Below are 115,428 nucleotides of genomic sequence, written 5' to 3'. Positions count from 1 at the left end.
GTGTCGTCATCGTTTTCACAAGAATTTCGTATTGCCGGTTTACACGGTGGTGGGGAGAGCGGCGTTATCAAAAAATTCCACTCTGGAACCTGGTTTCCAAAGTTTGCATTTTCAAGCACCTAAAACGCAGTTGTCGTGTAAATGAAAGGCCAAACCGCAACAAAAGTTTACCATTCTTTGTAAAAATCGTTGTCATGTAAACGGGGCCTAAACTGGACAGGTGTCCAGTTTAGGTCCCCGCCACAAGTAAGTCTCAAACCTTGGCGTTCAAGTTCAAGTTAAGTCATAAGTTAAGACTGACAGGCCCAAGTCAAGTGCTAAAGTCTGAGGTTTGAGTCTTAACAAGTCATAACGCACTCTTTACCAATCTGAACAATTTGCTTTACCTCTGTCTGGTCTGTTATGCAAATTAATGAACAGCTATGCTGAATACCTGATTGTGATTGGTCAATTAAAAAATTCTGTGGTCCATTATTTCTAAGGCCGTTGTCAGCCTCTGAACTTATCACCGTAACTGTTTGTTCCAAATTAATGTGCTTCACCTTGCCGCTGTGTGTTGTAGGCTAACATTAGAAAGCTAGCTCCATGTGCAGCAAGACGCCCACCTTGTTGCTGACTGGTGACACCTAGTGTCAAAAAGACGTTACAACCGTTAATCTCTAGTTAGTTTCTTTGAAGTGAAGTCACAAACCGCTGGTGGTCAAGTCAAAGTTCAGTTGCAAGTCAGCTGAGGTTAAAGTCAAATCGAAAAGAGAGGCTGTAATCACACCCTTATTTTTTATTTATTTATTTATTTATTTTGCTAATATAGCAGATACAGCATGAAATGCAGCATGAAGTTAATATTTTGTTGGATTGCTTTGTTTTCTACTTGAGGGTTGCAGGCAACAATGCACCTGTAACTCGGTGCTGTTATTCTAATGTAGCCTGTATGTTTAACTAGTTGAAACACTTGAAGTTTATTGTCTACCCGTTAATGCAAGGTTCTTAAATGAAGGAGTGTGTGCTGAGTGGGATTTCTGTTTCCTGCTGTGGTATCAAATCAGGTATCGAGAATTGTGGCATTTCAGTGGTGTTCAGTGGTGGTGGGGCAGACATGCACAAATACAAACAGTGGACAACACCGTGCTGAAAATTCAGCAAATACAGCACTACCACACAAATGTGCGAGGTGCCCGGTGATTAGTACAACACTTGGTATTCTTGCCACTCCAATTTTCCAAGGGCCATGGAGCCATTTTCAGGTCATCAAGAGGAATTATCAGGTCAGTCAGTCAGCGGGGTGAGACATCATTTTGTCGCAGTGTACAGTACTTAGCAAAAATCATTTTCCACAAATCATGTCTGCACTTTATTGAGCATTATCTAACTAATAAATTGAAGTGAAAGTTTTGTAAAAGTATTATTGGGAAAATTTAAGTTCTTTAACTATGAATCATTGCACCCTGGCTGCTGATTTTCGCACAACTCCCACAATCCTCTTCTTGTCTTCAAAAGGGAACTATATGTCATTGCCTGGAATGGGCTGTGGGACTGTACAGAATCTGTGCTTGTTGTATCAGAGTGTCAGAACGCTGACCCGTGGCCAGATTGTGTAATGTTGTCTTCAGGTCTGTTCCCTTCTGCAAAACAGTGGAGGAAGTTGGTGAAGACCTGGGAGGCTGAGGGGAAGCACATCCTCATACCAGGTTAAAACGGAGAGTGAAAGTGTCACAGGGTTGTAGCAGTGGACCCCCCTCCTCCCCACACACTCAAACACACACCACCACCACCACCACACACACACACAGCAGCTGCAATTTCAGTTCGAGGAGGAGGAGGAGGAAGCATGAGCCAGATTCATAGCTTCAAACGCAGATACTACCACATTTGCTCAGAAGTGTTGAAATTGTGACCTAGATTGATTTCACCCAAGGCAAGTCCTACATATCAGTTTACAACTTTGTGTTTTTAGTGTGTCACTTAATTTTAAGTCCCAGTGAATTTGGGCTTCCGTGTATCTTGACCATTAGAGGGATCAGAAACTCCAGAACATTTAACTTGAGCTGTTTGAGAGTACGTGGAATTACCTCTCTATATGTGTGCAACAATGCTATATGCACTAAATCAGCATTTTGTTAATTTTGGTAAAAATGGTGGTGGTAGGTGAACATCACAGGGCAGTGCCTTTCTTCAGTTCAACTCTATGTAATCAGATTTATTTGATATCCGATTTTCAAGCTAGCAGGTTGATGGTGCAGAACTGAAGCTGGTTGTACTACCATTACACTTTAATGCTAGATCTTAATAGAGACAGGATAATGCAAGTCTCCACTATTCCTTTTCAAAACACTGAGAACTGTAACTCAACGACAGGGGATGTCGCTGTCTATAGCGTACAACAGGAAGTGACATTACCCTGCACCAAAGATCACCTAATAGCAGATGGCAAGTCCTTTGCTTTTAATCATTAGGTATCCGATTTAGATTTGGTGTTAAGATAGTCTTTCGGGACAATTTTAAGTGATTTTTGACTAAACTTACTAATACATGCCATGGTTGAGTCTGTATGGTTCTCATACTTGGCTGCGCTGCCAACAGATAACATGCTCATTTCTTAGTTTTTGACAGATGAGTCTAAGTGCTTCTTTTTTGTGATTTTTGTCACATTTTCCCAGTAGACTCAACTGAAACCCCTGGTGAAAAGGCAGTATGTCATAATGCAAAATGCAGTAATAATACGCTGGCATTTTCATAGCTCAAATGGCTCCAGCGCAGCACCGTCCTCCATGGGTGGAGATTTTTGATCGAAAATAGAATAAAAAGTACAGAGCAAAGTGAGTTTTGAAAGCCAGAAATCTCTCTGCACCTGATGAGATTGAGTCATTGGTACTTATTGACAAACATATCATCCCCCGCAGGTATAATATGGTCATTTTGTGCTGTGGATCAGAGAAAACCTTACCTCTTGGTTTTGAATTTAGATGATTATATATTGTGCCATCTGCTTATACCGAGTCCCTAGCATGGCTAAAACTCGTGTAAGGCTAATGAGGTTGTCTTTCTTGTTTCCCTGCCCGAAGTTGAAGCCATAACCAATCTGCTTGTTCAGCGAGAAGCTTCATCCTCCTGGGCCTCTGTGACCCTGCTGCTGACACTTGACATCCCCCTTGACTCAGCACTGACAGCAGCCTATACTGCGCCTCTCATGTTATGACTCACAGCTTTTCAAAGTACAGCACTGCATTCTTATTGCCATCCAGCAATACATTCACACCTAAAATACCTTCATTCTACCTTCAAATCACATCTGAGTGTTGCTGGTGTATTTTTCAATCATCCTGCTGAAGGCGCTAGTGTGTGATACTGGTGCGGTTGAGGTCACAGTAATAGCATGTGTGCTGTGTTGGTGCCTCCTCACTTAGAAAGTAACTGCTTTGGTTCGCCATGCTTGCAGGAGTACATTATCTGCCCCGGGCGGCCCGGGGATATTGCAAGCTTTATTTTTAGCGCTGTTTTGGAGCTCAGCGATGTGTATAAATCAACATTAGGCCTGTCGGGTTCCAGTAATGACAACGTTGACTAAGGCTGACCAGTCATCCGATTGGTGCATGGCGCTTTCCTTTGTAAACTGCTAAGGATGGCAGAAAAAGGAAAAGAGCCCATAGAGAGGAAAGGGGAGAGGGGAACAGAGAGAGAGAGGCAGCAGGGAAAACACATAGAGCCGACCAGAGAAAGGGAGTGAAAGACAGGGTGAGATAGAGGCAGACGAGTGGAGAAAAGAGGCATCTCAGCAATTCTGCTTCTGCCAAATTGTTATATTCATGCAACGTAGAGCCGCGCCCGCGCACGCCGTGTACATGCGAATGGACAGACAGAAGAATGAGTCTGCTCATTGAAATTCTGTCCACTGCGCTTCACAGGCCCTTAATAGGCAGCCTCGGGGGTGGAGAGGTAGGCCTACAGTAGAGTAGCGCAGATTGGGCTGTGGATGACTCACGCTGCTATCCTCCAGTGAATACCTCAGCATCATGACTTTGGTCTGCACAGTTGCAAAGTTTAGATTCATGGGCTTATGTGTTCTTCTTTTTTTTTTTTTTTTTTTCGAGACACTGTTGCATTTGTCCTGTGTGCTGCTTCATTTGACACAAATGCTGGCCATGTGATCATAATGTCTTCATATGTATTGCGCTTAGATACATCAGAATCTGTTACATTTACTTTTACATGAAGGCCTTTTGTCGATATGCCCATTCAGAAGTGAAGAACACTACATAAAATGCGCAGAATAACTCAGCAGTGATGAAGCACTTTAATTGCCAGTACTCTCATAATGATAAAATATATGGGAGGTGCTAAAAACTAGAAAATGATAGAGCTTTGTTTGCTGCAAGCTGTAATAATTTTACAGTTTCACTTTGTAGCAAAATTGCATAATCTTACAATGCAGCCTGTGAAGAATCTCTCATACAACTGGTAAAAATTTACCCAGCTGTGCCATATAACTTGCCACATAGCTTCAGGACAGGGTACACCAATCTTATAACTTTATATCTTATACACCTGAAAGTTTTAACTCCTTTTTTTCAGCTGTAATTAATGTTTATGACAGTTTTATGATGAGTCAAATCCACCGTGGTCATAATTTTGACTATATATCACACAATGTTTTTTCCCTCTGGATTTTCTGTGCGAATCACAGTTTACTGCTGCCAACTAGTGGCTAAACACCTTTGAATGAATAGTTTTTTTTTTTTTTTTTTGCTTTTGCACCTTGTCATACCTACGTCTTTTTCCTCTCATCCTTCTGCTTTTTGCCTGCTTCTCATGCAGCTTGCATTATTTTAAATCGTGCAGCAGGGGGAGGAAATCTCAAAGTGAGGGTATCATGACCCTTTAATGCAACCGTATTACAGTGGCCTCTATTCATACCATTGACTTTTTTTTTTTTCCATTTACGCAAATTATTCTTTTTAAAGGATATTACACATGTGCATCTGAACATCTCCAGAGAACTTGGTCAAACAGTGTGTGTGTGTGTGTGTGTGTGTGTGTGTGTCTCTGTGTGTGAGGGAGACTTTGTATGTCTAGGTAAGGCTTGCCAAGTGGTTCAAGCCAAGTGGTTCAAGAGACTGTCCCACAATGGAAAAGGCCCATTTTTAATTCCATATTATTAGGTGTATGTCCCATTGAAGTGTCCTTGAGGAAGACACACACCCTTCTCTACTCGCTCAGTTGCTCAGACAGCTAAAAAAAATTAAAATTAGGAGCATGTGTGGGCCCATGAGTGAAAGCATTGAAACCTTTTTACTCAAATTAGTCTCCATGCTCCACAGTGAAGCATTCCTTGAATCGTCCATATTAATAAGCTGTACTTGTTTAGTAGCTCATCTATATTTCAGCGTCTCGATCCATAATTCAAGCAGGAACCTGAAAGATCAACTCAGCTGTTATTTCTCCACAGTTAGACCGAGTGCCTGTTGTGCTTTTCCGCTCTGGCTGGGGACGGAGCAGCACTGTAGCCTTCAAGTGCCTGGCATCAAGAGAGGGTGAGAATTTGAGAAATGCTTACGCGGTAAAAGAATCGGTTGTGACAGGGCGTAGCGTTGCGGTGCATTTAGAGGCGCCCGTGACTCTATCTGGCTCGCTTTCAAGAGGAGAGAGTGATGAGGCGCGGTCCGTGTGCAGTCTCAATCAATCTCCCACAGGGTCTATTTCCTTCTTCAAACACTTGTGTCAATTTAGAAACATTAAGCAAAGGGTTGAAGGTTACCATCAGGGAGGAGAGTGTCAACTGAATGCTCTGGCTTGAATCTGCTAATATAGTAGGTCTGTAATGGGTCAAATACAGTTTTCGCTCTCTTTCTGTATGTTTTTGTGTGTGTGTGCGTGTGTGTGTGCATGCGTGTGCGCTCACCCTCTACTACAGCCTGCAGATATGCTCTATGTGTCTTCCTTGGTGCCTGAGTGATGAACAGTGGTGTAAAAAGTAATCAAAATTTATACTTGAGTAAAAGTAATGATATCTAATTTGAAAACTACCCAAGTAAAAGTGAAAGTCACCTATTAAAGTACTACTTATGTAAATGTCCTAAAGTAGCTGGCATTAAGTGTAAGTAAAGTATATTGTGCTTAATAAAAAAAAAAAAAAAAAAAAGCCTTTTCTCCTCATATTTCTTGAAAACTATCTTCTGTAAATGAATAAAATGAAGATTTAAAAATCATAAATTTGATAAAAACTACGGAATTTGGTTGCTTATACTGATGGTAAATATTTCAGTTTCATAATTAATATTTTCGGCAAAATAAATTCAATGACCAAGTGACCATTACTTTGTTGAATTTATCATGATCATAAGCAACATTTGCAAGACAGAAATTTACGAGATGGATTTTTTAAGGGCTGCCTGGATGCAGCATAGCTTCTTCTTCTTTTTATTTATTTTTTTTTTTGGATGGACATATTTGGCAATAGGGTATTTATAATAAGACTGCTGGACTGTGTTGAAAGCCAGTAAGAGGTGAGTGTCTCCTCACTAAATCTAGCCATGAGGTTATGGTCATAAATGATGAGCATCGACGAGAGATTAACAGAAAGGCAGAGTAAAAAACAGCTGCCCCCCGGCCGTGGCTGACCACTTCTTGCTGTTCTTACATGGAGCCCAGTGCCCGCACAGAGCATTACAGTAATTATTATCAGCTGTGCCCTTCCAGTCACACACACAGGGTCTGTACTAGTTGGTCAAACACATTATCAATAATGGATCTGGCAGCTCACCCTTGATATTTTTTAACGAATAATGGAGGCACAGTAAGGGAACTAAAAAAAGTAAAAAGGGAAGTAAAAAGTGAAAGTAAACAGACATAAGTACTCGAGTATGAAATTCCTGACGTACAGTAACATAGTATTTATGCTTTGTTACTTTACACCGGATGTGAACAAATGTGGGAATTTTCCTTTGGCTCGCTCACAATGGAAAAGACCTTGCAGTCGTGAGCTTAAAAATCATATTTTACTTTGAACAGGTGAAGAAAGCAAGCAAACTCAGTGAGATAGTGTCGCTTTGTTTCAGTGCAAATCAACTTGTTTCACAAATCTTCCTGAACCAAGATACAGAAGCCGTATGCAAGTTGAGTGGTCAGCCTTTCAGGGGGGATATTTTCTGATGTGTCTTTAATTTCAAGTGAAAATCAAAACAAGTAAAATGAAACTCGCCCCACCGGTGGGTAGATTTTTTTTCTTTTCTCCACTTGTTTTAATATCCGATACCACTTTCAAAGACTTATTGATGTCATTACTCCTTGCTGTGCATCATGGCTATGACTATTTCTAAGAGCGGTGGTGTCTTTGAATCCCGACGTCATGCGGGATAAAGGGAGAGAATTGCCTCAAGACGTTTGCTTTTGTATCTGTGGCTGAGAGCTGAAAAAAAAGCTGGCATTGCCCCTTACTTCATGGATAAAGAAATAAAATGGTGAAGCTGAAAGAGAGATAATTTGAGGAGTCTTTGGAGCGGGGAGAAAAGAGCAAGGTCAATATGTACACCCGTGTTCTCCGCTCTTAAGAACATGGGTGACGGGGCTTTCTGCCGCCGTGCAACGCCCTACCACACGCTCTGAGAAATCCCCCTACCCTTGAAAATTTCAGATCACTCCTTAAGACACACCTGCTTAAACTGGTTTTCAAAGATCTCTGCCAGCATGATGTGATCTCTCTGATGTCTTTGTCAGCTTTGACTTTATACATGATTTCAGTGTCCTCATCTGCCCTGTCTGCCTGTGCTAAGGATTGTCTACTACCCCCAAGTGTTTTTGTTTGTTTGTTGCTGCTGTTGTGGTTTTAAGCTCTGTAGCACATTGGATTTGAGAAATGCATGTGTCAAATAAAATGTATCAATTTTATTATTATTATTAATAATAATATTAGACCAACAGTTGAATCAAGAGAGGCCCTTTAGACACAGAATAAGAGAGAGCAGCAGTGAGTGCATGGATAACACTTGACAGTTGCATTGTGGTGTAATAACCTGTGTATTAACTTGCCGTATGGGAAAGTGTATGTACACAATACTCTGGAAAGTCTTGATGAAACACAAGAAAAGGTTACATCTTAGAAAGAAAAGACAAGAAAGGTATACATCTTAAAACACAGCAATAAAACCAGATTGCGAAAGCGAAAGCCACACTTTGAAAGTAGTGAGAAGAGAGTATGAAGATGGGGGAAGACAGAGTGCCTCATTTATGAGAAGTCTGTAGCCGCTCATTTTTCACTGAAGATCAAGTCAGAGTTGCTACTCATGAAAAATCAATTTTAATGTCTCTAATAATCTGTGATCAATTTCTTTAATTATCCAAGGCACAAATCCCATAGATATCATTTTCATATTCTTTTGAAATTATCCTTGGAGTCAAGGGTACCATAAAACATTTCCTCTGTTGTCTGTCAGCAGGATGTGTCAAAAACTAATGACCAGATTTCCGGAAAAAAAAAAAAAAAAAAGACTTGGACCGAGGAACAATTGATTTGATTGTCATGGTGATCTGGCTCTTGGATTTCTGCTGTGGGGCCATTAAGTTTTTTAGCCCTAACTATGAAACTAATGGAGATGGATGCTTGATTTCAGATTCTAAGGGTAGGTTTGCAGAGTCAATAAATCATTTCAAAGTGATAGCTCAGATTCTTACCCATATGGTGGTATTTGCTGGTCCATTCAAGTGAATCACATCCAAAAACTCTGGTCCATTAACTCCTTCCCTGTTGCAAGAACAAGAGCTTCACCGGGAGTGTGCTGCTCCAAAATGAATTAAGTACAAACAGACAGAAAACAACAAAATGCAACACAATTTAGAGCTGAAAAATGTTTACAAGAGTGCACAACAAATCATAGTTCATTCACTCCTGGTGAAGCTCTCGTTCTTGTTGCACGGAAGGATTTGATGGAACAAACTTAGTGGACATATTCCACTCGCATGGATCACTTTAGCCTAAAATGTAAGTGATTGGAATGATGTCTTTGGGTGTAACAGAAAACTGGGGGATGGTTCAGCATTGACGGATTTTCATGCTCTCTGAATGCCCTCTATAAATGAACCTCAAACAAAGGCTTGCTGGCTCTTTTTTAATGACTGAACATTTTGTGTGATGGGATCTGTACCCTCTTTGGTTTCCATTTTGTAGTGTATCACAAAGCATTCACCCTTTGTGGCTCCTTGTGCCACTTTACATTTACCTCAGGACCATGGGGCTGTGTAAAGAACTGGCTGGGGTTTTTTTTTTTGTCCCACCTGTGTGAATGGGACCAGGTCAGGAGGCAGGCAGGGGGAAAACAAGAACATTTTCTCTTGACCAGTGAATTATGGGAGATAATGGAGAGTGACCTCAAGTATGAGGTGTTCAGGTCTTATAGGTACGGGTCCAGAGAAAAAGTAAAATGGCTTTGAGTAGCACCAGAGCATTGCTGTAGATCTAACCCTTGTTCATGACTCATATCCAGACCTTTTTACTCAAATTGTTTCAGTTGATGTTTTGGCTCTGTAATGGGTTACATTTACCTCTGATGAGCACAATAATTTTGTGAGCTGCTCCTAATCAACTGTTAACACATTTTACTTTGTGTGAGTATGTAGCTCCTTTCATCTGTGTTGTTCTTTATATTTGTGGGAAAAATAAGTCTTACGAACATAAGTTTGGTTGGTAATTTTATCCGTTGTCTTTACTCCAAGTGTGTGTTGTGTTCCCAGCATGCTCTACTCATTGACCTCATTGAGTACCATTATATCTTATGCCTGATGACCTCTTTCAAGCAGACCCGTCAAATGCACTTGGAATGACACCAGACATTGATGTTATTAAGACAGGCATGTGTCACAACATCATAGCCCTCCTGCCAGTGATCCTAACTGACCTTCTCCCTCCTCTTCTCTCCAATTCCCTGTTCCCTGGTCCCTCCTCTTTCTCCTCTGTCCAGATGCGAGGTGTGCTGTCCCCCCCTCCTATCATCATCACCATCATCGTTCCCACGCCCACTCCTTCCACGCTCCCTCCTATGACCGTCCCTCCCACGAACGTCCTTCCTACGATCGTCCTTCCTTCGAACGTCCTTCCTACGAACGTCCGTCCTTCGAACGTCCCTCCTACGAACGTCCTTCCTACGAACGACCTTCCTACGAGCGTCCTTCCTACGAACGCCCTTCCTACGACCGTCCTTCCTTCGACCGTCCTTCCTTCGACCGTCCTTCCTTCGACCGTCCTGCCTATGAACGTCCCTCGCATGATCATCCCATCTACGACCGTCCCACGCACGACCGCCCATCCCACGACCGTCCATCCCAAGACCGTTGGAACCCCCGTCTCCGCGTGATCTCCGGGAATCAGCTCTACATGTTGGACCAGGAGGAGGTATTGTACTCTGTAATTACCATTACCCAGGAATCCACCGAAACTGACACTTATATTGAATATATGTATGAAATATAGGGCATGTTTCAGGTGAAAGTGTGACATTAGCGTTACAAAATTAGCTCCTGAGCAAAACTCCAATCCTAAGAGACATATGGTATGAGAGAAATCAAAGCAAAAATGACCAAAATTGTGTGCTGTTTTCCCACAACTTCTCTGTAGTGTAGGATCATGAATTATATCTCACTTATTTTGACATAAAACTGATGGTCTGAGTCAAATTTCTTTTAAGTCATCTATTACATAGCATTATCAAATTTGGTATCAGTCAGTAACTGAAGTTTCGGATTTGAAAGTGAAGTTGAGTGATGGCCCCAAGGTTTCAGGTTTGAATCCCTGGACCACAACTGCTGTGAAGGTGTGAATGTAAAGCAAACAGTCAGGTTTTCTTGGGTAAATGAAGATTTAAAACAGACAGAACAAGTTAAAGTTATATCCATGGCTCTCATGATGTACATATAGATAGAAATAGCATACCTAGAGATGATACACTTAATATACTGACTAATGTCACATTGACACTCGCACATTGCCAGACAATGAAGCTGCATTTTGAAAAATGACATTGACATGACATGGTACACACATTAGGCATGCATATCCACGCCCACAATGTCAGTTAGACCTCTGCGCGCTGTTAAAAGCAATGTATTGGGCCTTCAACTGTGTAGACATATTAAGTCAGAAAGACTCTCTGTCTCCTTGAATAATATTCTGTGATGTCTCTGTGCACTGGTGTGTGAACATGACACAGATGCTGTAAAATCTCACAAATTACTTCTTCATGTCTCTAATGGGAAAATGAAGGGAGTTGATGGTGTTGTAAGCCTGACCTGTTGCAAGATAGTTTCACGCTGTCTTTGTACTACTTAAATGACCCAACTTCTCAGCTAATATCTACCAGAAACAGGTCTGAGAGAAAATGTATCCAGTTTAGTTCTGAAACTCAAACTTTCCTGGATTGCTGTTGCCTTAGGCTTGCTTTCAGAGGTTCGAGGGTTTCAAGGGCAGTTGTTAATTTTGTGGTAAGCCATGTATGGTTGGAAACTTTTGCTTATGCTCCTCACTGTGTTGAGTAGACCCTTACTCTGTGATCAGACCTTCCATCACAACTTTTTTTTAATCTTTGCTTTAAAAAAGTTGTGTTTAACCCCAGCTTGAAAGATAATGGCTTTTTTGTCGCCTGAGTCTGACTGGAGCACGAAACAGGCATTAATTACTTTGTCCACTAGATGATCGTTTCACACTTGACAATGTTTTCTCCCCTCATAATCCTATAGGCTCTGATACAGTTTGACGGATGTGTGGAAAGGTGTGTCATTCCTGCAGGGACAGGAATTATCAGGAATCAAGAGGATTCACTCTTATAAAATAGGCTACTGTCTATAACAAATAAATTTAGAGCCCCAATGGCCTAATATATCTTATCAAACGGGCCAACAGCTGCTGAGAGGCTATACAAACTGGAGCAGACAGTGATGCTATCTGGATCTGCTTGCAAATAGTAAAAATAAAAATCGAATCCTACCTGACCCGAGTGACGAAGTTCGAAATTCAGCCTGAACCAAACAAAACTCATTACGTTGAGGCATAAATGTCAAACTCTCACTCTTATACTTTTAGAGATCTGTGATGTTCAATGCCAAGTGTTGTAATTTACTTTTTTGTATACCTACTTTCCCGCAACCTCCCTCGTCTATTTCTACTTCGGTCGATTTCCTAGATTTCCCAGAATGACTTTCAGAAATCTTGAAAAAAAGGGGGCCTGAGCTTATCACATTCATTGTAGAAGCAGTTATAAAAGTAGGCAGAGAGAGCACTCAAAACAACAATAGCATAAGCAAGAGCGAGAGTTCTTTCCGTTGAGAAGTAGTCACGCCCAGCATCGAAAATGGAATGGAATGGAATGGAAGTCTTGTGGCCGTGTTGCATCATGATCTACTGAGGCTTTTTTTGGTGGAGAAATTGGCACTTCTGCCTCTCTTCTTCTGTGATGGATGTCTCCCTGTATGATTGTGTAACATCAGTGCAAAATGGTGAGTCTGAAAACAGACACTTGCTCTTTGATTCTGAGGGACTGATACCAAAACCTGGTGTTTACTGTTAGCAAATGAACCCAAAATGCTAGGTACATCGCCAAAAGCTGTTTTTTAAACCATGTTAAAGTGTTTCACAGTGGATTTTTTCTTGAACCGTTTCAGCTAAACCTAACATATTACATAGCATTATGCTAATGTTAATTTGAGCAGAACCTTTCTTCTGCCTGCACACATGCCAGTTTCAAGCTCCATATGTCTGTGGCTGGGAAAGCTTTAATAAAATATTTATTTTCAACCTCTATTTATCCAGGGAAAGCGTTGTGCAGCCGTAGTCTTTTTCTCCACTTTCAGCACATTCACACGTGGGAGCTGTTCGGCACAGCCACAGCGCTCTGCTGTTAAACCAGCTAAGAGCCTTGCACAAGAGCACTTTGACCATAGTAATTGCCGAGAGGATGAGAACATTTCCTTATTTAATTTCACCGTGTACGTTTTCCCAGCTGCTTTTTGGATTGACACTGGCGTTGCGGTTTCTCAGTGTCAGCTCAGGTTATTTTGTTCCCAGATTGTTTATTGATGTATGAACCACAGAAGTGTTAATTATTCAGGAGATACATCTCTTACCTGCAGCTGGTTTTTGAATAAAGTCCTATCTTGCTTTTCAGGCCAGGAGAGGGTACTGTTCCTCAGCTTTTCTACCTCTGCTTTGCAACTAAAAATATTTACACAGGAAGTTACACGCCTTAAGCCAGGGCTGCAGATTTATAACAGCACCATAAATGGACCTGAGCCCTGTAAAATCCAACAAGGTTACATCTCCACACTTAGAGGCTCGTTATTTCACAATATGCATGTTGATATTGCAGTGTTTAATTTGTTTTATGTGGTCAGTTAAAGTGATGTAGCATCCGGGTGGTGACTTTACCATAGTGTGAGTGCATGGCTGCCAATAGTATTTCTAATTGTCATCACTCAGAGGAATAGAGCGCACTGTGATCCTGATGAGAGCCCTGTACTGCTCTGGAGGGACTGACTGGAGAGCCCAGGTCAATTAATCAAAGGCTCGTCCCTGTCTAATTGTGCCAATAAGGCGGCAGCTGTGAACGGACTGGAGGCAGGACTGACGTGCTGGTAGCCGTCGCCGAGGTGACGGCGAGAGGCGTTAAATATTCATGCCTGTCACTCACCTCATGCAGAGCGGACGAGCCTCTGTCTCTTCCTCCATCGCTCTCTCTCTCTGTTTCTCTCTCTCTGTTACAAACACAACCACACACACACACACATGCACACCCTTCATTTTATTTGCATTTGTTTAAGATGGCTTTTAGTGACTAGGCGAAATAAATAAATAAATACAAGAGCAATCATATGTTGTCGAGGCGCAGATAAGGTGGATCAGAGGAGGACCTCTCTCGCCTCCTCACTCCTGCTGCTGTTTCCCGCGCATTTCTCTATCAGCCCATCTTAAATACACCTCCTTCACCTCTCTGATTTTCTATTTGCTTAGCGGCGAGGATTAGCATCCGCTTTCCGATCCTCTCCTCTGGCCGCTGTGCCTCCCTCTCCCGGGCTCATCCCTGTTTTAAAGCCCTCCATATCGATCAGTCACTCTCGCCTTTTCATCAGCTGTTCTCTCTCTGTTCCAATCCCATCTCTCACCTCTCTCCACCTGCTCTATATCTTCTTTCTCATCTCTTCCTCTTGCCAATCACTCCTCTCTCCCTACTTTTCCATCTCTCCCACCAGTCTGTTACTATCCTTCTCTCTCCATTTTCATCACCTATTACAATTTGTCTTTCTTGCTGTCTTCTCCTTCTTTCCGTCTCAGTTTCTCGATCCTGCATGCTCTCACCCTTTCACCTCTCTCTGTCACCCACTCTCTGCGTCTTCCTCCCTCCCTCCCACCTCATCTCTCCATCTCCACCCTCTCCTTGCAGTCTCCCAGTACATCTCCATCTCTCCCTTTTCCTCCCTCTCAATCTCCGTCTTTCTCACTCCTCTTCCTTTCTTTCTGTCCTGCCCTCCCTCCTTCTCTCTCTCCCTCTCTCTCTCTCTCTCTCTCTCGCTCTCTGGGGTGACTGGCAGGAGTGTTTGGCTCTCCCACAGGCCAGCTGTCTCTGTGCTCCTCATAGCTCCATTCAGTTGCCGTTTGCTTTTTGTTTTGTGAATGACGGTCATCAGAAAGACGCGGGAGTGACCTCCTCCTGGGGAGCCGAGGTGCCGCTTCAGGGAGCACGACTGCTCTGTTGGGTCTATTATCTGTCACTGGGGAAATTTGTGTTTTTAATCGTGAGCCCGTTTAACCCGTGAGCCCTGCTGGGTTGGACTCATTATGCCCTTTCCTAGCGGTGGAGTGGAGGCACTGCGCACAGTTAATATGGGATTACACTCCCCTCTGTCAACGCCCTCGAGCCACTTCTGTTGCCATGGACAATAGATATGCTGACAGGATATATTGTCTCGATGGCACGTCTTGACACCGTGTATCAGGGTCAGAAATTAACGGCGACTCAGGGCAAAAACAGCCTTGAGAGTTCAGAAATTGCCTGTGAAATTAAAAATGAGGGGACAAAACATGCCCGCTAATAATTAGGAGTGCACTTATTTGCAATTCATCCTGTTCTCATTTTTCCGTTGACTACACTGCAGACAATATCAGTGATTCATGAGAGCCTTTGACCGCCAGAGCCTTTCTAGTTTGTCGGGGGCAAGAAAATGGGATAGTTTTGGGGTCAGAAAGCAACCAAGAAAGCAGCCTGACACAGGAGAAAATGTCTCAGACACTCGTATGATGGTATGAGGATCTTAAAAAAGAACTAATTTTAGTGGTACAAGTAGTCTTTTTGCCAGAATGTATCGTATTATTTCATAATTCAGTAACATTGGCCTTAAATAGGACCAGAATGCACCCAAAAGTCAGGTTAAGGGGGGCAAAAAGCCCTCTGATGCAAAAATAAAATTATATGCTGCTCTATATACTGAAGGGATTTCACAATATATACTGTCACAAACAAAGGAACAGCAGAGGATATACGATGCATGTACAGACGGCTTTACAATCTGCCATGCCACTATGCATATGTGCATTTATTATTAAATATTATGTTGTTATGTGAGCATGAGTATTATGGCATACGTCATGTTTGCAGTTGGAAGAGGTAAGTGTGGATTAAAGTGTTTTGTGTGTGACCCGTAGTGCATTAATCCAATTTATGCGGAATATATTAAGATGCAGGAAATAAAGGATGAATGACGGTTCAGGATCTGCACTCCCTGCACTCCCAGTTTGCTCAGTGCTCCATCTCCCTGCAGGCTGCTCTGCCTCCTCGTGGCCTGTAGGGGGAGCGAGAGGCCCTGCAGTGATGGCTGCCTGCCACCCTCTCCTCCTCCTCTCATCTCACACTGATCTGAGGTGACAGAGATTCATATACCGCTGCCACGCACCAGTGCCCTGCCCCCCCCGAGTCATGTGTCCAGGCTGCGCTCCCCCAGTTGTGCCAGTATTACGCAAGACAACCAAAAGGGCACGAGACAATTTAGCATCCGCTGAGAGACACACTCCAAAACGAGCCACATTAGCATGCTAATTCCAAAATATACATGGGTGTTGAGTGCATCTCTCTCTCTCTCTGGTGGTGGTGGTGGTGGTGGTGCCGTCCCCGGGCCATATGCTGGTGGTGGCAGTTGCAGCATTGGTACTGAAATTGAAAGCATTAGAGTGTGAGCCGGTCAGCAAATAAGCCAAAGCACGGTGGTGCCTTCAGCCTGTAGCTGCTGTAGTCACAGTGCATGAAGAGCGGCTCTGAAGTGGATGGCATGCTCACACACACACACATATATATATATATATATATATATGACCCTGGGGAACCAGCTTAGAAAAAAGAAAGGTGTGTGTAGGAGATTAATTATGTAATGACTTTACGCGGGTGGGGACAAACTTTATGTGGGTGGGGAGAGAGGCTCGAGTTAGACGGCTAATCAAAACCCCTGAGGCCGTGTGAAAAGCACTCAGGTGCCATACATGTTGTGCCAGAGCACCTATTACATGCCATTTAACTTGAAACCCTCTCTCATTCAAAAAAAAAAATTAAACATTTTTCAAAAGGTCATCCTTTACATACAAAGGGATTAAACGGCTTTTATCTTAGCGATTTGATTAATTTGCCCATCCCTGTGGATAGTGTACAAACTTCTCTCTTGAATACCTTAGAGGCGCACAGAGAAAGGGGAAAACTGGGCCTAATTTGTCTCCTGCCAGCTTACCAGGAGCAATTGCCAGATCTAGATGACCTTAAAAGCAATCCCCTGCCATTTATCATTTTTATTAAGAGGAATTGTGGTTTGTCAAGTCTGCTCGTGTGGGACAGGGACTCTTACGGGCGGCTTGAACTTTTCCCGTGCCCCGTGTGTCGACAAACACATAGAATAAACCACCTCGGCTATACTCACGTCGTAAATGTCTGGCGCTGCAATTAGTGCGACAGTAGAATCGGCTAACCTCTGTTATTGCAGGCACCGTGCAAGGGTAATTTGTTTGTGTGTCGTCTCTCTCAGCGCTCATTATTCAACGCTCACAAGGAAATACCGACTGAATATTTGTCCCCGAACTTTAATCATGAGCATCTTTATCCTGCTTATGTTGCAGCGTCAACCACAGATAGTCAAATTTCATGACATAAACTCTTGACAATAAGAAGATTATAGGCAAATTCTTCGTGTGGCACGCTTGTTTTCAAATACCTGCGTCTGATAAATAAAGGCAGTCGTGATCGACGCGGCTGTGTGGAGATGCTCTGCGAATAGCAAAACACCATCCCCTGGTTCTGTGTCTGAAAGGCCAAAAATGGTCAAAATGTCATCCGTGTTGGTTTGTGGGCTCTGTCGTGTGTGCATGTGTGTGTGTGTGTGTGTGTGTGTATGCAGGATCATTGTGTGTCTTAATGACCGTTTACTCTGGCCAGTGCCTGAGGTCAGGTGGAGGAGGAGCATCTGTCCGTGAAAGGACGTTATTGAGGGTTTGAAGGACAATTGGTGCTTTTGGCCACCACAGCTGCCTGTCATGATGCTGGTATCTGTGTGTGTGTGTGTGTGTGTGTGTGTGTGTTTCTTTCTGTCTGTGTTGAAGTGGGAATCTATTTGTGTATTTGTGCATGAGCCTGATCAAATTTTTGTTATTGCCTGCATGTGTGCATGAGTACATTTGTGTGTGTGTGTGTGTGTGTGTTTGTGTGTGTGTGTGTGTGTGTGTGTGTGTGTGTGTGTGTGTGTTTGAGACCTAGTGAGTCCCAGCAGTGTTTGATCAGTGCCCTGTTAGGAAGTAATAGATTACGCACAAAGGATTACACACACACATGCACACACACACACACACACACACACACACACACACACACACACACACACACACACACATACACAAACAGACTCTCTCTTTCTCATTAAGAAACTCTCTGTCTCTCTCATTCTGTCATTCCCACACACTCTCTCTTTTACTGTGTTTAAGTTTCTGACACTCACACACACACACACACTCTCTCTCTCTTGCTCACACACACACACACACACACACACACACACAATGTCCCACCATATTTCCCCTCTCCTCACAGCTGGGCCTGTGGAAGCAGTACTGACATATGGTATGGGCCAGCCAGCCTGCAGCATTGCTCAACTCACCATGCCAGGCAGAGCAAGACCAGCCCCCTCCACCCTTCAGATCTATGCCCCCCTCCAAACACACACACACACACACACACACTCACTCACACCACCCCTCCCCATACCTCCGTCCCTCCCTCTATCCATCTCCTGTCCACACTAGAGTTGGCATCTGCCTTGCATCATCTGACGCAACATACTGACTGAATTTACAAAAAAAAAAAAAATCATGTCCATTTTTTAATTGCCTTATTGTTAAAATTCGAATCAAAAAACGTATTGACACAGACGTTTAAGCCCATCTGGTCATGCCATTTATAATTCTAACTGAAAGAAAGTGATTGCTCCACCAGGCAGGGTCAACAACACCCCAACGTGGCCCCGGATCTTAAATGAAACATCCGCCCTCGGACGCTTTTCACACCGTGAGACATCATCAATCCGTGATGCTTAGTTCATTCCAGCAGTCGTTTTTTTTTTTTTTTTTTTTTTGATGAAATGTTGAAGTTTTTGCTTTGGTGTACCCACTTTCCTTCAACCTGCCTCGCTTTCTTCTCCTCCAGTCGGTGATTTCCCACGTCTCCGAGCCTGACTTTCAGCTGTGTCCAGAGGAGGGGTGTGAACTTGTTGCTTTCAATCAAAGGTGGCGGGCGTCAGGGTGTAGAAATAGCTTGAAAGTGCGAGCGTTGTGCTGTGGGTTATGCGTGTAGGTGGAGGGAGCAATAGTACAGCAACAGCAAGAGAGCAAGAGATTTTCCAGTCGAGAAAAAGCGTCTGTGATCACGGCCTTGGCCCTCACACAAAACACAGCGTGCCTTGTGGCTGCATTGCATTCTGGTATATTGAGGTTCCTGTCAGCAGAGAATTTGGTATCTCAGCCTCTCCTACAATAGATTTCTCTCGGTGTGATTGCTGGACGGCGGTGCCAAATGGGTAGTCTGGAAGGAAGCGTCCTGCTCTTTTGATTCGCAGGCGCTGACACCAAAACCTGTTGTTTACCAGCGATGTTTTAGATTACTGTGATATTCTGCCGTCAAAGTCCATTGGAGCTGCTGGAAATGCTTTCACATCAAGTTGTCCACATCAGCCACTTGGCGATAGGAACAAGAAAAGTACACCGCTAATCAATAGAATTGGCCTGGAGGTGCGAGGTTCCTCACCAACAGCTGTTTTGTTAACAGCATTGAAGTGCTTTTAGGTGGATTTTTTTTTTTTCTTGTAAATGGTTTAAAGTAAGTGATTATATTTTCAGTCGCACGCCAGCTGACGCACATCAAGCTGCAGGCGTGGAGCTCCACCACAGTCTTAGACAGAGCTGAGAAAATGCTCCTGAAGCAGGCAAATCAATTAAAATAGACCAAACTCTAACTTTAACCAGAGGAATCCCATGCACGCCCAACTTAAAGGTGCACTCTGCCAAATCATAGCTTTATTAGTGAATTATGACGATGAGAACCACGTAGACTTAAGCATCAGATTACATCCTCATTCCGTGTTTTTCGTGGCTTCAGCTGCTCCTGTCTGTGGGTCTGTCATCACTATTCAGCCAAGCTTCTTTCAAACCCGCAGAAAGTTATTTTAAATTCAAGTGTATATCCCAAGGTTTCCAAAGATACCAAATATGTCCTGCTGAAATACAGAGAAATGTATATAAAATGATGCACAGGACATGTAGATATTGTATATTTGATGGGTAATGATGCAACAATGGCATCTTGGCTTTGAATATTTCCCACATTATAAGTATGATGTAATTTCAATAAGCCGTTGTATCCAGCAGATATCAAATATGAATGTGACATTGGTGCTTCATATGGGGGAAAAAATCCTATTTTTTTTAGGGGATTTGGAGTTCCAGCATTGACAGTTTTTGCATGGTGCACCTTTAACCATCTCTAACCAGTTCACAAAGTGTTTGTCCAAAACTGATGGTCTAAAACTGGATGTGGCGGTCTCCGTGCCTGCAGCTCGATGATATTGGAGCCAGCCGCTTTTATGTTTGTAACCCATATCTGAAATTAGCACATGCCCCTTGCTCTCCAAGGTTTCAGTGCTGCCCTAATGCTCCCTCTCAGTGGATGCTGAGTGCAGCCCTGCCAGCTCTCTGTGCCCACTCATGGCAGCCTCGGTGCCAGCGTTATGTCACGTCTCCAGCTGCAGTCCCTGCTGTCCTCACCGCGCCCCTCTGACCAATCAGACTCTGCCACACACAGACTAAAAATAGCTCTCCAGGTGTCCCCCCTCCTCCCACGAAGCATGGGTGGGATGCTTATTGGTGGGCTGATGTGTCAAGGTGGGGTACAAAGGTATTCTGGGTCTTTTCCATGAGTCAAGTTGTCAGTGATGAATTGCACTGGATTAGAGAGCAGTAGGGGAAGCAGTGAGTGGGCTTGTTCTTGTTTGAGTGGATGTGATTGAGGGAAATTACCATGTTTAGCTCCATGTAATTGGGTAGTATTGACAGTTGATTGCATGCCTGTAGTACTTCTTGGTTAGTCAAGAATTTAACTTGTTTGGAGCCGTGCATTTACAATAATTTAAATCATCTCTGCACATCCTGCAAAACATTTGGTCCCTCGAGCTTGGCCTCTTCAACCCGGTTCCATCGGCGGCTTTGTCATTACAAATGCATGCTGCATGGCTGAGCTTTGTTCAGCCCCTCAGACCTTTAAATTCTAGTGGAGATCCCAAGGTTTGCAAACATACCAAATATGCCCTGCTGAACTGTAAGGAAATGCGCATAAAATGATGCACAAAGAACTAGATATTTTCTATTTGAGGTAATGGTGCAGCCATAAAACAATGGCATCTTGGCTTTGAATGATTTCACTCAGCATAAGTGCGATGTAGATTCAGTGAAGCACCGTGACCAACAAATACAGAATATGGATGTAATATTGTGGTATAATAAAAATGTTTTTCAAACCTGGAGGTCAATTTTTAAGGGAAATTTAAGGGAAAATCAGAAATGAGGAGATTAAATTCTGGTCAGTAAAAAGCATCCAGTGTTGTTGATTTATTGAAAAAAAAAAAAAAAAAAAGACCCAAACCTATGCCTCTGCTCACTGCTTATTTTGGAACCTTCTCACAACTCAGATAAAAGTGAACGCAGCCCATTTGTCTCTTCTGGACTCCATGGCAACAGCTGAAGATCTGGACAGAAAGAAGCATCACTTAAACCGTGTTGAAAATCTTCACTACTTCCCCTTCAGTATCAGTGAAAAACATTCAGTGAGATTATGTGCAGTCTGAGTCTGTTACACTCCCATAGTTTTAGGCCCCTCTCCCTCGATTCCTCTGCCATGGAAATCGGAGCTGGCACGGTGCTTGAAATCCTGCATTATGCAAGCACTTCGCTAATTGCATGTATTGATAACCCTATAAAGCAACACGGTCACAATAAAGCGGCTCTACGTAAGGTTTTTACGGTCTTGATCAATGAAGAGATGGTAGAATGTGATGTTAATCCAGGTTTATTGTTACCCATTGGCAGTAAAACATATTCAATTAGCCGAACAGAGAGCCCGGCCATTCTCGAACGCCGTTCCCTGGTTTCATCTGGCAGAGACAATTGAAAGAAGTTTAGAGGAAAGCTGAGTGCACTGAGAGGAGCAGGGTTTAAAATGAAGCCTGGTCTCCTTTTTTTCTGGCTGAATACCAGTGTGTCATTCTGTTACAAGGGAGAGCGATTTTTTAACCAAATTATTGGTAGCATTTATTTATTTATTTATTTATTTTTACAAATGACAGAGGTTTTTATGGATAGTAAGTGGCTAGGGTACAGAACTTTTACATTTAGTTACATTTTCATTAAATTCAAGCGGATGCCAAACAGATCACACAATGATTAAGCCTATCATCCACCGCTAAAACTCCCTGCATTTTGCTTTATCACGGGCATCGCAAAGCCGGGGTCCATGCAGATGTGCCGACAGTCCCACGCTGGTGCACACTTGACCTTTATCGGGACGTGTTTTACATAAAGCACACTTATTTCCCACCGGAATCATATAACAGAAATTATAGCATGACTAATTGCCTCATTGCCTGATTTTCCTTTCACACCAAGATTAAGAGGAAATCATTTGAGCACCCTGAAAGTGTTTCTCAAGCAGCATTTAATATAAGGCCACAAGAAGAAGAACATGCATTATATAGAACTACTGCGGCATTGGATGGCCAAATAACACTTTTACACGATGGATTTTATATAATTTATGAAGATAGTGAATGATATGTTGTCACACAAAGCATGACATTGTGGAGAGGGAGCAGCGTAGTAACGTCTCTGCCGTTTCAGGGGGCAGCATGGAAATGTCATGAAAACCAAAAACAAATTGAAATCTGTTGAGATACATATTTATTTATTTGTAATTGTTAGGTAGCTGTTTTCCAAATTTGAAGTTGAAAAATACACCTACACATAGGTCCCATGGTGCTGTTGTAACTGTTCCTTTACTTCTGGTTAGTAAAAAACACAGTGAATTTAATGTATACTATGAAACATATTATACTAAAAGTAGCTTGCATAACTAGCAGTACCACATCGAAGTCATAATCACGAGAGGGAAATTCGTAATTCTTGGTGAAACCAGAGTTTCTGCATTGTGATGTTTCAAGATGACAAAAATGTTGGAGGAAACCCAAATGATGTTGCTTGTTGACAGGAAAAAGCAGAACGATATGTAGTTTGGGTGAATGAAAAATGTTTGAAAATAGATTGATCGATTCTGATTCCCTGCATATCATTCTGCCGCTGGGGTAGAAAGCAACTTTTTGATATTTGCTCCTTGCAGTTGTTTAAAACCCACTGAAAATGCATGCAGTCATGGATGCTCGGTTGCTATGGTTACCTGATATTTCCAAACAGCTTTCTTTAATGCTAATCACCTGGGACGCTCACACTGTCCATATCAGATGTACAAGCTCTCACCTCGCACATGAAGGCGCCCATAAATCCCATTAATTGTCTAATAGCCGCCCATGATGGCACCAGATGTGTTTGCTCGGCAATTTTTATGACAACAACAACAATAACAACAAAGCTTCTGGCATCCAGGCTGTTAATCCAGTTCTTGTTGTTGTAAAATTGCAAACAAGCAAAGAGACTGAAGGGTACAGCGTAGTTCACTGCAGATAAAGCGATCGGGATCTGTGATAGCGCCTGTGCGAATCAGGAGCCCGTCGACAGCTGCGGCAGCTGGAAGGAGCGTAACACCGGTGTCAAGCCTGTAGCTGTCTCTGCCAATCAGGAGTGATGCATTAAACCGGGAGTCGGCCCTGACAAGGCAATGCAAAAATGTCTACTCTCACATTATTTAACTGAACAATGAAAATCAAGTCCCAAATAGAAGCAAATACACATATTACGGCGAATTCATGAAATTGCAGCTGACATCAGGAACTCACCACTTTGTTCTCGCGGAGGATCTGCGTTCGTGTGTGTGGCTACAGCTTTAATATTCCCCCTGCTCCGTCGAGACTTCGCTTCAAAGACCAGCCCCCTCACTCACCCCCTAGTTAGGGATATGCCACACTCACATCATCAGATTTGACTAAAATTACAATCTGCCAACTGGGAGAAACCATTCACGTTATACCTCCTAGCCGTAATTACAAGCAGCACAACTGGGATTTTTTTTTTTTTTTTTTTTTTTTTGTGGACTGATATCTCCTACCTTCCGTCACAAATTGCCTCTGAAAGTTTTAGCAACAAGATGTCATCCCATTCTTTTGCTTCCTCATTATAGCGTGAACACATCATTAGGAAAATACTTAATATTATTTTACTTGTAGCCAACGGGCGCAGAATATGGTGCATTTGCTCAGGAAAAACACAGTTTAATATTCGACTGGTGAAAAAAAAAAAAAGTCTCCACAAGCATTCAAGAGAGATTTTACAGCCAGGGTGTGAAGCCGTCTTTGGTTTAGTGGGGTAGAAACATGCGTCTTCTTTCACGGAATAAAACCTCAACATATTTTGCTCCTCAAGATAGTTGTTAGATCGCTGTTATGCGCCTGTCGTCGAGCTGAATCGCATGAAACGAAAAGGCTAAAGAATTCCTACAAGCACATGTTGAAAATGTGCCCTGACATTGCGCGCGTCATGCTCATAGCATTTCGTTAAAAATAGATAAACCGCAAAATGGAATCTCTCAGTGCATAATTGCTCAAACAAAGGGATAAGACAACTCAGTAAAACACTCATGCTCTTTGCATGCTCGAGCAGGACTCATAAAGAATGGATGCTGCGAGATACATTTTTCATCAGCGCGGTTGTACTGTAATTTCGTCGCAACAAGCAATATGCTGGTCCCGGGCAAGCAAATGCATTACAGCGTGTTGTATTGTGCGGTTTGGATGCACCAAGTGGAAAAGCAAAGTGGAGTAATCAGATAGGAGGTTGATTCATGATGCTTGTCTGAGATTAAGCGGGATAAAGAGATGTTCATGTAAACACAATCCTGGCACTGTAACGGGAAGCATCTTCTGGTTGGCTGGACCGACTGGAGATTATTCAAGGAAAGAGGTGCATTTATCTGTGTGTCTCTATGTGTGTGTGTGTGTGTGTGTCTACATTTGTCCACTGTGGTACAGATGTAGCGTGGGAGCAGGAGATAGCAGTGGCTTGAAGTGCACCGGTGTACGGATGAAATTTTTATGTGCCCTCTCTCTCAGATGCGCAAACGTGTGTGTGCACATACCACGCAGGCCTCACAGATGCAGACGTGCAAAAACCACGCACACACCGCCATTCAGCTCGTCTTAGCAGGGTTCCTCCCGAGTGAATGGCACTCGGCTGTCTTGTGGGACATATGGCTCAGAGTGACCTGCCGGTGTCCTTCTCGGTTATTGGCCTGGCCCCAAAGTCCCCCAGGCTGCACTATCCTGCGCTGCACTCTGCAGTCAGTACCACCCTCTGACTTTGGCTCTCTGTGTTCACACCAGCTCTTTTATGCTCCAATGTTGCATTTCTGTAAGAAGCTCGTCTCAATAGGACACACTGGAAGGCGCAGCAGCGTCGTGCCAGAACACAAACAAGGCTGGAATCGTTTTCACCAACTCCTCGAGTTCGCCCTTTGTATGTTGGCAAGGACACAGAGGAGACAGAGACATGAATTCATCTGCAAAAAAAGACTGTATATCCATGTTGGACAAGCAAAATCAATCACTCAGTCTTTCTCGTTTGTTTTAATTTTGAGCTATCTGCTATTTTCTTAGAAGATGTGTGACTTTATTCAAATGGTTGATATCTTCTTTTGGACCCAATATTTCTGCCGTGGCCTTTTATTTCTTTCTGAACTGGGGTTTAGTGCTGAAAATACTAAGATTTATCGGTTTGTATGCACCATATTTTCTGTGAATGTAACATAAACCTCTGTGATGTTTTAAAAGGACTAGTGCTCCTGATTAGTGTGGCACATTCTCCTATTTATTTTCCCTCAAGGCTCACTTTTATGAATTCAGGGATTGTGGGGCCAAATGTGTCTGTGCTGTGAAGTGTGTGTGTGTGTGTGTGTTTTAATTATATATTTCTCTTGCCTGCAGATGTGATGTATCATACTACGAGCTGCTGCAGCGGATGAGATCTTGGAAAAATGGCATCTTGAATCCCATGTTGTTTTGAGTACTAGCTTTGTCTCTTCCCGGCAAAGCAAAGTCAGAATGGCTCTTATGTATCGTGAATGCTAAAAGTGTGCCAGCAGATTTTAAGAATGGCGGCCTGCTGTGCTGCGTCAGACCTCATATAAACCCCAAACACGCTGTCAAGATAAACTGATTAGTGTCTTTGTCTCAGCACTTCATCAGTTCATCCACAATTTTGGGAGTCTTACAAGTTTTTCCAGTAATATAAATCTATTTGGCATAATGAAAATGATAAACATCTAATCTGAGCCAAGTTAAATCTCTCTTAGTTGAATGCTGAGATTAGTGGAGCTCTTGGAATCTGTCCTATATACTTATCTGGCTAATTCAGTCATTCCTCTCATGAACTGTTTTTCTGAGCTTAAACGTTCTCAAAGAACACTAAAAGAAAATTGAGAAGTAAGATAAATGCAGCCTCAGTTGTCTTCCTCTGCAGCTAAATGTATTGGCTATTCCTTGTGTGTGCAGTAAATAGACGGAAAGAGAGAGTGGGCAGAGAATATAAGTGTCTGTGCGCGTTTGTGTCTGTGTGCGCGTGCACGTGTGCGGCATTACAGAGTGTGTAAAGTGCTCTTTACAGTGCTTCAGGGTGTGTGGTGTGTGTGTGTGAGTGTATTGACCTTGTGCTCTCTGTGTGCAGGTACATCCTTTGCTGATGCGCGAGAGGCGCTCAGAGTCTCACAGGAACAAGCTACTGCGGCGGACAGTCAGCGTTCCTGTTGAGGGAAGGCACCATCCCGAGATGGGTGAGCAGAGCAGCCTTTAACTTCAGGAGTTTCATTCCAAAATGTTACATCCAAGCTCTTAATGTAGTTGATAGCTTTGATATTAAAACATAGCGGGCTTCACTTCCCTGCCAGCGGTCGTCATGCATCAGCGTCACATCCAGTCCAGCTTGGTAACGCTGTGATCACGTTACACCTCTGAACATGCAAACAGCTTTTTTTCAGTTGTTTCCAGTGATCATGACTGAGAAATATGGACAATGGTGAGTTTTTTGAATGCCTCACGACTCCATCTCAACTTTAACCGTGCCACCTGTTACGTAAAATCAGACAGAAAAAATTATCTGGAGGAAAGTGCTGTACTGAATTGCACTCTTCATCCTCTTCTTCAAGTGCAAATTTATGTTTTCCATTTTTATTTTCAGTAATATTGTCCCCTTTATTCGTTCAGGTTAGCTAGCTATAAAGGTAATTAGATCGTTGCCTAGCAACGTGAATGATGTAACGCTCCTTGCACTCTTTGAGTTCTTGCTCTCACTGTCACTCGTGACGCTCACAGCTGAGCTCTGTATTTGAGCAGGAGATAAAGGCGTCCTATCTGATCATAGCCTGAGGCAGCTGTTTTCTTTCCACCAGTATTCTATCAGGGATCCTTTTGTTAGGTTAGATGATTCATCAGCTATCTTGTTTTGGAATGAAACTCATATTTGATATCTCAGTAAATGTACATATCTTGTGCGTTTTCTGTCTCTTTCAGTCTTTGCCTATGTCTGATAACTGTTTACTCCTGCCTCCGCTCTGTCTACAGCTCTTATTTTTTCTCAGACATCTCCACCTTCTGCCACTTTAGCTCCTCTCTTCCCCATTTCCTCTTAAGCTTTTAAACTTTCCCGCTCTTCATCTGCATTGTCCTCTCCAACTCTCTTCGGACTCTGTGATTTTGACCCCCTGAGTGCTGCTTCCTCTGTTTGTTTGCCTGACTCAGTCTCTCTGGGCCCTCTACAAATGTCCTGCTCAGTTTCTCCTTCTACTTTCGCCTCCACCTCTCCGTCTCACTCAGCTATTTTAAGGGCCTCCCTTGTGGCATCCTCCGTCTATGATTCTGCCGTTGCTGATGCCTCTCTGCTCCGGAACAGTTATGCTGATTCAACAAAATAAATATTTCCCTCAATTTTCACTTGCACATGGGCAGCGGCCCGATCTCAAAGCGGTCAAGAACTGACACATCGATTGACATGGTCCCGCTGCATTTTGACATATGCTGATACAGCAATGCCAGTTCATATTGCGTGCATGTAAGTGCATTGTAAACCTGCTCACATATGCTAGCACGCTATGCTGCAGGCCATAGTGTACTGACACTATTATGGACCATCTGTGGTGCCGTGCATATCGTGACCCCCCAAGGGATTGACTAAGCCAAAAAAGACTGATCGGCCCCAGGCGGTCGGTAATTAGCAGATCGGCAAAAAAGCAAATGGGAGCCATCATAGGGACACAGATATGGATTGAGTCTCAGGGGAGCTGCCTCTGACATGATGACCCATTTTGTCAAATCTCTGACCTCTGACGTTGAACTGAGACATAGATAGACGTGGTGATAATGCTAATTCTGTCTAAGATTTGATGGTGCTGAGAAAGACTTTGAGGAGCCAGTGTGCGTAGATATGATGCTGCATAATCTGGAAATGTTCCTTTTTGAGCCAGACGGGTGTAAAAAGCATCGGATGCATGGGAGCGTTACACAAATGAGATAAGCTATTTTAATATCACGGTGTTGCCTCGGACTTTGACATTGGCAATGACATTTTAAGCCCTGCTAGCAATAGCATGAAACTGTATAGATGGCAGGTTGGTTTGTTTACTATTTTGGTGGTCAGAGTTTCACTTTTTAGTCAGGAGGCTGGTAGGTTTCAGTTTTAGCAGGCAGAAGTGGCAGTTTAGTGTCGCCCTGCTGTGGAAGCCAATCAAGGTTAGATCAATTTTTCAATTTCAGCAAATTAAACACACCCTGTCTCTGCTGAGACGCACCTGCATGATCGAGGTGTCAAGTAGCCCCATTCGTGACGAGCATGTGCAGCTGGTCACAAGGTTTGACACTGAGAAGCTCTTGGACTAACTACCCAGGGACCACTGTGGCACGATGACTGCACAAGGTTTCTGGGGTGAAGTTTGCCAAAGAGAAAACATTTCTTTCATCTTTGATAGCGTGTTCGGTCCTGCCCTCTCAGGCCGCCAGTGAACAGATCCAGTTTCCAGTGCAGTCACTGGAGGAACAAGGGGGGCAGCAACAGGCTCCCAACAGCCCCAAGAGCAGAGATTTTCAACATAAAGACTTGTGATTAGCACCAACTTGTGACTGGCACCAACCCCTGCATGTGTGCTAGTCACACCACATGCAGTCACACCTCGCATTTCACACTGCTACAAACTTAGCCTTTAGTCTCCAACAAAAGTCTCCAAACATGTTTCAGCCTATAAAACCACTCTGCCGTGCATAGATGGGGAATAACAGAATCCATGTAACAGTGTTACATATTTAAAATACAAAATATGAGTAACTATAATGCATTAAAATTTAAAATGAGTGTAATCAGATTATAGTTATGTGTTGTTACTTTTAAAAAAAATCTGATCACTGTGGTTATTTTAAATTTTAATGTGTATTTTAGATTTTCATCAGTGTTAAATCGGTCAGAACAGTCTCAGCTGGAATCGTCCCATCACATCTGCATTCATGGTCGCTCGCAGCGCTGTAGTTCACAGACACACATGGAGCTGCATGTGTTTACAGCCCGGAAAGACTTTGAACAATTCATTTCCAAGCAAGAAAATGTTCAAAACATAACAACGCAGTGCCAGAAATGAAACTTTTTCAGCGTCAAAGACTCCACCTCCAAAAACACGTGGAAGAGACTCGTCTTTTTATCGGGATAGTACTCACCCTCCTCGGATTGATTAAAGAACTAGCTGAATTACAGTCACAGTGTGGCACATTTGAGTTAAGGTCTTATTTGATGTCATGAAGTTTTATTGACAGTAAATAACAATTGCAGCTCATTTGGAAATAAATTCAAGAACCATCACATTTTGGGGCATGTATTTAGTCATCTCTAATTGTATGTACCCTGCTGGTCTTTTCTACACACCTCTAGCGGGACTGGTTTGTTTGTTTAACATACTAACAGTAGAGTCTATACATTTTCATCATGGGTGGCCCCCAGTGAGAAACAACCCCCTACTCATGTCGGCATCCGCTGAGCAACACAGGACCGAAAAAGCAATTCAGCCTCATTTGGCTCATTCGAGAGAGTCTCAAACCAAATATAAGGTCGATTACTTCCATGTTGTGAGATGATGAGGTCAAACTCCAGGCACTGCAGCTGCCAAAGACCCTGATACACCAGCCTTGACTCGTTATTAATAAAAAAAAAAAAAAAATGGCTTCGACGCACGGGGACATTTGACAACAGTCTCAGCTGGACGTCTGATGTAACGACACTCACATGGACGACATTTGGCCGTAGATCTGCGCTCGGCCAAACACACAATGTCTCTGCAGGTTTCCTGGCTCCACTTCAGTGTCACAACAGAGCAAGCTGTGCAGATGCAGTCGTTTATTTCCTTTTCTTTCCACTTCCTTGTACCTTAAACGTAATTATATAATTATCATATGATGAAGACATTAACTTTTTGTGGATAATTACAGTGCGGCGTAAGCATTTTATGCAAATACGTGGCTTAATTAGCGCTTCATGATTGTGACAGGGGAAAATGATATTTCCTAACTAAACAAAAAAAAAAAAGTTAACCGGTTGCTCCCTCCTACGTGTTTCATGTTTTGTTACCACCATTAATAATATCCAGGTTCTACTTGAAGAGGCTGAATTAGTCCTTATTAATTTGTTATGATGGATCTGCATTCTGCATAAAACGTTATTTGTGAATGAAACTCTTTAGTTAATAATTACAATTAGAGCAAGGCGTAAACATTTTTAAGTGTGTTAACCGTTGAACAATCATTCCAGAAACATGCTTTTTGTCAGTGATGCAGCGCAGTGGTAAAAAAAAAAAAAAAGTGGGGCTGAGTTATGAACCCCAGTCAGCCACAATCATAAACAAAGTCAGTTATTTCTGTAATGCATAATTTATTTCCCCCCACTTTAGAGATCCAATCCTCATCTCTGACATCAGGTTGATACTATTCCTGTATGATGTATATTCTGGATTTCATCTCATGAAGATTTATTTCAGGGTAAAAAAAAAAAAAAAAAAAAAAAAAAAAAAGTGATGAGGCTGTATTCTGCAAATAGACAGATGAGTAAATTGAGTTTAGGTGTGTTTACCCACCACTATATCCCTGCCTGTCATCCACTTCACTCTTTATTACAGTGAAATGGTGATACAGATACATTCGGTGCACTTTAAAGTACTCTCTGTATTGATTTAAGCAAAGATTCGCAACTTTTGCTGGTAGAAGCACAATTCAAATCCAGAGGTAAAGGTGCTGAGAGTTAGGGATTGTCAGAGAAAAGGTGGTGTTATTGTCCTGCATGGATTTATGCATCTTGCTCTTACCATATTTTCACCGCTGAACAGCTAAATTGACTGACGAGCCTCCCAGTACCTCGGTGGGTTGCTTTAAGGAGCAGGGCATGGGAATGTAAGCACTGGTTCGGTCTAATTTGCAGTCCAATCACACAACAAAATCTCCCCTCTCCACCCAATCAGATGTTTATAAACTCAAGAAATTGGAGTGCCAGGTCAGTCAGTGGGCAGAGTTATATAACACAATGAGATGAACAATCCTCTTTACTTCATTTTTTTTTTGTTATTTTTAAGTAATGTTGCTGTAGATAGATGCATTGTTGGCAAACAAAAAGCAAACTTTAATTTTCTTCCCCTCTCTCCCTCATTAGCCTCTCCAAGATGGGATGTGATAATCCACATTAATGAATTTGGCCTTTAATGTTTAGTGTTCAGATTGGAAATTGACTTCATCTAATGCTGCTCTGTTATTGAAAGAAACCTTATTATCTGAATGACTTAGCCGCAGGGAAAATTTTCCGGCACTACAAAGCTGATTGGCATTATAACTTTGGCTGAAAAGTTTTTCAGCAACAGTAGTTCAAACATACCATGATTTTTTTCCCCCCAATTTGTCCTTGTAGATCCCAGGCATTTCTTTAGTTATCTCAAATTAACAGACACATGTGACACGCTGGGCCCAGTTTGAATGCATATTACAACGTGTGAACTTCACATAATATTATGACACAATGTAAATTAGCCCTGATGCTGTATAATAGCTGTACAGTTTGCCCTTTATCTTTATAGGTGCCGCTGCAGGCTGATGGCTCGATAAGGTAACACACAAGGCTAAAACGCACTGGAGTGTGGAGTGTTTTGTAATCACACTTTAATACTCTGTAAGTGTTTCACAAAAATGTCTTTAACAAACAATAAAGCTGCAAGGCTATAACAACACAATACCAGTGCAAAGTGTACTAATATAATGAAAATACACTCATTAATACACTTGAATATCACCCTTGTAAAGTCAAGGGCAAACTGCCTGTGTGTTTCTTATGCAGGACAGGAAATTACTGCATTGAGGACACTGATGTTTTCTAATCTAACTTAACCTTAACTAATGTAATGTAACCTAACCCAATCTATTCTAACCTAACTTTACCTAACATAACCTAATCTAATTTAATTTAACCTTAACTAATCTAACCCAGCCTAACCCAATCTAATATAACCCAACCTTACTTAACATAACCTAATCTAATCTAATTTAATCTTAACTAATCTAATCTAACCTTACCTAACATAACCTAATCTAATCTAATCTAATTGAACCTTAACTAATCTAACCTAACCTAACCTTAACTAATCTCACCTAACCTAACCTAACCCAATCTAATCTAATCTAACCTAACCTAACCTAATCTAACTTAACTTTAACTAATCTAACCTAACCCAATCTAATCTAACCTAACCTAACCTAAACAAATCTAGTCTAACCCAATGTAACCTAACCTAATCTAACATAATCTAACCCATTCTAATTTAACCTAACCTAAACAACCTCCAATCTAACCCAATTTAAACTACTACCAATCTAACCTAACCTAATCTAACCCAACCTAACCTAATATAACTGAATTTAACCCAACCTAACCTAATTTAACCCAACCCAACCTAATCTAATCTAATCTAACCCAACCTAACCTAACCTAATTTATCCCAGCCCAACCTAATTTAACCTAATCTAAATTAATGCAATATAATCTAGTGTGCTCTGTGACAAACTTTCCCTCTGCCAGATGGGATAATCTCAACATTAGTGCATCAGCATAGACATGTTTGTCAAAGGTTCATGATAAGAAAGTTTCCACATTCCCTCTTGCAGCTTTAAGCCTGAAATCAGTGTCCTCACTAGTTTCTGCCTCCAAAAGGTGGAGTGCATTAGCATCAAACAGCTGTGTGAACTGTGGTTGGACCGGTTCCCCATTTATTTTTAGGGTTATTTAATCAAGGTTCAGTTCTGCCAACAGAGATCAATGAAAACTTAGTCCAGGCATGAAACTGGAAATGCTGTATTCTCGCTCCACATTTGCAGTTATATAATATTACTGCTGCTATATGATTATATCAGTGAGGTACAGTAGACTCATCTTTGATTTAGGCCACTTTCCTACATTTGACCTCTAATTCTGCTGCAACAATGTGCAGCAAAATTGCTCCAGCCTCCACTATTCATATCTTATTCCTTTAACACTTGAATAGCCACTGGATTTGCGGGTTAAAGCAAAGGCCAACAAGCTTTCAATTGAAGTGGCAATTATAATTATGACTGTTATTTTCTTGCCGCGATTTTAAAAATCTAAAAGCCGCTTTGTTCAGAAAGCCGTGGATGGACATTTTCGAAAGCGGAGATATTTCACAGTTAAAGTGCACAATAAAACCTATTGCAGTGTGATCCAGGCCCGTGTAACATCAGTCTGAGCTTACAGACTCGGATTCAGTTTTGAATGGTATGACAATAAAAGAGCTTTGCGTCATTACAGTGTATTCAAGGTTACAGGACCGGAGGATGACAGTTCATAAAGCTTATGATACTGTCACAGGGAAAAGTGAAAATCCCTCCCAAGAAGCCAGGGCTTGTGTTTGGGGAGATTTGCTGAGTCATCTGGCTGTCTTGCCGTTGGAGCTGGGAATGAATACAAATGGTTTGCCACGCTGCTGTGTTCGGCGTTTGATGGACATGGAGACAGAGATCTCCCGAAAAAAAAAAACAAAAAAAAAACAAAGACTGCAGCTGCGTGTCGGCTGGCTCAGATCAATAGATGCTCTGAGTGATGCTGCACTCTCCTGAGCTGTCTTACAACAGAGATGTGTTGCATTTTATTTTAGCTCATGCAAATGATGACCACACTTAGAAATCGCAGCAAGGCGGTGCTTAAATTGTGGCTAAAGCTGGACTTGGGTGGAAGAGGCAATGGCCATGGTTTGAAATTATCATCCAGCAAGCGCCGAAGTCAGCTGTAATTTGTCTTCGGCAGATAAACCAAAAAAGGGTCACCTGCCACACTGTAATTCTGTAATTCTCTAAAGCCTGTAATTCTTAAAGATGATAACATTTGGATGGCTTTCAAGCTTCGTCCCCCCTCGGTCACCGTACACTCTCTGTGACGATAAACCGATCAGCGCAAATAAAAAAAAAACGCCACGTTGCAAGACAGGCCATTCACTGGCTGCCTGTTACACCTGCTAAACAAGTGTACATTAATTTAAAGGGATACTTCACCCATAATGCACAATGTTTGTATCAAGTACTCACCATGTGCTGTAAAAAAGTTTTATTTGCAAGCCTTCATGGTAAAGTCAAGTTAACCATGAAGACGTGAGTGTAAAATGTTCCTCTTCAGGGATTGAAGGCAGCACATGATGAGCACTTGATACAGAAATTATACATTATGGGTGAAATCGATTAAATCATTTACCATCAAATTAAAATCAATTTAATAAATTAGAATTGACTTAATTAAAACAATTACAACTTGATTCATTACGCCTTATAGCTGTTTTAAAATCAGTTTTAAATCAGCATGCATTGTCTTTTTTTACACACAGGTAGCACTGAAAGTAGTTATGGTGACATATTTCTATGAAAACTGTATTTTAAATCTTTCTGCCAATACAAAGTACTCCTCTAATGCCCTTGTTAGTTGAGTTTAAAGTTAATTTGGACCTGGTCGTAAGTCTGTGAAAGTATACAATAAGTTTGCAGTGGACTTAAACACCATACCACCTGGGATTTTCTTTCTGATACCATTTATAATTTCACGTGCTGCTTTAGTTATGGCTTCAAAATTTCTAGTCAGAGCAGCTGTGCACTAACATGCAATCCTGTTTGCCACCTAACAAGCTAAACAGCTCAAAACAGCTCAGTGGTGTGTGTGTGTGCACTCCATCTTGCCTTCATATTCAGTAAACATGCATTGTCGCCTTGCCGTCAGCATTGCGTCACTGTGTCGTTTCATAGCCGCTCCACAGACTGCCAGTGTTTTGTGAGCAGAGCAGACGGAAACACTGGCTGGACTGCATTCATTAATATGTATAAGAATAGCTTTTTTGTGTGTTTTTTTGTGTTTTTGCTGTGTGCACAAATGTAAACAAAAGCTCAGCTGAAACTCTCCGCCACCACACTGCCACAAACTGCAGACAGTTCAAATTATCTGCTTTTTTTGTTGAGTATGTTTGTCACTTTGAAAAATGTATAAGCCTTTTTAATTGGACATCATAGCCCACACGGATCGCCGTTCATTTTTAATAATTTTCCATGAGTCATGAAACAAAAAAAAAAAAAAAAAGAATATCCAGTATCATCTATTTTTCCTCTTTATTTCAGTGTATGAGGATGAATGAGTACATCGACCATAGAAAGATGGACCTTGGCAGTTTTTGAGCTTGGTCGTGATGCAACGCAGGCAGCGGAGCATCATTCATTGATTTCAAAGGAAGCAGTCCCTCTGTGGCTGATGGTTAATGGTTGCAATGGGGTTTGGAGGATTCTGCCCCTTTTCTGGACTTTCACAACCAAAGCTAAGCGTAGAAATTGCTATGAAGGCAAATCTGACGTGGGGTTTATTTTCCACATTTATTTTTCTAGGTTAGTATGAATAAAAAAGTTAGTTGAGATGCAGGGTCTCTTTTCCAAAATAGAGACTTGTGTACTGCGCTGACAGGAAAACAAACCTCCCAATAAATGTAATAGATGAGCAGGGGCAAGATAAAACTCCTCATCTGGTGTTTGTGTGGGGGGTTTAAGACAGTCAGATGGAGTGATATCAGCTTAGTCTGACATTATTCAAAAAACACAGAGATGAAGGCTAATATTTCAAATGAACTTCTTGACTCACTTCCCTGCTTTACATCAAGATCTCCTTCAGTCTTCTTTTGAGCAAATAATTCAATATCTCGCTCACACAATGAGGCAGAGCAGACACAACAATGCCATGCGTTAAATGCAAAAGATTTTTTTTTACATATAATTTTTTATGTTAAACCCTATGTAAATGAAATGATTATATAACATGAAGTGTCTCTCTGAGTGATGTACCCTGTGGGCTTGTGTGATATAACAAGCTGCTATATTACCGTGCCTTAATAACATGCACAAAGTAAAAAAAAATAAATAAATAAAAAAATAAAAAAATAAAGCAAGAAAAAGCAAGCTCGACCCCAGTTTGAGTGACAGCTGGCCACCGGCGCAGCGTACATAAGGGCCTTCAACTCTCCAACGCTGCAGCTCTTAGTCAGCGTCAGGTGTGGTAGTCAGCTTACACACACACACACACACACAGACGCCTACACACACACAGCATTCTGTTGGCTCTCTAGTCCAAGGGGACTTCTTCTATCTGCCATGAGACGATGAGAGGATTTAAGCTTCTGTGAAAGGCTCGCTCACCAAGCGCCGCTTCTCACCAAAGAGGAGATTTCAACCCGACACCAGTCATCTTGTCTCCATTGAACGCTTGTTAAGCTTGCTATTATAGTTATAGTTACACTGGCACAATCAAAATCCCTTTAATCGCCAAGTACCATTAATGTGGAGGAATTTGTCTTGGTGGGATTGTTGCGCAGAGATATGCTGACAATCTCATAACCAGCGCTTCACAGCACATAGAACAGGAACTTGCGTATGCTGCAGAAGGACATACAGGAGGCAATAAATATCACTCTACATAGCATAGGGTACATTCAATATTCTGTGTCATTAAGCATTACGGTGAGACACAGATCATGTCCACAGTGGCTGGAAAAGTCTTCAGATGTCTTCAGTTATATTAACTAAATTCAAGGTCTGAGAAAGTCTTGACTACCTTACAACGAAGCCCTTAACATCTCTAATTCAGTTTTATCTTAGGTCTGAAAAATGCCTTCAATCAGGTACAGTTGGGGATACCTAACGTAGTGTTATAACATTTCTTGGAGCTGTTTTCATTTTATTCTTTATTTAAATGGTGCAACTGGTCTGGTACTACATTCCAGCTGGCATTAAAAATCGGAAGTCTGACAGGATGACGCATACGCCCTGATGTAGCTATACATCAAGGAAATCACGCACAGAGACACAGACGCAGACAGGCAGACGGTAATGCATGCACGCTCGCCACCCTCACTACATCAAACAACGCCAGCTCTTGTGCCAGTTTACCATGGGGGTGACATTATGGAGATGTGGCACAGCAGCCTATTACGATGGGGAATAAACCTCATCTTGCAGCTGGTAATACACTCCAGCTCCCCCAGGACTCAGAGTAGCTCAAACGCTCACCAGTATCACTTCCGCACAACATGGCAGTCATTTTCTTACCCTTTTTAAAATAAATTTCATTTATTCTGCTGAGATTTAGCGGAGTGCTCTGGCCCTTTTTCAGTAACACCCTGCTTCACATTCAAACAGTCACACACACACACACATTCACACACATTCACACCTGCACAGCACAACCACTCTTGTACTGTTGACCACTGAGCAGCTCCACCGAAGCAGCTTGGAGGTTCGGTGCTGTGCTCAGGGTCACCTCAGCAGAAGATGCAGATGGAGGAGGGACTGTTTCTCATTCACTGTCCTAGATTATCCCAAAATTTTGCAGCTGTTCCACCATTTCAAACCTACACAGCCCAGCTGCAGTCATCCTGTCGGGAAAAGCGGTTTTCTAAAAAGGGTCTAAAACATGCAGACACACTAAGATAACATAGACGAAGTGCGACTGCACCGTCTTATTTCTCAAACTTATATTGGAGAGCTTGGTGACCAATACTCTATAACCTATCACTAGTCTCCATGCTGGCAATGTTAAAGCCCATTGACTGTCAGCATGTTTATTGTCTCTTATTCATAATAGTGCCTTGCATGATATGCATGGTGAGTAGATAAGGCCTTAACACCCCTTCATCCTTTTTAATTTTTAACTGAAGTACAACTTAATCAATAAACCAATCAACCATACCTTACAAAAGTCCCATTCAGCTATTTAATTAAACTAACTAAATCATTTCAGTCTAGAAAGTTCAGTTAATTATGACAAGTAAATGAAATAAATTTGAAACTTGTCGATGGAGCAAAGAAAAAAAAAAACACTAAAAAATGTCTGTACATTTTATTAAGATGTGAGCAACAATTTTCTTGAACAAATTCTGAAACTGTGTGCACACAATAGAAATGATGGTATGGATCACCCAAAACAACTGAATAATATCTCTTGTGCCCTCAAATTAATCAAAATGAATGAGCAAAAATGATCTTGTGTGCACACAGTATCATCTCATGCTTTTAACATAGTAAATTGTAAATTGTAGCGTCAAAATATATATTTCACTCTTTTGCTGCCACTCGCAATGCTGCGTACAAACTAGCAGTCCTCCAGCTACAAGCCTGCGTCTCTAACCTCCAGGCTTCAGCCCCCTCCTAAACGCTTTGACCACCCACATAATCACATCTTTGTAACTCTTGTCTGTCACCATCCATGTGCCGAAAACTCATTTTTGGATCATCAATAGCTCGGTAACAGCTGCTCTTTTAGCACAGGCATGGTGCAGTGAAGTAAGTAGACGGTGGGACGTGCAAGGAAGTCAAGGCACAGCAGCCTTGATCCTTAGAGTGCTACTGGTGAGATGGCTGCTTTGACAGAGGAGTAAAAAGAGGCACTGGAAGAAAGCCGTGGAGAAATGGCAAGGACAAGGTGGTCGGCATGACGACAGCAGCGTCGCCAGCTTCGGAAGGTGCTTTTGTATGGACACATCCGTGCAAGCTCCAGGATTCAATGCTGTTATTTTAAAGATGGCAAACATCAACTTCAAGTTTCCGCTTTTGCAGACAAGAATCTCAGACGTTTCGGTGTTTGGTTTAAAAGTCAAAAGTGGAGCGAGCTGCTACAAAGTTAAATATAAGACATATTGTATGGTAGTCTCTTGTACAGTAGTTTTCTCTTAGTGTCGGTTGATTTCATATTTGACCTGCTCCTCATCCTCCGTTCCCATGGTTACAACAGTAGATTTGTTGGAAGTCCACTCTGCCATCTAATGATATCAAAAGCCCTATAGGCCTTATGCAGGCATATTTGAAGAGATGACACTTAGATAGTCAGATAGTTTAGGGAAAAAACTGCAATGCCATCATTCAGTATCTCTAAAATAGAGAAACATATCAAACACACTGTGTACCGTCTGTAACATTTCCTAAAACTGAATCGAGAGTTACTATTCATTTTGTTTGTTTGATACTGACAACTAGTAAGTCTTTAATAATCTGTTACTGAAGAACACTTGCTAATTGAAATCAACTGATGCAGATGAGAACGTAGCATTTTCTCAGCAAGGGATTCTGTTAGGGAAATGTAGCAAGTTATTGTGCAAAAAAAAGAAAATAGGACTTTATAGGAATTCAAAGTAAAATAAGGCACACAATCCCTCAAGCTGTCAGGCACAGATAAAGTGGCATTTTACTGTAATTCAGAACAGGACATTTTTTCTAGCAACAAAGAACGTTTCAATTAAATACCTCCACAACCTCTAAATGATGGTTCAGTGAAGGTAGATAAATCCACCACCCATGGCCAAAGCTCGCCCACATTTGGCAGGTGACTGGCGAGCGCGTTCCTCCCTGATTTTGTTTCTAATACCTTTCTTAGTGGTTTGATAGTTTGCAAATCTCACACTCATTTTATCGTGAGCCGTAGCATGAAGTGTTAAGAGTGAAACACTAATCAGTTGCATCATTCACAAATCACGCCCTTTGGTGATCGCAAATGAGGAAGTGATAATTTATGAACGAAAAGAGCAAATGAGGACAAAAGAAGAAAACTGAGGTGAAATAATCAAGTGATAACACCGGGGTTTTTGTGTTCGCTTCAAAGTCAAATCACCGGCTCACACAGATGAAACTTTAATCAGAACAGATGTTTGTGATGGACAGTTGGAGACGCTGACTTGGGTTTTACTTTTTTCATGAAAGATCTTTTCCCCAAAGACGTGCAAAAACACATTTTGCACAATTCTTGGCGGCAGTGTGGTTTTGAGCCCATCTTATGATGCATCGTACAGTCTAACGTCTCTCTGTCCGGCCTTTTCTGCCCCTTCATTGCATGCTGTCTAGTAACGCAGAACTGGGGTATAAAAGAAACCATGCAACAGTGCAAGAAATCCAGCTGAATTGTGCATCTTGTGTGTGACGGGAAGCAACAGGGTTTGTGGGAAATGTGCTCTTACTGAATCTATAGCTGCCTATGGTGGAGGTAGGCGGCATTTCCTGACTGCTGCGTCATCAAAGGCTGTTCCATTTGGAAGAATCCTTCAAAAACAGCCAAGAAAATGTAAGTTAAAATGCATACAATTATAAAACATAAAGTGTATTCCTCATATATAAAATTAAAGACATGTGACGTACACATTTGGTCCAGTTGGTAGCCTTTCTACCAAGGCTTCCTCAGCTGCAACTTAGACTGTTAGAAGCAGCTAACAACTTTTATTGACCAATAAATTGCAGTAACATAGACCAATCTCTTGTGCAGCTTATGGTGGCCTGTGATCAGCACAATCCTAAAGTAAAATAGAGAGAAGTAAGCATGCTAATTAGAGCAGAGCTGGTAATGCCGGTCTGTGGTTCAGCGGTTAAAAATGCGATCACCATCCATGAGTCATTGATATTGATCTAGAAACCCCACAAAACGCTGTGAGTTATGGTCACTGTGGATCTGTAAAATTTTACTTATTGCACCTTCAAGTCTGAGAAATACAAAATGCCATGTGTAGCTCCTTTAAGCTGACACCCAGGGCTGCTGTTAACTAAACTGGCACTGTGCAGGATCCTGCCAAAGTCCCTGAGTTCAGAGGGAAAAGCGGCTGGCGGCACGTAACTGCCGGCTCCTGCTGCCCCTGACAGGCGCCTAACTCTGCCTAATGAAAAGACCGTCTTTAGGTCAATACCAGGGCATTCTGCAGGAGAAATAAGTGAATGATCAACTCCAAGGAGGAGAAAAGATAGCCTGATAAAGTAGGAGGTAAGGTGGGTTGTAGACTTTGCTCAATAAATGGGTCTTTATTCTCAACTTGAATCTATAGACCGTGTTTAAAATTGGAGGAGGCTTGTTTCAGAGAGAGGGGAAGGCTCAGCACTGAGTTACTTATTTTAGGGCAACTTTGGGAAGAAGTAACAAATCCTACATCTTGTAACAGGATAGTGTTGGTGAGCATACAGGGAATGACGTATTAAAATGCAACAGGAAGTGGGGTTCACTAATCTCAAGCGCACATAGTCTGAGATTTACAAAGAAAACAAGCCTGTCCTTGATTTCATTGTCTGATCATTTCAAAGCATACCATAAACACAAATTTCGACAGAATCAATGGCATTCATACTTTCAGCGCTAAAAATTAATTTTGCTTCATCACAGAAAATTGAGGAAAATAAATCTAAGCTCTTATAAGTGGCGTCCTTTGTGTTCACCATAGAACAAATAGGAACAAGAAAGCTGCTGAATACGCTTTTTGTTCTGAGATCAGATCTGCACGCATGCACGATTATTGCGTAAATCCAATTGTCTCTCGATGACAAGCATCTGAAGATCGCATCCCTCTCCCATCTCTTTGCACCTACTGGTGTGTGATATTAGTCTGTATCTCCCTTTCGCTTTCTCCCCTGGTGGTGGAAGTGTGTGTGTGTGTATGTGTGTATGTGTGTGAGAGAGCGAATGTGTGATACTAGTTTTCCAGCGGTATTCAACAGCCTTTTAATTGAATATCTGCACAGAGCAGTGTGCTGCAGCCTGGAAGGAGAGACAGGAGAGGAGAGAGCGAGAGAGAGGAAGGGAGAAGGAGAACGAGAGAAATAGAGAAATTTAGAAAGGCAGAAAAATAGAGGAAGAGAGGGAGTGATAGAGAGAGAAATGGAGAGAGGAGAGGAGGCTGGTGTTGTCAGGCCAACGCCTGCTCTGTGTCTTGCTGTCACCTTAAGGCTCTGCGCTGTTCTATGCTGATGCACACGGTCTTCTTCACCCTGGAGTAAGATGTGTGTCTTTGTGTATGTGTGTGACGATACACACACACACACACACATAGAATCACACTGTGTGCTCAGTCTGTGTTCTCAGTGTGACTCCTCAACACCGAACCCACAATTTAGTGTTCATTTCTGCAAGTATTTCAGCTAACAGGAACCGTATGTGCAGGCTTTGTATGCCGTATCTCCACTTGCGTCACCTGTTGTCTCTCCGTTTGTTGCTGCGCCGTTTTTTACTCGACTGTCTCGACTGTCTTGTGTAATAGATCCAGGGTCTCAGTGGGATTCTCATGGTAAAACCGAGGAGACAGTACACGCAGCACGGTGTTCTCACTGCTGGTTGGCTTCCAATACATATACTGGTGTAGGTGGACGTGACAAAGTGGGCAATATGTTCATGTTGTCATGCGAGTTCAGCATACAGTATGTGAGTGCTCAGTGGTTGTATGTTAGTGTGCAGGTGAATATTAAACCTAAGCGTGTGTAGTTGTCTTGGAGGGGACCAAATTCCCAAGAATTCGAGCACAGCAGAACATGAGCATCCTCACACGATCAATTAAATCGCACAGCTGTTCATTTTCCCATCCTACTCAACTGATTCTGTGCCATCGTATTAAGCACTGGATACGTATAGACCTCACTGGCATAATGAATCTTGGGGCTTCATTTCCGTCGGAGAAGTGGACGACTGATGTGTCCTTCAACTTTTGGGATCTTTGTCTGTCCTTGTTTTCGGCCATTTGGCATTATGTCAAAAACTTAATATAACACAAGAGCGGAGACAAAGTATAAGCAGGCAAATGCACTTATGTAAAAAGTAAAACTGGCCATTATGAACCCCAGAGGTTGCCAGTTGTTATCCGAGGTTCAAGCGGGGAAAGTGAAACAGCAACACCCTCCTTTCCCTCAACAACTTTTTCTAAGGTGCCAATGAGCAATGCATCTAACCCCCTGGCTCCTTAATGGCCACCACTGGTAGACTTTGGCTGCATCGGCTCCCACAGCTTCCTCCTGTCTATTTTTACCCTCTTTGGTAGAAGCAAATGCACTGCTGACTCACCGACGGCATTGTGAGGATCAAGGTTGTTGCAGCTTGGGTCTTTATCAAAGTGCTTTCTTGTACCTTCCTGTGTCCTTCGTGACACATTTGACATCACATCTAACAACAGAGGCACAATTACAAATTAAAATAAAGCGAGAGTGGAGGACAGATAAAGGTGCCGGAAGCTTCCTTATCTGCCAAGGATGCATCAGAGGGTGACTCAATCAATGTGAATTAATGGGCACCCCCAAGACGCATTGTGAGAACACATCACGTCCGTTTGTCTTGATTGATCTTGCGCACCACGTCACGTACACAGTCCATCTGTAATTGTTAGGACTCTGCTGCGCCAGCTTTTCTTGAGAAGTTTGTTCTCTCTAACACACCGAGGGAAGATTGTCTTCCGCAAGGACGTCAGTGTCAACCCCTCATTCTTGGATTTGATATTCACCCTTTCTCTTCCTTTCATGTGCCCACCCTGATGGCAACGGTACATGTACAGATCACCATCGCAAAGAAAGTGAAGTTCTGACGCTCATTCCTTTCCCATGGCAACAGGAAAAAGCGACAATCAAGATTGGTTAGGTGTGCTCTAAACTCTCAATCGAGCGATTTAACATCTAAAGAGTGAGCCAGCGCAAGCAGAAAAACCTGTGCTGCACATTTCTCTAGGGACTGAAACTTTCATGTTCACGTGGCACTTCTGGACACACCCAATCAGCGATGTCACGCTCGGTATTTTGCCTTTCAGAGCTGCTGGGAAAACCCGCCGTAACATCGCTGATTGGGTGCAACATGCCTTAAAGTTTCAACACTTGGAAATCAGTGCGGCAGAAGTTTTCTGTCGCATGTGATTTATAGTTACCTTAATCTTTAGACTGGGCAAGGTAGAACTAAAATGAAGCAAGAACCCGGCAACTGCATGCTGTATTTCTCCCCTCAAATATTTTCAGAAAGCAATTTTGTCGGACTGTTGGTAAAAAAAAAAAAAAAAAAAAAAGACATGGTTTGAGGCAGGTCCATGATGTTTGCTTGTGTTTATTCATTTAAAACCCAGTAACAGATCAGTGAGTGGGGTGTTTAACCAATCAGAGTGTTGAATGTGATGTTTTTTGTCATATGACACAATGTGGACAGTGAGCACCGCTAGGCAGCAAGAAATGGAGGACAAAATAATGATGTACACATTCGTGCATGTCTGCATTCCTACAAAGACATCATTACAGACAAAAAGCAAGCAGGACATAATTGCTGCACTTCGTTGACTTGTTTGCGACACGCCCATAGCGACCAACTGCTGGCAAACAAAGCGATACTTCTTGCTCTCACTGCGGTGACATGAAAACGTACTGTAACACAGCGGCAACTGACAAATGATTTTGCATTGAAGAAAAGAAAAGAAAAATTGTGTGGGTGGCTGATGCACCGTTGGGAGGTGGCAGTAGTCTTAACATTTAAGAGGTGGGCTTATCATCAAAAGATTGCCGGTTTGGATCTGCAGAATGGCTGAATAAATGTGGGAAAATCTAGGAGGGAGTGAGACACAGTTCCCCCCCTCCCGCACCAGTCAATGTTGAGGTGAGCCTGAGTCTAGCGCCAAACCCCAAAACTGTTTCAGTGGAGCTGCTCGGTGGCCAAAAGCAGAAAACAGTTGTTGTACTGGGCAGCTCCCAGGTGTGAATGTGTGTGAATGTGAAACAGGTTGGCGCTGGAAATAAAGCTAGTGTGTGTGGTGGACTTTCCCTGGATAAATAAAGGTTAAAAGAAAAAAAAAAAACTCCTCACATGCCTATGCCAGCCGATCCCACACAGGCATCCTCTGCACCTCATCTTCTTTCTCCCTTGGCATGCGGCCCAGCCAGGTGGCACTGAGCACATTTCCAGTCCTGTCCTCCTTGTTCAGCCATCCATCATCCCGTCGCAAAATACAAGTCTTTTTCGGTGGCACTTGTTATAATGCTACATCCTCTCCCGTCTTCCCATTTTCTCCTCTGTCTCGTCGGGGGTCTGGCTGTCACAGCATGTTTCCTGTTACGACTCCTCTGGTTCCTCTTCCTGCCTCCCTCCTCTCCTGTCTGTCCAAACCTCCGTCATCTGTCCATCTGAGGCATGCAGGCTGACACAAGCTGGTGTGTGCTCTGCAGCGCTTGCACTGATATTGTGCTGAGGGCTGTTGGCCGGCTGCAGACTGACTGGGTGGGAAAGGTCCAGCAGACATGGCAGTGTTAGATAATTATCATTACAGATCATAAAAAGCACTGGTTCCCCGGAGGGTTTGGTTGTCCTAATGTGAAGTGACTCTGGTGTGTTAAAAGATAATTTATGAAATCTGAAAGAGTACATTTCTAAAACAAAAGGAAATCACGGTCCTATTCTGTGTGCCTTTTTTCCTTATGAAATACAGATTATTTGCATCTTTAGGATGAGAACACTAGACTGAAAACTGAAAGCAAAAATCAGCATTTGGAGTTAGAGTTTATTGTGCTGTCCATTAACACTGCAACCAAGTATCACAAGTAAGCATGATTTCATTGGGAGACCATAAAGAGGCATGAGGACTTTAAGGGAATTTAAGGGAAAAGAAATCTCTCTCTCTCAGGACAAAATGAATCATCTGTCATAATCTCATCACTTTCCGATATTTCAGGTAAATTAGGTAAAGCAACGCATCCTTAAATCCTGCTTGTACTGACTTCTGCTGGTCTAAACAGCGTGAAATTTCCATTTGAAAGACGCAGGCGCCCCCTGCAGCTCTGAATCCATTTAGGGGGAGTGGACGAGAATCTCTAACGAAGAATCGGCTTTAGAAGATACCACACCATGGAGTCGAGTCATAAAATAATGTAACACTTCACCGAATCCCAGGTCAATGTGCAGGGTTAGCTACTCCATTAGCACCCTTGTAGTGGGGATTTGGCGTCTTGCTTGAGGACACTTCAGCAGGGCGGGTGCCTCTCCGATGCCTTACAAATGCCTTAAACCAACTTGGGTCATCTGGTTTCCCTACTAACTACTAATTAGGGAAAGAGAAATAGGAGGAAACACAGCAGCATATGAGCCAGACTCAAACCCACAACATCACAACTGTGCAGCAAGGCTTCTGAGCCCCCAGGAAGCCCCATGTAATGCTTTATTATGTGCACTGAGAACCAAATTAGTATAAGATGATATGATTAATGCAACGACAGATTGACTGCCTGACTTGGCTACGTATGGATTACATGGGTAAGAATTTCTGGCTCGTGGTGGAGCTGTAAGCCTCCACATTAAGTGTTGGTTTTAAGCAGATTGCACATGGAGCAAATGATAAGTGTTAGAAAGGAGTACGCTGGGAAAGGCTGCAGAGATTCACGCAGCATAAGAAGAGGGAGAAGAAGCGGCGACGGATGAGAGGAGAGGACGGAGCGAACAGGCGGAGGAGAGGAAAAGATTACTACCATAGTACATCAGGCTTACATTCATGTCCCTAACGGTAACCATGGAAATAATTATAGAGCAGACAGACAGACTGTGTGAGAGAGAGTGAAAGCTAGAGAGAGGCAGGGAGAGAATGAGACAATGAGAGAGCGAGGAGGAGGAGGAGAAACAGAGAGAGAGAAGGAGAGGGAGAAAGACAGAATGAGGAGGGGTGAGGAGTGAGGAAGTAAAACCGAGGGGGGTAAAGTCGCTGAAATGTTTGCTGGAATCCCTAAAGCCCGGTTCTGCTCCCTGCGATCCCTGGGAACCGTTTGAAGCTGGCACGATGTAGGGATGTATGGTGGAAGGGAAAATCCATGTAAGCTCACTTTACCCACCTTTTCATTTGCAGAATACAGTTTGGCCACCTTCTTAGCCTGACATAAATCTTCTTGATATGAAATTTATACCTCACATCACAGTAAGTCGTATTAAGTTATGAGAAGATAGGTCCCTTTGAGTACCAAAAAATAAAGATGTATTTTTCCCCACCTTGAGGTCATATTTACCCACATTTTTATTTCCGTGTGTACAAGAGAGTCTGGCTTCGGCTTGACAAGTACAGCAAGAGTATCCCGACGTACAGTGACGATTAAAAAAGTTGCTCCAAGCCCACAGTTGTCATGGAAACAGATCTAAGATACCCTTTACCCCTCTGGAAGTGCTGATTGCTTATCATGACTGAAAGCCCAATCAGTGGCGACGTCTTTAACTCTCAGTTAAAATTAAGAAGGACTTGATGTTGCGTATATCGCTTGCACTCTGTCAGACATAGGCTTACATGTAGTATTAGGGGTACGCTATTTGGTCGATTTGCATAATTGTATGTACTGGCTGGCTGGGCTTTGATATGATGTGAATTTATGAGCAGTGTTTATATCTTGGTTTCCATGCAATGAGATAAGAACACTTGGGAAATTATGCAGGGATAATACAAGACTTGGGTATAGAAAATTAGCATTGTATTTTTTTTTTTTTTTTTCTTAAATTTGATTGCTCATGATTTAGTTTTGCCTGTGGTGTGTGTGCATGTGTGACTGTGTATGGATGCATGTGTGTGTGTGTGTGTGTGTGTGTGTGTGTGTGTGTGTGTCTGTAACTATATGCATCAGCAGTTTGCATTTGTGTCGTGGATATACTGTTATATTGCTCCGCTCATGCTTCCCACACATTTGCCCCTAGCTCTGAACCTCACACTCTGCTATTTGTGTGAGTGTGTGTGCAAGTGTGTGCGTGCGTGTGTGTGTGTGTGCCAGTGGGAGGAAAAAAAGGAAATGGAGAATGGGAGAGGGGCAAAGAGGAAAGGAAAATAGTGTGATTAAGGGAGAAAAGAGGAGAATGGAAGGGGGGAAAGTGCTGTGTGTTTCTCATAGGGCTTAAAATTACTCCAGATCCCAGCAGGGAGCCAACCAGCCCAGAGAGAGGGAGAGAGAGAGAGAGGGGGGCAGAGAGATAGAGAGAGAGAGAGAGGAAGAGAGAGGGACAGAGACGGAAAGAGAGAGAGGAAGGGATGGTGAGAGAGTGAGAGAGGAAGGGAGAGGGAGATGGAAACGCAGGGCATCAGTGCGCTGCTGCTCCCTCCCTAAGCTGCACTACAGTCCACCTGTGCAGGATAATCTCCGTCCATCCAGACAGGAGACACCGCAACGTCCATCGCTTGCCAGGCGGATTACTTGAGGATGAACTGCCTTGTGGAGGAAGTGAGGACGGGGGACTAAGTTGCCACCACCGACTCTTTTTTTTTCCCTGTGCTGTCAGCCATTGGCAAACGTTCACTATCGGCATTGCAGTTTGCAGACTTTATCCTGTGACGTTTCTTTTTTTCCTTTTTTCCTCTCTTTTTTCTTTAATTTATTTATTTGCTTTTATAACGGCCTGTGATTTTGTGTCTGTTCACAATCTCTGGCTGCATTGGAAATCAGCTCTTTCTTTCTTTCTTTCTTTTTTTTTTTAATTGATCGTTTTCCCTGCTTGGTCGGGCTGGCTGCCCCGCTGGAGGCGTCCTATCCAAAAAGGCGCAGCGGAGCAGAGCAGAGCGCGTCTCCTCCGCCTATAAATTGGCACACCTACAGATAGGCGGACCTATTGCGCATCGCACCGCTCCTTCACGCACACATGGTCACGAACCCGCATACACACGCATGGACACACGCAGGCACACAGTTTTTTCCATCTTTGTGCATATAGCTGTTGGCTGCAAATAAATGCCTCAGTTCTTTTGCGTCAGTCCAAATCACAAACCTCGGAGACGCTTTTGCCTTTCACCGGTCCATCCTTGACAACTTCATTTTTGAGATGCAGAAGGCGGACATCCTTTAAGGAAACCGTCGCAGCAACACATTCCCATCTAAAAGATGAGAGAAATTGGCCTCAGCGGATCTTCCGTCGGTTACCGGAATAGCGAGTTGAGGGTCGGGGCGGAGGGCACCGGGGAGAGGGAACAGGGAGAGGCCGGGGAGGAGGAGCTCTCAGGCGGACTGCCTGCCGCGGAACAGCCGCTGCTGCCGGTGCAAGAGAAGCAGGCTGCCGGGGGGAGGCGGGGGGAGGATGAACAGTCCCTCAGTGTGAAATTATAACACTCAGCTGGTTTTGGGAGTGTTTGTTTTTCTATCTTTTTTTCCTCTCACTAATTAGTCTGAAGATGCGAGATAACGAACGGTGGCCTACATAATAACTGTCATCCTGTTCTCTTATCAGTGTGGCACTTTTGGGTCACCTTAAAGGTAAATTCAGCACTTTGCGGAAGTAAAGGCCTGCAGCTGCAAATTTCCCTACACAGCAAATAATGAGAGGACATTCTCCCACAGGCCACCTACACTGGTTTAATATTATGTAATTAATATTTTTTCTATATAGCCTCATGTATTTGTATTTTAAGAACCAGAGTTACCTGAAAGAAACGTCACTATATTATTGTTATAATATTCCTATAGGGACTTGTAGACTGTCTGTGGAGCTTTAAAGTGAATTTATAGTGACCATATCACAGTTGATGGTATTTTTATTTCCTATGGTAATCCTAGGCTATATAATATTCCTATAGTAAATTATATATAGTTATAGTTTTGCTGTAATATTTGTATAGTATTATTCTAAAAATTATGAAAAGGTCAGTGTAGTTCTTTTTCAAAGGGTATACTTAATATTTCATTACACTTAGATGTATCCAGATAGCTTGAAATAAGGAGTCCTGTTTCCAGGTGCCTTGGTAGAAGAGGCTGGCGGTGTATCATTTATTCATATACCTATTTGTGTATTAAATATTTACAGGTCATGGATTGATTTCAGATCTACACTCACACATTTGCAAGGTGGAAGTGTATTGCTGTATTGGGCTTTTGTTGTGGAAGATATTTCACTGGCTTTGCTTAAAGTTGTCATTTCCATTGCAGCCATCTTGATACCTTTTTTTTTGTTTTGTTTTGTTTTGTTTTTTCTAAGCTGACTTCGAGCACTGACTATATGAGCAATATTTCTTTATCTGGAACTTTAACAAGGCCTTAAAACACCAGAGGATGTTCACCTGCTTAACAGACAGTCAGACAAACGCACACGTGTCATGGCACTTGTTGACAACCGCTGCCCCTTTTCGCAGATACACAGACTGACACCAACTCACTCAATTATTTATAGACGTTGATGTCACAGTGTGGTTGTGGTCATTCGGTTCAATACAAGTTTCGGGGCTCAAAGGAATGTAACACAAACCACGGAGCTGCCGCAGTATCAAAGAGACACTAAGGCTAAGTGGAATACAGACTGAAGTCACTGAACAAATCTTCAGTCTTGGCTGGTGCCTTGCCTTGGGTTATCGTGGGTGCAAGTACACTTTGGATATCCAGAAACACAGTCTCTACAAGTCTGGACACAAAGCACAACAAATCCCACCCGATCTAGGTAGGACCTGCTGGTATTTTTAATTTTGTTTGACTTTTTTTTTCCCCCTTGTGAAATTGATATATGTGTGATTCCAACCCATTACATCATCTGATGTAGGTATGGATGTGAGGTTTCATTCCAAAACACTTAAAAAAAGCAAACCTGATTGTTATTACTCATTACAGAGACACAGATGATTATGTCATCTGAAAGGTTGCAGTTTTATAATCTTCACAGGGCTGAGGAGAGATTTTATCTTCAATAACATTTAACGAGGAGTGTTACTTTCATGCCAGCAGTATTTTTTTTTAATATATGAGTAGGTGTGCCATTTTGCCAATGGTGCCTCTCATCTTTGAATGGCATTCTTTAAACGTCTAAAAGACACATATAGAGATGACTCCAGATTATGCTGAACCGTGGCGCTTCTGTTTAACGCTTCACCCTGTTTGCACCCACTGCTTCTTGTGTGATGATGTCACCTTTCTCTGTCTGTTACAGTCAGTCTGATCGTGAACACAAGCAATCCACCGCTTCCCCTGTGGAAGTAATGGATTTCCATGCATGAAATGTGGCGTTAAAGGAAAAAAAAAAGACTTTCATATGTTGTTTATTTAATGTTGGACACTTCAGTCGGTATTTCTGAGTGTTAAACAACTCTTTACCAAAGCTAGAAACCGTAAGCACCAAACCTCCATTCGCACTGAGCCATTCACAGTGAACAGGAGAGGGACCTTGTGGTTTGAGAGAATGTGAGAACTTATGTGTGAACCAGAAAATATATCCACATCCCCAGAAAATCACCTTGGGTGCTATGGCAACGTCAAAGTAAGTCTCCTGTTTATTGTCAAGAGCAGATCCAGTTTGTGTTTTTTTTTTTCTTTCTCCTTCCTCTCCTCCGTTGTCGCTCGCTTCCCTTCACAAACCAAGACTTCAGAAACCCAGACCCAAATTTTCAAGACCTCAGGAATATGAGGTGGATTTTGTATTTGGGACATCCTGCTGACTTCCCAATGCAAACCATAGCAAAATGTCAAAAATGGTCCCTTTCATGGCAGATGTGAGATAGGTGTAGGTTGATTAGTAGAGTGCAGGCTAATCCTCGTCTAAAGTACACGAAAGCACCTGCAGAAAACCTGCCAAAATGATCTGTCCCTTTAATATACCTTCTATTGAGTAGAAGTCCAGATGCTGTCCAGTCCCACAGCGTCTTGTTAGGTGGTCGGCATCAGCTGTTGCCGTCAAGGAATTTACTCGTCCTGGAATAATCAGGATGTACACATCATTTATCCGATATATTATTAAGAGGAAATAAATCCATGCTGCTATATTGCTACGCTCCACGGAGTTAGCTGTCTTTCGGTGTCACATCATAGTATCCTGTTTGCCAAAATGTTTCATGAGCATTGGCCAAACTTAGATTAATAAAATACAGACAGAAAATGGACATCTCCACCTACACTCCAGTTTTTTATTTTTTATTTTATTTTATTTTATTTATTTATTTTAGTTGTGGCTGCCAATGGTGGGGGGCTGGGTTAGTTTCGGGGGCAGCCACACCACCCTTTGAACTCGTGCCTATCATGAAAGGGGGCTGGGAAGGCGTGACAGGACTTTTGAGTTAGTGGAGGAAAGTGGAATATCTTTTTTTAATCTGAAAAAAAAAAAAAAAAAACAAGATTTGCACCTAAAATCCAGGATATTATGTGATGCACTGTCAAGAATACAGAAAGGATGAATGTGTTTCATTATGAAATTAAAACAAGGAACCAAACATTTTAGAGATTTTCTTTGTCTGCATAAATTAGCCTCTCCAGCTGTAAAGCCTCATGCACAACAGCGAGACTAGGGAACTGTTTGGTGTTTGATGACTGACTGACCTGAATTTAGCTTCTGATGCCCACATCTTGTGCTTCAGAAAGAATCACACTTACTGTATATAATGTGCAATGAAATAAAGTGTAGTGGCCATTAGCTCTCCATTCCTAAGATTTCCAAACATGAAATGCAAAAAGAAGCTAGATCCAAAATTATACCTTTCATGTCTTTGGGTTGAAGCTGTGGCAGGGAAGTTTGAAGAAAAAAAACAGGAATACGAACCTTACCCCCCCTCTCCCGCTCGCTCTCCTACCTGCCAAACCAGTAGCAATCAGCTCTAACGTCTCCCCTAATTGGTCTGAAGCACAAGACAATATTTTGAAAGCAAATAGCAGAATAATGGTGCTATCAGTATTGCCAAGCTTCTGACATATTATCTCATTTATGTTCACTCAACGTGAGGATTACTTTTTGCTGAATTCAAAATGTCAATTTATAAAACCCACCTACGGCTGCTTTAAATTACAGGAGCAACAGATTTCTGGTCATCTGCCAAACTGGTACATAGACTAGACACGCTGATGAGCCACAGTCAACGTTTAGCATTATTTGGCTGCTGCCTGGTGCTCTTCCTCCACCCTGTGCAAGTCTGCCGCAGCTTCCAGTTAACTGGCGTTTGCAGATCCCATCACCTATAGAAAAGACTTGAGCATTCCGGGCACTCAAAGAAAGTAAGAGGCTTTTGCACTTTCTGGAGTTACATAACGCTCTAACTACAAATGATTTGCCTTGTTTATGTAACAACAAGTATATTTCCGTTTAAAAAAAACAGCCTCATATGGCTCTTCCTCTCAAGTTTTTATTTTATTTTTATTTTTTTTTCCCCCATGCCGTCTTGTGTTGTTGTGCATGCATCGTCATGAAAAGGCCCTTCACGCCACGTTAAGTGCCACTTCAGTAAATGGATACCTCCGCAGCTAACTTGTAAACTGCATTATCACATGTAACATTTATGTTAACACAGTGGTTAGTGCAGCGTCCATTAGTGGTGTTTTCAACGGGCAGAGTAAACTTTGCTGTGGAGATCGAGGTTTGAGGAGAAGTGCTGTTATGCTGTCGCTATTGGGTGGAGGCTTGTATCAATGTTGCAGCACAGTGAGAATATTCATTTAAATCATGGGAGGCATTGGTGGGAATGAAACCCCTCACCCTGGCAGTGTTAATATAAACTCCGTGCCTGTGTTTATTTAAGCCCACACCAAAAAGACATAGCATTTTTAGTTTGGACCAGCCCCCTGGGAGTTAACAAACACCACTCCGACCCACACATGTCAGCTCAAATCACGTCACCCAAAAAAAAAAAAAAAAAAAATCAGCGCTTACTGACAAAAAATTTTCAGCCACCCAGGAAATGGAACCGCTACCCCCTGGCCGTATTAGTGCCTTGCTCTGCCCACCGGGCTCCAGACGGGGCGCATTTACACCTTAAATTATGTAATGAGAGCCCCAGATGTAGCCGCTGCATCATATTTTAAACACGGGAGAGGCCGCCTTGCATTTGCAGTCACAGTTCATGGATCAAAAGCAAACAGGGAGCCAACCAGCGTTCTATCATAACAAAGGCAAACATACAAAAAGCCCTGAGCGTTTCAGCGCTATTAAGACACCCACTCCCTCTCCAGCCTCCATCTCTGGCTCTTGTGCTCCCTCCCTCTCCCTCTCTCCCTCTCTCCCTCTCTCTCTCTGTCTCTGTTTCTCTCCAACTCCCCTTTCCCTCTTTACGCTGCCCCCCCTTTATGCATTGCCTCTCTTTCATTCTCTTCCACTTTCACTCGTTTTCCTTTTCTCTCTCTCTCTTTTTCCCTGTCTGTCTATCTAGCTTCCTCTCTGCCCTGCCATTCTTCCTTTACTCTACAGTCTTGCTTTTGGGCCTCCCTCCTTCCCTGCTACTCCTACACAAACACTTACCACCTCCCCCCTACACCCCCCTACCCCCCACGCACATGCACACACAAACACACACACACACACACACACACACACAGATAGAGAGAGAGAGAGACGCACACACACACTTCGCACTTCGCTGTTCCTTTCTGGTTTATTTTACCAACCTCTTACTCATGTGTGTCTACATCCCTCCCTCCCACTCTTTTAACTCTCTCTCTCTCTCTCTCTCTCTCTCTCTGTGTCTCTGTCTCGCTCTCACTTTTTCTCTCTCTCCCTCTTTTTTTCTCTCTCTCTCTCTCTCTCTCGCCCGCTCTCTCGGTTCTCTCAGAGGGTCTAAGCTGGAAGCGATTGCCACCCACACATTCCCTCTTCAGCTTGACATCAGATTTACATTCACAATGAACAAGCGCAGCATTTCACACGCTGCCCAGCACATGGCTGCACACACATACATGTGAACACATGCACCTGCTGGCTGCTCACACACGTGAACTCATGTGCACACCTCCTGCACTGCCCTGTGTGCGAGCTGTAGGAGGTTTTCTCTGCAGACAGAGGTGTGCACCGTTGCACAGAGATGCATGTACACTCACACTTCAACACTGACACTGTGTTTTTTTTTTTCTGGACTGATTTTTGTGGACTGACGCCAATATTTTTCCAAGGTATGCATCTCTCTATCCTTCTCAAAACCAGAATAATATTCGAACATGTTGACTGTCAGAAGCAGCAGCCTGGACAGTCTTACTCCAGCACATGGAAGTCCAAGATTAATTAAGCAGCTAAATAAAAGAGACATAGACAAAACAGGGGCGAGGCACGTCTGCCTGCAGCCGCGACCCCAGCCAGACTCAATCAAAAACTCCTGTGACGTGACGTATCAGCCACATGACATTTCAACACTGCTTTTCCGCAGGCATTACACTCTCGCTAGTCAATAGTTACATAATTATAATTCAAAATAGGTGTAGCAGGCGAATCAAAACAGGTCCATTTTAGTGCCTTTCAGTCAAACCCATTAGCACATTGTCATCACCAGTAATCCCAAGACTATTGCAGCTTTTAAATGATTTACTGTGATCTGCCATGTGTCTCTCTGGCTGTTGATCACGTTCCATTGCTCAGTGTGAGCGCGCGTCTGTTCGTGTGGGTCTGAGTGTGTGTGTGTGTGTGTGTGTGTGTGTGTCTGTACGTGTTTGTTCATGAGGAAGCCTGCAGCAGCCACAGATGTGTGCTCATGTAGGATGAATTAGCCCATACAACATCCTACAGTGTGCGCGAATGCCCGAGCGCCTTCTCTGTTCTAGGCTTTGTTATACAGTATGTCTGTAACTCAAATGTAAGGTACTTGGGGAAAAAATGTTGCCATGGCAACTAAATAAAGAGCCTGGGTTTGGATCAAAAAGGGAGTGAGTGAGAAATAGAATTAAATGGATCTATCCAGACTTTTTTTTTTCTTTCCAGACTGATGCCTTTGTCAGAATATAATTAAAAGGAATGCTTAATGGCTCCAATTAATTTAGAAGACCATTACGATGTGCATGCAGGTGTTTAGTAAAAAAAAAGCATGATGGCCGTGCCACCTCTCTCCTTTTTAATTTGTGTCCACTTAATATAACACACTCCATCCCCTGCTCCATGAAGACAGAGGATCAGATGATTGATCGCCCACAGACGTCCACTCTACATGTTAAGTGTAAAAAAGGGGCAGGGCGTGTGTGTGTGTGTGTGTTTGTGTGTGTGTGTGTGTGCCATGTTCTCAGAGTGAATTTTGGTCTATATTTAAGTGAAGAGTTCCATTTTCCAAAATCAGAAAGAGGTGGCACCTATTCCTGCAAAATGATAGATAACACAGCATGTGGAGCAAATGCAGGCACTTAGGAGGTAGAATAGGGATAGGAGGCTAACGTGCGCACCGTGTAACTGCAGCATCCCGCGCTCAAATTCAGCCCAAGACCTTTGCAGTGTGTCATTTTCCCCCCTAGTATCTCTCTGTTGCCCCAAATTTCCAATTTCTCCCCGCTTTCAGCTGTCTGAGAATGGCAAAAAAAAAAAGCCTAAACATAATCTTTGAAATGAGGTAACTTATTTTCCCGGCGTTAACCCGACACTTTGACCTGAGGAGCTGAGGCCTCTGTCTGACGTTTCCTCCAGCGATAGTGTCAGTGTTGACGAGACGAGAGGTGTTGTGACTGGATCGTTCGCTTGCTGAATTGTTGTGTCGTCGTCGAGAGAGAGAGAGAAAGAGAGAGTAAATGTCAGCAGGTGCGAACACGTCAGCTGGTTCGGTCTGTTAAAGTTTATGTAGACTGTGCAGCCGTAAACCTGAAAATAAATGGCACTTTGCGACATGCAAGAAAATCTTTTTGATAAGAGGAAAATGGATGATGTGCTGACAAAACAAGGCCCGGCTCACTTGCAGCTGCATCGCCCGCCTGCTGTTAATGACGGGCATCAGTATTTACGTATGACATGTTGTGCGTCAGGTAGATTCCAGGTGCATAGTAATTTAACGAAGCCTTTTGTCTTCATTTGAGTGAAATATCTGGCAACCAATGAAACTTAACGCTCAAAGGTTGAATGCATCCCAGCAGGAGCACATTTTTCAGTTTCATCTTAGGTTTTTACAGCAACACCTTCCACCTGCAGCTGGATCAGAGGTCTGGCTTGCCTGGCTAGTAAACGCTAATACTTTTTTTTACTGCCTTACTTTATAGAGAGCTACATTTTTTTGTTGAGGATTTTTTTTTTTGGTCAGAATGGATATTATTGGAAAAAACACTCCTCAATTAACCAGCCTAGTAAGCCATAAAACTGTCCCAGATTACCACAGCTTGTCATTGCAATACTATAGTACAATGACTGATAAATTAATTTTTGCAGCATGCTTGTAAGGCAGACATGCATGTTTTTCAGTGTGTTTGCAGTGCATTCAAGAACTAATGCCCTGCAGTATTTGTGCAAGATGAAGGAATAATTTTACAGCAGCGCATGACACAGGAGAGCAGCCTCTCAAAAAGTTCTGTTCAACTTTTGTGTGTTTAAAAATCGGTGTAATGCCCTGTGTGCTCAGCTTGGTCTGGCCTCTCTGGCCAGTCCTTTGCATTATGAGAGAGAGGATTAGTTTGCACCATTTTGCCTGAGATCCCTTTTATGCATGTTCGGGAAACTGCAGAGGAATCAGAACAATGGCAGGCTATGTGTTAGCACTTGGAAAGTCTAGAAATACAAAGTTTTGGAGGTCAGACCGCATTGAAATCCCAATACTACTTTAGAGTCTCTTTGTAGATTAAGAAATTAAATGCTTACATGGCGCAGGGGATCCTTGCTCAGCAATCCCTGCATGAACCGCATGAATACAAACAAAAAATGTTCCAGATATTGAGTAAGCATGCATAACCATAATATTTAAATAAGACAGAAAATCACTGCTGAATGGTGTCATCATGGCGTTTTGTTTTCCTGGGTGTCAGCCACTTGAAGACCACATAGGGTAATGCTCCATTTCCCACAATCACCAGATTCACTCATCCATCTATTAGAAAATCAAATTTTGCTCAATGTCTTTTTTTTTTCAATCATCAGCACCATTGCTGGTTGCATGATTTTCTATTCTCATATAGCGTCCTGTCACAAGAACACAAACCCCTCGAATTAGAAACTCTTCAGAAAAGCACTTAGAGATCCAGCGGTTAGCGGCCAAAAACACCCTTAAAAGGTGCTATAGATGTTTTGATCCGTTGCTAAGTATTTCACCCGAAACCTATTCATAGCATATACACTTCTTTCTCTTTTGAGGTCAGAAAAACAAAGAAAAAAACAAGGACAAATGTTCAGCTGCAGCTACATAAAGCAGACAAAGACTTGGTTGATCTCCAAGAGAAATCAAGGCTTCCACCCAATGAAACCCTCCACTGGAGGATGTAATAAAGTGCATGCTTGGTCTAAATCTTATGAATCTAAATTGGCAACAAGAGGACCAAGTGGGTTTTTTTATTTTTATTTTTTGTTGATTTTTTTTTTTTTCTTTACCTAAGGGCTGGGTCAGTCCGCCAACTCACAGACTGTGTGTGTTCTTCCTGTCCGTGTCTATGGCTACACCCACAGGAACGTCCCACCTTCGGATGGTTACCACAGGACTCATGCCAGTCGACTCCTAAATCACCATTCTCTCCTTGCCACAATCTGCTACTCCAGGGGAAACTAATTAGTTTGGGCAACAATAAATTCTGAGGAGGATCTTGATGTTACTGTTCTGAGGCATTTTAATTGAGGTGGCTTAAGTTGCGATGCATACATAATGATGGCGTAACCCGAAGCGGCTCGGGGCATCACCCATGTTAATTGCCGTTAATTAACACTTCCAGCGGAGTAGCAAACACCTAAGAAACTGCAAACGCCGCTGTGAGCCAGCGATGTGCGCAGCATCAGGCGAATGGTGAATATTTTGAGGGTGAATGGTTTCAGCTGGTATATATTCATTTAAAAAAAAAAAAAAAAAAAAAACATCAATGAAAGCTCATCATTCAATATGTCTTAAATACAGAGGATCCTTTCTGTTAAAGTGTCACCGTATAATCAGTCAAGGAATTAACTTCTCTTATCCTTCAAAATGTACCATAATTCGTCACTTTGTAGAAGTAGCTGTCACATTTTACAAATGATATCCATAGAGGAATCTCATGAATGAACATATTTTCGCCTATACTAGGGAAATATTGTTATAGTCAAATATGAACCAAACATATTTCCCTCCTCTGAATATGGTGATTACCCGTGTAGTCAATATGTGTGGCATTTTTATATTGTGCATATGGCATATTGTCATTATATGGTCATATTTGTGCACCCAGACATGCTCAGTATATGTATTTATCAGCCTCAGCAGTGTTGGAAGTTACATGTTTCTGTAATTCCACTACATTTGGCGGTAACTACACATGTAACTAATTACATTTCAAATTAAATAATGCCATTGCACTCTCTGAAATTTAAATTACTTTCGTCTTGATGGCAGACAAACGCAGCCTATTCCCGGGATTTTCCGGTTTATACTCTAACGTCACAGCAGGGCGGTGAATGAGTGAATCAGTCAACGTCTGACAGTTCAGGCAATGTGAGCTCTCTGTCCGGGAAATACGGACATTCGTTTTCCCTTCTGGAGATCAAGGACAAAAATACAGCGGTGAGTTGTTGTCAATATGCAGGTGTGAGGACTTCAGCATTGTAATAGAACACAAGACTAGTTATTCTGATGTGAAGCACCTAAAACAACACACTACAAAGCCGATCACACAGGACCCCCGCGCTAATAGGCCTCTCAAAACATATCTGTTGTGTTTTAATGTTCCACCGCTTACTTTTCATCAGGGTGATAATGACTGCAGTGATAGATTAAATTTGACAGTTGTCTCGTCACACAGCATCACTAAAATAATACAGCTGTGTGTGTATTCATAAGAGAGCGGAAGCAGAGATTTCAAAGTAGTGCAAAAGTTACTTTCCCTAGTAGGTAATTACTTTTGTATGCAGTAACTGGTTACGTAACTGAGGGAAGTAACTTATTACTGTAAATAATATTCATTAACTTGACAACACGCTCAGCAGATAACACCATATTTACTGTATTTATGTGATAACAAGTACATGAAAATCCCCTCCAACTCGTAATTACTCGTAATAAACCCAGTCTCACAGAGTTGTGATGATTCATAACAACAAAAAAATAGTCTCTTAAAAAAGTGAAAAAAAACAATAAGAATATATATGTGGTGCTCAGTCTGTGCTCCTCATTCTGCTGCCCTATTTAAAAAGCAAGTCTTGGATATTTGCTTTTTGTAATAATGTAACAAAATCAGGTTTCTAACAGCCTCCTTCTTTTTTTTTTTTCCATCAGGTTGCTATGGTTACTCAGTATTTCCGACCAAACCACTTAACGCCAGTCAAGTTTTATGCAGGGGTTGTGATATCGGAAAATAAAAGCTTCCAACTTGGACTTGAAGGCAGGACGGTGACGGCTGGCAATGAAAAAAATAAATAAATATGGAGGATGTATGTATTTGTAATCTATGTTAAAATGTGCCAAAGTCAAGAACATTTTATGTATGGGCATTTAATCAGGACATACACCTATATGCCACATATGCAAATCCCTTAAATGCACATATATCGCATTTCCATATGGGTGGCTTTGTCATTATGCAACTTCTAATTACTTAGTTGTGATGTATTCTTGCTTTATTTCCATACAGCTGCAGCCAGCTGTCATGAAGCCTTTCTGCACCACGCAGTGCCGCTTGATGTTGAGTTTTCCCCTTTGCCAGCGGCGTGTCAGTAACTGTATCATTTCATGTAATACCCCCCTTCCTGCTTTCCCGATTTCATTTGAACGCCAGTCATTCAGCCGCCGTATTTTGATCTAGTAGTAGTTTGAAGCTGTGGATTTGGGCAAAGAGAAGCCAGCACACTTTGATGTCTCGGTTTGGTGACAAACAGCATTGTGGTCATCTCTCGCTCAGACATGCCCCCCTTGTGCGTGGGTTGGAGAAAATGTTAGGATTGCAGACAGACGGACAGACAGAGCCCCAGTGAAAAGATTGCCATTTGGAGAGGCAAATGAAAGAGAGCGAATGGAGAGGGCAGATGAGGGAAAAAGAGGAATACAGATAAAGGTAAGTATGGAGAAAATGGAGGGTGCTGGATGCCATACATATGTAAAAGGAGGGAATGGAGAGGGTGATGTGAAAACATGAAGAGAGAGCAAGGAAGAGAAAGAAAGCGAGAGAAAGAGAAAGAGAGAGAGAGAGAGAGAGATCAGGGGCTGTAGAGGTAGAGGGATAAATGCACTATTTGAATTATGTAAAATAGCTGCGTGGGAGAGAGGAGGTGTGTGTGCGTGCGTGTATGTGTGTGTGTGCTTCAGTATTAGTGTGACTGTGTGACAGAAGAGGCTGGGAGAGAGAGAGAGAGAGAGAGAGAGCAAGGAACGAGCAGAGACAACATGAGCAAGATAGAGAGCCAGAGTGAGACAGGCTGAGATAGAAAGGCAGTGGAAAATAAGACACAAGGAATAAGAAAGCAAACATAACAGAGAGATATTTATAACTTCAAATGTAACAATGTTACCATAGATTTTTCTCGAGAGGGCCGAGCTACAAAAGAAAGGGGAAGGACGGCGGAAGGAGGAAAATGAGATGAAATGAAGGAAAGAAAGAGAGGTGCAGAGACGCGAACTAGCCTTTGATATTGTTGTTCAGTAGTTTGGAGAGGATCGAAAAAATATTATGTAAGTTAGGCTTCTACACAGGTGATCACCTCAGCTTCATAGAGAAATGGGAAGTTACATCACATCCTTTCTATTGATAAATCTGCAACATGGTCTCCTTACTCTGAAAATCTGCCTAAGATGAAGTCTGGCCTTTTATAGTCTTTACTTTCTCATGTCGGACTGCATATGTAAACACTCCCTCCAGTGAGAACCACGTTATTTGTCAAGTTAATTAGGGTTGGACCAATACGGGTTTATGTATTGAAGCTGCTGATCCTTGAGGCAAAAAAAAATCCAAAATATTAGCCAAAAATATGTTTATTTTTGAATATTTTCAAGCCAAAAAAATCAGATATTTACTGTTTCCTATTCTTGTCAGTGTGGAAAAGCCCCTTAAATGGCATTAGATCATCACGGGACACTAAAACTCTTAAAACTTACTCTTTACAATTGTTTTTCTAGAGTTAGCGGCCCTATATAGGAACTTTTAGCCACATTTTCGTGTGGCTTGTGCCATTTTGTTGTTTTAGGCTGTAATTCTGGTTTTCCACAGCTGCAGCTACAATGGAGCTTCGCGGGAGAGAAAAAGTGATCTCTCCCTCTTTTATGCCAGATTTCTCCATGCGTGGTTGTTTATCATCACTGCAAATTGCTGAGCGCACAAAGACGCCGTCGCTCATTTGCTTTTTCGCAGCACTGACAATGAAACGCGATGGCTAATGCCTCTGTTTCATACAGCTCCGTCTATTAAACGCTTTTGGCTTGTTAGCCCGCGAAAATAACAAAAATGCAACATTAAACCAGTTCAAGGTTTTAAATGGTGTTTAAAACTTAAATAAGTGTTTTAGGCTTTTCTTCAAGGCAGTTTTTCCTCATTGTAGGGGAACTCTGCAATATATTACCAGCTTGAAATGAATAATTAACATACAGAAAATATTACTGAAAAATTAGACAAATAAAATATGGAAAGACATTTTTACTGCAGGCTTTATGAACTTTTTTATATAGCTTCGGTCAGGAGGGAACCTTATATCATACTGCAGGTGGAAGATTTGACTGCTCGGTGCCTGATATTTGATTTAAGGCCCCTGTTGGCCCCAACATAGAGATCTAACCGTGCAATAAATGGATCAGGTCATATGCGATGCTTTGCTGAGATTCACAGTGCATGCAGACATACTGAACAAGGCAACACACACACAGTTCGAATGTGCCACTCTGCATCTAAACATGAATTTAAAAACATGCAGCGTGGTTAGTGACCCCTGCTTGACCTCTGCTGCAGCTTCCTCCAGGCCTTTCGCAGTCTTTCAAAACTTGCGTATGTTAAGGATTGATTGGCAACTTGGGTTATTTAAGGGACAGATGCTCTCTCGTGATTAGTCCCTGATGAATACCAAGTGTGGCTGAGACATATTGGCTTTTTCGTTGGTCATCAATAAAGACCGCTATCCGTTTGTACTTGTCTGGAGAGCCTGGAATTTTTTTTTTTTTTTTTTTTGTTATCGCAGTCCTTTCTTATCATTCTTTTCTATACTTGTTTTTTTTTTTTTCTACTTTGTTCAACCATGAGCACCCAGTATTTTTTTTCCCCCCTTTTTTCTTTTGTGGATCAGGCTGGCTCAACGCTTGCACTTTCTGCCTCGTCAGCGTCAAATTAATTTAATTACCGGGCAAATGCGTAGGGATTTGTCTTGGTGACAATGCAGAGACTGGTGTGATATATTGCAGGCAGACATGATCACAGGACAAAAGTGGAAGACGTATGACAGAGCATAGGCAGTGTGTATACAATAGGCACACAATGACACTCCCTGTGATCGCTGACTGTTGTGTGTTGCCTCGCGTGCTCTTCCTCTTCAACTTTCACACTGTACGTTTACACTCTTCCCCTCATCCATCAAGGATAAGACAGAGTTTATTCCCTCACTGGCCAATTCAGTGCATTAGGCACCGACTCACAGACGGAAGTCAATAAGTGCTTTGTTTGTTTAATGCTCGCTCCTCTCCGCTCCTTCCATCCGTGCACCTCTCCGCACACACACACGCCCCAGCCCTGCCCGCCGTCCCCCAGCATGCGCGCTCTGCAGATTGTTAACATTCGCCTCATCTGACGTCCAGACAGAAAATCTATGCTTTCAATATTCTCTCGCCTGCTTCAACCCCTCCTCCTGTACAGATCCATATCCTTTGTTTCCCAGGATGGAGGAAGAATACATGTGTATATGTGTGTGTGTGTGTGTTGTGTAGTAATGGTGGTGGATGGATGTGACCCTGCATGACTTTATTTCTGCTCTTCTCACCTCTGACCTCTATCCAGCACTCATTTTCTCTCATTCCTTCTTTCATTCCTGCAGGCAGACTGTCAATAACAGGCCTGCCGTAGCTGTTTATTTCTGCAGTGGCCTGTCTCTTTCCCCGCGGCCTCTCACTTACCTGCGGTCTCGGCGCCGCATTTTCTGTCTTGTCCTCGCCTCACCTTTGACATGTCCCTTTGAAGGCGGGGATTTCTGTCTTACCTGTCAGTCTTTCTCTCTCTCTCTCTCCCTTCTTCTTTCAGATCATCGCGCCCGGCGGAAGAGCATAGCCACCGGGAAGCAGCCAAGCATGGAGGTCCCTCCCACTGCCCCCCCTCAACCCTTCCGACAATCCGTGAGTAACCCCAACTGTTCCCGGCCTCGCTCGCTGCCCCCGTCCTTCTCGCTCTCCCTGTCCCTCCCCCCACCTGGGCCGCCGCATACCTGCGGCCGGCGGGTCAGCGGCACCCCGCCTCACCCCTTCCCTCTCCCCCTGGCTGTCTCCCCGTCCCCCACCGTTCCCCAGCAACATCAGAAGGGTTCCAAGAAGGGGCCGACCACGCCCCCCTTGCCCCGTTCGCTGCCTATCTCCCCCTCCCTGTCCTTCACCCTGCCCCACTCACCCGCTGCCTCCTCCTCCTCCCCCCCTTTCTCATACTGGGGCGGAGACTGGAAGGCTGCCGGTTCGAGTCCAGTGGCGGGAGGAACGTATGTTGCACCGCTGCCCCCCATCGAGGTACGTGACACAAATCAGGGTAAAGCAGAGAAGTCACTACTTTTACATGCACAGGAAATAGTCAAGCAGCCCGGTGTTGTGTCGAGGCATGTACGCACGTTATGCTGTAACAGGGTTAAATCCCGCATGTCCCCCATTCCTTATTGTTATGTATTTCCTCTTATGACAGGATTTTGGGGTGGGACGTAACCTGACGAGAGATCATTCAAAACTGCAAGCCAGTAGGATACCAGTTAGAGGGAGACTTGCAGTTTTATCTGATGGGATGGACGAGGTGGGATTTGGGAAAACTTATGAAGATTTTACTGATTGACTTTTTTATTTATGCCTACTTGTGCAACATGAGGTCACCTGATGAGATATTCTGTTATATAAGAAGTAAAAGTAATGGGAGTTTGCTTCATAGGGACTTCATATGCTTTATAAAGACGTATGCAGTGTTATGGATGTGTCTTTAAATCAACAGAAAACATGGTGGCAAGCAACAGAAGATTTACAATTACCATTACCATTGAGATCATTATTTCTTTCCCGTGTTTAAGAAGTAACCTCACGCAGATCATTCAGTCTGCGGACAGGAATATTCTGTTTGTTGGTTTATTCATGGAGACAGGGATAACTCATCCTCAGTGTGTCAAAAGTGCATATAAAAAGCTTAAAGGACAGATTGGTGTTCTATTAAGTTTGTGCCAATTTTCTACAACAGATTGCCTCAATCCCTTCCATTACTCCTGGTGGTGTGTGCACACTGTAGGCATAGTTGGAGATATCAGGGCTCATTTCCCTCCCTTCACAAAAAGCTATTTGCTGCTATTCATTCACGTATAGTATGAGAGACAACTTCAACAAAGCAATAATCCATTACAGTAAACATAAAGCCTTCATTTGGTTTGGTTAAGAGTCTCTGTTTTATTGCTGGTACACTGTGCACAAGCTGAGTGGTGTCATATCTCACCGGACCAGAGAGGATTAAAGGGCCGTGGGATTGAATGAGTGAGGGCAAAAGGCAAGTCACGCTGTAGGATGTGGACCAAACTTTTCACCAATCGCTAACATCCTCACAGTTATTATCATGTATGTAACGATGTCATGCTCTGCTCACTGTCAACCATCTAACACCCACAGGAAGAAATGGAAGTCTCCGCCAGGAAATAATCCTTAAAAAAAAAACATGTCGCCTTACAAACTTTATTGTCACATCCAGCGGTGTCGTTTGGCCCGGGCGTCCAGGGCTCGAGCCCCAGATGTTTTAACTCCAGCCCTGAATGTTTCTTTTGTTCGGGAAAAAGTTGTTTTTACCATAGAATAGCTTCAAGACGTGTAAGAGGAAAGATGCAGAAACAAGCAAGTCTTCTCAGCTTTTTTTAAAGAATAAAAGCAAAGGTATACAAGTGTTTTCTTCTATTCAGACAAAACACTTGTATATTGCAATAGAAGACAAAATGAACTTAATCAGTTGGATACATGGAAGTTTTGGACAAGACGGGGTCAAAACTCTCCGCCGATTGGAGAAACTGGAAAAGACGCAAGCTCGCTAAAGAAACCACCTAATTTGTCTGAATAGAAGAAAACACTTGTATATCGCAATAGAAGACAAAATGAACTTAATCAGTTGAAAGGCAAAGGTAGCCAGGCATTTTCAACAGCCAACATTGTGATAGTGATAAAAGTGCTAAAATTAGCATTAAAAGTGATAGAGAGTATAAAATAATATTCTGTTCTTCACAGCAGGCAACTAGTGATGTGTGATGTATAGTGCATACACTAAAAGCGAGGAAGCACAAACTAAAACTAACTTCCTGACAAGAGCAAGTAGTTTGTCTACCCAGTCTAAATAAAGGTTAAAACAATTCACATGAAAACAACTTGTGCAAAAGTTTAACTAGATGAAAGGCAAATTACACTAAAAAAAATTTTGTAGTGATGTATGTTATCTTCATATTTATAAAAGTGATAACCCTCTGTTTATTATAAAAATGAGGTGGAATCAGCTGAGCCGGCGGATCAGGGACCCTGTGTGGGCGAAGGGTTTGCTTGTGTGTGTGTGTGTGTGTGTGTGTGTGTGTCCATCCAAAGCCTTTTAGTAAATAATAGGCTAAATATTCTGCCTCTGATGGAGCCATATGCCTCATTGCTGATGTTCCTGTTTGCTGTGATATGCCTCATATAGTAGAACAGTCAAGAAACAGCAGGAGACAAATGTAGACAAATGTCTGTATATTACAGATAAAATTAGCAATAACTCGCTTGATCTCTTACCAATTTTCACAAATCTTGTTTAATATTAAAGGTTTAAATTTTCTGCATGATACAGAATATTGTAAATAAAATAGAATGATATAATTTTAAAGAAGGAAATTCATATATTGGCCTGGTAGTTTTTTTGTTTTTGTTTTGTTTTTTTTAGCAGAATGAACAGTGTATGATACCTACAATAAATAAATGCGATAAATACAATCAATGATACTTAATTTACTAATATCCTGTTGTCATATACATAATAAGGCAATGTCTGGCAGACTGCAGTGGGCAGCCTAGGGATTTTTTTTTTTTTTTTAGCTCAATCCATCCCTAAAATTAAAATTATTTTGTTTTTGAGTCAGGGCGTCTTTATTAACCAGGACTGCAATTAATTGCAAGCTATGTTTGACAGTTGGTATTATTAAAATGAGGAAAAAAAGAGTAAACATTAAAAAAAAATCCACTGTATTCAAGCTACAAGGTTCAAACAGAGGTAAAAGAGCGATAACTCTAAATGACGCCGCTGTTATGGCCAGTAGCCGGGTTATTCTGTGCGTGTAAACAGGAGCAGTGAGGACATTCCCCCTTCTGCCGTGTTGCCTCACTTTGTTGTGCTTCATTGTGATTCAGGCTTTTCTTTGCATACTTTTTGAGACTTAAAGTGTCAGACGGACCGGCTAATCAAGTCAGATTTAGTCATGCAGGCTATTAGCATGGCACCAGCAGATGGAGCCAAGTCTTTAGTCATATCCTCAAGCCAGGCTTCAAAGCCCTTTTGACTCATTCCAGATGACTGGGTGTCATTTCCCTGCACTCATTCTCCCTCTGAGTTAGCCGGTAAGGTATATGTATAACATAGTGATGTTTGGGACGGGCTTTAAAACACAGCTGGCACCGCGGCAGAACTTTTTGAGTCGCAGTGGCAGGTGAAAGTGGAACAACAGAGTGATGTAATTCGTGCATAACGTCAACCATCTGAGCTCCAAAGTGGCATTCACAGAAAACACTTCAAGGTCTTTGAACCCGGAATAGAGTATGAAAGCCGCTGCTGCATGACGGCGGTGCCAAAATATAAGTCTTAACAAGCGATACAACATTGCACCGACTTCAAAGTCTTAGTTTCTTAAATATATTAATCTAATTAAATAAATCTATAATCGGGGTGCCATTGAAACCAGTGACACCGTATTTCGAAACACAGAATAAACTCTCCACTTATATACAGATGATGTCAGACAGAAATATTCTTGCAATTTGCAAGTGAAAAAAAAATGATATTATCTCACCGCTGTGACATTTTCTCATTCGCTTTCAGAAAAATAGGCAATTTTGTCCAGTTTATACAAATGTCCCGTCCAGCTCCCCATGGTCCTCCATATCGGTCAGCTCGCTCCTGTTCATTTGGCCTACAGATAACTGATTGTGTGATTTGATCATGTATGGGAGCTCACATAGGACAAACTGCACTCCTGTGTCAGACGTGGACCGTCAGTGGGTATATGTATGGCACGCCACTGCCCACCACAGGCTGTGTTATGACACTGCAGTCCTCTGAGGCTGATGGATATGTGTGGGTGTATGATTTCTTGTTGATAATAAATTTACCTTATTGGTTTCCCCCATCACACATCATGTGTCTCATTTGTGTGTGCTTCCATCTGACTCTGATTTCCTGTGGGGTACATTTCATTTCATTGCATTATTTAAATACATCTCACACACAATACACTGTCTTCATGGGAATTGTCTACCTGCATCTCACCATCATTGTATACGGTGTCATATATCTTTCTTGGCAAACCGTCTCCTCCGTCCCCCACTTAAAAAAAAAAAAAAAAAAAAAAAAAAAACATCTCTCACATCGCACTCCAACCACTTCTCCTTTTCTGTAACTCCGTCGCATGCACGTCCTCCCTCTCTTCCTCCATCTGTTTTCCCTTGTTGTTGCTCTCCTCCACGCGGTCCAGAGTTTCCTCAGTAGAAGGTTGAAGGGCTCTATCAAGAGGGCTAAGAGTCAGCCCAAACTGGACCGAACCAGCAGCTTCCGACACATGATCCTCCCCCGCTTCCGCAGTGCCGACCAAGACAGGTCAGTGTCTGTGTGGGTATTTTCAAGCGTTCAAGTCTGGATTGATGTTCTGTGTCTGCCTGTGTTGGCTGTGGCATCAGTCAGTGTGCGCTCAGCAAGTAGTTTCATCTCTGTCTTAAACGGTGGTGTCTGTTTGTGTGTATGTTTCTGCATCAAGGACAGTTTTCTTAGCAGTTTACTCAATGACACTTGCATCTTGCATCAGCTGTTTCAAAGTATTTAAAATACTACATTGAAAATAATGATAATAACAATAATAATGATAAACTAATAAAGGTGATTTATATAGCACCTTTCATACAGAGAGTATGCTTTAGAATAAAATGAAGAATAAAGAATAAATAGAAAACAGGCAAATGAAAACAAATGCAAATGCTGGGCGATAAAATAAAACAATCAATAATGGAACAATTAAAGAGGTAGCATATTGCAAGACCAGGTATGCTAAGAACAATTCAATATGTAAAAGACAGGAATACAAAGAGAGCTACAGCAATTTTAATTAAATTAAGCTCAAAAAATATATCAGTGGAGTTGGAACTGCTTGAACCCCAAAAAATGGGGTTCAAGCAGCAGCAATCATTAAAAAAAATAAATAAATAAAAAATCTAAGGCTCCCTGATGCTGACAAAAGCCTATGTGCGGCCAAAACATGTTGGTTTTACACTGTTCATATATGAACCAGTCATATATTAAAGGCTTTTTATCCTTGTGATAAATTGCTTTATATTTTCCTAACATTTGAAAGGGGATTTTGGGGTGAGTTGTAGTGAGAGGGAGTGATTATTAAAAAAAAAAAAAAAAAAAAGGCTGACAGCAATGTATCGATATTATATCAGCATGAGACTAGATATTGTTAGGGAAGTGATGTTGTAATGTGATATTATTGTGATAAGTGTGACTGGTTTTCCTGGTTGGTCATCATACACACATTAATATTGATTGTGTATCAAAAATCTCTTGTGTGCACATAAACTATGAAAGCATCAATAGTCATCCCTATAATATCAGCACAATATCCATATCAAGGCATTCAGTCAAATATATCATGATGTTTGATTTTGTCCATATCACCCAGCCCTAGCTGACTAAATAAACCACGTGTCAAACTCAAGGTCCGCAAGATGACTTCTGATTTTGTATAAATACCAACCCAGTCCCACATTGCCCATGGTGTAGATACTACAAACCCCAACATGCACTGCAACAACCTGCACTGTCAACACCACAATACACCACAAACACCTTCGTGGCCCCGCCCCCTCCTCCTCCTCCTGATGAGCTCGTCAGCAGCCCGACCAATCACATACATCGAGACAGTTATTAGCCAATTAGCCAATCAGAGTCCAAACAAAAAGTGGAAAACAGGTGGGAGGTCCAGTGCCTGTTTGCTGGCAGTAAGGATAAAGCTGTCTGTCCCATATGTGGAGCCGATTTGGCTGAAATGAAAGAATTTAACCTTAGGAGGCATTATGAGACCGCTATTGTCATCTTGTATTTGTTTTGACGTTTGTTTTTTGTACTCACAAGTCAGCTGGCCTATATTTTGATATTTGACTGAAATACTTTGGCATATTTTGACCAAATGACTCATGCGGTCAAACATGAAAACATTAATTCTGTTTCTAGTTGGATTTGCATGCAAATGAGGTGCATGTATAAGGAAAAAACATGTATGACTATAGATTTCTCTTCAGCAAATATCAGGTTATCCGGTTAATTTAGAGTCTGTTAATGAAACTATATTGTTTGAAAGGAGTTAGAAAAAACACAAAACACCAGAAAAAAATGAATGTGGACTCTTTTCATGTCATTTTCCACTCTAATCAGTTTAGATATCCTCATTTTGTTTTATAGAAAGACATTTTTGCAGAGGACTGCTTCATGTAAAGTTCATATTTGTGCATGAATCATTATTTATACTCAGGACATATTTTGATCAAGAGACCGACTAGGTTAAAAGCATTCAATAAATTCGGCTGTTTTTTTTTTTTTTTTAAAAAGTACTGCCCCTTTAGTGATTGAGTTTGACACCCCTGATAGAAACCAATGGGACGGCAGGATTTATCTTATCCCTTTTTAAATTGCTGTTTATTTTGCACTCGCATGTTCCAGTGCAGTGCCACTTACAATTAAAATACTCAGTGCCATCGCTGTCGTTCTGCCCAGGCGGTGAGAAAAGTCCTGGTCTCTCCATGGCAACCAACAGACAGCCATATGGCCGCTGTACAGACCATAATGAGCCAGTGTGGGGGATTTGCCTAATTATACCTCCTCTGTATCATTTAGTTGTAGCAACACTGGCATTCTTTACCACAGCAGCACACACCTCAGTTGTCTCAAAGCTTAAAAATCTCTCTCTATCGCCTCTTTTTCTCTTTATTTACATCTCCTTTCAGACTGGTGCAGATTTGATAGGGGACGTCAAATTACAGATTGCAGATTTTTACCTCGATTCGCGTCATCAGTGTAGTTCATGAACAGAGCAAGCACCTGTAATATCTTCTTCTTGCTGGGTATTTGCAATCGGAAAATAAACACATACGAGAAGCTGGTTTAAAGTTGATTTAGCATTGTGGCAAAGATGCAGTTTCTGGGAATATTGTTGTATTGTTGCATTTGTCAGCACAGCGCAGAGCAACACTATAGAAAAGACACTGTCCACTCCCACTGGAAAAGTTCAGGCAAGTGAAATTCAGACTTCAGATGTGAGCAAGGTCATCCTGATAATCTAAACACAGGGCAAAAGTGCATTCAGGAGAGCGCTAAAGCCCTGTTTCATGCCAGGTGTCAGCCAAGGTGCGCTTCCACATGATTTATTCATTTGGGAAGGTTGTGGATGTCTATTATCCCCGGTTGGTCTGTGGAGACACAGAATGAACAAGGTCAAGAGCCTTGTGAAGTCTAGCATGTTTGCCAAGGTCCTCGCAGCTGATATCCGTTTTCGCAGACAGTGGTTTGACTTTGGCTGTTTTCTTTCAGCGACGTGCCGGCATACATCTGCAGATTTGTTAAGTTTTTATTCAGTCTTTCATATGTATTTATCCAGAGAGGGACTGCAGCGAATATATTCAGCGATGCTTCACATCCTTGCAATTATAAGCATTCAGGGCTCGGGCTGCGCCACAACAACAGCCTGGAGAGGCAGTATTAGCATGCAACATAGCCCCGACTCCACCTCAAACGTCAGAGCTCTAGAGAAATATAAACAAAACAGACCAGCCAAGTGTTTCATGGTTTCTGATTCCATCACCTTGCACAAAGAATGGGAAAATGCACTGGGGTGTAAATTACTGCCTCCACCAAGGTCCTACGTTAACGCTTTGCCTAATGTCTTTGGATTTTGTGTAGATGTCTTTATTTCATAATGTGCTCTCGAACAGGTTTGGACCTACAATGAAGAGAAAAAAATCTCTTGCATGAGCTACCTTCTCTGCTCTTTCTTGACATGTTTGTGGAAGTCATAACGGTTACCCAACCCAAATAATTTGCATCACACTTAGCTAACAATAAACAAGCACATTATTTCAAACGCAGATTCCCCACATGGCCTGCAAGTAGTGCTGGAGGGAAGGTTTCCAAAAGTGCCAGGGTTATATGCTGCGTGCGATGTTTCTGATGACAGACCGATTGAGCGACCAACAGACCTACTCACATGGAGACATATCAATATTAAAACGCATTTACATGAAAATGTATTTGGTTGGGGAAAACGACTTGCTATCCAAATACAAATCTCAGCAATCACCTCACTCTGCGCATACTCTCCTGGCCTCCTGATGTGGATCTGTACCAAGCTTGTTAGCAAACATCTTTAAGTTGATTAAGCAGATAATGCGTGTCATGAATCCCCCCTGTGGTCTTTCTTCAGTGGAGCATATTTAAAGGACAAACAGGAACCAGGAACCCCTATTCTTTTTTGCTGTAGACAAAAAACCACTGATGTGCACAGGAATCCCTGATCCCTGCAGTGGTCCACAGTTGGCTGTGTGTGGGCTGTTGCCTAAATTCAAACCAGTCAAATTTTGGCGAGGGTGGAGCATGTCGCTGCCGCTCACTTGCTTCCTGATCTGGGAGCAAGTGGCTATAATTTGGCCATGCCTGTTCAAGCTTCTAAATCAGGGGTGTCAAACTCTGGTGGAGTTGTTGGTTGGAATGAAAACCTGCAGCCTCTTGGCCCTCCATGGCACGAGTTTGACACCCCTGTTCTAAATGAAGTATTTTACCTCAGCTAATCCCTGGTGCACTGACAACTGATATGAAATCAATACAAAAACACAAATTTACTATATATTATTATAACTAAGACAGGGGTGTCCAAACATGCAGTGGAGGGCCAAGAGGCTGCAGGTTTTGATTGCAACTAAAAACACCACCAGGTGAGTTCACTGATCACCTCGCCTGCAAGCAGAGAGGAGGAACCAATCAGTGAAATCACCTGCAGCCTCTCGGCCTGCACGGCACAAGTTTGGACAAGCCTGGCTTTGCTAATGATGGAGACACATTTGACCCGGAGAGAAATGTGAACCAGAGGTGCTTGTGTGAGAATCAAACCAATCAAAGCCAATCGAATGCCGCCTTTGGCTCAATAACGTCTCGTGATGTAGCTCCACAAGACTGGGATCAGACTGATGTATCAGCTTGTTGATATCATTTCGTTTTTGAATATCCGATATCACCCAGTCATGCTGTCCTGACATGACTGAGGTTCCTCTCACAGCTGTAAACAGTCTGTGAAACCTGCAGAGATGTTTTATAAATTTTTTGCACATAGTTTATCACTTAATCATTCAGAAGGGTTTGTTTTTGTAGATAAATTTGTCACATAAATGCCTAATGTGCCTCAGAGTTTCTCTACCATTCAGCAGGCGCAGCAGGTTGCCGTACTATATTTAGAAATTATTTATTTATTAATAGTTTATTTGATAGGGACTGATACAATGTCTTGCACCACCTGTCCTTAGAAAGCCTTTTGTAAAAATTGAGAGGTTAAAATAATTGGGGGGAAAAAAAGAATAGAAGGTAAAGTGATCACAGCAAGATACAATAAAATCCACATTTTGCAGGAATGTAGCTACTGAAAATTAGAAAAGGACATAGATGTATACAGAGGGGGGAAAAGATATTTTAAAAAAATTAATTAGTTTTGGTCTCAGAGGAGAGTTTTGGTGTCCCATGATGATCTAAACGCTGTTTCAGAGGCTTTTCCACCTTGGCAAGAATAATTTCTCTAAAATCATCGCTCTCAGCTCTCAAACATCCACACCAGTGAAACCACACTGAGGGTCCAGCTCAGATTATTATCCTCTTAGTTGTTCTGTTCAATCAGGCTGCTTTGTCTGAAGTGGTCTGCTTTACTTCAGCGCAGCAGAACACCAAGTCCGTGTTCTCAATAGCAGCAAATAAATGTGGAGGTGTGCATCTCTTGATTGAAGCCGTGTTTTCTATAATCTGTCTCGTTGGTCCAGGGGTTGTTTTTGTTAGACGCCTGGTTCGCCAGACATGATGCGTTAAATGAATGTGTTGGGGTTCGTGTGTATGTGTGTGTGTGTGTGTGTGTGTGTGTGTGTGTGTGTGTGTGTGTCAGACGGGTGTCTTCTAGCAGCAGAGTGGTGGGAGGATGCTGTGCAAGGTGAACACTTGCTCTGCTGCTGTCTTCTTCACGTCCGACTCGCTCTGTACTTCAGCGAAAGCCCCAGAAGTCGTCTCACATCTCACGTATATGTTACATCGATCTTCTTACACCTCTCTCTCTCTCTCTCTCTCTCTCTCTCTCCATCTATCCACCCCGACCTTCGCTCATCCTTCGCTCGCTCGTCTCGCTCTTCCCTAATCCGCGCTGTCACTCACTTCTCCTGATGATCCACAGTTTACATAACAACCTGATTTCCTGTGGGAGGTCTTCTTCTCCCTCGCCGTAACCCCCCCCCCCCCCCCCCCCCCACTCCCCTCCATCTCTTTACCCTTTTCTCACATGACCTCCCCCACTCTCTCTCTTTTCCTTTATTTCCCTCAATCTGACTCATTCCTTTGAGTCTATTTTTGTCTCTCTCTCTCTCTCTCTCTCTCTCTCTCTCTCTCTCTCTCTCTCTCTCTCTCTCTCTCTCTCTCTCTCTCTCTCTCCCCCAGTCCCCTACATGTAATCAGTGCTCTGTTGATGAACGTTATGATTGCACGTACACAAAAACAGTGCGAGCGCAGGGAGTTCAGCGAGGCGAGTCGGACGCAACAGGGACTTCTTAGTAGGGGAATATATCTTTTTTCTATCTTTTCTCTCTTCTCTACCTTTTCCATTTTCCCTCTGTGGTCTTCCTCGAACCCCTTTTTTCTGTCCTTCTCATCTCGCTCTCTGTTTAGATACACTGTGTCTCCATGCAGTATGGCTGTCTGGATGTACCTGTTTGCTGAGATTGTCTGTGTGTGTGTGTGTGTGTGTGTGTGTGTGTGTGTGTGTGTGTGTGTGTGTGTGTGTGTGTGTGTGTGTGTGCGCGCGCGCGCGTGCATACACGTGTGCGTGCGCGCGCGCGCGTGTGTTGGTGTGTTCCTGGAAGTGAGCATGTGTGGGAGTACAGTGTGTGTAGGTGAGCATGACGGACGGGCTTTAGCGGCAGTCCTATTCACGTGTTGCTCTGCGCCCTACGCATTTGGTTGTCAGAAATAACCTTATTATTTAAAAAGCAACGGTATTAAAGAGTTTCAAATGTTGCACATGGAGTTAAAAATAATGTGCATGGGGGGAAATAATTTGGACTGACTGAATATCTTTGTAAACACAGCTGCATATGAAATAGTGTTAACCAAACGACAAAAGAAAAAAAAATGACGATATAACAGTAATATGGGATAAATATTTAATGCATGTTGGGAGATACAGTATGTACTGTATGCTGTGTATTACCCCTTGAACACAAGTCTTTTGAACTGTTTGGTTTACCGAGCAGGCAGGAAGAGCAAAAACTGTAGTGCAACATGAATAAATATTCCAGTTATTGTGTGTAATTGTTGGAGCATCCTTCTTCCTTTTTTTTTTTTTTTTTTTTTTTTACATGCAATCAGCTGCATTTATGCTCCACACAAGGTTGCGCCGAGCTTTTCAGAATGAGTGTGCAGTGCAAGCCCGCGGGGTTGGGGTCACTTTCATTTCAGCGCATTCAGCCCATTGGATTTTTATTCAAAATTCAAATATGGAATAACCTTGTGGCATGAAAAGGCTGATCTGTCCACCAATGAATAGTTCAGAAACTGTCATCGTTTTTAAGTGGTAGACAATTGATTCTCCTGGACGGCCACCATTTTGGATGAACGGGATGCAGTTGTGTTTGATAATAATAATAATAACAAGAAGAAGAACATCTTTATGGCACTTCACAAAACAAGAAGTTACAAAATCAACATAAAGCAAAATAAAACCTTAATACATATTTGTGGGGGAAAATATTGTAACAATAAAATAGTGAAACAGAATAAATTACTTCCACAATTAAAATGAATTATATGCAAGTCTATAGAGGAGAGTTTTTAATTTAGATTTAAAAGATGAAACCAATTTTTGCTGTTCAAACAGAATCTGGGCAGCTGGTTCAGCGTTGTATTGTGTGTTCATATTGACCAGTTTTAGCACAAACAATAAAATGATTCATTTATAAAATGTCACATACAGTATCTAGGTTTGTAAAACGCTACATATCCAGTTTTAGGAAAAATATAACATACCTTTTTGTTATTATTTACAACCCAGTTAACATAAAAACATGACAAAATACAAAACAGATGTTAAGTTCTAAAAATATATGGTTTGGTGAGAAAGGTATGGCCCTTGCTTTTTTTTTTTTTTTTTTTTTTTTTTTAATTGCTCAGCCCAGCTGTATTGTTTACTGTATGAACGTTATATAACTACACCATGTTCTACCACTTAGTGCATTATGCTGATAATCAACTGAGTAACCTCTGAAAGACACATTCTGTTTTTTTTTCAGTGGGATTTCTTCTCCTCAGCAGTGTTATTCATATCATTGATGTTGTAGATATTTTAATAGCCCCTTTGTTACTTTAACTGAGCATCATGTGGAGCATTAATGCTGTTTGCCAGTACGCAAAGGTAAAAAATGAAGAAAAGAAACTACTGTGCTTGCCAAATAAACTTCCGTAACAAGCTCCCCAGCAGTTTCAGAGTGACCACATTCAGACAGACAGTTCCTGTAGTTTCTTACAGAATACAGAATGTAAGCATTATGCTGCCTTCAGTAAGCATCTCTCTCTCTCTGTCTCCCTCTCTGCACATCTGACGGCGACTGTCCCTCCTCCCAGGACCCGTTTGATGCAGAGCTTCAAAGAGTCTCATTCTCATGAGTCCTTGCTGTCTCCCAGCAGCGCTGCCGAGGCGCTGGACCTCACTCTGGACGAGGATGCCATCATCAAACCTGTCCACTCGAGCATCCTGGGACAGGAGTACTGCTTTGAGGTGAGACCTTAGCCGCACGCTGTGCAGCAACAACAACTCACATACGAGGAAAGTGTTCAGGGTAAATGGTACCGAAGATGTAGCTCCATACTGACAAGTGACAGGGATTCTTACTGTGAACAGAAAATATAATTTATTCAGAAAAAAAAGAAAGAAAACAAAAAGGACGTTCGAGATGAGCCCAAGTCCCCTACATGATTTGCCACAGAAATCTGTCAGCTTTCCCATAACTGGAACATGACAAAAATTGAGATTGAATAAAAAGCATTGTTATAGCACCTTGGTTACAGTTTCCATAGTTACTAATGGCTGTGGTTGTTGATGTTACCATTGGCTAACCTCAGGTGACTACAGCATCGGGAACCAAGTGCTTTGCGTGTCGCTCGGCTGCAGAGAGAGACAAATGGATCGAGAACCTGCAGAGAGCTGTCAAGCCCAACAAGGTGAGGGGAGAGAAAGGGATGCGGTAGAGTCTGTGTGTCTCTCTCTCTCCTCCCCGTCTCCCGTTGTTGTCTGTTTTCAATAGGAGCGCACTGCTTCATTTTCTGTGTGAACTCCATTACGTGTCTGTGTGTGTCTGTGCTGGGCAATACAGGAGCTATAATAGGCACATATTGAAGTTGCAGAAGGCATCTTTGCATGATGCCGGCTACAAATGACAGCAAGAGAAATCTTCTAACATGATGTGGGTTGACTGCACAATGCACGCATAGGTTTACCAACCTGTCTGTAATGCTGTAAAGGGATAACAAAGAGATGAGTAGGGTAAAAGAGTATTGCTGAATGCAACTTTCTCTGGACAAAGAGCTTGACTGCTGCTGTTTAGGAGGCACTCTGCGTTTGGCCCTGAAGGTTTTATTTGTCACTTTCAGTGGATGGAGAAGTGACCAAACCCGAAACAGAATTAGATTTGGACAAACAGGGAAAATCTGCAGTTTCTCAGTTAGTGGAGATTGGATGCTCTTTTCTGCAGCAGCACCACTTTGTGATTTAGGCTAATAAGATGGGTGTAGTTTTACATAAAAATCTTGCCTAGTGCAGCTTGAAGGCAGAGTGATTTTATTCTCATCCTCGCAACTTAAAAAACCAACAAGAAAACTCGGCCCCCCGGACCTGCTCCAAGTAAAACAAATATTCTAATTTTGGTCCAGATGGATCTCAGAGGTCTGTGAAATTGTCCCACACCCCTCCTTTCTGTCTCACTGAAAAAGTGAACAGGCTTGAAAGATATGTAACTGTGCCTTTGATGGCAACCGGGGACCAGGAGTTATTAAGCCAAACCAGATGAAACATCACCCGAGCTGAATGACTCATCCAGATGCTCGGGCCGCGGGGGTCCTGGCTGAGTCATGGAGCTGCAAGGACTCAACACAGGGGCTCTCTCCAAAACCTCCCCACTCCTCTTCCACCTCCCCCCCTCCACCCTTAAACAATTGTGAATCTCAGACCAGATGCATCTGCAAAGATAAGACTCGCTGCAGAGACAGGGATTATCACTACGCTTCTTCACTTTCTGGAAGCTTTTAATTGCTTTTTGGGTGTTGAGTTTTCTTTTTTTTTGTTTTTTTTTTTTCCAGTGTTTCATTACTTTTTTGATAGTAAAAAAGAGACAGGATAAAAACAGGGGAACATGTAGCAGGATAGTGTGAGGACTCAAACCCATGCTGCTGAAGCTCGCGGTATGTGCGCTAGCAAACTGAGCCACCAGATGCCCAGAACATTCAAACTCAGAGGTTTGGAAATTAACTAAGTTGAGTTTGGCACTGATTTTCCGGCAGCATAGAAATGGAGAACTTAGGAAGTTTGGATCTTGCTGATGCTGACGTATTGAGCAATCTAAATTGGGAAATAAATAGTTGGAGCTGAACAGGGGGCGAACAACGATGGCATTTCGGCCCAATTGAAATGACTCAGCCCCCACTGACTACATTGCTCTGTGCAATCAACGCAGCACTCTCTCCTCCCATGGGGGATGTCAAATATAGCTTGGGCTTTGTGATCATGATTAGGAACTGCAGCTCTCTACACAGCAACATTACCACCAGTGTTTGTCCTTCGTCTTTGCAGCACATGTGCATTGTGCCATTTGTCTTTCTCCACATACAAATGGCTTTGTTTTTCACTCAGTCGGACCATTCTCTTACTCTTACCCTTGTCCTTCTGTTGTTTACCTCTGTCACCTTGTCTTCATCTGTCTCAGTATTTAAGTCCAGACTCCAGACCTATTTATTTAGTACCACGCTCAGCTCCCACCTTCCCAGCCATTCTTTTCCTGTCATTTACTTTGTTCTCCTGCAGGCTGACCTGCTGTTACCTGATGTTCCTACTCTCTCTCTCTCTCTCTCTCTCTCTCTCACACACACACATACACACAAACACACACACACACACAAGATCTGGCTGCACACACTGGAATTTGACACTCTTTTTGTGGTCGTGCTTTCACCTACATTTGTATTCTTCACTCTATTTAAATCTTTCTGTTGAACCTAGGTATTACATGCACTTGATAACATAAACTTGGCTTCATTTGACCTGAGTCCATCTGCATGCAGGACAACAGCCGGAGGGTCGACAATGTGCTCAAACTGTGGATCATCGAAGCCCGCGAACTTCCAGCCAAGAAGCGCTACTACTGCGAACTTTGTCTGGACGACATGCTGTATGCACGCACCACCAGCAAGCCCCGCACCGACACCGTGTTCTGGGGCGAGCACTTCGAATTCAACAACCTGCCAGCTGTCCGCAACCTACGCCTTCATTTATACAAGGAGACGGATAAGAAGAGACGCAAGGTGAGGGAGAGTTCTGTAGGCTATCGAGGGTATCATAAAATTTCCAAACAGAAAAAACGTAAAAAAAAAACAAAAAACAGTAAAACCTGATATCTAACGGTGAAAAGTAGCTGCTGTTCTGATCTTTGGTGTTAGCTGGTGTCACTCACTGTTGTACTCTGTAGAAAATGACAACAATCAGCCGACAGCAGAAGGCCAATTCAGCAGCCTGATTTTCACAGTGAGATGTCGAGCTTCACTCAGATTTGGGTTTGGGGCTTGGCTACTCTTTGCAAGTCCTAACAGAAGCAGTACACTGTATATTTATCTATTTTAATTTAGCATCATAGTCATTGTCATGTCATTGGTATTGCTCAGCCGTGGTCATTCGATACTATTAAATTAAATTTTGCCATGTTTAAAAAAAGAACAAAATTGATGCCAGCGTTACCAACGATAAGTCGTAAATATGCTTATTTTTGTTGTAAATGTACAAGGAGAGGAGCACCACCAGGGCAAAACAACTTAGCTCCAGCTTCAAACAGTATTCCAGGGATCCAGCGTGTTAGACTTGGTGCTCATTATTTATTCAGGACAAAAGCAGTATCATGAACTTTTTTGACACTTCCGAGTGTTCAGATTTCCTTTGTGCACTATAATACAGCGCAGCTTTAACAGAGACGCCTTATTTTCAGTGAGACGTGTTTACTGCTCACAACTAATCCTAGATTTTCTCTGCAAGGAAAAGAGTACGTACCTAGGATTGGTAAGCATCCCCATCTCAAGCATCACCGGGCGGCAGTTCGTCGAGCAGTGGTACCCCGTCATTCAACCCAGCGTCCTCACCAAGGGAGCTGGAGTCGGAGGGGGGAAGATCATCAACGCATCCCTACGCCTCAAATCCCGCTACCAAACCATGAGCATCCTGCCCATGGAGCTGTACAAGGAGTTTGCAGAGTACGTCACCAATAACTATCGCACCCTGTGTGCCGTGCTGGAGCCTGTACTAAGTGTCAAGAGCAAAGAGGAGGTGGCCTGTGCGCTGGTGCATATATTGCAGAGCACAGGGAAAGCTAAGGTATGGGACACTGACTCCTCTCCATTGATTCAGAAGGCAAATTTGCGTTTTAGTGCCACATTTTATGCCTGGCATCATGTGAAAATATGTGGAACTGATTGCAAATGAAGCCTTTTCTTCCAACTGCATGTTTCAATTCTGTCTTTTTCAAGGATTTCCTGTCAGACATGGCGATGTGTGAGGTAGACAGATTCATCGACCGAGAACACCTTATCTTCAGAGAGAACACTCTGGCCACCAAAGCCATAGAAGAGTACCTCAAACTGATTGGACACAAGTACCTCAAGGATGCTATAGGTGAAGCAGAGATTCTCATTTAGATCCTCTTCATTTGCATTCGCCACAGAAGAGTATGCACGCCGAGGTCAAATTCAAATTAATTTCACACTCGGGAGATGAGCTTTGAAGTTTTGCATCGACGAAACTTTAAAAATAAGTGAAAGTCCGCCACCAAGTACTCTCACTCTGTTAGATATCATTAGCTTTTGAGGTTCAGCACATTCCAGAAGTTATTTTGTGATGGTGAAATGGATTTGGATGTATTCACTGTTCCTCAACCTGCATCATCTACTTTCATTTTACATAGTTACTCCCTGCACTTCCCAGAATGCCAACAAACCAAATTGTTGCATTCAAACAAAGTTGAGCAAATGGACAAACATAGTGAGTCAGTAATTGTGGTTGCATATGTAACCATAATGTCTTGTGGCTGCGTTGCATTAATTGGTTAATTGAGGCTACTATTAAAAGAGAAGCAGGTATCTCTGACTCCTCTATGATGGATTTTTCCCTGTATGTTTGTTTAACATAATATAAAAGAAGACCTTGTTCTTTGCTGCTAGGGGACCAACACCAAAGCCTGACACTGACTGTAGATATTTAAGATAGCTAAATTTTCTGCTATCAGGCTCCATTGTTGCAGCACTGAGATGTCATTTCATCTATGTTTGTCCAGTTATCCATAACCAACCAGTTATCCAAGAAAAGAAATGCACCATCAAACAACAAAATGGGCCCAGAACTTTAATTGTGCAAGTGTTTTAGATAACAAACAGGCACCATTACTTCCCTCCACTAGAAAACTGAAATATATGCTGTTTTTAAAGTTTACTTCTTAAATTAAGAGCACCGAAACTGAATTGGCCTTTGTGATTTATCCCACAGTTTTGCTGCCGCTAATGAAATGTCATCCATTTACAGGGGAGTTCATAAGGGCCTTGTATGAGTCAGAGGAAAACTGCGAGGTGGATCCCATGAGGACACCACCTTCTGTGCTCCCAGACCACCAAGCCAATCTCCGCATGTGCTGTGAATTGGCACTCTGCAAGATCGTCAACTCCCATTGGTCAGTGGTTAGGAAATACAAAAAAATATCCCTTAGCACTCAACGCATTTAGTCAGGTCTGCCTCATCAGTGTTACATAAGAACGAATAAACTGTTCATTTTGCAGACCTTCCACTGGGCCACTTCCCTCCAAAGGTATTTTATTTCTGATTCTTGCTCGTACGTATCCCCTTCGCAGTGTGTTCCCCCGAGAGCTTAAGGAAGTCTTCGCCTCCTGGAGAGTGCGCTGTGCCGAGAGAGGGCGGGAAGACATCGCCGACCGCCTCATCAGTGGTTCCCTCTTCTTGCGCTTCCTTTGTCCTGCCGTCATGTCCCCGTCACTCTTCAACCTCACCCAGGAGTATCCCGACGAGCAGACATCACGCACCCTCACCCTCATCGCTAAAGTAGTGCAGAACCTGGCTAACTTCTCCAAGTCAGTATTATGCATATTTTTATTATTATTAGTAGTAGTAGTATTATTATTATTTCTATGGTAGTGCCTAAATTAAAATTACCTCTAGTTCATTTTAGCAAAACTAGTGGGTGTTTTCATTAGCTGTTGGAGTAACTCCTAAAGAGTAAATAGAGATTGACTCTGCCAAGGCAACACAAAAACGTACTCTGCACGTCTAACAACTGTAAGTACAGCATTTTGATTCCCACAGGGCTGTTGCTGTTTATTCACAGCTACACTATTATGTTGTCATTTGTTATTCTGTTGGTATATTGCCTGAGGATAACAGGGCATTACCGAAGAAGAGCATAAGTGCTCAGCAACTTCACAGGGTAAAAAAAGGTTAATTGAAATAAAATAAAATAAAAAAAAATCCATTACATTTGATTGCCTACTTGTTTCTTTCTTTCTTTCTTTCTTTCTTTTGTCATTTTCTGTCTTTTTCATTCCTCTCCCCACATTCGCTTGTTTCCCTCCCCCCTGCCCTGCCTTGTTTTCCCATTTGCAGGTTTGGCAGTAAAGAGGAGTACATGTGCTTCATGAATGAGTTTTTGGAGATGGAGTGGGGCTCCATGCAGCAGTTCCTGTATGAGATCTCCAACCTGGACAGTGTCAGCAATGCAGGCGGCTTTGAGGGATACATCGACCTCGGCAGGGAGCTGTCTATCCTGCACAGTCTCCTCTGGGAGGTCATGGCTCAGCTCAGCAAGGTAAAGCCAACCACTGCATACTGTCTATCCCGTCATAAACCAGACTCCATCTAATTAATTGGCACTGTTATACTCTAACTTTCAAAAACATGTTTCACGGTGCAACCAAAGGCAACGGTGCTTTTACTATTTTAGCCCCATCCTTATTGTTCTGCCTCCCCCTTATTGTATGATCAGTGCCTCATTTCCAGAAGCTTTCATAAAACCTACCTGCACAAATGAGCATTTTTATAGCTGTTTTCTCTTTCTCTTTTCTCTTAGTCATATTATTGTACTTTTAGTTCCTTTTTGTTGCATATTTTTTTATTTATTTTAACTTACATGTCCAAAGCCATGTAAATCAGGTGAATTGGAGATGCTAAATTGCCCTTAAGTGTGAATGTGTGTATAAATGTCTGTGTGTCTGCCTGTCCAGGGTGTTTCCCCGCCTGCTGTCCACTGAGCGCTGGGATAGACTCCAGCACCCGTGACCCTAATTAGGATAAGCGGCTTAGAAAATGAAAGGATAAATGGAAACGATTATTTTAATTGCATAACTTGCGTATTGCTTTATTCTTTCTACTAGTGATATTTGTGTTTGTAAACAACTTTGTAGCTGCGCTATATAAATAAAGTTTACTACTAGTTATCAAAAAATTTTCACTCCAAAATTAGAACAATGTGACAACCACTTTTGCGATATAATTAGTTATAAGCAAGTAAAAACTCCAAGGGGATATACAGATATTGGCTATGTTATGACCTTTAATTAAAAAAAAAAAAAAAAAAAAAAAAAACTGTCACTAAAACTGTGTCACTTTTTATGATTTTTTTTTTCTTTTGTTGTCTTCAGGTGAGGTGTATTTAGACAGCAAACTCTGTTTTTTTTTTTTTGTTTTTTTTATCACAGCTGTACAATTTTGTCATCTTTGCTTTTTTACTGCTGAATATTTTAACCACTTTAGTATGCTTTACCACTGTGCCACTACACTGAACTAAAGCTAAACACTACCATGGGGTGTATCATTTAAAGACTGAAGCTTTAACTGACTTTTGACCAGCATTGCAAGCTTTAGCTATCATAATCAAAGCCACCAAAAATGGATGCATGTATAGCAAAACAGCATGTTTGGAACAGCACTGTAAACATATGATAAAAAAAAGAATGCTTGTTTTACAAATCACCAGCACAACTCTTTTCCATCTAACCGCAGGACGCCATCATCAAACTGGGTCCTTTGCCTCGCCTCCTGAACGACATCAGCATGGCCTTGCGTAACCCCCACCTCCAAAGGCAGCCCAGCCACCAGGCAGACAGGGTCCAGGAGAGACAGACAGACAGGCTGCTGTCACGGCCCAGCTTCAGCAGAGGCGTCTCCTCCGAGTTCCAAAACCTCATGATGAGGGATCTCAATAGGTAGGCGACATCTGTGTTGTGATCAAGGGATAACAGCTCCACTGAGCATTTGGGGTTTTACTGTCGTTTTATCATCAAACGCCCTCAGCATCAATTAACTTCACTGTCAGATGCTGAAACTTTGATTTTGTGCATTTCAGGTGTTGTTGATTTTTTTTTTTTTTCCTTTTCCTTTTCTTTATTTTCCATTTTGTTTGAATGCCTCTGGTTTATACAAATTGACATCCACTGTAGAATGGATTCCTATTTTCAGGGCACCTACACAGGTCAGGCAAATCTGGAAAAGTGTGAAAAATGAAATGAATAATTTCCAGGTCGTGTGAGATTTAGAAATTCCACAGTAGCTAAAAAAAAAAAAAAGTAGAAAAACATTGTTAGTCATTCTCACCATGACACAAAAACTCATTTTATATTGCTATAAACCTCTGGACATGATATGATTTTGGTTGTTGTGAAAAATAATCTTGAGGTTTAGTACAGTATGACCTAGTTGATAGTCATATTGCCTTTCCACTGTTATTATGTGGTGATATGATAGCCTGGAGAAAGTATGAAAGTTAAAAGTAGAGACCTTGTAGGAATACTTAATAGCCTCTCTCTCCAGCTATTGTATGCCTCACTCTGTTTTCCAGCTCTATAGATATCACTCGCTTGCCTTCCCCAACCTCTGGAGTCTCCAGTGGAGGGGTCATGCCATCCCGCTCCCAGATGAGTTTCCAGGACCGTGACCATCCCCATCGAGCCTCCTCCAAAGATGTTTTTTACGTAACACGCCCTCCTTTGGCCCGATCTAGCCCAGCCTACTGCACAAGCAGCTCGGACATCACTGAACCAGACCCCAAGGTGAGTTCCATGTCACTGGCAGAAGGAATAATCATCTCATCCAGTAGTGTTGTTATCTTGATAAGCTAACGTAAGGTTAGTATGACCCACGTGGTAGTCATGCTTGATAGAATTTGCTATTGTGTGACTCAAAGCTGTAGTATATCATGACATCTGCTTTTTTTCCACTGATTCACCACGCAACTCATCCTAGCGGTATTTCCTGGGAAATACTTTGAGGCTTTCCGATTTCCAGGCCTCTCGGTAAAAAATACCCGCGTCACCCTCACCCATGTCATCCGTGGCCACGTAACATAACGAAATAACAGAGGGCACACTAGCCTCTCATATCCCTTATTATCTAGGTGCTCAGTGTCAATAAAAGCGTATCTATGATGGACCTCCAGGATTCCCGAATGAACAGCGTGTCTAACCTGCAGTCGGTGGACATGCTCAACTCCTCCCAGGCCTCCATCGCCGGCATGGGCAGTTTCGGAGGGCTGAGCAGCGGAGGTGGTGGCGGCCTGGGGTCAGGCCTGAGCAGCCAGCTGCGGGCCGGCGGGCGGTTGTCAGCTGGCTCTGGCGGCTCCAGCATGTCTGGAGGCCTTCGGCTGAGCCAGCTGAGCCAGATGGGCACCACCACCGACTCGCTGTCCCAGCAGCAGCAACAGCAGGCCGCCGCCATGCGCTACCCGCTTTCCTTCCAGAACCCCCTCTTTCATCTGGCCACTGCTGATGGGCCTCAGCAGCAGCAGCTCCACCACCAGCACAGCCGGGCCCAACCCCCACCACCCCTGCTCCTTGCCCCGGAGCCCGAGCCCTCCCACCAGAGCTACCTACCCCAGTTCGCCCATGGAGGGTTCTCCCGCAGTGAGGACCTGTCCACCCTCAGGACCAGGGACGGTCACCTGGGCCAACCCAGCATCATCCACTCTCACAGCTACAGCGATGACTACGGCAGGGCTGACTATGGACGAAGGCAGATGTCCATGCATGTGCAGGTACATGTGTACTCATTGTATTTTCATGGCATCCCGACCATTTTCTACCAGTGTAACACATTGCCATGAAAATGGATAGCTTGCTGCGCCTACCATGTGATAACCAAAGTGCAACTTCCATACAAAAACTTTTTCATGGCTTACTAAAACGAGCTTACTAAGATGAGCTGTTGTTATACATAGTAGATCACAGTAGTGGCAATAGTAAACTGGACCTGAGAAGTTAAGGTCAAAGGGTTATGTTCCGATTGTTTGTCTCTTTAAACAGAAATGGAATAAGGAATGAAAAAGATCAATTAATCTTTATCTATTTCCTTTCCAAGGATAACCTCCAGCAGCAACAAATGATGGGAATGGCTTCCCAGACAGGAACATCCCACTCCTCCCTGGCTACACCCCCCTCCACAGTCCAACCTGTGCGCCAGAGTTCTGTTGCCCCGCCTCCCACCCAACGCGTCAAATCACAGACCTCCCATCAGCTGTCCGTCAGTGCAGCCGCTGCACCTGCTGCTCCAGCTAAAACCCGACCCCAAAGCGGGAATCTCCTCCAGTCGCCAGAGTCAGGCTACAGCGGCAGGCAGCAAGGGTCCCGGCAGCTGTCCGTCAAAGACAACACGCCCCCGGGCCTGCCCCACCAGCAGAGCTCTGTCAGGGAGAGCCAGAGTCCGCAGGGAACCACCAATCAGAGCACTCAACAGTCACCACAGCAACAGCAGCAGCCACAGCAACAGCACCTGCTCAAACCCACCATGAGCAAACAGGTAATATCTGTGCACTCAGAATTCATTTTCTTCTCTCTATCTCTTGCCTCCCGAGCCTCCTCTGTTTTAGTGTCTGTGTTCAAGGCTCTTTCCGATCAATGTGTGTCTTTGCAACATGTCAATTATGTGTCTTTTAATTGTGTGCTTGTATAGCTCCATGAGTAGGGCATTGTACTAACGCTGTCAGGATTAAGGGCTTGAGTCCCACCGGGGCGATCCGTGCTCAAAATGTATGACCTCATGAAACTGTAGGGTGTTTTGGTTTAAAAGCCTGTATGAAATGGCTTGTGTTATGAAATACTTCACTCCAAAATTCTTGTTCTCATATTCGCTGCACTGGTCTTTTTTTTTTTATTTCCCTCTCAGGCCTCCCAGTCTCCCTCTACCCTCAATCCCCCAACCCCAGCCAATGAGCGAACAGTGGCCTGGGTCTCCAACATGCCTCATCTCTCGGCTGACATTGAAAGTTCGCGGATTGACCGTGAAGAGTTCAAACTTAAGGAGTACTCTAAGAGCATGGATGAGTCACGCATGGACAGGGTAGGTATCGCTCCTCAGTTACATATTCATAAATGCATATGGGTCTTTGTTGAATGCATTGTGCAAATATATTCCTGAGCACTGAGTCAGAAAACTTGTCAGATTTGGTCTTAACGAGGAGGTCAGGTGGTCTCAAGCCGTGTTGGAAACAAACACCAGCCATCAGCCCAGCGTGGTTAAATCTTTAGTGATGGGTTGGTATATTTTGCTGCTCTACCAGCCACTGTGGAAGATAACCAACCGTTTTTGTTTTTTGATTTTATGGCTGGTAAGTGTTTAAAAAAAATCAGATCCGCCAGCCACTGTGGCCACTTACCAAGAATTTGAGCTTCCCACCTACGTGTGAAGGCATTTGAACACTGGCCCAACAATAGACAGTTCTGACTTTCCACCATAACCGTTCTACCAAAATATCTAATTTTGCACTTTTTCTGTCCCTGGCTTCTCTGCCTCAGGTACGGGAATATGAGGAGGAGATCCACTCCCTGAAGGAGCGCCTGATGATGTCCCACAAAAAACTGGAGGAGTACGAGAGGAGGCTCCTCACGCAGGAGCAGCAGACCAATAAGATCCTCCTGCAGTACCAGAATCGACTCGAGGACAGTGAGAGGAGGCTACGGCAACAGCAACTGGAGAAAGACTCCCAAATTAAAGGAATAATTAGCAGGTAAATGAAGGCTGTTGTTGGGATGGAGGGCAAAAGACAGCTGAGACATCATGCATTTGGTCTTTTGTAGGGCAGCCACAGGCAGCCACGTTGATTATTATGATAACGCATTCGTTGAACACATTAATCGAGTTTTGTTCCAAGATGAGAAATGCACCATGTGGAAAAAAAGTGACACGTCGTTTAACGGATTGATTGATAGCATGCAATTAAAACAAATTAAGGTACTTTTTGACGAATATTTGTTAGTACAAGTGTTCCGTTGACACAATAACACCATATAACACAGAGGACTCTATTTACTGAGACCGAAACATGAACTAGAAGAAGTGATTTTTTTCCCCCCCTCCAAAATGGATATATTGCATTTTGGAATAGGACTCTATTTAGGGGAACGTTGTATCGCCACGATTATTGGAGGATATGTCGGTTTCACTTTCATTAAGCACTACAGCCCTGGAAGAATGGAAAGGAGCTGTGTATCGAAAGCCAAAGCTGTAGATAAGACATGTAATGTGTGAGAGATTAAATGAGAGACCATAATAAAGGAGGACAGAGATCGGTATCGTCTTTGGTAAGCCGAGCATCTTCCCTTGGTGGTTGGTTCTTTTCAGCAAATTTAAGCTGGACAATGGAGTCATTGTAGTCCAGAAACTAGCATGGCAAGATTGTCCTCTAAGCTCTTGTAGCAAATCCACCAGCATAGTCTCACAACATGGTTTCATTATTATTCAAGAACATAATTATTGGATGACTGCGGAGAGCTCCAGTTGAGTCATAATTTAATGAGTGCTTGTGTGAAAATATGACGGTGCAGTTTTTGAGGGCAGTCTTTAGTTTTTATTGATCATCCGCAAAATTAAGTAGTTGATGGGAAAAGAGTGCAATATTGATCGTTTCTCGGTGGTATTCAGGCACCAAAGCCAAATGTTTGCTCTGCTCCTTGAACGTTTTACTTGAGGCTGCACATTGGCAGTGTTGCCCTATTTAGCTTTTTTTATTGTGAGGAGACCTCACTTAACAGGCTCTTGTAAGAAAAACTGTATTTTCTAAGTATTTTCTTGTTCACATGTTATAAAAAAGCTGTGGGTGTGCAACTGAAGGGTAGATATCTGTGACAGAGAATATTGCCACTTCTAATCCACTCCAGGAAAGAAGAAATGGAATGAAGACACAAACAGTCCTGGTCCTCTTTTATGGGAAAGCATCTTTCATGCCCCAGCCTTGTACATATTACCGCCCTTAGAACACCTTTCTATATCCTTTGTGCTGTTGCACTCCACAGCAGCCATTTTCTATGAACAAATAGGACGCACTGGTTGCTTTTTAACTGGATGTCTGGATCATTTGAGATGATTCCAATTAGCTTAATCTTCGACTGACTCTTCGACGAGATTGAATTCTCAGAGCACAAGAGGATTGAAAGTTTGATATGCTGAAACACAAAAATTTATCAGCACTTTTCGAAGCAACACTTGTACGGTCTGCACAAAGCATTGTTTTGGATCTTCAGGCACAGGATCGTCAGACTGTGGAAGAATATGGCATAACATTAGCTCTTCCATTTTAGATCAAACACAGCTGTGTGTGCTGGAGGACTGCTTCTACTTCCTATAGAGTGAACACGGGGACCAATACCTTTGTCCTTTCTATTTGCAGTGCTATTATGTAACCTGATGGTGGAAGGAGCAGAGTCACAGAAAACTTGAATCCGTCAAATGAATGATGAATATTCATAAGCGAGAGGGAATCGGAAGCATGTGCCAAATAAGACAAAAAACTTTAGGCATCAGCGCACTTAATGCCAGCCCATCATAAACTAAGTGGGTAAATCTATTGCACACAACAGATGCAGTGTGAAGGTTATTGATCTTTTCCAATTTCCTTTGGTCACACTTGTGATTTGTGTGACTTTTATCATCCATTCATGCCAGGATGAAAGAACTAACAGGTCTGGATGCTTCCAAGTCAGATTTTGCTCACTTTGTAAGGGAGCCAGGCCACATAACGAAGTGGCCAGGATTGCATTGTAATCACAACTGTACATAGTGTGCACACAATCCAATCATAATGCGTATAGCAGCAATGCAAAGAAACAGAGTTTGTGGATGCCCAGAAATGTGATGTCACACCATCACATCTCCAAAATGACAACAAAGTGTCATTGCAGTGACTGTGACTAAGATTCTGAATCTTAAAAATCACTTTCAACTTTTATGTTAAACTATCACATTCAACTATGTTTATGCCAGTGGGAGCTCAGGTTCCACCAAATGGGTTCTTATGTGGTCTTGAATTCATGGCTACTATAACTGTAGGCTTGAAAAGACTCAATTCACTGGTGTACAACGAGAATGGAGTCTCAGTAGTTAATAAATAAAAGTAGTTTTAACTCTGCAGCTAAAGCTCAAAACACTTTCAGTGTTGTGATTCAAGTTCTGGTCATCTCACTTTCAGAAAAGCCTTAATGTTCTGTGGATAGTAACTTTAACTTTACTTTAAATCAAATAGCTGTCATCACTGCAGCCAAGACACAGTCTCCATTCTTAACAATCTAATTTAAACCAAAGCCGAATGTCGAATTTTTAGGTTATGCAAGGTTAAATCTGCTGAAACACTGAATCCACTTTACCTGTAAAACTTGCATCTATATATTTTTTCTTTGGGTTAATAATCCCATTACTTAGCTACAGCTTGTCTTTTTTTCTTTCTCAAAGTATTTTGATATGGTGTGGTAATAATTAGTGTGAATGAAAATATTCATCTCCCCCAAGCTGTTCATTGTGAACAGAACAATTGAATTATCTTGGTTCCTGGAGAGCTGCAGTGACTTTGCAGCAATATTTATTGAGGGGAAATCCACAGTCTTAATTGAATCTGTCATAGTAATAAACTATTTTTAGCTGTTATCCACAGCTTATTGAAGTCAGTGACGTAAGAGCCATAACAATAATAACATAGAGAAATATTAAATATGAATTCTATTGTATCAATGAAATTATAAAATGTTTTTATTTTAACCTTGCAATAGCTAACTTTTTAGTAAGAGATGTGCAATAATAATAATAAATAGAATTAGATTATAATGCATTTACAATATGTCTATAAGTACTGTTTGTGCAAAAGCACATCCAGGATCCAGAAGAGATCTATTGTATGCATTGTGTGTACAGTAACTTTCTGCCTATAAAATCTTTTACCAGGTGCCGTCAATAGTAACAATCTAACAGAAAGAATTATATTTTGACTTCAATATACAAGACCTTCAGTACTGTAAAGTTCGAAATACCATAGAGACAAACGTTTGTTCTGCAAAGTGTGTTCCTAAGTTCTCAACTTGCTTTTGGCATTTCTGTATGGTGTTTGTGAATTTATCTGCATTTTAAAATGAAAGATTGCGATGGATATTGACACTATTTATTAAAGCGATAAGATTTCTATATCTGTATGGTTTTGCTGTATATGCTTGGTATGAGTTTTGATCTGCAGTTCGTCATTGGTGGTGTCCAGTGACATGGTGGTCAGAGTAGTCGTTCACGAAAGTTAGACAGTAATGTCATACAACTTATGCAGTTACAGTTATCATTTCAATATTATTACTAAAAGGGCAACAACTTTTTTTTTCTTCCAAAAATATAGCTATTATTCTGGTGTCAGTATGTCCACCTCTCTTTTTGTAGCAGGCATATATTGATAGGCTGTATAGATTGTTCTGCATCAAATATTATGTTGAACTCTTGCAAATTAATTCATAGTGGTGATGAGTTTTGGCTTGATGTGAGTGTGATCAATATTGGTTTGACTGATATGGCTAGTAGCAAAAGCCAAGGGTTTATATTTACTATTACACAGACCTGCGTCAAACAGTAGTTGCAAATAATTCTCAGTTTGTTTTAAGCTGCATAGAGAGCAAGATGGGTGTGCGTTCTGCAAGTCAGGTGTTGACAGGTAAGTTGTCAATCACAGACACGTCCGTGAAATTAGCTTTAAAATACTCTGCTGGGATTGTCTAACCTTTCTGGCAATCATTGTGCTGTCCTGTGCGGCCAAACCTCACAGAAGTCGTCAGAAACAATAGAAAACGATTTGCAGCTGCTGTTTGATCCAGGTCTGTCATTACGTTCAGTTGACTTTACATGAACTTGATATTCTATTTGACACCTCTTGTCTCTTGCCTTTTCTCTCTGTAGCAAAATATTCAGACATCATGACCTCATGTTGGTAGATACCCACATTGTTTGACTGCATGTACGACTTGACCTCACAAGCACACACTACTTGAAGCATAACTGGTTATAAAAAAAATTATCTTTTTTCTTTTTCTTTTTTTTTTTTGGAACATATCACCCACATGAATCATTGTCTGCCTTTTGAAGTCATGTCAGAATCTTAATGCTGTAAACCCATGTTACATTCCATTGTTTTTGAGACAGTGCTAATGTTTCTGTCAGTGATTGATTCTTTTTTTTCTTCCTATTATTCTTTTGTAAAATAACTAAACACTGTACATTATTTATGGAATAAAACATCCAAACACTTATGTTTGAAACTTCACCTGTGGATTTTCGTTCTTTATTAATGTCAGACCTGTCCTTCTCTGTGTTCTGAATAAAGAGATATCAATGTACAGAAAACAGCTCTCATTGACACATTATGACCCCAAAAAAATCCATTGGTTCATTGGTGGCATATTCCTCTTTACAGAAAAAGTATTAATGCTGCTTTCATAAATGGCGTTACTGTCAACTATTTAGTTTGATTGGCTCAGTGTGAGCAGCAGTGACAACTGGCATACCTTTGCAAAGTCACTCCTCTAAAATGGACAATATTTCAGTCAGCTCTTCTCAACAGATGACATATTGCAAGGATGCTTATTCAGCTTCACAGCAACTATGTAGTTTCTGTATGATGTCAGCTGAAAACCCTGTAAAACAGATGGACACTAATGAAGTTAGAAATACATAACGGCCAAGATAATGGAGATATCATCTGAATGGGACGCCTGTTTTCCTGGAAAATAACCTGAGGCAGGCACTGAACATCACCAGAGATGACAATAGTGCAGCTAGCTCTGTGTAACTGCAGAATAAAATTGTGTGAGAGAAAATATCCTTAAATGACCCTAATTTTATGAGAAGTCAGTATTAAGTCTGGAGTAAATCCCTGGCACATGGATAATCATGAGAGGTGGGGAACCTGCACTGATGAGCAGCACATGAAAACCTCGGCAATAAGCTCGCTCATATCTGCAAGCAGACCTTTGGAAAAGATTAGTCGAAGGATTTTCCATCAACGCCGTGGTCAGCCCATGTTGCATCAGCTGAGCGATTCCCAGGGGATGATTTGGATCTGTTACTCATATAAACATTCATTTCACATAGCTTGGCACAATCATCTACAGATGGCCATGACTGCATTTTGAAAACACCTTGAACCGGACAAAAAGGAATTCCAAGGGGGAAGTGAGAAAATTGGCTCCACCGGTGAAAATTGGCACTCTTGAGAGCCTGAAAAAAAAAAATAAATAAAAAAACAGAAAAATAAAAGCCATGGCTTGCTGCTGAACTGAACACTTGCATGGGCTTGAAAGACCGAGCAGCCCCGCAGGGATTCAGATTTGAGATACATGAGAGCCAGGTAACTAGAATCGGATCATTATGGTGTTGTCGAGATGAAGTTGCGGTTGCGGATGTTTGCGCCAGCACCTGCTTAACTTTTGTAAGCCTTCACGCTGTCAAGTATTATCTTGAATTCACACTGCTCTTGCTCTCTCTCTCTCTCTCTGTCTCCCCTTTCCCCTCTCCCTTTCCCCCTCCCCCTCTCGCTCTCTCTCTCTGTTTCTCTCGCTCTGCCTCTTTCTCTCTCTCTCTCTCTCTCTCTCTCTTTCTCTTCCCAAGACTCATGGCTGTGGAGGATGAGTTAAGGGGAGGAGCCATCATTGAGCCAAAAACCAGGATTTTCGCTGATCAGGTCTGTGAGGCTTCTTCTTCCCTCGTCAAGTCCGTTCGGTGGCCCGTGCTATCTGCTCTCCCCCCTCTATCTCTCTTTTTTCTGCTACTGTTACTCCGTCTGCTCTGTGTCTGTGGCCCCTCTGATTGTCTTGCCCTGTCCCTGACCTGTCCCTGTGTTTGGGTTTGACTGCCATCTGTCTGCCAACATATCTGGGTGCTTTTGAAGACCAAAGAGTTTCTTTCTGTTTGCATTCCTCAGCTCAAGCTGTTGAGATGTCTGACTCTTAACCTGGGTTGTGAGCACATCTGGGTCCGTGACAGTGTTGACACAGTTGTATCAAATGTTTCTTGCCGAGCATGTTTGGGGGTTATGGTTCTTAAACAATGTAGAGCCAGACTTGCGTTCAAGGGAACTGATCAGCTTAGCCCCAAATCGTATGCAGTGTGGTGGTGCTGTGTCTTCAGGAGCTTCCCTCAGTGCTTTCCATTTCATGCTCTCACCCCCACCTCCTTTCTTCTCCAGTCAAATTGAACGAGCCCACCTTCAAGCATGAGTCACGCTGTAAATATAGTGTGTGTGTGTCTGTGTGTGTGCAAATATGTATGTTAGAGGAGAGACATTAAGATTGGGAAGAGGTAATGAGAGTGAAGGAGTGTGTATCGTGGCCTACATATCTTAAAACAAACCCTAATTTTATTTTGCTCATGCTTCCATAGCTGCTTTTATTTATTTTACTTTATTTTATTTTTGATAAATGCCTTGTTTTAACATTTCAGTCCCAATTTAAACTCAGCACTGTCATATCATCAGCTCCGTCCAAATTCATGATGAACTAAAAGGATAAATTCTGTATTTTTTTCATGTGATGGTCATATGATTCTACAGTGTGAGAATATCTGAGAACCAGAAGCGAAACAAGAATTTGCAGTTTCTCTGGCAAATGCCACACAAAAGTTTAAAAATTTTTTAGCCATTGCTAGCGCTAATGCAAACCATGCAATGCATTATGACCTTGACCTACTTTTTGGCCAAAAGGCACTTTGTATAGCAAATGAAAAACACACGGATTATCCCTTAATGATGCCACGTGCGGGGTTTTCATGTTGTGAATTTGAACCCCTCCCAATGCTAAGGAAAAATGGCATCAAACAGTAGTCCCAATCACGTGTTTGCACTTCCATTTTGTCTTATGGGTGAATTCCATCAATTGACTGCATGCAAAGCAATGAAAAAAAAAAAGCCTTGAGGTAGATGGCTGAGATAGTCATCAAAGGCAGCGGAGACGGCAAGTAACGTGCCAGTAGGGAATGGCTGACAGGAACCTTAGAACATGATGTTTGACATCGTCTGAGAAAAGCCCACAGGGCCATACATTTAAAAACAAAACAAAGGCTCTACATTTTCACATGTTGATTTAAGAATATAACAGATAAAACTGTGATCCATTTCCTTCAGACTGGGCCTGGGCCCAACAGTATTTGCAAATATATATATATATATATTTTTTTTTTATGGTTTGCTTTGGCCTACTTATGTAACAGATGGGTGAAGTTTTCCACAAAGGATGATACAATGAGTGCCATAAATTTTAGACAATCACGGGAAAGTATTTGGAAGTTGAATTAGTCCAGATTGCAGATTATAACGAACAGAGACAGAAAAAGAGAGAGAGGGAGAGAAAGACTCGTGTTTAAAGAGGCGCTCCAGGATTTTTAGAAGCTTATCCAATTGATCATGCTGAGAGGGTGTGCAGGTTGAAGGGGGTTTTCCAGTATTATCACTCTGTCTGAAAGAGCCACAGTTTTGTGATACACAAAGCAATGTTTGGGGGTAATGCTGTAGAACAACATCGCCCAAGGCGTCTCAATATCCCAGCGATGATTAAATTACGACTTGACGATGTCTGTTCAAAATCGATTGAATATGTTGCCTGGGTTGTCGCTTCCCTTCCTGTTGCCAGGAGTGTTTTTCTGTCATGTTGCCCAAAAAGTTGGCAGGTGTATAACAGACAATTACTAAAGTGGGACAGATCTATTGTCGTCCCCGTTTCATCGAGAGACGGAAACTGCAGCTTTGAACACAAAATCATACTTGGCTGCAACAACATAGGTGTCGCATTGAAACTTAGGTAGAAGATGCACAATGTTGAGCATGTCCACCTCAAGTTGGACATGTGTAACACTGCATAACATGCACACGTTTCTGAAATGAGAGACAATGTCCTCAACAAACGGTACCAAAACAGTTTGAAAGCTCCCACAATGTTTTTTTTGTGCAACGTTTCAACCTCCAAGGTCTTTCAGGCAAACCCGAGGACCTGAGTGGTCAGAAAGTTGCACAGTAAAGGCTGTGGGAGCTTTGACATTCAGTGTGGGGACGTTATCTCTCCTTTCATATTCAGAGTTCCCCATCACGCTTCAACAATTTGGGCACAAAAGTTCATTTGTCCTGCTGGGTGCTGAAAAGACTTGCTTTCAGGCTTCCCTCCATGCTTTGCTGCACTTCATTTCAGTGCCGAATTCATGTTATACTTTTAGCCCTAGAAACATACCACTGATATTAACAAGTGAGTGTTATTACATGCTCTCTGAGTCATAATCCACTGTACTCATACTCTCCCAAGAAGACAAATTCATGATTTCTACCATCTGCTGTTCATTTAAGCTGATGAATAAGACTGATTAGACCTGCACCTATCTACCTACAGTACAGGCCAAAAGTTTGGACACACCTTCTCATTCAATGCGTTTTCTTTATTTTCATGACTATTTACATTGTAGATTCTAACTGAAGGAATTAAAACTATGAATGAACACATGTGGAGTTATGTACTTAACAAAAAAAGGTGAAATAACTGAAAACATGTTTTATATTCTAGTTTCTTCAAAATAGCCACCCTTTGCTCTGATTACTGCTTTGCACACTCTTGGCATTCTCTCCATGAGCTTCAAGAGGTAGTCACCTGAAATGGTTTTCCAACAGTCTTGAAGGAGTTCCCAGAGGTGTTTAGCACTTGTTGGCCCCTTTGCCTTCACTCTGCGGTCCAGCTCACCCCAAACCATCTGGATTGGGTTCAGGTCTGGTGACTGTGGAGGCCAGGTCATCTGCCGCAGCACTCCATCACTCTCCTTCTTGGTCAAATAGCCCTTACACAGCCTGGAGGTGTGTTTGGGGTTATTGTCCTGTTGAAAAATAAATGATCGTCCAACTAAACGCAAACCGGATGGGATGGCATGTCGCTGCAGGATGCTGTGGTGGCCATGCTGGTTCAGTGTGCCTTCAATTTTGAATAAATCCCCAACAGTGTCACCAGCAAAACACCCCCACACCATCACACCTCCTCCTCCATGCTTCAAAGTGGGAACCAGGCATGTGGAATCCATCCGTTCACCTTTTCTGCGTCTCACAAAGACACGGCGGTTGGAACCAAAGATCTCAAATTTGGACTCATCAGACCAAAGCACAGATTTCCACTGGTCTAATGTCCATTCCTTGTGTTTCTTGGCCCAAACAAATCTCTTCTGCTTGTTGCCTCTCCTTAGCAGTGGTTTCCTAGCAGCTATTTGACCATGAAGGCCTGATTCGCGTAGTCTCCTCTCAACAGATGTTCTAGAGATGGGTCTGCTGCTAGAACTCTGTGTGGCATTTATCTGGTCTCTGATCTGAGCTGCTGTTAACTTGCGATTTTTGAGGCTGGTGACTCGGATGAACTTGTCCTCAGAAGCAGAGGTGACTCTTGGTCTTCCTTTCCTGGGTCGGTCCTCATGTGTACCAGTTTCGTTGTAGCGCTTGATGGTTTTTGCGACTCCACTTGGGGACACATTTAAAGTTTTTGCAATTTTCCGGACTGACTGACTTTCATTTCTTAAAGTAATGATGGCCACTCGTTTTTCTTTAGTTAGCTGATTGGTTCTTGCCATAATATGAATTTTAACAGTTGTTCAGTAGGGCTGTCGGCTGTGTAGTAACCTGACTTCTGCAGAACACAACTGATGGTCCCAACCCCATTGATAAAGCAAGAAATTCCACTAATTAACCCTGATAAGGCACACCTGTGAAGTGAAAACCATTTCAGGTGACTACCTCTTGAAGCTCATGGAGAGAATGCCAAGAGTGTGCAAAGCAGTAATCAGAGCAAAGGGTGGCTATTTTGAAGAAACTAGAATATAAACATGTTTTCAGTTATTTCACCTTTTTTTGTTAAGTACATAACTCCACATGTGTTCATTCATAGTTTTGATGCCCTCAGTGAGAATCTACAATGTAAATAGTCATGAAAATAAAGAAAACGCATTGAATGAGAAGGTGTGTCCAAACTTTTGGCCTGTACTGTACATTATGCCTATACCTAGTCCACAGCATTCCCCTGAATAATCCCCAAAATAAACTCAGCCACAGCTGAACTGTATGAGCATACTGTAAATATACACCACATTTTATTCTTCCTCTGTGAATGTGAAAGAATTGGTTGCAGAGGATGAGCTAGAGTTCATTATGCTCGGTGCACATGAAAACGAGCTGCAGTTTCAGAAGCCAGTAAATGATGTTTTAACAAGTTTCTAGAAATCTGCGAAGAACCGCTAAGAAGAGCTTTAAAGGATTATACTGGCATTATAATTTTTTTCTTTACCCGTCTTCAGCGGCTAGTGTTGACTTCCTATCTCCCCCTGACAATTTAAGCTCCAATACTGGCCTGTCAGAAAATGTTTATAGAATTATAGAAAAGCAGACATGCTCTCTCTCCCTGCTTTACCTGCAAACCTCCATCTATCATCGTTTGGCCCAGCCAGCTGACAGTGCAACCTCAGTCTCCTGCTGCTGGCTATTGAGCTGTTCAATTGGAATAGCTAAGGGTTAAGTGAAGTGCCTTGCTCGAAGGCACATTGACTGTAGATCCTCCCGTTCCAGATTTTCCAGCGTGGCCCCAGTGTTGCCCAATGGTCCTCGACTCCAGTAGACTAAATCATAATAAAGTCATTAACCACCAGGAGAAAGGTTTGTGAAATAATATGCTTTCATGTGCTTCCAGATTTTGCTGTTAAAAAAAAAAAAAAAAAATTTAAATGTGCACTATGGAAAATTGCAGAAGATTGATTTAAATGAGGACCCTTTTTTGCATGGTGCATCTTTAAGTAATATTAATTAATAGTAATATTCATAATTAAAAAAAAACAAAAAACAAAAAACGAGTGGTTAGAAAGGTGGAATCATTTCAGTTTAAACTCCCTGAGTCACTGGCTGAGCCAACCCCGACTCTTCAGCAGGTTGAAGTGGAGGAATTATCTGATTTGGGAGTCAGAAGTCAAGCAGAGCCCCTGCAGTTTAGAAAACCAGAATGCACAATATCCAGGCCGATTTTTGATGTTTTAGATGCACTTTTGAACTGTATTAAGATCAAGAACTCCGTGGCAAGCACAAGCCGATCTGATCTGATCTGATTCAGACGCACGGGTTTGATGTAAAGCCAGGATCAGACTACAGGAGTTTAAGGCTGATTCATCCCCGATTCACCCCTCCCGACAATCGGACGAGAAATCTGGTCTGGGACGTTGGACAGTACCGATGTTCAGCCCAGATTATCAGATAATGTGAGGGCTTTAAGCATCCAACGTTAAACCTCAACCAAAACCCAACTGCTGGCAGACTCCTCGGAGCCAGCCTGATAATTTTCAAACATATTTTGATATTTGGGATTTAAAACCTGGATGGTTACGTCACTTCTCTCTGAGCACAACAGCCAATGAGACGGGCAAGACTACCAAGTCTAAACACTCTAGCCCTCAGAGCTAACATTAGCTAACGTACTGCTGTTGACAGACATCAGAACTGACAGCTAAAATCTCACCTCCAGTTCTCACTGAAGAGCCATTTTTTCACCTTGACTCGTTTAGCCTTGTGCTTTTGTTTTTTCTCCCTGCAAAGCCTCACTCAGGCAAGTTGCTGCACCATGTCAGGCTCTGTGTTGTTTACATCTGCTTCCCCATGAGATCACATGACGTGGTGCGTTGTTCCCTCTGGCACGATAATCTTAATAATAACCTGTAATGTGTGATGCACCATGATTTTCAGGTCTTGTCATGTGCGCATGTTTGAGGTTAAAGAGAAGAACATCCTAATCTAAATGTGATTTCAAAATCATTTAGGATTTCCAAACTCCTGCAGTCTGAGCGCGGCTTAAGGGAACAAACAAATGTGATGATACAGTATCAGGGAGACTGTTATGCTGGTGCGCGCCTTTAATTGTCATGCAGATTGAATCATCGCTCATGGTGCTTTTTGCTAAAAGAGAAAGTGCCTCGAGGGAGAGCTGTGTGCAGCCGTTTTTGTCAGAAGTTGCTGGTCAGTTTTCCCCGTAAAGCTCTGTGTTCTTCACAGCAATTAAGACGAGCAGATACTGCTATTCAGCGCGATGACACTCCAAACTTTAATGGCTGAGAGTGGTACATAGCTGAGAGGTGAAAAGTAAATTAACACAAAGTGAGAAAGCAGAGGCATGATGCCATTGCTACCTCGGGCCAGTGCTACAAATTAGCCTGACTTACAGAGCAACACCCCACACTTAATTAAACCACGCTTAATGACACCAGTGCAGAATGCCATAATGCTCCCCACAGAAACAACTTAATGCATGCATAAGAATTTCCCCAAATTAAAAGCTTAAGCAACTGATAATTTAAGCATTTTTTAAAAATGTAATAAAAATCTGTAATAAAAATCTGGATTAAAAATGTGATTAAACCTGTTAAAGTAATGGATTTTATTGCATTAATACACTACTTAGTGATTTTACTCTATTAGGGTTGCAAAATATGTTGAAGTTATGATGTAATAATAACACGGAATAATAATGTAACAGCTGGACTTTTTATATTAGTCAGCACTATTACATCATCAGCTAAACTGCTTTTCCAGCAGTTTGTTACATTAACATTAATTTATTTCATTTTTAACCCATTTACAGGGAGATGTTAATATTCCGTACTTTGGCAAGTTATTATCACTTGTAATAACTGATTCTCTTAAATATTGACTATTTAACTGTCAAATTGATCATTCCTGGAGACTTTTTTCCAAAGTAGCTGAACCTTGTCAATTGTTTTGACAGCACTATTGAACAGCGACTATCAGTGAGGCACTTTTATGGGGGAAAAAAAATTCTTCCTGAGCTTGTATTGACATTGATCATATCAAATGCATCACATTAAATCTGATGCATTCTCATCTAATTTAATGTGTGTTGCCTCGCTTCTCTTTGAGTGTATGTGTGTGTGTGTTTGTGTGTCAAAATGCAAAGAACCTATTTTTCTGTTATTTCTCTGTGTCTGTTTGGGTATTGTGTGTACATATAAAAATGATTCTGGGTTTTTCCAAGTCTGTATATTCAACTTACTAGATGACTGCATGTTTGATATAAGCATGTCTTTTACACTGTCTTCTTACCTTTCTGAAGCAGGAGATGTGCAAGACACAGCTTTCCAAAGGCTATTGGATTAATCGACTGCTTTCAGATGCAGATGCCGTTTGGAGTGCACGTCATAACGGCTTTTCTTACTTGCCCTGAGCATGATTGCTGTTACTTTTATACAGCATGGCAGGCTGCTTTAATGCTTTAAGGCTGTCGGGTCTCTGATAATATTTGTGTATGTGTGGTTGCCATTATGAATGTATATGTGTTTGAAAGCATTTTTTTTTTTATCTGTGTGTCCTTGTTTTCTGTTCACTCCGTGTTGTGAATTGTATGTGTATTGTTCATGTGGCTGTTGATTCTTCAACCCTCACTGCCCTTGTGACCCAGCCCCCAATGCACACAAGCCTTCCCTCTTTTGTTGTCGTCTTCCTCCTCCTGCCTCCTGCTTTCAGCCTCTCCTCTCCTCTCCTCTCCTCTCCTCTCCTCTCCTCTCCTCCTGTGTTGATGAGATACGGTGATTTCTCTTAGGGGAGGCGTCAGTCCATCCTAGTGCAGCCCCGTCTTGCGCCTGTCCCACCCCGAGTAACCAGGTAATAAACAAACCGGCAAACTCTCACTCTCCATCCATAATCTGCTGCCTCTCTCCACATCTACTGTTCTCTATGTGCGTCCCTGTCCACATGCAGCACCCTGTCAGCACACTGATAGGCCCACACACTCTGCATTTATCATTATAGACACAGAGGCCTGTCACAGAATGCTTGGAGCGAGGTTGCTGATGGGTCTGAGGGGCTCGCCGCTGCGTTGGAAGAGTGACAACGAACCAAAGATTTTACAAAAGCTGCGCAGACACAGGCCTTAGCGGTACAAAGCAACTCTGCATGTCCAAATGGCGGTGAAAAAGTGCCATCCATAAACTTGACACAGCACGCTCATGTGTAGCAACCCGTCCAGCTGAAGGCTTATACCAAAAAGGCCTTATTTTGGTGAGTTTCCTCACTGTCATTTAGGAAACTTAGGAGGCAGCTCTGTATTTCCTCCACACTCCGTGTGCACAGAGAAGATTTCAAGCCTCCATGAAATGAGCTCCAATTACTTAAAAGGCAGAATGAGTAGGATTTGTTGGCTGCGGTTTGCAAACACAACATTCAAAGTTGGCCCTTGCCCCCCTGGCTATGCTAACAGCCAGCAGCATTTTTTTGATTCCTAGGATGGCGACGGAATGTAGCAGCCCAAAATTTTAAAAAACACCCCTAGAACAAAAAAATCTGCTGTCTCACTGGCAACTACCTGTTCACCAGAAAACAGGCCAACACTGCATCGCTCTTCATTCACATCCACTCCTACCTCTCGTTTTTTTTTGTTTGTTTTTTTTTCTTGTCGTTGTTGTTGTTGTTTAGGAAAATGCAACTCATTCTGCCTTGAACTTTCTGGAAAAACAGAGGCTGCACTCCGATTGCACATCTAAAATTTCACCAATAAAATCTTCACCAAAAATCCTGCCACTCTACTCTGATAGTCTATTGATTTGCACTTTTGAATGCTCCCTCCCAGTGATACATCCTGCCTCAAAACCTTGATATAACACATAAACTCATGTAAGGCAGCGCCTCCTAAACCTCATCCTAACCATAACCACAGGCTGGGAGAGAACATTGCCTTACAGTCAAAGGATGGGCACAGAAAAACACAGAATGCAGTTAGTTAAGATGCCATTTCATGAGATCTTCCACACCGCTGTCTGTACCAAACACCAGAATTTCATTTGGCCCCAGCAGAATGACCGGTGAGATGATGCTGTGATTTAGGCTGATAAGGCGAACATGTTTTTACATGAGCATCCTGCTAGTGCCACTTTGACCCTCTTCCCCCTGACAATTTTTTTTTTTCCAGTGATTTCTGCACTGTGCTATGCTTGTCGATATGTTAAATTCGCCCCCTTCCCATACACGGCTCACAAAAGTGGCACTTTCTTTGTTTTGCCATGCAGGATGAGGGGAACATTACAATATTTGGTTTTGTTGTCACCCTTCCAGCATAAGAACAAGTCTCTTGTATTCACTGGTAATCACTCTTGAAATACTCTGTGACAGGCTTCCAATGCTAATGTCATCTGGATATTCAACTTGACGGAATATTTCTTTTGATTGATAATGCTTTGTCAGATTATGTTGACCAATGAGCATATTATACATGCCTTGGCAGAGATATTCAAATCCTGTGAGAAACACCATAATACCTTAGAATTTTCTATTCAAGTGTTTTGTGTGTGACTGTTGCAGCATCCACAGAAGAAAATACCATTGTTTGTCCACACACACACACACACACACACACACACACACACACACACACACACACACACACACACACACACACACACACACACACACACACAGTCCAGTCATAACAAGCAATCCACATACATATATGCCAACAATCTTATTCCCAAATGATTTTCAAGTCATATACGGAGACCTTCCTGTAACTCTTTGCATTGGGTAAATTGTTTATGGCAGAAATGCAGAGAAATACAAATAATCAATGGATGCCATTGATTCCCAAGCTCCGCTATTGTCAGATGTTGGCATTTGCAAATATTCAACTCTTCATCACATTTAACGGTCACTCCATCCTTCCACTTGCTTTGGTTTAATTTATGATGTATTTACAGTTTTAGTACACAATAATCAGCTGTGTGCTACTGGACAAAAAAATTACAACAGTGTTACACTCATTATGAACAGGATAGCCCTCAGGTTCCCACCCAGTTCTTCACATGCACAAACATTCATGATCTCACAATTTATCTAAGATTTTATTTCTGTTATATATGAGACATGGCGTATTTTTAACAATTTTGAATGTGAATTTGCTACTTCTGCCAAGCAACTCAAAGAAAAAAAAAGCAAACTAAAACAGACTATACACACTTTGGTAATCCAAGTCTGCAGCTTGAGTCAAGATTTGAGAAACAAAAAGCAGGACATGTGATGTCATGAGTGAAATGTGTCGACTGGATCTGCTGACAGTGAATGTGTGACTGACCTTCTGGGCTTTTCTTGTCAAAACTGGCAATAAAATTTAACTTCATTCATGAATTTCGTTTGGATTTTTTTTTTTAAATACATAAATATCATATCATTCATTCACTGTTAGTGGATCTAGTAGATGCTGACATCATTTATTGATGACATCACATTTCAAGTTTTAAAGGAAAAAAATAAGCCTACAAATCTAATGCTGTTAAAAAAAAAAAAATCTGTATTTTTCATCTGTTTTGCTATTTTTCTTATTCCTGTAGACAAGTGGCCAAACATACAGTAGATGTTATATCATGTTAAGATATTTCCAGCGGCTATAAAGACACTTGGCAGCAAATAACATCACCAGGAAATGTTGGGTTTTGGTGTTAGTCGCTCAGAAGGGTAGTTTTTCTGACACACACACACACACACACACACACACACCAATTTTTCCACCAACAGTATGGCCTCAGTAGACTGCACTGAGCCTAATGGCCCCTCAGGGATAAATAGCTTCCTGCTTCTGATTCTGAAAGCAGCACAGTTACCTGACATGTTTTACACAAAGTGGTTGGCAGGCTGACTGTAGTCCTATTTATGTGTTCCTATGTCCAACTGTGACTGAAACTTGCAAGTTCACACACAGTCTCTGGAAATTTGTTGGAAATTGCAGTAGAAATAGATTCATCAGGTTGAGGGTGGCTACAGCAGAGAAAAAATAATGATCGATAAAATGATCACATTGCATCACACTCCTGAAATACAGTGAACACTGCAATTTGATGGATCTAACAGTGCAGGTGGAGTTCTCCTTTAAGAAACCTCCGTCCTCGTTGACGAGGTTTTAACTGCACTGATGAAAATTAGCGAAACAACATGGTGCGAATTCTCTTTTACCCCTTCAACACACGTCGAGGAATACAGCTGCACCGCACATTTTTTTTTTACCACTGTGTTTCCTATGCACATTAAAATGTACCATGAACTTACATTTCCATTCAAATTGAGTCATCCCTCCCAGCTCACCCTAAGATAAACAACGGGAATTATGGGAAATCTCCGTATCTGACCCAATCCTTCCCTGAAGAATATCGATTAATGTGCACATGTTCTTTTTTTTTTTTTTTTTTTTTGTATGTTTCTGTGTGTTTCTGTCTTTCAGTGACTCTGTGTTTCTGATATTTATGTGTTTGTATATGTGTTTGGCACCCGGGCACATTAGTTGGTTGAGTGATGGTGCGGGCCAACTGTTTGTTGTGCGTCTGATGAAGTGTGTCATGTGTACCACCCTGATTTTTGTTTGACTTCAAGAGTTTAAGTTCTTCCCTGGGCGAGCTAGTCATCGCAAGGCTTAAGTGAATCACTTTTTAACGTTAAAATCGCTGAACCAACGCTAAACGCAGATTTGTATTTGGAGCGTGGAGGTGAGAAAGACGCAGTATGCCATAGATATCAGCCATTCGAGTGAGATTGGAGGAGATGGGTAAGAACCTGTGTGTATAATACTGTATTTGCGTCATTTACTACACACCTAACATTTCAGTAGTCCACTATGTGTTTTGTGTCTCTGTCTCCAGCGCCTTAACATTCATTAGTTACAGCACCAAAAATACACTCTCACACCGAGCTAATCAAACGCCGCAGTGAGTGAAGCGAGGTTTGGTAAGTTAAAAAAAAAAAAAGGATGTCAGTAAAAATCTTGCTGCGTCTACGGTTAGCTGCTTGTTTTCCCCAGTTTAATAGACATGTGTACTAGACGTGATCTACGCATGGATATTAAATGGAGCTGGTGGTTGTGACTTGTAATAGTTGGAGAGTAGTGAAAAAAAAAAAAAAAAAATTGTCACCCGGATCATGTTACTGGTATCCTGAGACGGGAATAGCTGTTCATAGCACCAGTTAGAAAAAATGCAACTGGAAATGTATGAATTCTCGCTCATTTTGGTTCTGATTGAGAAGAGAAAAGGTCTGCCAGTTCAGGTCAAATTTTGGGGGTAATGTTTTTTCTTTTCAATTTTCTAGTGAAATGGACACGCCTTCTACTCACAATGGACACACCCACCAAGTACAATATTTGCAATGCTAATTAGCTTTTGATCCTTTCGCACCATTTCTCTACTGGATGCAGACCAAACTACCCCTTCTCCTTCCTGTCTTTCCTTTCTCCAGCTCCTCATTCCATTCATGTTACAGTGATTCATTCTTCTTGTGTGTAAGAATTAAAGTGGTATTTCATGTTTGATACAGAACCAACCTGGGTTAAAATACTCCTATGCACTCATTTGACATGTTCAGTGAATCAGAGTCCCTGCGATGGTGTGTAGACGCTACCCAGCAAATGTGCCAAGCAAGATGAGTGTAATTATTTCAAGAGGTATTTCTGCCCAGGCCTGATGGTGAAACTGTGAATTCCAGCTTTCCAAATGCTTCTGTACTCCAAGCATCTTTTACCAGCTCTTGGATACATTAAGCACCATTATCTATAAAGTCCTCATAGTTGTCTACTGGCCCAATAACCCAAATGTTTTCTCTTCCCACTGCTCCTACACAGACTACAGTGAACACGACTGGGAGTGAAGGCTTGCAAACAGACCTTGATATTAAAAAAAACAAAAAACTAATAGCTGAAAAGACACTGATATTTGCATTGATGTTATTCTGCACCAATGTAGGTAAGAAAAGATGGCAAAACCAAACTTTGGCTCCCTCACTAATCAAAATTTCCAACCCAGTACATGCATCAGTGCAGCATTTCAAAGAGAACTCACTGCTAAATGATCAGTGGGTTTGGGTTAGAAATTTTTGATTAGTGAATTTAACAGAGTTTTGGATTTCCTCCTATAGGGCATAGGATGCAACTTGACCTTGCTTTTTTTTAAAAATGAGGCGCTAAGCTCTATGTGGCTTTTCTGCATGTTTTATACTGTCCTAGTAAGCTGATGCTATGTGCTGTTAAGATTTATTTGGAAGCCATCACTTTAGAGCCCTTCCTATAGGTTCTGGTTTAAGATATTTGCAGCTGCTCAAGCACGCACAGGTTTTAAGAGTAACTGAGCAGGAATTGCACGCATTGGCGAAGAATAACTCACTTGACTTCCTGACTTTTTCTGACAACTGTCACCGACAAACACCCCTTGCTACTCATCACGAGAGGATCAGGACGATATGACCTCAAGAGTTTTAATTCCCTCCATCCCTTCTTTCTCTGTGCCCCCTTTCCTATGCTGCCATTTCTATTGGTGTACGTCATGCATCGACTCCGTAACTCATTTGTCTCTCTCTTTCTCTGTCTCTCTCCTTCTTTCTGTGTGGTTCTTCCAATCCCTTGTCACTTGTCTCTCATTTTTTCCGACCCTTGCCCTAATTTGCCATCGCCACGGCCCTTTTACATGTGCTCACGTCATGATCACATCTCTCTCACGCTGCTCGTTGTTGATTTTGTCCACTCGGGAATGTCGCCCACAATTCCATCACGTCCTGCCTTCTGCACTTTTTGAACTCTTGAACCCCTTTTCTCCGGGTGCTTCTCCCTCTTGTCCATCACTCATCTTTATTTCACTCTACTTGCCTCCTCCCTCTTGCTCTCACACCTCTTCAACATGCACTCTCTGCTGTTGTTCTCCTCTGTATGTCACGTTATCTCTTGCCTCGACTGGCCACCCCCTGTACAACTCTTCCCATGCCTCCCATTGCCCATTGAATGGCCTTTCTCCTACGACCATCTCTCCCTGCTCCCACTCCTCTTTCCCCTTCCCTCTCTCTCTGTCTCGCTAGGAGGACCAGCTTTCCTCCCTGGGTTCTGCAGACCCCGGTGTGAAATCTGAAGGTGGAGGGGGAGGTGGTGGAGGAGGAGGAGGAGGAGGAGGAGGAGGAGGAGGAGGAGGAGGAGGAGGAGGAGGAGTAACCAACGATCAAGGCCTCAGAGTCTCTTCCTCGGGCATATCCTCTGACAGCTCACCCCACAATGGAGTCCTCCCCCAAACCGTAGACCCTCCCTCTCTACCCACTCCACATCAGCAACCTAGTCAGAATGGAGAGCTCCGTGGCAACCAAACATCCTCCCCCATGACAACCTCACAGGCAACCGGGACCACGGCAACAGCAACAGCACTCATAGCAGAAGAAGGGGGAGTAGGTCAAACACAACACTAAGCCAAATCAGAGAGAGATGACACAGTTAAAAAAAAAAAAAAAAGAAAAAAAAAAAAAGAAAAGGAAATTACTTGTCCTCGTCCTCGCCCATTTAACGAGAAAATGTTTTGCCAAATATTTCCCCGTTGAAATACTTTTTTGGTCCACGCAAGAGAGAGAAGAAAAGTGTGTGTGGGGGAGAGGAATAGTTATTGTACAGTTACTGTGCAGTGCATAACGCATTAAAACACCACAAAGGGCTCTTCAATGGACACTCTCATTTTCTTGACGCTCAGATCGAGCTTCGGTCAGTATCACTCTTGCAGGACAAGATAATGATACCCTATCATATACTGTAAACTGTTTGAATCAGTCAAACAAAGCATTTGACATACAAGTATGTAGTTGCCATATCAAGCCGATATGTGAACATCTGCTTTGTGTGCTCATTGCCTGTCTGTGGCTTCATGACAAACAGAAAAAAAAACAACAACCTACATGTAAGGAACAAGCACTACAGAATGTCTCGCACCCCAAAGACTTCATAGTAGCCATTAACACGGTAGTGCTATAAGCCAGCTCATAGTATCCCTCGATTCCCACAGATGCAGGTGTATTTAGTTTACCTGTCCTGAATATGCCAGGCTGCAAATTCTTTAGGTAGATATGTCGTAGTGTAGTCTGGCTTACTTAGTGCCTTTGAGCGTATTTCAACAGGGTTTTCAAATAGCTTATAGAGGTAAACGGAGGGCATCCAAATTTGCTTTGCTTTGCGTGAGAAAACGATCTGAGGGCTGAAAAAAAAAAAAAAAAAAAAAAAAAAAAAAACAGAGATCCAAAGTCGCAAGGGGTGAATTGTCGGAAGATGCGCAGACATTTTGGGGATTTTTATTCATTTATTTATTTATTTGTTTGTTTGTTTATTTATTTTTCAACTTTAAAGGACTTGTTGCTTTTTTGGAGTGAGCTCGTGCAATTTTTCTCTTCTCAATCTCAGAACCGATATGTGATCAACTGGTGCTAAACAGAAACAAAATGGTGCCATTTTCAAATCAAATGTCTGTGTCTACCATAGCACTGCCTCTTTCATTACTCACTCACTGTCTTCCTCTCTTTCCAGCTGTTTGTCTTTTGCCAGGACATTTTTTTTTTTTTATCCCCCCCTCCCAATATGTTTTCTATGTGTCTATGTCTTTGGTCTTTGTTGTTTGTGCATCCCTTTGTGTTGTTATGTCTGATGGGGTAGTGGGGTTTCCATGTCAATGTCTGATAACAACCCTCCTCCAATCTCCAGTCTCATATAAATGAAAGCAACTCCCCTAAAATGTCCAGGACGCGAGATCAAAATTGAAGGATCGGTCACTGCTAATAACTTGGCTTGTTTCAAATTCATGGGAACCGACCCCCCCTAAAAATGCAATTTTTCCTCGGTTTCATTCATTCAGTGGCGGTTGCACTAGCTACGATGCAATTCTCAGATTGCAAACACAGATTGAATTTTGAGATTGAATGAAGGTGCTTTGAATGAAATGGACATTGGAAATCTATTGCCAGTTATCAAGGTCTTTTTCCATTAAAAAAAAAAAGTGTTTGTGTCCATTGTGTTTAAGGTCGCATTATTAGTTATTTTTATTTATTTATTTATTTTTATATAATTCAGAAGAACATCTCCAATGCCACAATATGTTTTAAATATTGAAGTGACTTGCTCGTAAATTGCAGGTGTTAATGAAAGTACTTTAAAAGCAAATGTCATTGACCGATTATCATAACATTTTTGGGCACTTACCACATACTTCAGATCGTTTTGAGTGCAGCTGCATTCCAAGAAAAAGATGTATTTTGTTAGTTAGAAGTTATTCTCCACGCAAACATTTGGATATTTTTTCACGCTGTCATGGTTTTTTTCTGAAAGGAGAGGACCATTTCAACCAATCTAGTTTTGCTTTAGCCAGTCAGTTATTGCCGTTAAGTGCCTGGGATACATACTCTCAGCATCCTTTGGCCAGTAGACTAGCCAGTCATCAACCAAATCTGTAAGACACCAAAAGTATGTTGTGAAGCCCCTGATGATTAAGAATGTACATGCAGCAAATTGAAATTTCATCCCCAAAAATGAGATATCCACCGTTTGAGAGTGGAATGACGCCTATTTCTAAAAATGTTTGATAACAGCGTTAAACCAAAACTATTGTTGGTACTTTTTGAAGGATTTAAAAGGTAACCTAAGACCTAATTTTAGAAACATGTATGATGAACTCAAAGACAAAATTTTTTTCTAACATGGATATAATGTGTTTTTTTTAAATGAGCTCTTCGATTTATCATGTGTCAAACACTGAAACTCCAAGTTTTTTGAACTATTTGTAATGTGTTGCCATATCCCTTCATTTCCTGTATGAACTGTCTATTGTAAAGTTTGTCTGGATGTGAATTTGTTTTTGTCTTTGTAGCTTCACACTGGTGTCACTCTGCAACAACTCAGCTTGGTAACTGTGTAGATGTTCAGGTGGAGCCAAGAGGAGTTTAAGAGTCTCACATCAGCTTTGTAGTATCAGCCATTTATTATTATTTTTTTTTAATCTTTTGAGAAAAATAAATCACTTGCTGTACTTTGCTGTGTCAAAAGTCAACATGGCCAACGCTAGTGCTTCATAGGTCAGTACTAGTGGGTCAGCCATAAAACAGAAAAGGTGAAACTCATAAATAGAGTGAATGTTTAATTGTTGAACCACCAAATGTTAATAATGCTAGCAATTTTACACAGGGAAAGATTGTCCGTCTTCTATTTTGATAGCTTGTAGGGCTACATTTTCTTTGTGAAAATACTGAGCGTGGGATTGAGAGCAGGCTAGGTCTGAACGCCAGTCTCTGGTAGAGATGTGAGATTTATCCGTGATTGAGAGATTAATATTGCCATGAAAATACCTCAGTGACATAAAATTGAGAGACTCAGGTAAACAAGCAATTGCCTCAGAGCTGAACACAAAACTGAGAACAGAGATGAGTCCAGCTTTGGAAAGACTGCCATCAGATACTTGGTCCGCCTAGGATGAGATCTCTTAGCTATGCTTCAATAGCACCTGATCAAGCACCTCCCCCGTTTCTTCTCTCTCTCTGTCTCCCTGTTTCTCTCCCCCTAGCCACTCTCAAAGCTTCATCGAGGACAATCTGGAACCTAATTGGCTGATGCACCATGGGCAGTCCACAGGGTGGCATGGCCAAATGTCAAGAGCCCTCTCTCGTGACGCGATTGGCTGACAAAGGGAGAACTTGGGGCACTGGTCCCATTCCCTTTGCTCAAAGGATGGTGCAGAGCCCCAGCGGACCATGTAAGGAAATGCTGGGTTTTTTTTAACCATGCTTAACTTGGGCCCTCTCTCTCTGATTGGATAACTGGATTTTTTTCATGTGTTTGACGCCTTGTGATTGGATATACAGTTTTCTTTTGAAGAGAGGCCCAACATATAGTGGTGTTTGTTGGCCTACCAAGCATGCGAAGAACAGCTATGCAGCCCGATCAGTGAGTAGAGCGGAGGAAGACAAAAGTCCAAGGAAGGCACATTGCTCACAGTGAGAGAGAGTGAGTGAGATGTATTGTACTGTGGGTAAGATGTATTTCAAAGGTGCTTGACTTCTCTTAGTTTTTCCGTGAAAGCTCATTTAATTAAAAAAAAAAATCTTTGTTTCCCTCTCTCTCTCTCTCTCTCTCTCTCTCTCTCTCTCTCTCTCTCTCTCTCTCTCTCTTAGTCTTTTCACATTACTTTTGGATTCCTATTCATCTATTCACTCTAACTATTTATCTATCTAGGATTCTCAAAGCATTATTTAATCACTTCATTTTACTCCATTTTAGACCTATTTGCTCTCTTTCGACATTTACAACAATTTCTCAGCTCATAGTTTTAGCTCTTCCATTTGAATCTCTTTTAGACATTGATTTAAAGGAAACTAAATATGCACAGCCTATACAAGTGAAACTGCTTAAAAAAAAAAAAAAGTCTTGCTTCAATGAAAACTTTGAAAAACTGGACAGAATGTTATTATTTATATTTATATGATAACTGCTTATTCTTAACATAGTACAAAAAACAAACAAACAAACAGACAAACAAACTCTTCATCAGAAATCTTCCGGAACAGATGTTTATTTCTTGATAAAGATAGACGCCTCTATCGAATGGAAGTTCATAAATGATCCATTTTATATGAACCGAGTTTTCTTATTAAGACAATCTTGTGGAGCACTGAGGAGAATCGTTGCCCTAGGACTGTGACGGAAGGGACAAACTTGTGTTTTACCTGCTCCCCTTACAACAATTTGCACGTTGCTGTGACCTGTGCCCCCGCCCACTCCCCCACCCCCTCCCCTTCTACTTCTTGCTTATGATCACTGAGATTGAACAAAGTGGACGGATGATGTTTTTTCGCCCAACAATCGCCATGGAGCTCTCCATTTTACGGACGATCGCAAAGTCTTTGGATAAGGACATTCTTACATCTATTATTTTGTATTCCAAATTCAACTATGTGTCTGGAGTTTAACTTGAGCGGGAGGTCAAACGACGCGTTCCCCGGTTTCAGTGTGGTCGCTTGGCTCGCCTCTGGAGTCCAATTTGCTGTGAAACTCCCCATTTATTTCTATGAGTGGACTCCATTAACACCAACCTGAGTTGAAGTCCCTGCCATTTCCACCTCGAATCACTTTTAAAACACGACAGAGAGAGATATGTTAGAGGTTCTGCCGAAAAATGAGTGAATGTGTTTGTATATAAGTGTGTGTACTGGATAAATCTTTGTGTATATACTGGATAAATGTGTATATATGGTATGTCTATGTGTATATACAGTTTGTTTGTACATGCAGAGTGTACAGCTATTTTTTCCTCTAATGTTTCTCTCTCTCTCTATGAATAGGTCTTCTGAAGTTACCAATACTGAGGCATGGAAAGGTTTTTATGTGTATGGACAGCTATCAGAGGCACTTTCTGTGCAGACTTAGAATATCAGCAAGGTCTGTCACTTAGCTGCATTCTTGAGGCTCTCATACAAGAAGTAACTCACATAATCTTAAGCTTGCACTCATTTTCTGACCAACTAAAAAGCTTTTTTAAAGTAGATTTGGGTGACCAAGCAATGTTTGTACATATATAGACTACTAAGACAATATTTCCAGAAACCTCCATCTGCATTTCTTTGAATTTCTCGACCTGTTTTGAGTTCTTGCGTATCTGATTTTCACTTTAGGTTCCTATGGTATATGTTTGCAGCGGTTGTCATTCAGAGTTATATATTTATTCAGACAACCCTTATATATTCCTTAAAATTTAGTTCCCCAAATTCTGCCTCTCATGGAGCCCTCTAACCTTTTGTCAGTTGAAGATTTGGTTAGATCGGCAAATCTGTCCATGAAAGTATTGTCATTCTTTGCCATTGCTTGTTTTTGTATAGGTCCTTATTAAATAAGTGTGCCTCCCCCCTTATACTCTTACTAACCTTAGATCCATCTACTTCGCTGGTCACTCATTTTCATACCCCTTGACAAGCCATAGCTCCTCCTCCCCGAAAAACTCCTCTATTGTTGTTTTGAAAAGGACAGACATTTGGGGATTTTGTGTATATTAATGGAAGAGTGATGTTGAAGAGTGTATTGCAGTTGTATATGGATTTGTTATGAATGTGGATATTCTGATCATTGAATTATTATTGTAATAATGATAATGATTATTGCCACTTTGATTTTGTTGATTAATTCCTTTGATGCGGTTGATGAAAATTCCATCGTTTCTTTCTTTCCTTTCCTTTCCTTTTCTTTCCTTTTTTTTTTTTTTTTTTTTTTTTTTTGAATAAACCGGAATTTATATTTTTCGGGTGGGTGAATCTTGGAGATAGAAATACGTAAATAAATTAATAAATAAACAAATAATTAAATTCTTAACTTGGTGTGAAAAGGTGTGATATGTTTTTTAAGGCGCTGGCTTTGGCCAAGTGTCAAAGTCAGTGTCAAAACCTGCGGGGAGTGAAGGCAAGGCCGGCTTCTCACACTTTTTTCTCATGA

The 115,428-nt window shown here is 42.1% G+C and overlaps 1 protein-coding gene across 1 annotated transcript; it reads left to right on the top strand.

Moving 5' to 3' along the window:
* Positions 1–10,333: 10,333 nt before the first annotated feature.
* On the top strand, positions 10,334–112,631 carry syngap1b (synaptic Ras GTPase activating protein 1b). Its single transcript, XM_030073456.1, has 21 exons — positions 10,334–10,378; positions 26,426–26,531; positions 64,060–64,532; positions 68,741–68,862; positions 77,170–77,323; positions 77,668–77,766; positions 79,879–80,118; positions 80,840–81,175; positions 81,328–81,472; positions 82,376–82,520; positions 82,699–82,935; positions 83,465–83,666; positions 84,860–85,062; positions 85,695–85,905; positions 86,250–86,885; positions 87,209–87,646; positions 88,013–88,186; positions 88,642–88,853; positions 94,751–94,823; positions 102,742–102,803; positions 112,514–112,631. Exons 1-21 carry the CDS (start codon positions 10,361–10,363, stop codon positions 112,629–112,631), a joined length of 4,404 nt encoding a protein of 1,467 aa, XP_029929316.1. The 5' UTR covers positions 10,334–10,360.
* The last annotated feature ends 2,797 nt before the right edge of the window (positions 112,632–115,428 follow it).

This window comes from Myripristis murdjan, chromosome 16, assembly GCF_902150065.1.
Source record: "Myripristis murdjan chromosome 16, fMyrMur1.1, whole genome shotgun sequence".
Lineage (NCBI taxonomy): Eukaryota > Metazoa > Chordata > Actinopteri > Holocentriformes > Holocentridae > Myripristis > Myripristis murdjan.
The sequence above is the reverse complement of the archived record's forward strand: the minus strand, read 5'-3'. Positions and strand labels throughout refer to the sequence as shown.

Excerpts from the sequence above, each read along its gene's own strand:
- syngap1b (XM_030073456.1), top strand. Across the intron at positions 82,521-82,698 it reads AAGATCGTCAACTCCCATTG|TGTGTTCCCCCGAGAGCTTA; the intron begins GTCAGTGGTTAG and ends TCCCCTTCGCAG. Across the intron at positions 85,063-85,694 it reads ATGATGAGGGATCTCAATAG|CTCTATAGATATCACTCGCT; the intron begins GTAGGCGACATC and ends TCTGTTTTCCAG.